General features: G+C 40.6%; 1 protein-coding gene across 5 annotated transcripts; it reads right to left on the bottom strand.

Annotated features, from left to right (window-relative positions):
• Window positions 1-12456: 12456 nt before the first annotated feature.
• Window positions 12457-68343, bottom strand: TXLNB (taxilin beta). 5 transcript variants are annotated; one of them, XM_070073497.1, is made up of 11 exons: window positions 68124-68319; window positions 65122-65558; window positions 56127-56218; window positions 48360-48530; window positions 39700-39894; window positions 37845-37964; window positions 34163-34237; window positions 26660-26752; window positions 25049-25144; window positions 22201-22452; window positions 12457-13369 (listed from the first exon to the last, which is right to left on the bottom strand). In XM_070073497.1, the coding sequence occupies exons 2-11, from the start codon at window positions 65555-65557 to the stop codon at window positions 13364-13366; spliced, it is 1536 nt and encodes a 511-aa protein (XP_069929598.1). In that variant the 5' UTR covers window position 65558; window positions 68124-68319; the 3' UTR covers window positions 12457-13363. The 5 variants fall into 5 exon arrangements, with proteins under 5 accessions (XP_069929598.1, XP_069929597.1, XP_069929596.1 ...); XM_070073496.1 differs by having other exon boundaries at window positions 12457-12934; XM_070073495.1 differs by lacking the exon at window positions 12457-13369 and having other exon boundaries at window positions 18838-22452; window positions 65118-65558; window positions 68124-68343.
• Between the last annotated feature and the right edge of the window lie 53553 nt (window positions 68344-121896).

Raw genomic sequence — 121896 nt, 5'->3', positions numbered from 1 at the left:
TCCCTCTCTCCCTCTCTCCCTCTCTCCCTTCCTTCCTTCTCTGTCACTCTTTCAAATAAATAGATTTTAAAACTACAAGGACAAATCAAATCCCAAATTAGCAGGCAGTGGGAAATAATGAGAATCAGAGCAGAAATAAATGAAATTGAAGCTGAAAAAACAAAAGCCAACAAAACAAAAAGCTGCCTTTTATTTTTATTTTTTTTTTTTTGAGAAGATAAACAAAAGAGACAACCCTTTAGCCAGACAAAGAAGAAAAGGAGAAAAAAGTAAGTAGCATTAGTGATGAAAAAGGAGACATTACAACTAACACAGGAGTTACAAAGGATGGTAAGATACTGTTGCAGTTTTTTCTTTATAGAAATGTTATAGGTCTTTTGCATTGCAAGGCTTTTGGTCTGCTGGGTTTTTGTCTCCCAGAGAGGAAGAACAAGCCATATGGACAATGGAGGGTGAGCAGAAAGGAATGTTTGCTGAGCGAAAAGCAAAAGGAAAAGCTGCCGGCAGTGCTGAGAGGGATCCCGGATGAGGTGGCCACTGAGAAGGAGTCGTCTGGGGGTTTATACCTTCCATGCCGTGAGGACATTTGTAACAGGGTTTTGCAGACCTGTCAGTCAGTCACCAATGACCTTCTCTTCGCTGGGGAGTTAGTACTGGGAGCTGGACGGGTTCAGCTGTAACCGCATCCTGTTTTGTTTTCAGTTTCTCTATCTTGTTTTTGAGTAGTCGGTGCGTTTTGCTCCAGGTGTGTGCCTCTGCATGTCAGGCTTGCACACCAGGCTTGAGTCTCTTAGGTCCTCCGTGTCCCTGACTCTGCTTCAGCCTCAGCTCTCTCCTGTCTCTGTCAAAACTACTATGAACACCTATGTGCTAGCAAATTGGGAAAAATTCAAAGAAATGCATAAATACCTGGATACATATAACCTATCAAGGTTAAATCAAGAAGATGTAGAAGAACTAAACAGGCCCATAACAAGCAACGAGATTGCAGCAATAAGTAAAAGTCTCCCACAAAAGAAAAGCTCAGGACCTGATGGTTTCACTACTGAAGCCATTCTTCATCCTCTTCTTCATTTTTTAAAGATTTTTTTATTTTCTTGAGAGGCAGAGTTACAGACAGACAGAGGGGGAGAGTGAGGTCTTCCAACTGCTGGTTTGCTCCCCAAATGGCTGCAATGGCTGGAGGCTGGAACTGGGATGTTCTGGAGCCAGAAGCCAAGAGCTTCCCCCAGTCTCCCACATGATGCAGGGGCCCAAGCATTTGGGCCATCTTCTGCTGCTTTCCCAGGCCATAACAGAGAGCTGGATCAGAAGTGGAGCAGCCGGGACTCGAATCAGTGCCCATTTGGGATGCTGGTGCTGCAGGTGGATGCTTTAATCTACTATGCTACAGCGCCAGTCCCTTTACTACTGAATTCTTCAAAACATTTAAAGAGGAACTAGTTATATTCAAACTATTCCAAAGCACTGAAAATGTTGGAACTCTGCCAAGCTCTTTATGAGGACAGCATCACTCTGATACCAAAACCAAGGGCACAACACAAAAGAAGAAAGGTATAGCCCATTATCCTTGATGAACATAGATGCAAGAATTCTCAAGAAAATATTAGCAAATAGAATCCAACACTACATCAAAAAGATCACATATCATGATCAAGTAGGATTTATCTCAAACAAGGGTGGTTCAATATTTAAAAATCAATAAACATCAACAGAATGAAAAATAAAAACTTAAGGTCATCTCGATACATGCACAGAAAGAATTTGATAAGATTCAGTATCTCTTCATGATTAAAAAAAACCCTCCAACAAATTAGGTATAGAAAGAACATAGCTCAAAATTTTAGAGCCTATATGTGAAAACAAATAGCCAATGTCACATTGAATAGGGAAAAGCTGAAAACATTTCCCCCAGATGTGGAACAAGACAGGTGTGTCCACTTTTACCACTCTTATTCAATATGCTATTGAAGTATTAGCAAGAGCAATTAAGGGCTGGCGCCGCGGCTCACTAGGCTAATCCTTCACCTTGTGGCGCTGGCACACCGGGTTCTATTCCCGATCGGGGTGCCGGATTCTGTCCTGGTTGCCCCTCTTCCAGGCCAGCCCTCTGCTATGGCCCAGGAGTGCAGTGGAGGATGGCCCAAGTGCTTGGGCCCTGCACCCGCATGGGAGACCAGGAGAAGCACCTGGCTCCTGGCTTCGGATCAGCGTGATGCGCTGGCCGCGGCAGCCACTGGAGGGTGAACCAATGGCAAAAGGAAGACCTTTCTCTCTGTCTCTCTCTCTCTCTCACTGTCCACTCTGCCTGTCAAAAATAAAAATAAATAAGTAAATAAATAAATAAAGAGCAATTAAGGAGGAAAAGGAAATAAAGGGCACAGAAATTGTAAAGGAGGAAATAAAAATATCTATGTTTGCAGATGACATGGTGTTGTACATGGAAAAACCTAAACACTCTACCAAAAAGCTGTTAGAACTGATAAACCAATTTGGTGAAGTCACAGGATACAAAATCAATATGCAAAAACTAACATTTTTATACACCAATAATGATCTTTCTGCAAGAGAAATCAAGAAAGAATTTGTATTCACAATAGCTACCAAAAATATTTAGGAAAATATTTGATCAAATAGGTGAAAGTTCTCCACAATGACGACTATAAAACATTGATGAAAGAACATATCAAGGACACACAACAATGAAAATATATTCCTTGCTTATAGATTGGAAAAATTAATATAGTTAAAATGTCTATACTACCTAAAGCAATCAATAGATTTAATGCAATCCCCATCAAAACACCAATGATGTTCTTAACAGAGTTAGAAAAAAATTCTAAAATTCATATGGAATCAAAAAAGACCCAAAATAGCCAAGGTGACCCTGAGCGGCCAGGAGTCAAGCTAGAGGTATCACAATTCCTGATTTCAGAGCCTACTATAAAGCTATAGTAATGCAAATGGCATGATACTGGAATCAATACCAGCATATGGATCAATGGAACAGAAGGAAGAACCTGGACATTAATCCATTTACGTACAGCCAGTTGATTCTTTGACAAAGGTGCCAAGAACTTACACTGGAGAAAGGATAGTCCTTTTGGTAAATGGTGCTGGCAAAGATGAAATTGGATCTCTCCCTCTCCCCATACACTAAAATCAACTCAAGACAGATCAAAGACTTAAATGTAAGACCTGAAACTATGCAACTGCTAAACGAAAACAGAGGAAACACTTCAAGACATTTATCGGTGATAAATTCTTGAATAAGACTCCAAAGACACAGGCAACAAAAGCAAACCTAGACAAAAAGGATTTTATCAAACTCAGAGGCTTCTTGACCAGAAAAGGAAACAATCAATGGAGTGAAGAGACAGAATGGGAGAAAATGTTTGTAAGCTACTTATGAGACAAAGAATTAATATCCAGAATATTTCATCAACTCGAAAGTCTGAACAACAACAAAACAATCCAGTTAAGAAATAGGCAAAGGACCTTCATAGATAATTCTCGATACAAATGGACAACAAATATATGAAAAAATGCTCAATATCACTAGCTATCAGGGAAATGCAAATTAAAAACAAAATGAGGTATCACTTCACCTCTGCTGGAATGATTATTATCAAAAACAGAGTAACAAATGCTGGCAAGGTTGTGGAAGAAGAACTCTTAGACACTGTTGGGGAGAATGTAAGTTAGTGCAGCCACTGTAGATAACAGTATGGAGATTTCTTTAAAAACTAGAAACAACTTGCCATATGATCCAGCAATCCCACTGCAGAGTGTATACCTAAAAGATCAATGTGTGTTGGGTTCTTGGCTTAATAGGTGCTTACTTAGTAACATGTGTAAGTTGTATATGACAATGTGTACATATTTGAGAAGTGTATGAGCACAGGGAATAGATTTAGCACTTTGAAACTTCTCCTGGCAAGGTTTTCCAAGAGGTGGGTCAGGTAGATGCTTAGGACATGTGCAAAGCAGCTATTTTTGAGAACAAAATTCCAAATATATTACTTGTTGATTGGTGATTCAAAACAAAACCAATGCCAACCACTGAAGAAGTCATCATGCCTTCTTAATCTGAAGCCGGTGACAGGAGCAGTAGCACCTAGGGAGAAACGGAAAGTTCCATCCTTTGGGTTACGTTCCACGTGAAGTAAATTGCACCTGAGTTCCTTGAGTGTACGTGATCGCTTGTGGAAGGCAGGTGTTACGTCTGTTGTCCATCTACTGCTTCTCTAGTGTGGTTTCTTTGTGCTTTTGCCCTTGCCCAGGGTCTAGCACAGGATAAGTACTTAAGTGTGTTCAGTGCTTAACTCTGCATTTGCTGGCTTGCTGGTTTATCACTTAAGGAGAATACAGCCTGGGTCCCAGGTGTACTTGAGTTGCATTTGTTCAGAGCAGAGTAGACTTCCTTGAGGCATTTTCAGTCTTGCAGTGGTAAGCGATCACTCAAGTGGGCAGAAGAGGAGGCCTATGGAATCGCTGTCCAAGTGTGCTTTTTAGTCCTGTTTGCTGGCTCAGGCAGTCCTGTCATTTATGACAAGCAGGCCTGGGCTGGCTGCAGTGCTGGCTAAGGCTCTGGCAGCTCAGTAGGTGGCACTGCTGTTCTCTCTTGGAGCAGACACGGGCAGCTCTTGGAGGAATGCAAATCAGCAACTCCAAGCAGCCTTTTGGGGCCAGCAGCAGCACAAACCCATGATCAGTGTGGTGGCAGCTGCTGCTGTCTGTCCCTGCTTGCAGGCAGGTTCAAAGGAAAGGCCTTCGGAATCTGTGAGACTGGAGACGTCACTGGTCTAAAATAAGCAGGTTAGGAACCAGTTATCTGGTTCCTTGCAGACATGTCCTGCAGCAGCTTGGAGGCTGACACAGCAAGCAGGCCTTCCCTCTTGCCACTGGTCTGCGAAATCTCATCAAAATGATCAGCCCTCACAGCCCTATCTTGGAAACAAGTTAGCAAGAATCTAGAATATCTAGAATTGTATTTGTTATAGCTGTGTGCTGACTCTTCTTGGTCATTGACTCCTAATGTTCTGTTTTCCTGCTGATATAAGAATGTTAGGCCTTGTTAGACAGCTGATAGGAAAAGATGGGAAATTGTGGTGATCATATTTTCTAAACCCAAAGTAGAGGTGCTGAGTATTAACCAACATTATAGACTGAGTTTATGTGTTCTCCCAAATTCATATTTTGAAATTCTACCACTAAAGTGATAGTGTTAGGAGATAGGGGCATTCGGTAGGTGATTGCTTCATAAAGCAAGAACTCTCATGAATGGGTGCCGTGCTTTTATGAAAGAGACTCTTACAAGTAAAATGAAAAATAAATACACTTAAAAATCTTTTAAATCATACAAAGTATGGTCTATGACTATAGCAGAATTAAACTATCAATTGATAGTTGTTAAAAGATAAGCAAAATTTTCAAATGTTTAGAAATTAATATACATATGTGACAAAGAAGAAGTCACAATGAAAATAAAAAACATTTGAATTGAACGATAGAAAAGTAATAGATCAAAATTCAAGGTTAAAGTCATTCTTAGGGAGTCTTAAATGCCTATGCTAGAAAAGAATAAAGGCAGAAAATCAATGATTTTTTTAAAGATTTATCTTTATTATTTATTTGAAGGGTGGAGTTACAGAGAGGGAGGAGTAGAGACAGAGAGAGAGAGCTTCCATCTGCTGCATCTGCTAGTTCAGTTGAAGATGGGCCAGTCCAAAGCCAGGAGCCAGGAGCTTCTTCTGGGTCTCCCACATGGGTTTAGGGGCCCTAGGGACTTCCACTGCTTTCCCAAGTACGTTAGCGGGGAGCTGGATTGGAAGTATTTTTATTTCTCTATACTGGCAAAAATTAGAATTTAATTATCACTTTTCAGTATAATCACAAAATACCAGATACTTAAAATTAAACCTAATGAAATATAAATAGACACCCAGCAAACTATAAATGTTATTGAAGAATAAAGAGTACCTAAATAAATGGATATATTTTCCACATTCATAGATTAGAAAACTCAATATTGTAAACATCAGTTCTTCCCAAGTTGATTTGTAAGTTAAATCCAATCCCCGTGAAAACTGTATGAGTGTGTGTATATAAACTGATAATATGATTTTTGTATATGGAAAAAAAAGGGTCTAGAATATTTAATACTATATTGAAGAAAAACAAAGCAGGAAGACTTACATTATCAGCTCTGAGGGTTTTTTGTAAAAAAATATAAAATTCAGTAACTACACCTATGTGGTATTGGAACATGGACAAATAAATCAATTGAACAGAAGAGTTTAGAAAAAGTCCCATCAACGTATGGACCTACCATTTTTTTAAAAAGATTTTATTTATTTATTTATTTATTTGAGAGGTAGAGTTACAGTGAGAGGGAAAGACAGAGAGAAAGGTCTTCTGTCCGTTGGTTCACTCCCCAAATGGCCGCAATGGCTGGAACTACGTCAATCTGAAGCCAGGAGCCAGGTGCTTCTTCCCAGTCTCCTACGTGGGTTTAGGGGCCCAAGGACTTGGACCATCTTATACTGCTTTCTCAGGCCATAACAGAGAGCTGTATTGGAAGTGGAGCAGCCGGGACTAGAACCAGCACCCATATGGGATGCCAGCGCCACAGGCAGAGGATTAACCTACTGTGCCACAGCATTGGCCTGGACCTTCCATTTATGACTAAGATAGATTTAAAAAGCAACAGAAGAAAATGGTCTGGTTTAAATCAATAGTGCTTGACCACTTGCCTATCTATATAGAAAAATTTTAATCTAATCACCTGTGTCATATTCTTCAAAAATCGATTCTGAGTAGATTGCATATCTAAATGTAAAACAATACAGATTCCAGAAGATAATCTGAGAGAATATCTTTATAATTTTGGAATTGATAAATATTTCTTAAACAGGAACAAATGGGGACTGCTGTTGTGGTGCAATGGGTTAATAAGGTGTGCTTTGTGTTGGGGCCGTCTTTGTGGTGTAGCAAGTTAAACTGCTGTCTGCAATGCCAGCATCCCATATGGGTGCCTGTTTGAATGCCTGCTGCTCTACCTCCGATCCAGCTCCCTGATAATGTACCTGAGAAACCAGCAGAAGATGGCCTAAATGCTTGGGCCCCTGCACCCATGTGGGAGACCTGGAAGAAACTCCTGGCTCCTGGCTTTGGTCTGGCCCAGCCCTGACCATTTGGAGAGTGAACCAGCGGATGGAAGACCTCTTTCTCTTTCTCTGCTTCTCTCAGTCAAATAAATCTATTTCTTTAAAAGATGCAGCTTGTGGCCGGCGCTGCGGCTCACTAGGCTAATCCTGTGGCGCCGGCATACCGGGTTCTAGTCCTGGTTGCTCCTCTTCAGTCCAGCTCTCTGCTGTGGTCCGGGAAGGCAGTGGAGGATGGCCCAAGCGCTTGGACCCTGCACCCGCATGGGAGACCAGGAGGAAACACCTGGCTCCTGGCTTCGAATCAGCGCAGTGAGCCGGCCGTAGCGGCCATTTCGGGGGTGAACCAACGGAAGGAAGACCTTTCTCTCTGTCTCTCTCACTGTCTAACTCTGCCTGTCCAAAAATAAAAAATAAGAAAGATGCAGCTTGTGACATTTGCATCCCATAATGGCATGTTGATTTAAGTCCCAGCTGCTCTGCTTGTTGCTAGCGTGCTGAAGCGAGGGTGGGGGACAGCAGAGGAAGGCCCAAGTGCCTGGGCTTCTCCTAACACCCATAGGAGAGACCTGGATGGAGTTCCTGATTCCTGGTTTTGGCTTGGCCCCCACCTGGCAGTTGTGGCAATTTGAGGAGAGAATCAGCAGATGGAAGATCTCGCTCCCTCTCACTCTTTCAAATAAATAATGTTTAAAAAAAAACCACATATTTGTCAAAAGGGGTAAAAAATTAATGAATTAGACCCCATTAAAAATGAGAAGTTCTGTTTGTATCCAAATATATTATTAAGAGAATCAGAAGCAAGCCACAGAACCAGCTTGATTTGTAGTTTTATTAATTAAGTACTCATTTCCAGAAATATAAAGTACTCCTACAAATGAGCAAGAATAAAACAGATAACTAGGAAAAGAAGGGGGAAATCATGAATGTGTATCTTATGAAAGAGGTATACATTTGGCAAATAACTATAAAACCATGTCCAATGTCATTGATGACCAGGGAAAGGCAAATTAAAACTGCAGGGAGATATTCCCCTTCAAGTGGTCTAAATCAATATAAGTGATGACATCATGTGTTGAGGAAGCCGGGAAGCTACCCATCCTACCAGACACTGATAGCTGAAGTAACTGATACAAACTATTTGGAAAACTCTTTGGTAGGATCTTCCATAGCTTAGTAGATGTGTGTCATCTAACACACTGATTCCTTTGCTGAGTATATGCTTAGTAAATGTCATAGCAACATTATAGCCAATAGTTAAACAGTTTAAACATCAACTAGCATTGGAATGGATAAATAGTGATGAACTCATACTATAGATTACTATATGACAATTAAAATGGATGAACCATTCCTACAAGACTTAATGTGGATGAATCTCACACGTATAGTTTTCAGCAAAAGGAATTAGACACAGAGGAATAGTTTTATAAAATAACAACGACCCGTCCACACAATGCGTAAATGCAAGCATGCACATACACACACCACAAAACAAATTCCCAGTCAGGAAGGTGGTTTCCTCTGCAGAGGAAGGACTGGGGAACGTTAGGCTGTGTTCCACTTCTTGACCCAAGTGGTGGGTTATATGGAAGAATTCTCTCGGTAAAAATTCATCATTTTCACAGTAAAGAGTCTTTAAAGACAAGTTGAAAAATTAACATGAGAAATGAGATTTTAAAACATTTTGATATGAATCAATTATTAGAATTTTGAACTCTTCTCCTTGTGCCACCACACTTCAGCTATTCAAACTTCTCACCTCAGTTACTCAGGGCTTTTTGGATGCAAATGATAGCCACCTCACTCCTACCCCCTGAAAAAGAGCAACTGTGCCATGTGCAAAGAGCAGCTGGATCCAGGGTTTCAAATATGGTTATTAGGAGCTTGTTTACCCCTGCTCTTGCAACTCCATTCGCCTGCTGTTCTACATGTGGGCTTTCTCCTTGTGGCAGGCAGGATTCCAGGAAAAGACTAGACTAGATCCTTCTTGGTAAACATGGGCACAGCGATCAAAGGGGCTTCAGTACCTGCAAATCCTAAGGTAATAGAAGACTATAAATAGGGGCCGGTGCTGTAGCACAGTGGGTAAAGCCACCGCCTGCAGTGCCGGTATCCCATATGGGCGCCAGTTCGAGTCCCAGCTGCTCTACTTCCAGTCCAGTTCTCTGCTATGACCTGGGAAAGCAGTGGAAGATGGCCCAAGTGCTTGGGTCCCTCCACCCATGTTCAGGAGACCTGGTGGAAGCTCCTGGCTCCTGGCTTCAGGTCAGCATAGCTCCCATGGTTGCAGCCAGCTCTCTCTCTCTCTGCCTCTGCCTCTCTGTAACTCTCCCTTTCAAATAAATAAATAAATCTTAAAAAAAAAAAAAGAATACAAATAGTGTAGGGGCCAGTGTTTGGAGTAGTGACTATGACTCCCACATCCCATATAGGAACACCTGGCTCAGAAGCCTGGCTTGAGCTCCTGATCCAGCTTCTTGCTAATGCGTACCCTTGAAAGGCAGCTGTGTGATGACTCGAGTAGTCAGTTTCCTGCCACCAGGTGGAAGCCCTGGATACCTGATCGAGTTCTAGCTCCTGGCTCCCACTCCCCCATCCATCGAAGGCTTTGAAGAATGAACCTGTGGATGGGTTCCGTCTACACCCTCCCTCTCAAACAATATAAAAATAGTGTAGCTGTCATGAAGCCAACGCAACCTTATGACAAGTCAAGTGGCCTCCCGGCCTCCTTCACGTAGATAGAAGCTCAGGAGCCCTCTGCGGTAGAAATTCTGGAACTGCCCTGGTCTCTGAACTAAATACTTACCCGAGTGTTTTGCTAATGTAGGCCCACACTTGTGGCTGGAACCGGGTGAGAGGCCTAGAGCTAGCTGTGTGATTGACAGCCCAAATCTAGACTCCATCCACGGCAAAGTGCTTCAACCAAGGTGTAGATATGGGGAGGAAAGAGCCATATGTCTTCTTTTGACTAAAGTATTTTTTTTATTTTTGAAATTAGAAAAATACAATAAATATTGCTGGGCTGGCACCATGGCTCACTTGGTTAATCCTCTGCCTGCGGCGCTGGCATCCCATATGGGTGCCAGGTTCTAGTCCCGGTTGCTCCTCTTCCAGTCCAGCTCTCTGCTGTGGCCCGGGAAGGCAGTGGAGGATGGCCCAAGTGCTTGGGCCCTGCACCCGCATGGGAGACCAGGATGAGGCATCTGACTCCTGGCTTCGGATCGGCACAGCACGCTGGCCGTAGCAGCCATTTCGGGGGTGAACCAAAGGAAAAGGAAGACCTTTCTCTCTGTCTCTCTCTCTCTCTCTGTCTAACTCTGCCTGTCAAAAAAAAATACTGGATGTTATTAATATTTAAAGGTTTGTCAGCCTAATGAACAAAAAGGACAGTATCCCATTGTTTCAGTTTTTCATTTGCCTGATGTGTTTTGGCCATTTGTGTTTCTTCTATGAACTGTCCATCAGACCCTGTGTCAGTAGCTTACAAAATGGGGGTGAGGGCACACAGCAGGAGTGATCATTTCTGGCACAGAGGCCAGGGCTGGGCACAGTTTATCACCAACCTTCTTTAGGATTGGTGATAATAAAAGAAGACTGGCTGGTAGTTGGTTTTATTACTGGAATCAGGTGTTTATAGACAATGCAGCCACTGCTTCTCGGTCCCATCACAGCGCCTGGCTGTGTGCTTCTCACTGCCGTGGCCACTTTCCCCTGAGTTGTCTGCCTCTCTTTATGGCTTTGTGCCATTTCTGTTTGTGCTCTGGACATTGACTCTTTACTGTATGTATTATAATTATTTTCTCCCATTCTGTTTTTGCCTTTTACTGTTATTTCTATTTACTTGTTTTGCTCCCTTTAATTTCCTAAGACCGTAAGATAACTTGTGAGGCAGGCAATTACTTTGTTATCAAAAAGCTCTCCCTTTCCTTCTTTTGGGGATTGCTTTACATGACTGCCAGACTGAGTCAGAGGAATTCTGGCTCAGTTTTCTAATAATGGGCAGGGGAGCAGCAGATGGTCCAGCTATGGCAGTACAGCTAGTTGATACTAGGTCTCCTGGGGAGATGAATGTGGCACAGCAAAAAAATGTCTCGGCTCAAAGAATGAGTCATGGATATAAGTGATTGGCTGGTAGAATCCACAGTCAACTCTGGTGTGCCACCTTCTGTCTGACTCACTGATTAGAACATCAATGGATTTAGCTTTTTTTTTTTTTTTTTTTTTTTTTTTTTTAGATGTGGGTATTTATTTGAAAGGCAGAGTTACAGAGAAAAGGAGAGCCACAAACAAAGGGATGCCATCCGCTGGTTCACTCACCAAATGGTAGCAACAGCCAGGGCTAGGCCAGGCTGAAGCCAGGAGCCAGGAGCTTCTTCCCAATCTCCCATATGCATGCAAGGTCCAAGTAGTTGGGCTATCTTGCGCTGCTTTCCCAGGCACATTAGCAGGAAGCTGGATCAGAAGTGGAGCAGCCAGCAGGCTCGTCCGTTTAGCTTTTACTTCAGGGAAATGGTCTTGATCTTCAAGGGCTGGGCTTCAGCTGGATGACCGTGCAACAGAGATAAGGGAGACTCACTCTGCCTCCAGAGGTGTCACCTGGTTAGAGACGGTGACCTGCAGAGCTCCTCTCTCACCTGGGAAAACTAGCCTCACGTCAGCCTGTTTGCCGTGGCTTCTTAGGCTCCCTGTCCTCTGCGACGAATGGCTTGGACCAGTGCCCCTCTGGGGTTGAGAGCTATGAGGCAATGGTGGCTGTGCTCCTGAGCTAGTGTGTGATTGCATGAATGTAGCTGCCACTATACTTGCAGTCTCACCCACCTGCCTGTTTGTTCAGCAGATTGTCAGCGCAGGACAGGAAGCCCTGAGACACCGTAAGCAACAGATTAGCTGAGAAAATAGAAGTCTACAGCTACATCACATCTGCAGTTTCAGCTTTTCAATTCCCAGCCCCAACACACACACACACACACACACACACTCTCTCTCTCTCTCACCTCACAACTATACACACTCACATGGGCTCATAATAGATATGCACAAATACAGCCACATGCAATGATAAGCATTCACATAGAACTGCATCCAGGTAACACACTTTCATACAACTACACACATACACTGGCACACGTTACACACAAATACTCAAGACATACCTTCAGCCACACACAAATAACCACACGCACACACAGTTTATAAAGCTGTCATTCTTGCTCAGGAACCAAAACTTTTCCACTTGGAGATCTGGGTTCCATTTGTAACAAAAATGGTCCTAGAGGAATACTTCCTATTTTTTTTTAAGATTTATTTATTTATTTGAAAGAGTTACACAGAGAGAGGAGAGGCAGAGAGAGAGAGAGAGAGAGATCTTCCATCTGCTGGGTCACCCCCAAAATGGCTGCAAGGGCCAGAGTTGAGCTGATCCATAGCCAAGGAGCCAGGAGCTTCTTCCGGGTCTCCCACGTGGGTGCAGGGACTGAAGGACTTGGGCCATCTTCTACTGCTTTCCCAGGCCACAGCAGAGAGCTGGATTGGAAGTGGAGCAGCCGGGTCTTGAACCTGCACCCATACGGGATGCCGGCGCTTCAGGCCAGGGTGTTAACCCGCTGTGCCGCAGCACTGGCCCCTCAGTTTAGTTCTAATTGAACGTGTTGGGGAGAATGGACAGCTGAGTCACTTCCAGCCCTTCCCTTGGCACGCATTCCCAGTGCCGGCTGCAGGAGGAGCCCTCAGCCGGAGTTGAATGACACAGGGTGCTCTGATCCTGCCTGAGGAGAAAGAGTCAATGGCCGGGAGGTTCAGAAACGCTTCGTTTAGCCATGTAAACCACATCACCGTCACCCCGGGGGCTGGCGCAGACTCTCACACTTAGAAGTCCTTCAATATGTATTGCATACATTCTTAATCCTTTCTCCATTTGATTTTTAAAAAGTATTTTTGAGTAATGTCATGTCTCCATTCCCTTACTTGATGTTTACTAGGCATGCAGATCTGTTAGAATAAAACCCAGACAGTGAAAACTCGGACTCTGTGGAACTTCATACTGTGGAGGGTGTAGTCAAGAGACACCAACATCCTTGGACAGGGTCTGGTTTAATGTTCTTATTTGATCAGTGAGTCAACTGACACCCAGAGATGTTAAGTCATTTCTCCAAAGTCATCCAGGTAGTTCGCAGTACAATAGGGTATATAGTACCTTAGGACTTAAGGGATAATGAAAAGTATTCTTGCATTATTTCTGTAAGTTGAATTCTGACTTTCAAATTTTCTTGGTATATGGGATCTCTGAATACTCTGTGCTTGTGACACCTGCCTCCTAGATCTGTTAGAGGAATCTTAGTTTCAGAATTATTCTTAGCCGTGCCTTACTTAACAGGTAGCATTTAATTACTGCTGGTGATCACCACTTTGCTAGAATCACAAAACCACTAACAAAACCATGTCTCATCAATTTTGAAAACTTTAGATTTGTTTTAGAACTTTGACTTTTATGTAGCGCATGCTGTGATTTCTGGCACAACAGTACCAGGTCTTTCATGTTGATTCATAAATGTGAGTTTGGCCTTTTCTCTTGCTTTGTTATTTGCATTTGTATTTCTCTGGAGTTGCCTTTTTTTTTTTTTTTAAATTTGAGCTGTACAGTGTTTAAACATCTCACTCTATCCCATGTCTAGTAAATTCATAAGGAAAACTGTACAAGGGTAGTTTATAAGATTGTGGAAAAATGGAATTAAAACAAATTTGTTTTGGTGCAAAATGTTTTTGAAATTCTGGGTCCAGCGTTGTGGCATAGTGGGTAGAGCTACCACCTGTGACAATGGCATCCCATGTGAGCGAGGGTTTGTGTTCTGGATGCTCCACTACCAATCCAGCTCCATGCTAATGGCTTAGGAAAAAGCAGCAGAAGATGGCCCAAGTGTTTGGGCCCCTGCCACCCACGTGGCAGACCTAGATGAAGTTCCTGGCTCCTGGCTTTGGCCTGGCCCAGCCCTGGCCATTGTGGCCATCCAGGGAAATAAAACAGCAGATGGAAGATCTCTCTCTCTCTTTCTCTGTAACTCTTTCAAAATAAATACACAAATCTTTTTAAAAAATGATTTGAAATTCAAACATATTTTCATAATGTATGTTGTCTTTTTAAACATTCTGAAGACTCCTTGTATGCATGTTTTTCCTAAGTGTTTTTGCATTAAAACAAACTTATCTTTTAATTCCATTTTTCCATGAACTTTTTTGAAGTACTTTTGTATATATGTGGTGGAGCAGTGAAGTGCCTACTATAACCTTTTTTAAAGAACATATATTTGCTTTATAATTGTGTTTAGTCCATAAGAATGGCATATGCTTCCATGTTTACATGGTAAAGCAAATCAAATTTGAACATACAAGATAAATACCTGAATCTTACAGTTAATAACAGCTCTTATTCTCACTTGAACTACTGGGCTCTTCCCAAAAATCCAACTCACATAATCAGACATTTAGACAATTCAAAATACATGATGATATAATGAAAACTGACAGTGGTCACATTAGGATGATGGAATTATGGGTAACTTTTCTCTTTTCTCTATTTTCTAAGTGTTTTATGATGTAATTTTATTGTTTAATACAGAAAACAATGGTAATTTTTTTATTGTTTTTTAAAAATATTCAAGAACTACCAGTTCTTGATCCAGTCATTCTTTTTTTTTTTTTTTAAGATTTATTTATTTATTTGAAAGTCAGAGTTACACAGAGAGAGGAGAGGCAGAGAGAGAGAGAGAGAGAGAGAGAGAGGTCTTCCATCCAATGGTTCACTCCCCAACTGGCTGCAATGGCTGGAGCTGTGCCGAGCCAAAGCCAGGAGCCAGGAGCCTCTTCTGGGTCTCCTACTTGGGCCATATTTCCCAGGCCATAGCAGAGAGCTGGATCGGAAGTGGAACAGCCAGGTTTTGAACTGGCACGCATCTGGGATGCCGGCGCTTCAGGCCAGGGCGTTAACCCACTGCACCACAGTGCTGGCCCTGGGGTTAATTATTTTAAAGCAAAGTAAAAAGAAAGACAGTAAAGATGCCACATTGAAAACCATGCTTACAAACACTCCTGGGTTGGAGTGAAACTGCTGAAGTGTACGGATGTCTTTGTGGCTTTTGCCCTAAATGGCCATATGTTTCCACAGAAGGGTCCACTAATTTATGTGCCTTCTTTTTTTAATGTTCTTAATGGTTTTAACGTTCAATTTTAAATTTTTCCTTTTATATGACAGTATCAGATTAGAATTCTGTTTTCCTATCTTCCTTTCCTTCTCTTTATACCATGTCTTCTTGTTCAGCTCATATGTGTTTTATTTGACCTAAAATATGGTGGTTTGGAGCTGGTGTTGAGGTACAATGGGTTAAGCTGCTGCTTACTGGAGCACCAGTGCAAGTTTCAGCGGCTCCATTTCTGATCCAGCTTCCTACTGGTGTGCCTGAGAAAGCAGTAGAAGATAGTCCAAGTGCTTGGGTCCCTGCACCCACATGGGAACCCAGGATGGAATTCCTGTCTTTTGGCTTCTACCTGACTCAGACCTGGCTGTGGCCATTTGGGAGGTGATCCAGCAGATGGAAGATCTCTTTCTCTCTCTCTCTCTCTCTCTCTCTCTCTCATGTGTGTTGCTCTCTTTCTATCACTCTGTTTTCAAATAAAATATGAAATAAAATACATCTTGTAAAAAATATGGTGGTTTTTGTGTCTTGACATTGCATGTCATCAATTGACTGTCAGTTCAGAAATAATGAATTTTACATGTAGGTATGTTTTAGTTATGACATGGGGTAATTAAACATTATAACATATGACTTAAAAATATTCAGCATTAAAGTGGGATAGAAATTGGCATTAACTGAAATCTTGGATCATAAAATCCAGCAGGAGCCGGCGCCGTGGCTCAATAGGCTAATCCTCCACCTTGCGGCGCCGGCACACCGGGTTCTAGTCCCGGTTGGGGCGCTGGATTCTGTCCCGGTTGCCCCTCTTCCAGGCCAGCTCTCTGCTATGGCCAGGGAGTGCAGTGGAGGATGGCCCAGGTGCTTGGGCCCTGCACCCCATGGGAGACCAGGAAAAGCACCTGGCTCCTGGCTCCTGCCAGGATCAGCGCGGTGCGCCGGCTGCAGCGGCGGCCATTGGAGGGTGAACCAACGGCAAAGGAAGACCTTTCTCTCTGTCTCTCTCTCTCACTGTCCACTCTGCCTGTCAAAAAAAAAAAAAAAAAAAAATCCAGCAGGAAGAAAGACTTGCACTTGGATTCAGCCAAGCTTGACTGTGCTGTTGAAATGATGGGTCCCTTTTGTTATCTCCTGGTAAAATGGAACAGCTTCTGTGGATAAGTTTTGTGCTATGAATTCATGAATTTCTAGGTATAATTTGTTGAATGTTTACATAAAATATCTTTATTCACACAGAAAGCAATTCTTTTTTACTTGGTACATGTCAGAAAATATAATACCAAGCATTTGAAAACACTGGTACAAAGTCGCACTTTACAGGAACACAATTAAGTCTAGGTCAAACTTTATTCCTATGTATTTATGTACATGTGTGTTTGTGTATACACTCACACACATACAATAGCAGCTAGCATTGGTACAACATCTACCAGGTGGTACTACTAGGGAGACTTAACCTCACAAATTGAGGATACAACTTTGTAGGATCAAGAAATATCTTCATTACAATAACGGGAAAGCTTCCATTCTATTGGGCTACCTTCAAGGGTGATCCAATGATAACTAATTTACAGGTCCCAAAGGAACAGAAATGAACATTATTTAAATCTTGTGAAAATTCAGTCTTGAGTTGTACCATATTAGCTTCTGAACCTGTCTTGACAGTCTATGATGGGAACAAACTTCAGAAGTCAGACTTATCATTTTTTCTTTTACAAATTTAGTTTTAATGACTGAATTGGCTTTTTAAAATATTTTTTAAAGAGGCATAGAGATAGACAGTGAGAGTGCTCCCTTCTGCTGGTTCACTCCCCACATGCTCACAACAGCCAGGGCTAGGCTAGGCCAAAGCCAGGAACTAGAAACTCAATCTTCGTTATCCACATGTGTTACCCACTTGAGTCAGCACTGCTGCCTCCCAAGGTGCACATTAGCAGGAAGCCGGAGCCAGAGGGTGAATATGGGATGTGGGTATCTCAAGCAGCATCTTTTTTTTTTTTTTTTTAATTTGACAGGTAGAGTTATAGACAGCGAGAGACAGAGAGAAAGGTCTTCCTTCCGTTGGTTCACCCCCCTAATGGCCACCACAGCCGATGCTGCGCCGATCCGAAGCCAGGAGCCAGGAGCTTCCTCCTGGTCTCCCATGTGGGTGCAGGGCCCAAGCACTTGGGCCATCCTCCACTGCACTTCCAGGCCACAGCAGAGCTGGACTGGAAGAGGAGCAACCGGGACTAGAACCTGGTGCCCATATGGGATGCCAGCGCCACAGGTGGAGGATTAGCCAAGTGAGCCATGGTGCTGGCCCTATCAAGCAGCATCTTAACCTGTATGCCAGACACTTGCCTCCAGAGTATTTCTGAGAGAATACTTGGCAGAAAAACCTGTGAAACATGGTCTCATTGGAGAGTGGTTCTGAAGAGAAATATATTGGCCAGAAGATAGCTGTCCCCCGGGTCCTGAAGAGAGGAGTCTAGGTTTTGCTTTTAACCCTGGTGTCTTGATCCATTTTCTGTTAATACAGTAAGATACCTGAGACTGGCCATTTATAAAGAATAGAGGATTCTTCGGTTGTGAAGCCCAGGAGTGTGGTGCTGGCAACCAGTGACAGCTTTTCTGTTGCATCATAACATGGTGAGACATCCCATGGTGAGCCAGCAAGCAGGCTAGATTGGGTCTCCTTTCCACTTCCTACAAAGCCACGTGGGGGTCCCACTCTCAAGGCCCCATCTGTTCCAAATTACCTCCTGCAGGCCCTGTCCCTAAATGCCACTGACTCAGATTTGGGGATTGTTTCTTTTCTTTTCTTTTTTTTTTTTTAAATATAGATTTATTTATTTTGAAAGTCAGAGTCACAGAGACAGAGAATCTTCCATCTGCTGGTTTACACCCCAGATAGCCACAATGTCCAGCTCTGGGCCAGGCTGAAGCCAAGAGCTTCCATCTGGATCTCCCAGGTGGGTGGAAGGGGCTCAAACCCTTGGGCCATCCTTTGCTGCTTTCCTGGGCACATTAGCGGGAGCTGGATCAGAAGTGGAGCAGCGGACACTAGAACTGGTGTCCATACGGGATGCCGGTGCTGCAGGCAGCAGCTTTACCTGCTGCCCCACACAGTGCCAGCCCCGAGGGATTAAGTTGCTGACACATGAACTTTTGGTCGAGACAGTGAAACCCCAGCACATGAGCATTCTGGTTCAAGTTCCTCTCCTGTAGGCGTCAGTCACTTTTGACTCTAACCTCATTGTTCTCTTTCCTTCCTTCCTCTCCACACACACACACACACACACACACACACTCTCTCTCTCTCTCTCTCTCTCTTTGCAAAATATTTTTTAAAGGTGTCAACTGCACATCCACATTACTCAGACACTAAAAACTCAACCAACAATAGAAGGAAACCATACGTTTGTAAGTCATTTTTGAAAGATATAAGTAACCAAAATTAAAGTTAAAACTAAAAATAAATAAAACTGCTACTACAAAACTTCGGAAGAAAAGTACCAGTTTAATAGATATTTAAATTATAGTTATTTAGAATAGTTATATAGATGTTTAGAAAACATCCGTAACATCTCTGAAAATAGTTACATTAGCTATTTAATAAAGAACAGAAAATCCTTCTGCATTCAGATTATATGAATTTTGTAATTAGTAAGGCCAAGTTCTAATACAAAGGACTATAATAAAACAGTCTTGGAATATTAAAATAATTCTAACAATGCCTATGTTAAGCTTTACAAATTTCAAGCAAGTTATTGTATCTGAAATTCTACCCGAGATAGTAGTGAGTAATGTGTTGCGATAAAAGCCGTTTGGATGAAAATAAAGAACTCTGGGTGCTAGAATATTTAATTTACTGAATTTGGCTCCTCGCCTGCCTGTTTCTCTTGCTAAACATTCAGAATGAGACTTTACAATGGTTGTCTAATCCGACCCCATGTGGGGTAGGTCAGTGTCTGTAAGTAGTAGGAAAGAAGACCTTCCTCGATTGTTATAGTGAAGATTTGGCTCTGAATTAAATGAACATTTAAATCTCAAAGATTTCCAGTAATGTTGAATTTGGCTGGATACTCTGTAGTTTTAATATTTTAAGCCTTCAAAAATATATGGGTTCTGATACAGTGACATGCTTTTCTCCTGATCTTTTCCTTGACTAGTGTTTGTGTTATTACCCTCCCTGTTCACTTTAAACAGATTTTATGCAGTTTAAAATTCTTACAGCATATAGCTGCTACCTAAAAGTGCTTTGTGTGCTTTGGCAAACAGCCACATTCAACATTGACAGATGATTTCCCGGATAAGTAGCACAGAATCTTGTTTTATCCATTTTCCCATTGGAGTTCAGCTTTCCCATTGGGTTGGGTTAGATAGTTTTTTCTCCCTTTCGTCCCCTTTCCCTCTCTTTCTTCATATTTTTTTGTTGCAGTCTTCCTTTACCCTAGGTAATCTATGCTGCCAGTGTTATTAGAGATTCTTAATACTCATGTAAACAACCCTAGGTGTTTCTAGCTCTTCCCTTCTCCTGAATCCTCACCTATTTTTCAAATCATTTTGAGTAGGGGCCCATTTGTTTTTGTTTTGTATTTTAGCCTTTAGAGAAATCTTCAAAGAAAAATGGTTTGTAAGCCTCATCATTCACATTGAGACCCTGTGTGGATTTCTGTTTTGGAAAAGTAATAGTTTTATTTAACATTAACTGAGATGAGGGCTGGGTATGACTTCCTGCTGCAAAGAAGGGAATTTTGAAGGAAGGAAGGAGCAGGTGCTTTGAGGATATAGACAGAAACAGTCACAAGAGGTGAGTGTTCTCTCTTGAGATATTTGCAGCAAAGAGGCAGGGGGCCTCTCCGTTTGAGGTCCTTCTCCTCCTCCGTCCTGTCCTTCACTTCCTTTCCCACTCTCAGTCTTTGTCTTGTAGGCAGCCACAAATAGGCTGTTTGACCCCATGAGAGGGTTGCAAGCAGTGGGATGAGGAGCATAGGAGGAGAAACTGGAAGAGGTGAGCAGTCCATAGCTGCAAGTGCTTCTGTTTTTCTGTTTGGGAACTCTTGTGGTCATATTTGTGTCCACACTTGCTGCCCAGACTTGCAGTCTAATCCAAGTGCTGTTCTGTCATTTGGCTGAATTTATTGATCTAACATTGGACTACTTAATTTTGCACATTGCAATGGTCTAAATACTTGTGTTTGGAACCTACTTCTGATTCATAAAGCATTAGTCTACCATAGTCCTGGGTGCAAGTATGAGACAATTTTTTTGATTAGCATCTCATATTTTGCATAGAAAAATATTCATAAAGGTATGAGAGGAACGTATGTGTAATATACATTTACATAAAATACACATGTATATATGTATACACATATATGTATATATACCCACATAAATAGGTACACATATACATACATTTGTGAATACTTCAACAAGTTCACGGAAATGGAATTAAAAGGTAGATTTAGGGATGGGTGTTTATCTTAGCGGCTGAGGAACTGGCCAAGGCACCATGTCCCTCACTAAGTGTCTGGGTTTGATAGCTTGCACTTGTTCCTGACTCCAGCTTCCTACTAAGGCAGGCAGCAATGATGACTCAAGCACCTGGTTCTTGCCACCCACATAGGAGGCCCGGATTGAATTCCTAATTCCTGCCTCTTTTCGGGTATTTGGGAGGTGAATCAATGGATGGGAACTCTTTCTCAAATGAACATGTTTTCAAAAGATAAGTTTACTCATATTTTTTGCAGAAAAATTTTGAAATCCATGCATAGTTTCTTCATAATACACATTTCCATGAACGTTTGAAGACCCCCCTGGCACTGATTTCCATTTTTTTCTGCACCAAAATAAACATCTTTTAATTTCATTCTGCATGCACTTTTTGAAGCACCCCTGTATACATAAACACATATGCATATATTGTGTGAATATACCTTTAAAAGGAACCTGAGCATCCATTGAATACAATGGAACTTATTAAACTGTATGTGGCAATAAGTAGAACACATTTTCAGAATTTGTATATAGTAGAAGTCTAAACATCAAATCTTACTGTTATTAAGAAACTGAATTAAGTACTATCTTAATGGCAGCAATGCATATTTGCTTTCGGTATACTTTGTGGCCATTTGAGAAAATGATTCTATCACGCAGTGTTAAACAGAAAAGCTCCAAATCAGTTATAAATCAAGAACAATGAGAAAAGGCTGAATGTGCCCTGCCTAACACTGAAAAAACATCTTGATCATAACTCTTCCATTTGACATCCTAGCCCTCGATGTCTGTCTCACAAGCCCGGCTGTTAGGACGGAGCTGAGACATCAGACAGCCCAGCCCCTGAAGGCTGATGGGACTTAGTCTACTCCTTCCAGGTTGGCGTCGGCCACTTCGGACAGCTGGGACCCAGCTCCAGCCCCTGGGGTCAGCTCCTCTGTGGCTGCGGGTGCGAGCTGTCTCGTGGGCTCACCTCCCATCACCGGTGCTGGAACCTGCTCCGGTGTTGGGGGCAGCGAACCGGAACCATCGGTCTCCACCCGGGCTAAAGGAGCTTCCGCTGGGGCCTGAGGGGCCTGACCGGAAGCTTCTGCCTCCAGCTTCCGGGGCTGCTGCTCCGCCGTGAGCCCTGAGGCTCTGGGTTCTGATGCCGGCCCTGCAGGGGTGGTCTTGGCCTCTGCCTGACCTTCAGCTGCGGCTTGAGGGCTTGGGGAAGGCGAAGGCCTTTCTGAATCCCCTGAAGGGGTCAGGGGAGGTTGTTCCGGCTCCTTGGGGCCGGAGGCTCCGCCCTCCTGAGGCCTGCCGGGTTCTGGCGGGATTTCTGTGGACTGGGCAGGGGTGGACTCTGGACCATGAATTACCCTGAAGGCCGTGGCCAGCCTTTCCACGGCGTTTTGAACTCTGTTGGCCTCCTCTGCATCCATCTCCTTCTCCGCGGAGACACTCGGCTCTTCATCCGAGGTATGCTGACTTTGGTCATCTTTCTCAGGTGTTTTTGCCTCTCTGATTTTTTTGTAGAGTTCATTTCTCTCTTCTTGTAAAGCTCGACAGAGGTTCTCTAGCCTCCCAATTTTCATCACGAAGCATTCATATTCTTTAGCTCTCAGTGCTTTCTGGGATTTGAAAACAGAGACACATGAAACGACACGAAAAGCAAAACTCCCAGAATGCTCTCTGGAGAGAACCAATATTTGCCTTGAAGGCTTTGGGACTTGGGCACAGAATGGTGGATGGACGCTTAATCAGAGCTAGTCACTTCTGTATTTTTTGCATTCTGTGCTAGATTCTGATAGAATTTAGTCACCATATCCTGTTGTTGAGGAAGGAAAGATGGCAAGGCTTACTCTCAAATCTTACAAATAGAGAAACTTTTTGCTGCTAAGACTAACTGTAAGCAAAAGCTTATAGCAAACCGAATGAAATGGACCAGGATTCGGCCCTCAGCAACGCTGTGTCTGTTCTAGATAAACTGCTATGTGATAATCCCAACAACTGTTTGATTTATGCTGACAAGTAATAAGTGTCTTTGGAATTGGTTGCAATTTGGGATGCAGTTTTAGAAAAGTAATTATAAGCATGTAAACTCACCACACTCATTCATGATGCTGGCTGCTCAAACTATTCAGTTCTTTTCTGTAGAAATGTTGATGTGTTTGTGCATGAAAATATTCCTAATAATCTCACTGTTTACCTCCACCTATGAGCTACTTTGTACCTTTAAGACTTTTTCCCCTTGTATACATGGAGAGAACTATATGTGAAAGCCCTGTTTCTCAGGTCAGGGATCATGTGTGTTTGCCTTTAGAGTCTTAAGACCTATTCAGACCCTTACATAAAATTAGTATTTAAATGCCTATTGTAGGGATGTAATGAAAAATGTATCCCCATGTCTATCTGTAAGGTAGCATATACCTGGGGTGGGTGCTGTGATACAGCAGATTTAAGCTGCAACATGAAGTGTCCGCATTTCATGTGGGAGTGCCTGGGATTGATTGCCACTTCTGCTTCTTTTTTTTTTTTTGACAGGCAGAGTGGACAGTGAGAGAGACAGAGAGAAAGGTCTTCCTTTGCCGTTGGTTCACCCTCCAATGGCTGCCCTGGCCAGCGCACCGCACCGCACTGATCTGAAGCCAGGAGCCAGGTGCTTCTCCTGGTCTCCCATGGGGTGCAGGGCCCAAGCGCTTGGGCCATCCTCCACTGCACTCCCTGGCCACAGCAGAGAGCTGGCCTGGAAGAGGGGCAACCGGGACAGAATCCGGCGCCCTGACCAGGACTAGAACCCGGTGTGCCGGCGCCGCAAGGCGGAGGATTAGCCTAGTGAGCTGCGGCGCGGGCCCACTTCTGCTTCTAATCCAGCTTCCTATTAACACAGCTGGGAGGCAGCAAATTATGGCCCAAGTGCTTGGGTCCTGCCGCCTTGTGGGAGACCATGATGGAGTTCCTGGCAGCTGTTGTCAATATTTAGGGAGTGAACCAGCAGATGGAAGATCAGTCTCTCTTTCTCTCCCTCTTCTCTTCACCCTCTCCTCAACTGCCTTCCAAATAAATAAAAATAAAGTAGCACCTATTCTGGGTGCTTTGGCTGGTGTCTTTTTTTTTTTTTTTTTTTTTTTTTTTTGACAGGCAGAGTGGACAGTGAGAGAGAGAGACAGAGAGAAAGGTCTTCCTTTGCCGTTGGTTCACCCTCCAATGGCCGCTGCGGAGGCGCGCTGCGGCCGGCGCACCGCGCTGATCCTGTGGCAGGAGCCAGGAGCCAGGTGCTTTTCCTGGTCTCCCATGGGGTGCAGGGCCCAAGCACCTGGGCCATCCTCCACCGCACTCCCTGGCCACAGCAGAGAGCTGGCCTGGAAGAGGGGCAACCGGGACAGAATCCGGCGCCCCGACCGGGACTAGAACCCGGTGTGCCGGCGCCGCTAGGCGGAGGATTAGCCTAGTGAGCCACGGCGCCGGCCAGCTGGTGTCTTTCAATATATTCAAATCAAGTTATTAATTTATTCTGCACCTGTGATATGCTAGGCACTGGGGAAATTCAGTGCCAAATGAGACTCATTCTACCTTTAAGAAATTCAGTGTAGGGGCCGATGCTGTGGTGTAGTGGGTAAAGCCGCTGCCTGCAGTGCTGGCATCCCATGTGGGCACTGGTTCAAGTCCCAGCTGCTCCCCTTCTGATGTAGCTTTCTGCTAATGGCCTGGGAAAGCAGAAGATGGTCCCAGTCCTTGGGCCCCTGCGCCAGCGTGGGAGACCTGGAAGAAGCTCCTAGCTCCTGGCTTCAGATCGGCTCAGCTCCGGCCGTTGCGGCCATTTGGGGAGTGAACCAGCAGATGGAAGACCTCTCTCTCTCTCTCTCTCTGCTTCTGCCTCTGCCTCTCTGAACTCTGCCCTTTCAAATAAATATATAAATCTTAAAAAAAAATAGCAATTCAGTTTAGCAGGTGGAGTGCTGCTGTTCAACTGTTGAATCAACAAGTAAGCATATGAGTTAGGGTCACAAAGCTCTTTATGAATCTAATTTAGAATCAGATTCTAAATGGCTTTTGCTCTGATTATTTTTATTTCAATTTAATATATCACATTCCTTCCTTGCATCCCATTTATCTCTTTTTCAAATATAATTATTTGTACTATCAAATTTTAATTACATTCTAAGTGTGAATGTTTTGACTAGACTGGGGGTGGGGAGGTAAAAGCTAAGAGACAAACTTTCTCACCTCTTCAATCATATCCAACAGAGCTTTGTTACAATTTTCAAACCGGGATTTCCATGTGGCGGTGTCCTTTTCCAGCTTCTTCATTTTCTTAGTCATCTACAGAAAATAGAATGTTCTAGTGTTAACCCTGAAGAATGAATGCATCGAGGAAGCTGTGAGTTCTCTCTTGGACATCAAGAGTAGTCCTTTTGTTACCAGCTACTGAAGCAAACAGCTGTTCGATGTCAAGAATGAAGATTGCAGAAGAATTGTGATTTATTTCTGCATCCTCTAGTCACTGGTACATACACGTTTGCACCAGAGTCAGTTCAGGAAAAAGGAAACTGCTTAGGAACACACTTTTTTTTCATTGTTTTTTTTTCTTTCATTTAAAACAAAAATATCTTTACTGAGTCCCATGAATAAGCTTGCAATTTAGATTATTTGCTTTATTGAATAGGAGACTCCACAGTGGTGAGAAGGCTGGCATGGTTTCTTAGTCATTAAAATGCTGACACTGTTTGGGCACATTTGAGAAGTAGGCACATAAAAGCAGTTTTTTGTTTTTACATTTGTAGTTTGAGGGAGAGTTCACAGAATGTAATTAGACACATCATTCCTCTCATCCTTGAGGCAGTCTCATAGGTATGGTTCTGTTTTCACCCCTGCTTTAGAGATAGGGAAGCTGAGACTCAGAGCAGTGGAGTAATATTCAGGTTAGTTAACAGAAGAGGGACTGGAGTTACTCCATTCCGTTTTGTGCAACATGTGCGGTGTCTGCTGGTCACCAGGCCCTGGGCTGGGCATGGGGCATACAGAAGTTAATAAGATGTCATCTCTTTTTGAAATTGAGGCAGCTCACATTCCCAGTTGTAGGATTTCCTCTCTGCTTGAGTAAAGTGAAGAACAAAGGATACAGTTAGTTATGGTTTCCCTGGATGAACCATAGCTGGGCACTTGCTGCTTCAAGCCAAGCTGCCTGAGGCTAGGCTGACTGTCAGCCCCTGGCACATAGAGAAGTGAGGTGAGCCCTGAATGATTTTTTTTTTTTTTTTTTTTTACTTCTGACCACATAGTAACAAAATCAGTACTTTATAAACTTTTTAAGGTCATCACCCTTTAAGAATTTTATGAAATCTATGGGATCACACCTTAGGAAAATGCAAAGATGTGGATCAGTTTTGTTTTTGCTAATTTCCAGAGAATTCTCAGGTCAGCTACTACAGGTTATAAGCAGAGCTCAGATTAAGAATTCCCTTCTTGATCTAATATTTACTACAATGTCAAAGCTATGTAATTTTGAACTTTAAAGTGTTTTCTGCTTTTGTATTTATTCAGCCTTAAATTCTAGAAATTTGAGAGAGGTTTTAAAAATGGATAAATCCATCCTGGAGTGGGAAAGGAAATATTCATTCTCAGAGTGAAAGTATATCCTAGCATTTTTTGGCTCTTGCCAAGAATAATTCACCAGATACTTACCGATAAAAAATACAGTCCAAAAATCATTTGTACCTATAAATGTTTCATTACTTCATGAAATGCATTGAAATATCTTAGAAAAATGAGCCCGAAGGAGAATTTCCTGTCAAAATAGAAAATTCCAGTATTTCATGGGTGATAAGCAATACTCACTTTATCCATTTCCTGTTTGAAAGAGGCAAACACCTCATTGCTTTTTGTCAGTGTGCTCTGGAACTCTTCAAACCTTCCTGAGTAGAGAGTAAGCTGTAAACAGGAGAGAGAGTGTATCTACTTGAGGGCTGCTTTCAAAGGGCTTCCAGAACAAGATAACACATCATTATTAACTATTTGAGAAGAAAAACAATTTAAAGGAATTTTCAATACAATGTTCAGTTGTTTAATTTACTATATCAACCTAGGTCAGTAAACATGACTGAAGTGCTTCTTTAAAGAAAAATGAAGTCATAAAAAGTGTCATTACCATTTCATTATATATCTTAACTTTTACCAGCTGACAGTTACAGAGCACTGAACATGTACGTGATTTTTCTGCCCAAAAGTATTTCACAGGTGGCTCTTGCCTTTGGATGGCCTGAACTCTAAACAGGAAGACAATCTCAAGGATGACTTGACCTCGGGACACTGAATACAAGGTTCCAAGTCTGTCAGGGACAGTGGATGATCAAAGAAGGTGAACTTGGCCGGAGAGCATGTGAGCCAGATGTTGGTTCAGCAGAATTAATTTATTATACCAGTTTTCTACAGGTGGAAGTAGTGAGTCTTCTAATTTACATAAAGACATTGTAAGGGTTAAGATGGCCAAGTATGTGGCTCACTGTAGAAATGGAAACACATTTGTGTTGTCACATCTTAATTCCAAGGCTTGAATTTGGGGTGGGAATGGCATAGAAACTAGAAGGGAAGTGTGTAAATGTGTGATTGTTAATGATAGTAACAAATTCTTGTTTTTGAAAATCAAATCAGTATAGATTGTTTTGTGTGAGTAGAGATTTAATATGGATGATTCAACTTAGTAAAACTGCCCTTTTCAAATGAGACTTTAGTACTTTTGAGTTTCCAGAAAAGTTCCAAGTCCTCGGATGGGCATAAAAAATCTCATTTGTGTGAAGAAGCAAATTTGTAGCATCCAGCAACAAACAAGAATCCATGACTGCTTTGATTTCATGTATTTCATAGATACAAATCTAAGAAGATAACCATACTTCCCCACTCCCTCCCTCAATTCCTCCTCCTTCCTTCCTTCCTATTTTTTCCTTTAATTTTTGTAAAAGCATACTTTCAATTTAATTTATAATCTTAGGCTTACTGCACCACTAGCTATAATGCTCAACAAATAAAAAAGTCAAAAGACCACTGTTTCACTGGACTACAGGCAAGGGCTATAAATGATAATCAAACTATAAGGTGTCAGTGTCATTCTTATACATTGGGGATTTTTTTGTATTCTGTATTGACTACTACATATCAGAGAAAACATGTCTTTTGGGGACTGGACTGTTTCACTAAATGTAATGGTCTCCAGTTGCATCCATTTTGTTGTAAAAGATGAGATTTCATTCTTTTTATGGCTGAATAGGATTCCATCATGTATATATACCACATTTTCTTTGTCCAGTCAGCAGTTGATATATATCTGGGTTGATTTCGTTTCTTAACTATTGTGAATTGAACTATAAACATGGGGTTACAAATAGCTTTTATAAGTAGAGAAGAGCACATTGACAAAGCCAGCAGATTGGAGAGTTTCCAGGCTTGTGGAAGGGGCCAGAGGGAGTGTGTGTGAGTCAAACAGTCCCTGGAGCCACTCTAGGTAGTTACTTCTCTAGAATGTTGTTTTCCCCCAAAAATTCAGAACGTAAGTTTTACTGCAGCAAACAATAAAAATGATAACAAATCCTTTTCATAGAATACAGATTATCCAAAGAAAACTCAAAACAAGAGCTGACCTTCATCAGCCATTAGCACTGTGCATGATAGAGTTAGTATTTATTTCCTGTGATTCCTTGGCAAATAGATAAAGAGGACTGAGTTAAGGGACATCAGGGATTCATGGCTAAGAAGGTCCCCCAGGGTTTTACACACACACATGGTGAATAAGACAACATTTATGTGCAGTGCACTCTAATATATTGTATTTAATTGTTCCTTTTTTAAAAAGTACTGACTTGGATCCAGTAAGTTGATTTCAGGGCCTTTTGTTCTGAGACTTTCGAGCCTATGGTAAGGTCTTGGAGCACTGGCTACCTACACTCAACCTTGGCCTAGGGTGGGAACAATTACCACCAGCCGATCCTGGTCACTTTCTATTGCAAAAATCTGTTCATTTGCATTCTTGGCCAAACCCCTTTTGTTAACTTCTTTTCATTAGTTCCTCCCCCCCCCCCCCAATTTCTCAGTAATTCCAGCATAGTTGCATGGGGGTCTCCAGATCTGGTCCTCTAACCCCTCTCTTGCAGGCCTGTAGTTGCAGGCTGTAGAGATACCAGAGCAGGAGTGAGCACACATATGGCCCATCTGTCTTGGCAGAACCAAGATTAGCTGATGGGCATTGAAGCTTTCTAGATTGTTTTCAATCAACTATGATCAGTCTTACTTTTCCATGTGTACTTGTCTCCAAATCAGGACTTGAAGAAAAAAACAGAATGTTCTTTTTGGTATATTAATTAGGCAAAGTTTGTCTTTCCTGTGTTTCATTGCTGGTTTGTGGCACATAGAAGACATACATACAATGCCAAGATGTGGTGTCTTGCTGCATCACCACCTCTTCTGGACTTTCTCTAGTAACACTTCTTGTTTCCTCTCAAAATTGTTTTTTTAAATTGTGGTAAAATACACATGACATTAAAATTTGTCATCCTAATCGTTTTTATTTCTGCAGTTAGGTATTTTTAAGTACGTTCACATTGTCATATAATATCAGAACTTCGCCACCTTTCAAAATGAACACTCCATACCCATTCAACACCACTCACCATTTCTTCCTTCTACTGGCCAGTCTAACATTCTACCTTTCTTCCCATCTGATCCACTTGTCATTGGTGGCAAAACCTGTGTGGGTTAAACATTTTTCATCGAATTCTGACATTATACTAACTGAATATATGTGCTTCCTGTTTGCTTAGTGGATATTTACTCAGTATTTTCACTTTTTTTTTTTTTGACAGGCAGAGTGGATAGTGAGAGAGAGAGAGACAGAGAGAAAGGTCTTCCTTTGCCGTTGGTTCACCCTCCAATGGCTGCTGCGGCCGGCTCACCACGCTGATCCGAAGCCAGGAGCCAGGCCTGGTCTCCCATGGGGTGCAGGGCCCAAGCGCTTGGGCCATCCTCCACTGCCTTCCCGGGCCACAGCAGAGAGCTGGCCTGGAAGAGGGGCAACCGGGACAGAATCCGGCGCCCCGACCGGGACTAGAACCCGGTGCACCGCTAGGTGGAGGATTAGCCTAGTGAGCCGCCAGTATTTTCGCTTTGTTATGCTGATATGATGTATATTTGTTTTGATGTGTCGGATCCCATTCTCACTTTTTGTTTCAGAGAGACATGGAAGGGACATCAGAGGTCATGGGCAGTATTTTGTTTGCTAGAGGCAGACATAGAAAACTATTCTGTGGTTAGAAATAATAATTGTGTCAATATTTCACTTTTACATGGACCATGTGACAAACACAATCTTTTAACTGAGCACCGAATTTTAATTACAAACATTCATGCAGTATTGGCAACAGAACTTATCCTGTAATTGTCTTAGCAGACCCTGTGAGCTTTGGTTTGGGAGCAAGTCCGATTGTAAGAGTAGTTGAGGAAGGCTCTTGCTGCCCAATATAAGTAAGCGAGCGCTTCTGATTTTAAAGATGAAGATGACACATTTTTAACAATTTACTTACTCATCTTTCCCCTTGGGTAGTGTTTTGTGTCCATGTTGTCAGATACTGCTGACTTTCCATACCTGGCTCTGTTTTCAACCTTACTGATGTGATGACCACTCTATTTGCAGTGATAATTGTATCCCATTGATCATCCCTGACATTTACTTTATTCATTTGGTTTGTATAATTGAAAGCCAACATCTCTTTCCTAAGTGAGAAACATGCTCCCAACCGGCAAGCTGTTGCCTTTTGACTGAAAAGTGACTTCAGTCTAGAAAAACAACATAATCCATCCTTGTTATTTTTCTTGCTCAGGGCTTAGAAATGCCTCCTGCCACTCCCACTGCTCTAAGGATTGTGTAAAAACAAAAAGAAGTATTTGAATGCTATGCAAAATCATTTTCAGTAGAGTATTTTTCAGGGTTTATAAGTTTTGAAAAGATAATGTTGACACTTTTCAAGAGAAACTCGTTTAAATGTTATTATATGTGAGGATTTGGGATTTCGGTTTTCTTCTTGATGATTAATTACTGAATTTTAGAAAGTACCTCGGAGACAAAAGAGAAAGACAAAGGATCCCTGCAACTAGCAAGGCTGCCTGTTTGGCGAGCGAAGGTGATGGAGAAGGCAGGGTTAATTTAGCTTAGGGCCATAGTTTTCAGTCTCAAAGCTCTCTCTGTTTATGAGCTGAACAGGGTCTTGAGATCATCTTTCCAGTGACTAAGTTTATTGCAGCTGAAGCCTGCCATTATATTGTATTTTCCTATATAGATCCTTACCTATGAAATAATACTGACACTAGCTCATGCACTAATTGATTGTTAGCATTTTTTATATTTATATTTTATGGTTGTTATAACTGTATTCAGTTAGGCAGGGATTTCCATTGTCTCGCTGATTACTATGTCTCCCACACCTGGAACCATACCTGGTATGTAGTAGGTACTCAGTAAAGATTGGTTGAATTATTTGTGCTTCTGATGGATCAGGCACTGAGCTAAGTGTTTTGCATCCATAATTTGATAACAGCCTGTGTATAGCACATATTCATTAACTAATTTTCCTTTTTAAAAACTAACACATATGAATAATTTCCATCCCTCACTGGTGCGCAAGCAGTAATATAAGACACAACTACATTTTAGAGAGTAGCTGCTGCTGCATATGCTGTAGTTTTGGAAATTCTGAGAAGGAATGGGCCACTCAGAGATCAGAGGACTCCAACGTGAGGTTCCTGATTCATGACTGTATCTTCATTTTACAGATAGGAAAATTAGGTCCAGAGAGGTTTAGGTGAGTTGCACAGTGTCACACAACTTCTTAATAGAAGAATCAGGACTCTGAAGCTGGTGTTGGATTCAGTCCAGAACTGAAGGATAAATGAGGAATGGTAGAAACTCTAGACTATCTAGAAGATGCTTTTTAAATGTGAATGAGGAAATAGGTGGGAAAGCTTTCTATTTTTGCTGAGATACTTCAAGAAGTTTGTGGAAAACAGAATTAAAAGATAAATTTACTTTAGTACAAAATTGGAATTCATGCATAGTTTTTCATAATATGCATTTTTCCACAAACTTTTTGAAGACTCCATATTTCACAAATGAATTCAAATCGAGATTCTGATGACAACTGAATGAACTGTTCTGTAGCCTAGAGTACAATAATACTGACATACTCTTCTCAAGTTCGTGACCTTCATTTAGCATAGAAGAGTAGAGATTGTATATTATAAATGATGTGAACAATGCATAGCTTCAAGTATTGTCCCTGGTTTCCTTCATGGCTCTGTGCTGTCAAAGAGGAAGTGACAGAATCAAGAGCCCTGGCTGGATTCTCTGAGCTCCCACTGCAACCCCCATACAGTGAGGTCACCCCTCTTCTCCAGGTTGGAGAGCTGCCACTGCCTGCCACCCACCCAACACCATGGCATGACAGGTCCCCTGATTGTATCAAGGATATCTTGAGTTTGTAACTGGGCTCTTTGAATCTGTTGGAGTCAGAAACATTGTTTCCAGCCTCCATGTAAGTAGTATTTTAAAACTATTTGTATCAGAGAGTAGATTATAGATCATGCTGGGGGAAACAGTTCATCATTGCATTTTATAGCTCATCACAAAAGTATGCTTTAAGAAAATAGGTATGAAAATGCTGTCTGTTTTTGACTAGGCAGTGGTATAATTTGTGATTTTAGGTTTCTTATTTTTTCTTTTATAATGAACAAGTTCATTTATACAATGAATAAGCATTTTTTACAATGCACAAATATTCAGTAGCATGCATATAAATGTTTTCAGACCTTAAATGAATTCTGCCCAACTTGCAAGGCTTCTGATTTCCTCACCTGTGATTTCTCTTTGTGACCTCTTAGACCCGTTAGCATTTGGGCCTTTCTCTTTTCCCCTCTTGCCGGTGGCAGGGTGATTCTTCTGGGGCCTAACAAGGAAGGCTTGCCAGGTAGAACAGAGCCTCAGGGCATGGGAAAGATGCTGAGGTCTGGCTTTTACCCCAGAGGCTGCTGTAGCATGAGGATTTACTTTTGAGTCCACAATAGGAATTCTTGTAGTCTATTCAAAACACACTGGAGTGGGCGTTTGGCCTAGCACTTATACGACACATGTCCCATATTGGAGCACCTGAGTTTGCTACCCAGCTCTGCTTCTGACTGTAGTTATTGCTAATGCAGACCCTGGGAAGCAGCAGGTGAAGGCTCAAGTAGTTAGGTCCTTGCCACTCATGTGGGAGATCTGGCTTGAGTTCCTGATTCTCATTTTTAGCCTGGCCACACATCACCGTTGCTGGCATTTGGGGAGTGAACCAGCAAGAGGGAGTTCTTTCTCTCCACGTGACTCTGCCTCTTAATTATATAATTAAAACAAACACACGGGGCCGGCACCACGGCTCACTAGACTAATCCTCCACCTGCGGCGCCGGCACCCTGGGGTTCTAGTCCGGTCTGGGCACCGGATTCTGTCCCGGTTACCCCTCTTCCAGTCCAGCTCTCTGCTGTGGCCTGGGAGTGCAGTGGAGGATGGCCCAGGTCCTTGGCCCTGCACCCGCATGGGAGACAAGGAAGAAGCACCTGGCTCCTGGCTTTGGATTGGCGCAATGCCCTGGCCGTAGCGGCCACTTGGGTGGGGGGATGAACCAACGGAAAAAGGAAGACCTTTGTCTCTCTCTCTCTCACTGTCTAACTCTGCCTGTCAAAAAAATAAAATAAAAATTAACAAAAACAAACACACACACACATGAATGGCATCACAAAGTCAACTAAAAATGGTTCTTGATTTGCCCACCTTTCCAGCCGTGCCCCACTAACAAAGCACACTGTTTTCTGACAGCACAGAACCCTGGATAATGACTGTTTCTCATTTTCTTTGTATTAGAAATATCAAAATATTAGGCCATTTTAAGAATTGAGAGCTAGGGAAGGTACATGTGAACAATCTACATTTTTTTCTTACCTGAGTAGGATATTAGGGGAGGAGAGAGAGAGAGGAATTATGGACAGTTGGGAACTCGGACGTTGGCTTCCTCTGACTGGCCATTTTGGTGCCATTGTTTGTCCATCAACAAACCTTTGACTGGATATTGCTGGCTGGGAACATTTTTTTATAGACATAATTTGTGCTTTTGTTTTTACTTAGAAATAAGTGTGATGTTGTTCTTCATTTCCAGCCCATCTTTCCTCATTCCCTGTGATGTGTGAGGCCTTCTATAGACAACATTTTGTCTCTAGTCCCCTGAGACCAGTGAGGACAGCACCCCGTGCCTCTCCCACTCCCCAGTTCACCTGAGCCTGCAGCACTGTCTCTTGTTCCTTCAGCACTTTGGCCTGAAGTTTCCACTCTGCTGCCTGGTTCAGCAACTGAGAGAAGACAGAATGCATGAAAGATGGTCAGATTGTTTGGGAAATTACTCTAATTTGTGTGTAGAACCTAATAACTTGCTCATTGTTCATTAGCCCTCTTACATAATATTTTAGAAGTTTGTAATCTATGTAAACTAAGAAAGCAGTTGGTCTAAAAATTTGGATTCTCAACCATAGCTAGTGGTTGTAATGGAAAAAAGAAAAAATCCCCAACTCTTGCATGAGCTACACAACATTCAACCTCCTAGCAAATTCTGGAGCCTTCTCTAGCAATCCTGACCAATTATCTGACCAAGTATCTGCTTGAATATCTCCAGGATCTCCCCAACTGGTGCTTTGTTGCCAGCAGCTGTTACTTTATGTTAACCCTGGGTTATTCTAGACCATTGCTCTCCACCATAGCAGATGTGATACAATAAGAAACATATATTTGGTTTTTATCCCTGGCTCCTGACATGGAACTTCTAACATACATCAGTATCTCCTAGACAACATGTTAAAATGCGGGAGCCTCCCAAAAAATATGATTTAGGAAGGAGAGCTGTGATTGAAATCTGTGTGTATAGAAGTACCCAAGATGGTTTGGATATTGGTGGTCTATGGAATACATATTGAGAGATTTGACGTATTTTTCTAAATCCTGTCCTGTGGAGGTTTATAAAATAGGTCTCATCCTTATTCCACAAGAAAGCCCTGCAGATATGAGGAGACTTCAAAAGTTTGTGGAGAAATGCTTACTATGACAAAACTATGCATAAATTTCAATTTTTTTCAGACTTTTCTTTTAATCTCACTTTTTAAAAAGTACCCTTGTACATTCAAAACTCTCATAACCAACATGATCAGAACTTGAAGTTCATGGGTTAAGTTGAAAAAGTTGATTTAAACATAAAAATGAAGGTCATCATTGTGGTGCAGCTGATTAAGCCACTGCCTGTGAGATGCCTGGCATCCCATATGAGTACAGATTTGAGTCTCGACTGCTTCATTTCCAATGCAGTACCCTGCTAATTCACCTGAGAAAGCAGCGGAGGATAGCTGAAGTATTTGGACCCCTTCCACCCATGTGGGAGACTCAGGTGGAGTTCTAGGCTCCTGGCTTCAGGCTGGCCCAGGCCTGGCTGTTGTAGTCATTTAGGGAATTTACCAATAGATGGAAGATCTCTCCCTGTCTCTCTCCCCCTCGCTGTAACTCTGCCTTAGTAATTTCCTTCTTACTGAATGGGGCAGGTATGTGTTAGTGTTCCAGAGAGTAGCTCACTAGTCACAGGTATCAGCATAGTGATATGTGAGCACCTGTCTGTGCATTTTACAAAGAGAATCATGAATGTCACAGATTAATCTGCTGGTGCTCAGTTGTTTCCCTTGAATTCGAGGATAGGCCGGTTTACATTTTCTTCTGTGTATCCCTATGGTTAAAAAAAGTCCATGAAATCTATTTATGTCCTTTGTAGACAGGACAAAACAACAGTAACAACAACAAAGAAATCATGGATTTTAAAAGCTCAGAGGCATTTTTGTCCCATATCCTAGTTTGTCTTTTTCGTGCGGCTCAAACTTTCCATTTATAAGGTAGGTCATATTTGTTCTCTTCTGCCTCCCAGCCATAGTGAGGATTGATTATCACAGAAGAGCATCCGACCAGTCCCAGGTGAGAGCTGGGGCAGCTATGGCGTCAAAGACCTACGTTACCCGCTCTGGCCATCCAGCGGGTGTGTGGGCATCAAGCAGGCCCACGCTTGGCAGCTGCTGTGCCAGGTGATCTCAGGGGAGACAGTGGCTGCCTGTCCTGTGTGGGTGAAGACCGTCTTCATTCCCAAAAGGAACTGCCAGAGCTGCAGCATGATAGGTGGCCGCTTTGAAGAAGTGAGAGGGACTACTTTTCTGTGACTCCAATCTGCTGTTTTGCCAAACAAGTGTAGGGAAATTGGACAGTGTGCTAGTTTCTTGCTAAGTATGAGTCACTATGAATCTGCTCTGTAATATCTCTCATGTGCATCTTGCCTAATTCTTTCTCTGACATGTCTCATATTATATCCTAGAGCACTGATATTTTGTAGGAAGAATATTTTACCTAATTGGGTAAGGTCCACAGGGGTGAATTTATTTCCTTGGATTTTGCCTAATAATAAAGTGGTTTTTTTTCTTACTTGAGAGATAGGTTGTTAATGGATTTAACAAATTCATCTTTTTCTTAAAAGAACATGGACTACTGATTTGAAATTATCCAGTGTCACCAGGTTATAGTCTCCAAAATTCATCTTTTTGTTGCCAAGTTGGAAAACTGAAGTTATTTAAAAATTACTATTCTAACAAATTGAAATAATTTCAGGTAAATGAAAAGCTTGTGGTCCAATGTTAAATGGCCAAATTTGAATAACTGGCCCATTAACTATGTCTTAAACCTCTCCTGTCTCTCAGCAACTGATACATGCTTCAATTCATACCTCTGAAATATACCTCCAAGTGTGATGAACTGTCACAGAGAGCCTGGACTTTGGGGACAGACACATGTGGGTTTTAAACACATTGTAGTCTCTTAGCAGTATGTGACCTTTAAAAAAAGTTGTATATCCTCTTTAAGCCTCAGTTCTGTGGAATGCCCCATAGCTTTGTAGGGGTGCTTGGGGTCAGTGAGATATTAGTAAACACCACCATTCAGTTTCTTCAGTCTACAGCCCAGGAGGCACCCTTCCCTCACTATCCCATTCTGCAGGTCAGAGCATGGCCTGTTAGTTTTACACGGAAAACACTTTTTATCCGCTCCGCCTCCCTTGGCTAAGTCATCCTCTTATCTCATCTGGATGGCTACAGCAGCCTCCTGACTGTCTTGCTCTCTTGTCCCTCTGGAATCCACTTCCCACCCAGGAGCCAAGTAATCTTACAGATGTAGAGCAGATCATGTCACTTTCTTTGCTAAAACTACCAAGTATGTTCCCACTGTATTTAGAATGAAATCCAAACTACCTTCCAAGCCCTGCGAAGCTACACAATCTGGCCCCTCCTTACCTCTCCAACTTCATTTTGAACCCTTCTCCCACTTGGTCCACATGCTCTTGCCTCCCTAACCTTTTCTTTCCTGGGGCACACCAAGCTGGTTCCAGCATCAGGACCTTTGTCACTGCTGCAGACACGGGTGCTAGAGATGACTCCTCATTGAGCAAGGCTTGGCCCAAGCATCCACCCCTCTGGGAGGCCTTCCTGGTCACCAGCTAGGTAGGCCCCCTCCTTGGCTCCTTCTCAGTCTAGTAGCACATTTTAAATCTACAGTCACCCTTCCTTCTTTGCTTGTGTGTTGCCTATCTCTTCCGTGGTGGGAGATGGCCCATCTCTGTCTTGTTCACAACTATTTCCTAGCACCCACTGTGGTGCTTATCAGATTAAAGACACATAGACATATTTGTTAAATGGATGATTGCCCATTTTGTGTAAAAAGTCACATGGGTACCATCCCTAGTGCTAGGCTGGCCAATTTAGTTCTCATAGAATCTCCAGCCTTTTCTCTCTCAGTCTAGTGCCCTTTGACCATTATCAAAACAGCTTCCCCAGGGAGTGTCTGATGCTGAGGTAGGCCAGATGTGCATCCTACTGGAATGATAAGTACATATTCCTTTTCCCGCTTGTGTCGCTCCTCCGCATCCTTCATCATTTCTTGTGCCTGTTCAAGTTTTGCATCCACCAGCTTCTGCTGCAGTTCTCTGTGTTTAAATATCTTGTCCAGATGCTAAGGAAAAATAAAGTATACGCATGAAACTTGGTTTACTGTTGAGGCTTAGACATTTTAAATTAAAAAAAGTAACATAAACTTCCATTCTCCAGATTTTAAGATTTTTTTAAAAGGGGAAATCGCATGGCTATCACTTTACATTAAAGACATCAATTGGTGAAGTCCCTAACCCTTCACAGTAAACAAAGGTAGCTGCAAAAGTTAGAGTTCAACAGCATTTTTAAAAATTTGGTAATGAGTAGATATGGTCTTTATTTATTTATTTAGCTACAGCACACACAATGATTTATACTTCAAAGACTATAGCATTTGGCTCTTTCTATGAATATAAATCCACTTTTGATCATAATATTTATGCAGTTTATCATGTTGAATTCACATTCTTGCTTCAAGGGTTGTGAGAAAGCCTTGGGGTGCCAGCCAATGGTTCTAGGAGTGTGGCCCCCCACCTCCTAAATTCTGTGTTGCTCTGGTGGGGATGGCAAAGCCAGTGGGATGAATTGATATACAAGTGTGCAGAGTCTTCCACACCTTTTGACCTCTGGACTTAACCAGGCAAAGAGAAGCTCCCACCCTACCTTAATATAAAAAGTTTCTATCATTAAGCCCAATTTTGTCATCAGAAAGAGGGCAGGTAGAATTCTGTCCTTGGGACTTAGCCAGAACAATCCTAGAGGAATTTATAACCTGTATACCAGGCCATTCCCGTCCAAAATTTCTCTGAAGAGCATGGGCATTTTCCTTTTGCTTCTTATTTAGCCTGAGCCTCCTTTCTGGAGTGGGGTTGATCCCTGTGACCAGATGAAATGGTAGCATTGCTTACTGTGAGGAGTTGAGGAGTGAGTTGGCATACTGTGAGTTGAGTTACCTAACTACTGTGAACACACACCATTGGCTCAGTTTTTCTCTTGATAAAATCTTAGCATCTTCCAACAGAGTTGCTTTGACTATGTTATGTTATATTTTAAGGCAGGTAAGTAAAATCTGGGTGGGGTAGGGAGAGGAATGTAATATATTCAAAATCCTGAGAGGTTATCTGGAATCTTAAAAATATTCAATATTAAAATATAACTTTGGGATCACAGGAGACCCTATCATGCTCCTAATGTTAGAGTATCGAAAGCACAAGTCTCTGGCTTTTGTGACTGTGGGATGGTGATTTAATGTCACAGCTTCTGCTTCCAATCTACAAAATGTGGATAGTATATTATTGTCTAGTGCATGGGATTGTTGAGACAGTTCAGTGACATATTATATGTAAAAGGTGGTATTTAGCACATTGTCTGACATGACGGAAGCACAGAGTAAGTGACACTATAATTATGACATTATTGATCGTGTTTTAGTGGCTTGTGGGGTATATAGAATGAATGAGGGATTCTTTATTTAGATGACATGGTGATTCCTAAGAGAGTATATGTGAATCACTTTTTGGCTCTATGGAGGGGATTTTTCAGAGGCTGAGAAATGCTGTTTTCAAGGGTGGCTGTGCCTCCAGCCTATTGCATTTGCTTAGCAGTGATTCCAGTTTTGAAGAAATCCCATAGGACTTTCAGCCAGGTATTCCATAGTACCATCTCTCTCTATTTTGGCGGGTAAAAGAAATCCAGCCCTAAATATTAATCAGTTGAGAAGTGAGGATTGGCCATAACTTTCTTATTGACCAGCTTCGCAACCTTCACGCCCCAGATTCAGATCCATAGAGTTCTAAGTGGATGCGTGTGCTTCTCACCTCCTCCCGGAGCTCGTACTGATCGATGATGCTTTTCAGTTTCTCTGCCAGCTCTGTGTTCTCCTGACAGAGCTTCATGTTTCGCTCACTCTGCTGCTCGATCTGAGCCTGGATGTCTGTCAGGGTACTCTGGAAATGACTTGTGATCTCTTTCCTTTTCTCTTCTTCCTCACGTGCTCGCTGAAGGGTTTCCTCCTGTGAATAAAAAACAAAATATTTTATGATGATGGTTCAAATGTGCTCTGAGTTTACAGAACCCAGGATTAGCCCACACGAAAAGGGGATTAGCGGGTAGGGTAAGTGGATATTTTTTCTCAGTTCTTTAGAACTAACCATGCTCAATCCCAAGTGAATGTGTGAGCAAGGGTTTCAGCTGTGAGGAGGCAGTCACTCAGAGCAGGTGCTGATAGCTGGTGCTGAATAGGGTTGTTTTAAGAATGATAGATCTCCTGCTGAGTGAATGAACTGCCACGATTTCTAACAAACAGGCAGTCACAGGGGTTTGATCTCTTGGCTGTGGCCTGGAAAAAAGGCCACTCAGTTTTCATGATTGATGGGCCAGATCCTGTGTTCTTTTGGTTTGGTACAGGAAAAAGAACAATAGATCTTATATTTCTCTGTAAAAACTGTGGCTTATTAACCACATAAATGTATTACCCAAGTTTCACAAATATGAATGACCACAGTATAAACTTTCTTAGTAAGAAAAAACTTCAATCAAAAGGCTTAAAAAAGGAAACTAATTTATAAAGAGCAATTGAAGCTATTCAAACATATAAAAGGAAGTCTTCCCAAACATGTGTGATATTTTATTTCTGAAAGAATAATCATCCCACATGTCACATGTAGTAATTGAAATGTTCAGTGTAAATCTTGGTTGTGAAAGCAATATTAAGTTTCAAATCTTCTTCAATGAAAAAATGAAACATCTAATTTACTCTGCTCCTTTGTTAAAATTGAAGAATTGGAAGTTTTATACCATTTCTGTTCTTTTTCTTTTAAATCAAAACTCTCCATTCATTGCAGCTACTAAAAATGTGCTCAAATTCCCTCCACATCTATTTTGAGAATTGTTTGCTTTGTGATTGTTCCTCTCACTTTAGAATAAAAGGGTTTAATTTTGTTACATCATACCATGACAGAGACACATTGCTGACAAGTGTAACATTTTAGGCTTCCTTTCAGTCCTGATTAATTAATATGAAAGCTTCCTTCATTGTTAGCAAGTAAAATCATACTTCATTGAGTTTTCCACCAAATTCAAATTATGTAACATGATTTTTTTAAGGAAATAATAATTTTAATATGAGCAGTTCTTATTATAATAGAACAACATAGTCAAAAAGAAATCTGATCCTAGAAATATATTCTATGGAAATAATTTATCATTATCTTCTTTGCACTACAGAATTAACAGTCCCACACTCTAAGATGACTCCTGACGTCAGAACCATAATTTATTCATGTTATGAATCTTTATTGAACAACAACTTCTCAGGAACATTTTAGATATCTGAACTTCCTAATCTGAAGGAATTAACTCTCCAAAATTTTATTTCTTTGAACTTTGTATGAGAGTACCTGAAAACATTTGTGAAAATGAAGTTCAAAGATAAGTTTATTTTGGTAGAAAAAATTAAAACCTGTGCAACAGTGTTTCATCATACACATTTTCCATGAACTCTTTCAAGACCTTCATTTGCATGAATTCCAAAAACTTTTTTGATCAAAATAAACTTACCTTTTGACTCCATTTTCAAAGAATGCTTTGAAGTAGCCTTGAATAATAACCCTATATGTGAGTTTCACTAAGATGATTATGGTTCCTGGAATAACAATATGATGGTTGTTGCCTCCTCCTTGCCCCTGATTTGCTTAGAAGTCATTAAGTTCTCAATAGAACTAGAGACTATGATGAACTGGACTTCTGTTGGCATTAACAAATATTCCATCCATGAATACATGAGCAATTGCCGAAACTATTCCATGCTACTTAGCAAGTGTGACTTTTTCATTGGAAGCTGGCTAGATTACGGTGACATTAAACACATGTCAAACTATCCTACACCCAACCCTGGCTCACAGAATGACATCTTACATTTTACATTATGTTGTTTTCCAGTGAGTCAAAAATAAGCCCAGCAAAATTTTATAAAATTTGAGTCCACTGATAAAGAATTTGCAATTTCTTTTCTTTATATCAAATATATTATTCAAAATGAAAATCAATAGTGAAAAGAAGATTGAGGGACAATGTCTGAAATAACTAAGAAAACAAACTTTGCATGCATCATTGTCCATGTTAGAACTGGTGTTGTGCTTGGCACATAAGCCACAGTATTCAGTAAATGTTTAATGAAACAATGAATTATTAATTTATGTACAGATATATGAGTAGCTTGGACCAAGTGATTCCTATGGTCCTTTCCACATTAAAATTCTGTGATATTCCGATAACAGATGCTACTTATTTCTTTATTAAAGTTGTGTTGCCTGAAACACAAACCTATCTCTTATTAGACACTTTTTTTTCAATATAGTTTGAGGCTCAGATTTACTGCTTCAGATATGGGATTACTTCACAAAGTGTGTGGAAAATGGAATGAAAAGATGAATTTATTTTGGTGTAAAAAAAAGTTTAAAATCCATACACAGTTTTTTATAGTAAGCATTTGCCATGAACTTTTTGAAGATACCTTGTATTTATGGATTTTGTTTGATTCACCTTATTTTATTTACTTTCCAGACAGATTCTGGAGGGACGCTGATGTTTTTGTATAAAAGTCTGATGTCCCAGTTGTTTGTACAGCCTTTGCTTTGAGAGCAGACTGCAGCTGGAGGCAGAAAGGGATGGGTGAAGCTTTCAGAGGTAACCTATCTTCCTAGTCTGAAGAATGAGAGTACAGAGCTCTGGGTCACCATAACCATGGGAGGGGGCAAGTACAGAAAACAGAGGGTCAGAAAAGGAGAGAATCAAATTCTGTGAATTAAATTCTGCCAAAATCTTCGACTGACCCAGAACCACACGCATGTAGCTTAGACTTGAAGCAGACCAGCTCAGGAAAAAAGAACTGAACTAAGATTTGAGCTGCTGTTTAAGAGACAAATTTTGTGGTTTAAATCTAACCAAATTAATTGCTTGCTTAAAAAAAATTCTTCAGGGGAATATAGTAGGATCCAGATTCTCCACAGCATAACATTCACAACATCTAGGATATAATTAATGATGATTTGCCATATTAAAATATTAGAAAAATGGAACCATTTTCCAAAGAAAAGACAATCAGGGGAAGTCTGTGGCACAGTGATTCAGATGAGGAATTAGCAGGCAAGAATTTGAAAGTGGGTATTTTATCTGTGCTGAATTTTATAAAGGAAAATACCATCTCAGTGACTGAAAATATAGGAAATCTCAGAAGAGAAAAATAGAGGACCAAATGGATATTCTAGAATTAAAAATTATGAAATCTGGGTGGTGCATTTGTCACGGCAGTTAAGATGCTGCCTGGGACACCCACATCCCATATTGGAATGCCGGGTTCCAGCAGTGCTCCGGTTCCAGCTCCCTGCTCTGCCTGTCCTGGGAGGCATCATGTGCTGACTCTGCAGTTGAGTCCCTGGCAGTATTGTGGGAAATGTGGACTAAGTTCCTGGCTTTTGTCTTTGGCCAGGCCCAGCCCTGGCTGTTGTGGGCATTTGTGGAGTGAACCAGCAGATGAGACATCTTTATCTTTCTGTCTCTCTTTCTCTCTATATAAATTTAAAATGTCTTAAAAAATCATGAAACTTAAAAATTAAAAGTCATAGAAATGCTCTAAACTGAATAGATCTTTGTAAAAATTGAGAGTGGGAATGTGAGAGGGAGGAGGAGGAGGGGTTGGAGCAGAGAGGAGAGGGAAGGTGGAGGGAAAGTGTCACTCTCTTGCTAAATTTGTATATTTGAAATACATGAAACTTGAATAATTTAAATAAAAATTTTAAAAAGGAAGAACGGGATTGCCAAGGAATGTTAAGACTCAAAGGTATGTGAGTCACTATTAAAAATTCTAACATACATGGATTTGGAATCTTGGACAGAAAGAAGGGAGAGTGAGTGAGGACAAAGAGGGCAAATAATGACTGAAAATTCCCCATATAGAAGACAAACATAGTTATTGATGAAAAAAAAACCTCAGCAAATACTAAGTAAGATACATATGAAGAAAATCACTGCTGGGTATAAGGTAGGCAAAGTTCTGAAAACCAAAGATCAGTGGAAAGACCTTGAAAGTAGCTGAAGAAAAGTGATACAGTATATACAGGGAGCAATAGTTGAAGCTATTGTTGATTTTCATCAGAAATACAGAGGCCAGAATATAGTGAAACATTTATATGAGGCTCAAAGAAAATAACCACAAACAACATTGTCCATGTAGAATTTTATATCCAGTGAATATATCTTCCAATAATAAAAGCAAAAAAAAGAGATTTTAAAGATAGATGACAACTAAAAGAATTGATAGCCCACAGAACTGTACTGTAAAAAATAATAAAGGAAAGGGATGGGCATTGTGATATAGTGGGTAAAGCTGCTGCCTGTGATGCCGGCATTCCATATGGGCTCTGGGTTTGAGCCACGGCTGCTCCACTTCTGATCCAACTCCCTGCTAATATGCCTGGGAAAGCAGTGGAAGATGGCCCAAGCATTTGGGCTCCTAATACCCCTGTGGGAGACCTAGAAGAAGCTCCTGGCTCCTGATTTTGGCCTGGCCATTGTGGCCATTTGGGGAGTGAACCAGTGAATGGTCACACACACACACTCTCTCTCTCTCTCTCTCTCTCTCTCTAACAGTGCCTTGCAAATAAAATAAAATCTTAAAAAAATAAAAAAGAAATGCTAAAGGAAGTTCTTCAGGCTGAAGGGAAATGACACGATAGAGAAATTTGAAGCTTTAGGATAAATAAAAGTCATCAGGGATGGTAAATATCTAGATAAACAAAAAAGACAGCTTTTTCCTTTAATTTTTTAATTTTTATTTTTAAATACATTTATTTGAAAGCCACAGTAACAGAGAGGGAGAAATAGAGAAAAAGAGATCTTGCATCCATTAATTCACTCCCCAGATAGCCATTGATGGTTGGAACTGGGCCAGGAACTCCATCTGGGTCTCCCACATGGGTAAGGGGCCCAAGCACTTGGGCCATGTTCCACTGCCTTTCAGGTGCATTAACAGGGAGCTGGATTGAAAGCAGAGTAGCAGGACTCGAACCAGCACTCTGATGTGGGATTTGATGTCCTGGGCAGCAACTTAACACATTATGCCACAATGCTAGCCCTCCCTTAATTTTGAAAATGATTTATTTATTTATTTGAAAGGCAGAGTGACAGGGGTTGGGTGGCAGGGGGAGACAGAGAGAGAGAGAGAGAGAGAGAGAGAGAGAGAGAGAGAGAATTGGTCTTTCATCCACTGGTTTACTCCCAAATGCTTGCAATAGTGAGGGTTAGACCAAGTTGAAGGCAGGAGCCAGCAACTCCATCTGGGTCTCCCACGTAGGTGGCAGGAACTCAAATACTTGGGCCATCCTCCACTGCCTCTTAGCTGCATTAGCAGGAAGCTGCATCAAATTGTGTAGTAGCAGGGTGTGAATTGGCACTCTGATATGGGATGTAGGGTCACTAGCAGCTGAAAAACTTGCTGTACCACAAAGCCTGCCTTGACCTTTAATTTTTAAAGGAACATACAAGTATATGGTTTCTTCAAATGAAAATTGTCACATGGTATCATGGACTTTATACATGTATAGAAGTGTAATATATGCAATGATCATAGCTTAGAGGTCAGGAAACAGGCATTTATTTGCAGTATGTGAAATGATACAGTATTAACTTCAGGTATACTATGGAAAGTTTAGTGTGTGTATTATAGGCACAGTAAAGATAATGCAAAGAGGTATAATTTAAATGTCTAGTAGATAAGTTAACATGTACTTTTAAAAATATTCAAATCATCTAAAGGAAGGAAGGAGAAGAGCAGTGGAACAGAAAACAGGTGACAAATAATAACAAAGTGTTGGACCACGTCAATAGTTACATTATATGTTAATGGGCTAGTACTCCAGTTAAAAGGCAGATATTATAAGAATGAAATGAAGCAAGGTCCAACTAGATGCTATCTATAAGAATAGTAATTTAGGGCCAGCATTTTTTGTAGTGGGTAAAGCTATAACCTGCAATGCCAGCATCCCATATGGGCTCCAGTTCATGTTCTGGCTGTTCCACTTCTGATCCAGTTTTCTGCTATTGGCTTGGGAAAAGAAGTGGAAGATGGCCCAAATGCTTGTGCTGCTGCTACCCATATGGGAGACCTGGAAGAAGCTTCTGGCTCCTGGCTTTGGCCTGGCCTACCCCAGCCATTGTGGCCATCTGGGGAGTGAACTAGTGGATGAAAGATCTCTGTCTGTCTCTCCCTCTTTCTGTAATTCTGACTTTCAGATAAATTAATTTAAAAAATGGTAATTTAAAGACTCAGATTGAATATTATGCTGTACAAACTAACAATGAGAAAACTGGAGTGGACATGTATTAGATCATGTTGACATCACAAAAAAAAATGAAAACCGTTTTATAATGATGAAATTGTTGATTCATCAAGGAAACAGCAATACTAGATGTGTATACATATAATATCAATGCAACAAAATACATGAAGCAAAAATTGATAGAATTAAAAGTAGATGATTCTGCAGTTATACTAGGAGGTTTTAGACACACATTCCTCACCAATTGACAGACAGTAATTCAGGAAAGACATAAATGATCGAAAGGTAATTGTTACTTATAGTACAGTACACGCAACATCTGAACAAATTTTTCACAAGTAAACTTAGTCTGTTTATCAAAATAGACCATATAAAATGGGCTATAAAAAGTGAAATAACACTTTAATCTATGGGTCAAAGAAAATTTCCAAAGGGAAATTAGTAAATATTTTGAATTTGAATCCTGAGTTTGATATTTAAAATATGCCTGACCATGGAAATTGATTTGGATTGCCCGGTTTCTGTTTCTTCACCAATTAAGTGGGGATATCAGCCTTATAAGGTTATTTTTTAAGATGAAATGAAATAACATGTAAAGCACTTAGCATTTATTTCCTGGCATAATAACCAAAGCACTGAACTCCTGGCCTAATAATAATACTTAATTTCATTGTCCCCAGCTGTAGGCCACAATGAGGGTGCATGGGTGTACCTACAGGGTTTATTGCCACTTCTATCATTCTGTCTTTGACTGTTGCTCAGAGACCAACTCATGTCATTCCGTTTAAATCTCGTTGCTGCATTTTCTTACCCTGTTTAATTCTACTTTCTTCTCTTCTCTCTGAAACATTACTGAAAACTGTGAGGTGTATGTTCATACCAAAATTATCACTAGAATATGGATCTTGAAATAAAAATAATGTCTCCATCTCCAGGCACAACTCTCCTGGGTTTTTGATGGTCTTTTGTGCAATTATTTTTTTCTTTTTCTAAAAAAAATTTATTTTATTTATTTGAAAGTCAGAGTTACAGAGATAGAGAGAGAGGGTCTTCCATCCACTGGCTCATGCTCCAAATGGTTGCAAAGGCTGGGGCTGGGCCATGCTGGAGCCAGGAGCCAGGAGCTTCATCCGGATCTCCCTCATGGGTGCAGGGGCCCAAACACTTGGGCGATCCTCCACTGCTTTCTCAGGCACATTACCAGGGAGCTGGATCAGAAGTGGAGCAGCCAGGACTTGAACTAGTGTCCATATGGGAGGCCTGCACTGCAGGCAGTGGCTTAACCTATGCCATAGTGCCGGCCCCCGGTGCAATAGTTGGGAAGATGTAGATCCCCTTCTTCTGAAATTTGTGAGAGTTAGTGTTCATAACACTATGCTTTTAATTCCTCTGTTTCCTGCAATATCTCCTTTTAAACACATGTAATAAATAGCTACTTCACAGGAATATTGGTGTCAAAACCTTTAGAATATTAACTTGGAAAGGAAACCAAGGATGTGTATATTATTATCTTGGAAATCCTTGCTTCTTGTGTTATTGAATGGAGCTAGTGTCTCTGTGTAATCGAATCAGCCACACTGCTAGGGGCCTAGGCTGTAATTAATGAAACTCATGCAGACTAAATGAAGTGATCAGTCTATTATTTTTAGATTAAATAATTAAGTCTGAAGAGCTTCAGTGTTTTTTCAAGTGGCTTCTTTTTTCAAATGACTATTGACATTTTGGCCCTCAATCTCACTTTATCATGTCAATTAGCTTTGTGTGTATCTCATCTCATGCAGCACACTTCGTAACAGGAAAACACTGACGTTTTGCAAGTATTTTACAAAAGGGTAGAACCAAGACTTACCTTTAAGAAAACCCAACATAATTAAAAGGTCAGGGGAGCACCTTACATGTAGGACCTCATTGAAATTTTCCTCCACCACACAGTGAAGCTGATATAAATCCCATTTTATGGGTGAGGAAGCAAGCTCCAGGGGGCAAAACAACTTAGTGAAGGTCACAAGCAAACAGGTTGGCAGGGCCAGTAAGTGAACTTGACTCTGATTCTGCAACTCACATTCTTTCCACAAGTAGCAGAGGCTTGTGGCTACGCTTCCTGCGAAAAAATTGTTACCCTGAGCCATGGTGATACATACCTTCAGTGTCTTGTTGTGTCTCTGCAGCTCCCGGCACAGACTCTCTAGTTTGCTTCGAGCAAGGATAGCTTTGCTGTGTTCACTCTGTAGCTGGTCCTTTTCTTTCTGGATCTGTGCCTGTTTCTTTTGTAGGAGCTTCAACTTCTTTTGCTCAGTGCGATGTTCATCCAGCTACACACAAGGGTGTGAATGTGAAAGAAAATGTCAGGAATCTCTTCGGGTTTGATAGAAAAGGAGCAAAACCTAAACATCACTCTATGGTCATTTGGTATTGGTTTTTGCTATTATCTGCCCCTCTGGAAGCAAATGAACTTTACAGATGTCACCTTTGCCCTATGTGTAGAACACTTTTCTTTTTATCTTTAAGATTTATTTTATTTATTTGAAAGAGTTACAGAGCAAGTAAGAGACAGAGAGAAGTCCTCTATCTGCAGGTTTTCACCTCAAATGGCTGCAATGGCCGGAGCTAAGCTGATCCGAAGCCAGGAGCCAGGAGCTTCCTCGGGGTCTCCCACGTGTGTTCAGGGGCCCAAGGACCTGGGCCATCTTCCGATGCTTTCTCAGGTGCATTAGCAGGGAGTGGGATCAGAAGTGGAGCAGCCGGGACTTGGACTGGTGCCCACATGGGTTGCTGGTGCTGCAGGCTAGGACTTTAACCTGCTGGGCCACAGTGCTGGCCCATGAACAGTTTTTAAAGTGTAACGTTTATAGGCTTTTCATCATCGTTATTATTAATCTCTTCTTATTTTGATCTTTTTTTTGGGGGGTGGTCTAGAAATATTTTTTCTTGAGGCTATCTAGAAATATATGCAGCCAGTGTAAAAAGGCATGTCATGGAATTTGCAAACTGCCGGAATTTATAATGCCCTACATGGATTGAGGCAGTGGTCAATTGCTTGGGTTACATACAGTTTTCATAATGCTTTCTCACAGCAGACATGTTGTGCTAATTTGAAAAATTGAAGAGGAAAATCAGTGTCCTGGTAATCAGAAGATGAAGTCCTCTTTAAAATTTTGTATTTTCGGTTATTAGTTGTGTGTGGGAAAGGAGAAGAGAGTGCTCCTCAATTACCTAAGCATTTTTCACCAAGGCATCAGAAACATACTGCCCAACGCAGCAGCGTGAATGGCAAATATCTGTAACATTCCCCACTCACGACCCACCCCACGCCCTCTGAGTTCATGGCGAATTAAACAGGGTGAGTTCTGTGGTGCTGTTTCCCCACCACTCCAGCAGCCAGAACTAAAGTGTCAGGGAGGATGTGTAAAACGGGACCGTTCACCCCTGCCCTTCCTTCTCGGGATGCTAATGTTCTGGGACAGCCTTGCCTGCCAAGTACATGACAGCTAGGTACATGTTGATTTCAGAAAAATAAGGAATAATTTTTTTAGTATAAGTATAGTCTTAAGTACTGTATAGGACATAATTTTACAAAAAAAGTTGTTTTATGTGAAATGTAAATTTAACTGAACATACGGCATATTTTTAGTTGCTAAATCTGGCCACATTATTATGGCATTCTTGCTGATGGGGGCAGTGTGAAGATCAACCTGCAGAGCCACAAGAGGGACTGGCGAAGCCCGGGAGTGCTGATCTCAGGCCAACCGTGAGTGTGGCCACATTCAAGTGACAGGGCTTTATCTGGAGCCATTTCCCAGGCTGGCCTCTGCTCCCTTGGTGCCTGAACGATGCCCAAGCCAGGGGGGGACTAGTCCTGATAATTACCTTGTTGCCTAATGGAAAGAAAAAGCCCTGGGGAGCTCCAGGTGTTCCTGATGCCTCAGGAGCCTGATGCAAGTGCATACACAGGCCACCTGAGTCATGACCCCTGTCTTAGTTTTCCTGTTTTCAAAAAGCATTTGTTCTCCCTGAGCTAGGTGAGCAGGATCGAAGACTTTCTTCAGTTCTTGTTTTATTCCTTCCTCCCTTGTGCCACACGGAAATAACCAAAAGTGCTTCTCAGATTAAGCTAAGGTCATGTATGTGTGATATTCTGTCATCATATTTATGTGAAGTTTCTACTCATTAGTGGGAATTAGCATAAGAAAAAAATAAGACCCATGTTAGTAAAAGTACTCCCCGAAATTGATGTTTCTTGGAAAAGCAATGGCATTTGTAATATATTTCTCAAACAAAACTTCTGTTCTTAGGATAGATGTGATCCTTCCATTTTGAACCATACTTATTAGGTAGGGGTGAAATTTTTTATGCTTCTATTTGGGTTTTAAATGACTTATTATCCTTTCTTTAAATAAATAAATAAACTTTTTGCCATTATGGTTTAGATTTTCTCCTTTGAAGATTAAGCCATCTATGAAGTTTTCTCAACTGTGTTGCTGTTGACACATTGGGAGGGATCATTTTTTTTTTGTGGGGCTGTCCTATGTATTGTAGGCTGTTTAGCACCATTTCTGACCCCTACTCACTATATGCCAGCAATACTGCTCAATCATAACATCCACAGAATCTCCACGCAGACATGTCTGTTGTCTCATGGTGGGCAAAACTACCCCTGCATGTGGCCTTATCTGAGTGCCAGGAAGGAGATTCCCCACATGTGTTTTAAAAGTTGGAAAAGAACTGATTTCTGCTTGCTCACTGAACACTTAGTGTTGTTGATTTAGTACAAGATCATGCAGATTTAAAATTTGGCTAGGTTTATCTTGCTTTGCTCTAAAATAAAAAAATAAGAGCTTTCTGCCTTTATTTTGAGTGGGTGGATAATTTTGCTCAAATATATCAGACTTATATGAATACACATGCATGGGGCTTCTTAATGAACGACAGCAAATATATTGCAACTGAATCAAATTCAGTGAAACTCTGGCTTTTGTCGGGCTGGTGTTTGTCTTAGCAGTTAAGACACTCATATTCCATCACCGAGTGCCTGGGTTCAAGTCCCAGCTATGTTTACAATTCTAGCTTTCTGCTAATGTGCACCATGGGGGTCAGTGGTGATGGCCCAAGTTGTTGAACTGTAACAGTCTGTAACAGGAGACCTGGATATAATTCTAGACTTTCTGTCCAGCTCCAGCCATTGCAGGCATTTGGCAAGTGAACCAGTGGATGGAAGCATGCTCTCTCCCTCTCTCTGTGAGTGTGTGTGTGTGTGTGTCTGTCTCTCAAATACATACATAAAAAAGAGAAAAATCTTTAAAAATTGATTGTGACTTAACAATGTACTTAGGCTAAGTTCTTCTATACAGCCATGACAGGATTTTTATCTGCTATTTCTTTTGTTCCTTCTACCCCCACCAAGTTAAAAATAAAAGTAATACCAAGTATTAAATTAGAATCCCTTTAGTGATGTTGTTTTAACTACATAAAAATTGAGCAAATTTTCAAAAAGTATCTCTCCTAGGCCATTTTTAATTTAATCATGAACAAGCCTTATTTATTGATGAACTTATCTTCATTTATTAATGAATACAATGGCAGATAATATTACAGGATGAATCTGCTGGAGTGGCAGTTTCATTCACAGCTTTGAATTTGATGACTTATTCCAGTTAACACTTATATTTCAGACATTTCCTATTTTAATATCCATACATTTAAGCAAAGAAATAGGCTTAGGTTTGTAAGTAAAACATTGAAACTCCTCATAATTTTTCCTTTCTGAAAAGGAAATGTATCAGTTTTCTGGGGGAGGGGGTAGCTAGTCCTTTTACTATTCATTTTTCCTTAGAATGATCTGTGTTTTCAAGTTTATTAAAGGAGATGATACAAATGCTAAAATTATAATAAGGAAGGCTTGAATTGATAGGATTTTTGGAAAAATACCCTTTGTGAGATCACTGGTTGGCTAGGGGGTGAGCAGGTCCAGGGAGTTGCCTGAGACCAGATAAACAGTCCTGGTTCCAGGAGAGAATCTTGGCCAAACTGGAGAAGAGCTCCTTCTCCAATGTGCTGCTGTGCTATTGCTGTATCCTACATGACTTCCTGTGTTACCCTAGAATGTTGCCTAGTACAGCAAAGTATGGAACATGAATGGCCTTGATATAAGGAGGCAAATTGAAGGGTCAAAGGAAAAATGATGTGGAAAACACCAAAAAAGGGCAAAGATGGATAGGTGAGAATAGATTAGAGTGGGAGGGAGATATTATTTTTGGCACCCAACTTATTGTATTGAATTTTTAATAGTCAATGCTAAACAAATTGCAATAAAATTTATACGTGGTTATTTGCTTTGTGCATTTCTACCATTCTTTTGTTTCTTTTTTTTTTTTTTTTTTTTTTTTTTTTTTTTTGACAGGCAGAGTGGACAGTGAGAGAGAGAGACAGAGAGAAAGGTCTTCCTTTGCCATTGGTTCACCCTCCAATGGCCGCCGCGGCCGGCGCGTTGCGGCCGGCGCACCGCGCTGATCCGATGGCAGGAGCCAGGAGCCAGGTGCTTTTCCTGGTCTCCCATGGGGTGCAGGGCCCAAGTACTTGGGCCATCCTCCACTGCACTCCCTGGCCACAGCAGAGGGCTGGCCTGGAAGAGGGGCAACCGGGACAGAATCCGGCGCCCCGACCGGGACTAGAACCCAGTGTGCCGGCGCCGCTAGGCGGAGGATTAGCCTAGTGAGCCGCGGCGCCGGCCGCATTTCTACCATTCTTTTGTAAAACAGTATGGCCATAGAGTTTAAAAGCCAAAAAGCACTCATCCTGTTTGATTTAGTAATCTTACATCTGAACCCTTTTCTTAAAATCGTGAAAAACAAGAAGAAACAATTCTGACATGTGATAATGTTCAATGCGGCGTATTTAGTAAAGCAAAACAGTGGGCAGAATCTAAATGTTCTCAAATTAGTGAATCAATAGAGTCATTTAATGGAAAATGACACAAGTTTTACAAAATATAGCCATGAAGACTATAAAACACATGGGAAAGTGCCTGTCACATGAGCCAAGAAAACCAGATATCAACTTATAAGTACCCTCTGATGGTGATTATAGTAAAACAGATCTCTGTATGCATAGCAGAACTGGAAAGGAGCACCCATAAAACAAAGTTTGTGTTTTAGATGCTGGTGTTAGAGATATTTTTGTTTGTTTTGTGCATTCAGCATTCTTGTATCATCATGATGTGTTTTGTGTGATTAAGAAGTATTGTTGGAAGGGTTAAGCAATCAGCCAGTCAGGATTTCTGAATTTGTGTCTGTTGCGTGACCATTCAGTATGACAGGATGTCAGGGTTGAATGCAGGAAAGAACAAAAAGGAATTACAGGACCAAGTCAGAGTGAAAAACAAAGAGAGCAAGTCACTCACTAAACTCTACTCCCTCAGTAGGGATGAGGGGTTTGTGGTTGTAGAGGCTCTTTTCAAAAGTCAAGAGAATTGGGTCCAAAGACTCAGGGAGGCCTGAAGTTTAAACTTCTTTAGCTGAGAGGTAAATCTGTGGTGGTGGTGGCACTGGCACTGGCACTGTTTAACCTACTACCTGGAGGTGTTCTTCGGTTGTGTATGGTATTCAGTTTAATTCTTCAGTCACTGCTTCTCCAAAGGAAATACGTGAAAATTTAAAAGATACGTTTATTGATTTACTTACTTCTTTTGTTGGGAGGAGGGGCAGGAAGGAAGAGAGAGAGGAGACCAAGAGTGAGTGAGAGCCAGTAAGCTCCCATCTGCTGATTCATTACCCAAATGCCTGCAACAACCAGGGCTGGGCCAGTCCAGGGTTGGGAGGTTGGAACTCAGTCTGTGTCTGTCATGTGAATGGCAGGAACCCAAGTACTGTAGACATCACTTCTGCTTCCAGTGTTTGCATTAGCAGGAAGCTAAACTCAGGAGGCAGAGCTGGGAATGGATTCAGTCACTCCAGTGTGGGATGCTGGTGTCCTGCTCGGCATCTTAAGCACTAGGCTAAATGCCTATACCTGGAGAAAAAATGTTTTTAAAGAAAGAAGTAGGGGCTGGCTCTGTGGTGTAGTGGGTAAAGCAGCCGCCTGCTGTGCCGGCATCCCATATGGGTGCCGGTTCGAGTCCCAGCTGTTCTACTTCTGATCCAACTCTCTGCTGTGGCCTGGGAAAGCAGTGAATGATGGCCCAAGTCCTTGGGTGCCTGCACCCATGTGGGAGACCTGGAAGAAGCTTGTGGCTCCTGGCTTCAAATCGGCCCAGCTCTGGTCACTGCGGCCAGTTGGGAAGTAAACCAGTGGATGGAAGACCGACCTCCCTCCCTCCCTCCCTCTCTCTCTCTCTCTCTCTCTCTCTGCCTCTCTGTAACTCTGCCTTCAAACAAATAAATCTTTTAAAAAAAGAAAAGAAAGAAGCAGAAGGATCAATGCTGTGGCACAGTGGGCTAAGCCTCTGCTTGTGGCACCAGCATCCCAAGTGGGTGCCAGTTCATGTCCCGGCTGCTCCACTTCCAATCCAGCTCCTCTAATGCTGCCTGAGAAAGCAGCACAGGATGGCCCAAGTGCTTGGGCCCCTGCACCCACGTGGGAGACTTGGAAGAAGCTCCTGGCTTCAGATTGGCCCAGCTACCATCATTGGCGGTAATTTGGGGAGTGAACCAGTGGATGGAAGACCTTTCTGTCTCTCCCTCTCTCTGTTACTCTACTCTGCCTCTCAGATAAATAAATAAAATCTTAATTAAAAAAAAAAAAACACAAAGAAGCAGAAATAAAAAGAGAAGCACACTGTCTAGCTTTACTAGAGAGGATGCCACATCTCTGCTGTGGGTCCCGTAATCTGTAGAGGTAGTGCACAGACCTTAGAGGTTGCTGTTTTCACTTCATCTTATCATTTGCTGTGTTTTTGAAGGTAAATTGAAAGTTAGTGAGACACGGGCCTCACTATAGCCTCTCCTTTCTGCAACTGGCCAATTCTAGAGTGCTGGTGGAGGGAAAATCCCCTTCAAATACTTTGATGACTGGGAGTAGCTTTCTTGATCCCCATGGACCTAACTTAGGAAAGGGCTACAGAGAACCTAGAACCTGGCACAACACAGTCCATTTGGGAAGAGAGAAGATTGTAGATCAAAGACAATAAAAACAGAAATAGGCCAGACCAGAGGAGAATGGGCCATCAGCTGAGGAGTGGCATTAATTCACTCCCCTGCTGCCTGCTCTGTGTACCCTTCACAACACAAGAACTGAAGGGAAGTTTCAAGATTTGTTTTTTCCAACATATTTCTGTTTTATTGCAAAGCTGAAAAGAAAAATATCCATAATTTTCCATTATCTATAGCTTTTTCTACCATTCCCAAAACTATACAGATAGTTGAAAGTGGTGTAGACTACAATTCTACCCTGTTTATTTCTTTTGCTGTTTTTTTTTTTTCCCCTTAAGATTTATTTATTTGAGAGGCAGAGTTACAAACAGAGAGAGGGAGAGACAGAAAGAGAGGTGTTTGATCTGCTGGTTCACTTCTCAGTGGCTATAACGGCTGGAGCTGGGCCGATTCAAACCTGAGGAGCCAGGAGCTTCTTTGGGGTCTCCCACATGGGTGCAGGGGCTCAAGTACTCAAGCCGTCTTTCACAACCTTTCCAGGCCACTAGCACGGAGCTGGATTAGAAGAGTAGCAGCCAGGACATGAGTTGGCACCCATATGGGATGCCGGTGCTGCAGGCAGAGGCCTATCCTACTACACCACAGGCACCAGCCCAGCTTTTATTTTTCTTAAAAATGTCTCCTTTCATGAATTCTAGCTTTGGCTTGTTTGAACTAACCAACTATGGTCCATAATGATGCACATGAAAAACTACCAGCCTCCTTTCTTCAGCTCTGACCAGAACCTGGTTCTTTCTGACAAAAAGAGCTAATCAAAGAGCTTACCAATTCAGCATACTTCTTAAATAAAAACTCAAGCTTTTCTTCAGGTGTTTGCAACTTGTTCAGATGTTGCATTAGCAGGTTGGCTTCTTTGCCTTAAAAAAAGAAAAAGAAAGACATTACAAAAAGAGTAAGTGTTGAACTTGCAATCAGTTGATATGGGCTAGAATCTGAGATTAGACCACTTCTTAGCTACTACCAGCCTTAGCCAAGAGACTAACCGATTTGAGCCTCAGATATGATTTTTTGGAATCATATTTATTTGGCAGACAGAAGGAATGAGCAAAAGAGAGCTGAGATCCACTATTTCAGCCTCTGAATGTCCATGGTGGCTAGGGCTGAGCCAGGCTAAAGCCAGGAGCCTGGACTTCAATCCAGGTCTTCCATGTGGGTGACAAGATCTCAACTGCTTGAGTCAGTACTGCTGATTCCCAGAGTGTGCATTAAAAGGAACTTGGAGTCAGGTACCAGAGCCAGGAATCAAACCAAGGCACTCCGATGTGACATGCAGTTATCCTAACTTACGTTTTAATGACTGAGTGAAATGCCCACTCTTCTGCTACATCTTAAATCCCATCTGTTCATAACTGTTCAATGGGAAGCCTCAAGTCCCGCCCCCACCCCCACCCCCCATTTTTCTTCCATTTGTTTTCTTCAGATCAAAAGGACCAATTGGCCTTTCTGAGTTGCCGGAAGTCTAGTCCTCCAGCAACCCTTATGTTGAGCCCTAGGAGAACATCTGAGGCTTACATTTATCACTAAATACCTTTCCAAACAGTTCAATTAAGGTAGATCATTTTCCCTACCCTCAACTATCTGTGACAACCACTCTGTCTAACTACATTTGGAAGGTCAAGAGCCATGCAACAGCATCCATGTTTCCTGATACAAATCTGCTGCAGAGTACTTCCAACTTTGACAACTCCCCCCTCCCCAAGAACAGACATTTCCCCTTGGCCAGAATATTTGCTTTTATACTGGAGAGGCAGATATTTCATGAAATCAGGGCTGCTGGATGAAAGAGGGCATGGAGAGATACTTGTACTGAAATATTATTCATTTTTAACCTGAAATTTGAGTTTTACTAGACATCCTCTATCTTTATTTGCCAAATTTGGCAACTACATGGAATCAAGGAACTGTCAAAGAGTATCAAGACTAACAGAATGATTTTATAGATTAATTAGCCAAGGTCCCGGAAAAACCTCAAATTACATAATTAGTGTTGGCCGAGCCAAGACTTGACTCCAAGGTTAGTCTGTTTGTTTTAAATCACTAATTGATGCCAGGGAAATCTAGAGAAATAGAAGGAAACTTTTTTGAAAAAAAAAAAAAAAAAAAGACCTCATTCCCCAGTTAGTTTTGTCTGTTTTTGTGCAGTGAGTCAGTTCAGAGCAGAGACATGGTCTAAGACATGGGAGAAGATGGGTATGGGTGGGGACCCTCCAGGTTCACTCATTATCTCCTGTGGCTTGAAGGGCTGCCCTGTGCAGTTGATAATCACTGCTGCCCCAGCGCTGCCAGGCTTGTGCTTCAGGTTATTCCGTTAGCAGCAGGGTTGGATTTATGTTGGTCAGGCCATCCTTTAACTCTTGTCTTCTGTCCAAGGAAGGTGACCACGTAAAGACAATTGTCCTGAGTAAGAGTGCCACCTATTAAAGGCAAGAGACCAGTCATACTGTTGTTTGGTTTTGGCCCAGGACTCAGCAAGTGTGCTTTGCCCGTGGCAGGTGCTCAGTGAATGTCCATACTAATAGAATAAAATAAAGCCAGATGGCACAAACTGGTATTATGTGAATCAAGTGAATGCTTACCTAGAAACAAGTTTATGATCACCTAGAGGAAAGTCAGACTTACTCTCACCTGTGACATGTAATGCAGGACACTTTCAGCATTAAAAGAAAATCATGGCTTGTTTTATTTAGGGGCGATAGAAGCAGTTGAATTGAGTCCAGTGGTTCTTGCTTTCTTCCCACTTAAGAATATTCACACTTTTGTTTTCTGCAACTGTGAGTAAAGGGTTTTGTTTTTTCATCATCACGTTTTCTGAGATCTCTTTCTACTCTACTATTCTGTGATTTAGTATTGAAGATTAACACTCATATGCATCAATGTATTTTAAAAAATTGTTTCTTCCTTCAACAAAAAAATCTAAGAAATTAGAGTCAAGCATGTGCAGAATTTCTAAATAATTGACATCAGAATCTTGAGTTTTTAAATTTCACTGGTTTTCTTCGCCTAGGGGACTGTGTGGGATAATCACAGAGGAGTATAGACAAGAGACTGGCTCATCTTCTAAAAAAGGCTATGATTAAGTCTCCATGGAAATGGGGTTATTTGGTGACAATGTCAGACCCAAGAGGAACAAGCAAACTTAATCCAGGGACATTTTGTTGGAATAAATCACTTTCATTTTCCCTAATGTGTCATTCCAAGCTTCAATTCTTCCCCATTAAAATCTGGGGAAGACATGTTGTGGGCATATGGTCACCACACTGCAAAATGCTCAGTTTGGTAGGAAGTCTACTAGAAAATCAAACCACCTATGCAGCAAGAACATATGACTGTGCTCACTGGCACAGTTATATTGGAATATGAATGAATTATCTTTATATCAATGAAATTAAAAGTCTTAAATTAAGACAACTAAACTAGCTATAGAAATGTGGACTAGGATTTTTATTAAACTTTCAGCATAGTAATGATTGTTTATTCTAAGTTTAGGGTAACAATTTATGCAGATTTTACAGGTTTAAAACTATGCTTTTTACACTCTCCCAAGATTATTTTTTAAGACTTAAGGGCTAAAATTGGGTCTTAAATGTACACTTTTATGCCTCTCAACCGCATTATAGATTTCCATGAGCTGTAATAGGTGCTAAAGCAGTAAAGACTGTGAATGTCCCTTTTCTGACGTTAGGCCTAGATTAATATTTCAGTGTTAATTTTATTTCTTTTTTTTGAAATGTAACTTAAAGATAGAGATTGTGAGGAAAGTGATCCTTGAGCGTATATAGATATTGTCTAAGGAAAGTAAGATTCATGTATGTGGAGAATAAAAGAATTATGTAGTTACATTCACATTAGACTAAGGATAGGAGGCCTAGGTTCTAGAACTGATGTACCTTGACTAGTTAAATAATGTTGTTTTGCAGACTTTTTAGTTCTTTGACCTCAGTTTCCTTGTCTATGAAATAAGTGAATTGACTAAATTGATTCTGAGTTCAGACTTTAATATCTGGTGATGTTATAACTGAAATAGCTTTAATCATTTTTAGCTTGATTTAGATAGCAACAGAGACACAAAAGCAACATCATTTGGATGGTAAATTTGTCGTCTGGAGTGTGTTTTTGGTCCACTTTGTAGTTTATGAAGCATATCTTCCCCCTCAGTATCATCTCTTAAGTCACAGCTTTTGTTCTTTTCACTTGGTTCTAATGTCACTACAGTTTTGAAAATGCTACCCTGCCTGTGTTTTCTAGTCGTATTGTTTTCCATTTGGCTGGCATTTTACCTCTTGTGTTTTAGTGACCTTGTTATATTTGTAATTAGAACTTTGGCCTCTTATTCAGTTTTGGAGTGGACCTGGACTTCTTACTTGATCAACCAATGATGGTTTTAAACTATTAGCGATTGGAAAAAAATAGGAGAAAGGGCAGTGCAGTATTCATGTGCACATTACCTAGCCTGAGCAGAAGTGAGTACTGATCATTTTTGCCCAAGACATTTTTATTTCCTCTTCCATTTGCCTCTCTAATCCTTCCATTCTATTCTGAATCTGGCCTAAGTTCTAGCTTCTGGGCAAATCTACCCATGAATCTTTAAGCCTCTTGTGATTCCTATTTCTGTTGAAGTTCTCTGATGTCCTACCAACTCCTTCAGAAAAGTTAGCACCTTTTATCAAAGTAACAGATTATTATCCTATTAGAATAACTAGAAATCAAACGGAAATAGGTGGCAGTTCAGAGGAAGACCAAGTATAGGTGGGTGTGTGAAGACATTTGAATACCAAAGTCCTACTCAAGGGCCTCCCTGAAGGTGGAGCTAAATGTCACCTGTAACTAGAAAGACAAAATCCGTTAGCTGGGCTGTTGTAAATGCACCTCAGCTAATATGCTAATAGGGTCTGTAAACCTTTGGTCTTTCATATGAGTGACTTCAGGTCTGCTCCAAGCTTTCCTTATGACTAATCTTACAAACACTTCATGCCTTTTTTAGCAGACTCTTAAACTCCCTATGCTTTAGTTTCCCTGTCTATAAAATTAGAGGGTTGTTTAGATAGATGGTGAGCTCAGAATGGACCTGTGGATCAGCTTGGCTTTTCTTGTATGTTTACGCTTCAAACCTATAATTTCCTGTTCCATCAGTTACAACATAAATATCAGAAGGTATATTATATTTTATAATTTAACTTATTTTGTTGTGTTTATTATTATGTGGTGTTTGTACAGCCCACATAATTTTGTCAAAGAAATGGTTAATAAGGCACTTGTGAGGCTGTAGAATTGGGGTGGAGAAACACGGGGGTTACTTCAGATGTTACCAAGACATGTCAAGGCACTGCATAAGTAGAATTTGGTTTTTTGTTGTTGTTGTTACTTGCTTTTTTTTTTTTTTGGTTGAGATGCTAATGGGAAAGTGATTTTTTCAGCCAACTGCAGTTGAAAATTCTTCCCTGGCTGGTCTGGTAGATAGAGCGTTGACTGTGGGAGAACGTACATCCTTTAAAGGAAAAACAAGTCCTGTGTGCTTGGGTTGCAGAGACATTTCCCAGATATTCAAGATGTTCTGGTCCAATAAGTTTAGGAAATGATAGAAACTCTGCTCATGATATTTGAGATTTTTGGTGTATTTATATTAAAATTGAATACTATCAGTAGAGAAACTGTTTAATTTTGTCTGAAATTTCAGTGTCCCAAAGGTATAAACTCAGGAAACTTTTTCATTAGAGATTCAGAACAATTCATCATCTCAAAAATAGCAATACAACAAATAGTATCTGATAAATATAATAATCAAATATTCATCTTTGATTCAGTAAAGTCTGTGGATATATCTTCAGGAATAGGCTGAATGACTTATTAAAATTCTATTAAGGGCCCATATAGGTTCTAAAAGCAGACCACAGACAGAATTTATCTTTTCTCCATGAGGGTGGAGGAAACACTTTCTGAAGCTTCAGCTCCATTCCTTCTACAGTCTGCCTGCGTCAAAATTACCTGGGGTACCTTGGCCCCACTCCAGACCTGCCAATTCTGAATCTCTGCAGGGGCTCGGGAATAGAATTTTTTTGACAAATTCTGAATTGTATTCTAATACACAGTTAACTTTGAAAACCTCTGATCTTCACAATAGTGCAGTGCCATTTAACTGATACGTAGCCAAGAAATCTTATAATGCCCCTTGTGGATAACTGAAATAAAGTTGGTTACATGTTTATGTTAGCCTAAAAATATTGTTTTAACTCATAATGTATCTGAAATAGTGCCCTGTTCAGAAGAATATGCTAATGATGTTGAGTGGGATGGCACAGAAAGGTCATCAGCCCACACACACATAATTAGAGTGGGCCCACCAGGCACTCTGATTCATAACCATTAATTCTGTTCAAATACATTCAGTTGGAGTTTGGTAACTCTTAGATAGTTGCAGAATTAGAGAAGTAGAATTTTTTTCTTACTCTAAAATAATCATTTGGATTATTTAGTAATGGGAATATTTTTTTTTTTTTTGACAGGCAGAGTGGACAGTGAGAGAGAGAGACAGAGAGAAAGGTCTTCCTTTGCCATTGGTTCACCCTCCAATGGCCGCCGCGGCCGGCGCACTGCGCTGATCCGATGGCAGGAGCCAGGAGCCAGGTGCTTTTCCTGGTCTCCCATGGGGTGCAGGGCCCAAGCACCTGGGCCATCCTCCACTGCACTCCCTGGCCACAGCAGAGAGCTGGCCTGGAAGAGGGGCAACCGGGACAGAATCCGGCGCCCCAACCGGGACTAGAACCCGGTGTGCCGGTGCCGCTAGGCGGAGGATTAGCCTAGTGAGCCGCGGCGCCGGCCTTAGTAATGGGAATATTAATGTGAGTTATGAAATAATTTATGGAAGACCAAGTGGAAACAAATTGGTTAACTTCTGCTTGCTTTATTTTTCCCCCTCAATACAAATGGCTATGTAGAAATTTTAGGGTAATAAAGCAAAATAACTTTTGGTTAAGAACACTTGAAACTGTTCACCTCTGGGGTGAGATTTTGTGTAGCGTCTTAATGAAAACCTTAACAATGTCTAATGCAAAGGGGGTACATCTGAGGTGTTTCCATTAGAGAAGGAAAAGAACAGCTCTGTAACACAGAGCAACTTCATCATGTTTCCCAGTGTTTCAGAAATACTAGAGTGATTTCACCTTTGTACTGTGGAACTTGAAAATATTTTAAAGTATTATCTGGGTTATTTTAATCCTTTCTTATATTGATCAGATGTTACTAGAGTATGTCATTGAAGGGGCCAGTGCTGTGGCACAGCAGGTAAAAGCCGCCGCCTGCAGTGCTGGCATCCCATATGGGCACCGGTTCAAGTCCTGGTTCCTCCATTTCTGATCCAGCTCCCTGCAATGGCCTGGGAAAACAGAAGATGGCCCAAGTACATGGGACTCTACACAGATCTGGGAGACCTGGAAGAAGCTCCTGGCTTTGGGTCAGCCCTGCTCTGGCCATTGTGGCCATTTGGGGAGGGAACCAGCTCACTCGCGCACTCTCTCTCTTTCTTCCTTTTTTTTGTTTTTTTTTTTTAACTCCACCTTTCAAATAAGTAAATCTTAAAAAAAAAAAAAAAAAGTATGTCGTTTGAGTCCCTGAAAGTGTTGCAGCAATGACTTTTAGGCATCACAGTGAGAGCCTACTATGGTACAGACATGCTTTGGGGTTTATAGGTAATTTGTTGCTGGAGTCTGAACCCAGTTAATCTCCATCATCGTTTACTTTACTTCACTGCCTCCCAGAAATGAGTAAGATATGGTCACTGCCTCTTATAGAGTCTCTTTCTAGCATGGAGGCAATTTAAACAAATGATTGCTGTGGAAGATTTAATAGAGAACCAAGGAAGGTGCTGCTACTCCACTTGGGCATGCCAGGAAAAGTATCAAATTGGAGGTGGTCTTTGTAGTGAGTGTTTCAGTGAAATTCAACAGGAAAGAGAAGCAGAAGGACTTCTCTATGTGTAATATGCTTTTACTCACAGCAATAGAAACATTATTTTTCTTCTTTTGTAGTTATTGCTGGTGTTACCAATCCTCCACATGCCCTGAGAAATTTTCTTGTTTCTGTTTTTGTGCTCATCCTATCTAACAGTTAGTTTAGGAATCTACTTTTCTCTCCATACCTAAAGCTCCATGGCCAAATGACCTTTTCTTATTTATCTTGTTCACCTACCATTAATACATATTCGTTGAACCAATAAATTAATGATGGAACAAATATGTATTTTATGTGACTATTGACATTCCTTTTTTTTTTTTAGAGAGTTATGTATTTATTTGAAGGTCACAACTACAGAGAGGGAGATGGAGAGACAGAAATCATCCATCGACTACTTCACTCCCCAGGTGGCTGCAGCAGTTGATTATTAACATTCTATAATTGATACATTTCTGATGAGATATGCTTGATCAAAAATATTTAATATAGTTATAGAACAAACAACTGATCTAACTGACAATCTTGTATATGCAAATTATTCCCTTTTATATTTTGTCTAAATTTAAACTTCTTTACATTGCCTCAAATAACTTTTCCATTGATTTATTCATTCATCCTTAAAATAAATATTCACTAAGCATCTTGAATATGCCATTAACTATCCTAGGCAATAGGCATCTATCTAGTACATTGAATACATACACAATTTGTTTTCATGAAATAAAAGATCTAGTGGAGAAGATGTATATTAACCAAATAACTATATGCTATGTATACATAATATGTATAATTTCAAACATTGATAAATTCTATAAAGAAAATATGTAAGATACAATAAAACATTGGGGCTGTGATGTCAGTTGAATTGTAAGCTAAATGATGAATAGAAGTCAAGTACTCAAAGAGCTGAATTGGGAGTGGCATTATGAAACGAGCAGGGATTTCTAGGTTAAAAACACTAGGATGTACACAGGCTTTGTGAGGGGTGGAGCATGGCATATTCAAAGAAGTGAAAGAGAAGATAATGATGACTAGCTATTAGGTGGTAGTAGTAGAGGTTGTGGTAATAGGGACAGTGTTTAGGAAGGGGTAGAGTGATTTGAGATAAATCTGGAACTGATTAGGATTAGACCATTAGTTCCTTAAAGAACATATTAAGAATGTTAGTCTTCCCTTGGGTGGTCACTGATGTTGTACATAAGAGTGTTAATTCTTAAATTAACAACAGGAGTCACTGCGCACTAACTCCCCACGTAGGACCTCTGTCCTCAATGAATTGTATTATGAGAGTTAACTGTTTTCAAACAGTTTTTTTGTGTATGTGTGTGTGTGTGCAAATTGTTGAAATCTTCAGTTAGTATAGAGTTGGTCTTCGTGTTCAAAGTTAATTGAAAATGGATCTTAATGGAGAATGGGACTGGCAAGTGAAGGAGGAGGAAGAGGAGGTGTGGGAGTGTGGGTGGGAGGGAAGGTATGGTGGGAAGAATAACTATGTTCCTAAAGTTGTACTTATGAAATTTATATTCCTTAAAAAATAAGTTAAAAAAAGAAAAAATTGAGGCCCCCCCCCCAAAAAAAAGAATGTTAGTCTTTACCCTAAGGCAATGGGAAACCATTGGGACAGAGGGAAGATGGGTAATATGTTAAAAAGTTCACTTAAACTCTATTGTGGGAAAGGGGCTGGGAACAAGAGAGCCTGTGGGAAGATCTGAAGGAGATGCAAATATTAGATGTGGGTTTTAGTGGAGTTTGGAGAAAGTGCCCCTCTTAGGAATAATTCAAAGAAAAGTCATGTTAGAACATAACTACTTGCCTAATCCTTTTAGGATTTTCTTTTCCAATTTTTGCTCTTTATTGCTGATTGGCTCTTTAACTGTGGCTGGGTCTCCAGAAGCAGCAGGTTCTCTGTCAGCCTCTCCAGCGTTCTCCTCACAGTCTCCATCCTCATGGTCGGCTGCTTCTGCATTTGCAGGCTGCTCCTTGGCCTTGGGAGCTCCCTCTTTGCCCACTGTACTGGCAGCAGACCCGTATGTGTTGATGATGTCTTCCAGTTGACGGTTTAACTCTTCAGAGATGTCGTGAGTCCCCTTTTCAGGGTGCACACTTGCCTCTTGCTGTGGTGCTTGGAGTAGGGTTGGGGAATTCTGACCATCTTGCTTCTCAAGGCCATTCTGCCTAGGTGATGAAGAACTGTCCTCTGGAGGTGTGGACTGTTCTGCTGAGAGCTGTTCAGCGTGATTAATCTCCATACTGTGTGTAGTATCAAGTGGTAAGCATAGTTAGGTTTTGTGTAGTTCACTAAGTTATGTGAGCAAATTGAGCATCAACTAATTATGGTTTCTAACATAGAGTGAATGTACTTTTACAAATCATTGCTGTTACAATTAGTTAGGTAGAAACAGTGGGAAGCCATTTTTCCAGATGGAGTCATACTACTAGCATATTTATGGTTTTAGTTTTCAGTATACCTTATTATTAACATTACCAAAGTATTGTTTTTCGTGACATATTTGTCATTTGCTTAGAAGATCCAATGTTACCATTTTCTTTTATGAATATGTGTAGATTCACAATCATTGGAAGTACACAGGTATATACATTTCATATGTTTAATTTTAAGTGGTATTAGTTTTCATTCAAAGTTAAATTACTTAATACAATAGCCAATTAACTTTAAATGATTCATAACAATAATGCCCCTAACTTTATATTGACCTGTAAGTAAAGAGTTGATTAGTACAGATGGTTGGATGTAAATGAATTATTCTAGTGATTCAGGAGATATTCTTGCCTTTCTAGTATTTTCTTTTTCCCAGATGAGCAACATGTTATTAATTGTCAATCAGCAAAAATATTTTTCCTGAAATTCATTCTAGCATCATTTTTGTAATAAGACGTGGAATAAGGGAAGGTGTAAATAAACCAACCAATATGGAAACATGGTAATGCTTATAATAATAGCAATTTCTTAAATTTCTACAATAACTTTTTATTCCTCTATAAAAATCGGCTTTCTTTTAGAAGAAAGCAGATTATCACTTTCTATTCCAAGGCAAGTAACTCTAGGGAAACTTAATAATTTTTTTTTTTTTTTTTTTTTTTTTTTTTTACAGGCAGCGTGGACAGTGAGAGAGAGAGAGAGACAGAGAGAAAGGTCTTCCTTTGCCTTTGGTTCACCCTCCAGTGGCCGCTGCGACTGGCGCTGCGGCCGGCGCACCGCGCTGATCCGATGGCAGGAGCCAGGTACTTCTCCTGGTCTCCCATGGGGTGCAGGGCCCAAGCACTTGGGCCATCCTCCACTGCACTCCCTGGCCACAGCAGAGAGCTGGCCTGGAAGAGGGGCAACCGGGACAGAATCCGGCTCCCCGACCGGGACTAGAACCTGGTGTGCCGGCGCCGCTAGGCGTAGGATTACCCTAGTGAGCCATGGCGTCGGCCAATCATTTTTATTATATATCAAGTAAAAAAGCAGGGAAGGAATGAACTAGGAAAATAATGTAAGTATAACACAAGTTCTTAAGAAATGAGGAGTGAGGAACAAAGTTGTGTGGAAGATTACTGTAGGGTGTCTGGCTACTACCATTTCTAGATTTGCAATCAGTTTGTGTTAGTTCATTAAGTGATGGAACATTTTATCTGTAAATAATATTTAATGCTGATGATGCTACTTATGACCATAAAATATGGCACGATCCTCATCATTCATAGGTTTTGCTGCTATGGTCATGTGAAAGTGAGAACAAAAACATACTCTTGTATCAACGGCACAGCCCCCTTCCCTCATTCTCAGGGCAGTGGGTGTCAGATGTTTGGACACCAGCGAGAAAGGAAAAGCCAGAGCTTAGACATTGCCACCTACTTGTTGCTCTCACCAAGTACTCATTAAGTTAGAAGGAAGTTCTTTTTTTCTTTCACCAATTTTAATTCACCAATTTGATGATCAGATAATGTATGTAGTAGACAGCTTCTTTGTTTTCCTCATTGGAATCTCTTGATCTTGATCTCCACTTGTTAGGCACACTCATCTATATATAACTTATGCTTCCTCTAAACTCAAAGACACATGGCACCTGCTGTCCAGTCAGAAGTTATTTTAAGCTATTCTAAAATGAGTCATGGCATTTAGCACGTCATCCTTGGGCATTCAAGAGAATAATTTTTAAATCAAATTAAAACAGTATGTATTTAGTGACTTAAGACCATATGTGAGTTTTAAAATGTTGGGAACCCATATTAGAATCAAATCAAATCAAATCAAAATGAAAGCGAATTTCAATCAAGAATTTAAAACCGACTGTGTATGGAGTTTTACTGTGGTTAGTCTACATGCACATGTTTTGTTTGTATTTGATTTATTCTTCATTCTTCAGATGTCATTATCATTGATGTCTTTAATTCCACAAATATTCTTTAAACTCCTTTTCCACATTTACTTTAAGGCAGAATAACTGAGTCATTAACCACAGGACAACTCAATTTCTAAAAGTAGACTCAAGACAAATCAACAAGAGGAAAAAACATTGTTAGTTTTAAAGGACCCTTTTATATAAATTATTTTTATGTCAAAGAATTTAATTTTCACTTTCATCTATGTGAACTGTGTTGCCCTTTCCTCCCCTCCTCTGAGAGCATATTTCACTTGTGCTGGCAGTCCCAGCACTCACACATCCCTTCCTGAGCCACACATTTTAATTATAAATGCAACAATGGAAAGTTCTTCAACAGTTCACTGGCAGTCTCAAAGTTGCAAGTTTCGAGCACCACAAACCACTCCCTACATCTCACAGGGCTTGGGGGAGTGTTTGTCATACTTACCAGAAGGCAGGGAGCTTAAGCAGGAAGAGAAAGAGAGGAAAGCAGCAGCAAAGAGCAAGTCAGAGCGGCAGCAACAGCAGGAGAAGGCGGGCGGACTGTGTTCTTACAGGGGAGAGAGAAACCAAATACACACTCGTGCGCGCGCACACACACACACACAGGCACTGGTGGAGGCAGCAGGAGGGAGGAGGTGGGGGTGGGGAGAGGAACATCTTATGACACAGCAAGAGAGAAATCCACCCAAGCTTCAGTGGCTGTGGCCCTGGCAAATATCTGAGAAAACAGCAGTAGCTGGCAGATCTTATCAGACTCTCCACGTTTTGTTCTTCTAAAAATTTAAACTCTTAGTAGATAGCCCCTTGGCAAATACGATTTTTCACTGTTGTTCTTTTGGGCAGAGATCCGTTTTCCTTGGTTTATCTCCAGAGTGGGTTGTGGTTCATCATCTTTATTTTCCTACTTGGGGCTAGCCTAATTAGTGTCAGGTTTCATGCTGGAGGAATCCTGCAAAGCAGAAAACAAGGGCATACCGAAAAGGTGGTAGAGCCACGTTAATTCTGACGCTACAGTTGCGCTGTTTGCAAATGTGCAATAGCAGTGAAGTGAGCGTTTTGGAGCTGGGAGTAATCTTCATGTGCATGGTGACTGGCATGTCCTCAGAGAGTCCTTCCCAGGAGACTACCACATCTCGGGCCCTTAGGAAAGCAGTCTGCTTTATCTTCTTAGTGGGGTTTTCTCACCTCGCAGAGCAGCGTGTCCACCCCTTTCAAAGCCCCTGTGTGCTCCTCAATCTTCCTCAGAAAAAGAACCTCATTCCCACACACTGTAAAATGCTGTCTTACATTTACTGCCCTTTTCTTTCAGTTCCCAGGGAATGTGTTCCTACTTTTCCAAAGCAGATCCTTCTATGAGACTTTCTGCTTTGGGGACAGGATGGACCAAGTGGCACTCCTTGTGGTAGACCAAATAATGCCATCCAAAAGATGTCCATATCCTAATCCCTGTTCTGTGCACGTAACTTGACAAGGCAAAAACAATTTTGCCTTAGATTAAGGTCTTGGCGTGGGGAGATGGTTCTGGATTATGAACCACAGGGTTCTCATAATTGTAAGAGGAAGGTGAGAGGATCAGACTTAGAAAAGAAGATTGATGACCAGTAAAGATCAGCGTGATGTGTGGCAGTGAACCAAGGAATGCGGGAGGTTCTAGACACTGGAAAAGGCAGGGAAATGGATTCTCCTCTGCAGCCTCCAGAAAAATGCAGTACTGCTGGCATGTGGATTTTAGCCCCATTTAGCTCCTTTTGGGTTTCTTACAGAAGCATAAGATAGTAAGTTTTTTTTTTAAGCTGCTAAATTTATAGTAAATTGTTATGGCAGCAATAGGAAACCCAAAACATTGCACCCTCTCAAGCGTTTTCCTACTCCTTTCTCTGAGGTCAGGGGAGGCATAAATTATATATAGGTGAGCATAACTAATAAATAGAGGTCAGGGAAAAGAAATCTGGGTGATTTCAACAATGAAGCCGTTTACTGCATCATGGTAATAAAGTTAGTGAACTAAAATCGATGAAAGAAAAAGGTATTTCCTTCTAACGTTAATGAGCACTTAGTGAATGCTACAACCTGATTGTAGAAAATTGACCTAATGAGATTTGTCAGTAAATGAGTCAGTGCTTCTCAAATTTATGCACATTTTTTTAACAGAATAGTTTAAATAATGTTGAATTTAATTTAAAGGGAAAAATTCATTCTATGATTGAACTAAATTATTATTTGGACTAATATATACTAATATGAAAATAGATGTTTCTTATCCTTACAGTAATTATATAGTATAAAACCAATAAATGCAATTAAATTACCAATATTACTTTTTTTCTGGCAATAATGTTGTGCAGAGTCCAAGGTGCAACTTGCAACATGAATATTGGTGCTGACTGTTGGTCCTTTTGAGTTCATGGTGTTTTTCTATAAGAAGTGACTCAAGGTGCTGGTCTTGAGGCACAGTTGGTTAAAATACTGCCTGTGGTGCCATATTGAGCCCAGATCCCTGATAATGTGCCTGGGAAAGCAGCAGAAGATGGCCCAAGTACTGGGGCCCCTGCCATGTGGAAGACCTGAATGAAGTCCCAGGCTCCTGGCTCTAGCCTGGCCAAGCCACAACTGTTATAGCCATTTGAGGAGTGAACCAGCATATAGAAGATTTTTCTTTCTCTGTCTTTCCCTCTCTTTTTGATACTCTGTCTTTCAAATAAAATAAAATAAAGCTTTAAAAAGTGATACAGTTTCTTCAAGACTTGGCCCATTCAGATTATTACAGATGTTTCACTTGTGTCACCTGCTATGATTTAATTTGATACTGACACATCCTTTATTGCTTGCTATGAGCTGGATGTTTGTATGCCCCCGAGTTCATACACTGACATCCGAACTCCCCAGTGATGACAGAAGCGAGTGCGGGTCTTTGAGAGATCATGATTAGGCTATGAGAGTAGCGCCCTCATGAATGGGATTATGGCCCTTATAAGAGCTCTTGGGGAAGAAGGAGGTACCTTTCTCTGAAGGGAGGAGGGAACTTCCACTTTGACTAAGACCCTGTCTGAATAAGATCAAAGTCAGCGAACTCAAAAGGCTTCCATAGCCTTGGCAACTCAAGACTAGAGCCTAGGGAGATTACTGACGCCATAAACAAGAGTGTCAAATCGTTAAGTCAACAACAGGAGTCACTGTGTACTTATTCCTCATGTGGGATCTGTCCTTAATGTGTTGTCCAATGTGAAGTAATGCTATAACTAGTACTGAAACAGTATTTTTATACTCTGTGTTTCTGTGTGGGTGCAAACTGATGAAATCTTTACTTAATATATGCTGAATCGATCTTCTGTATATAAAGATAATTGAAAATGAATCTTGATGTGAATGGAATGGGAGAGGGAGCGGGAGATGGGAGGGGTGCGAGTTGGAGGGAAGTTATGGGGCGGGAGCCATTGTAATCCATAAACTGTACTTTGGAAATTTATATTTACTAAATAAAAGTTAAAAAAAAAAAAAGAGCTCTTGGAGAAACTCCCTGGCCTTGTGCTGTATGCGATTATAGTGAGACGATGGCTGTGAGGAAATGGGCCCTCGCTAGAAACAGAATCTGGCTGCACCTTTTCTTGAACTTCCAGGACTGTGAGAACTAAGCTTCTGCTGGTTGTAAGCCATCTAGTTTGTTACTGCAGCCTAAACAGACTGAGACACTGTTTTTTTCATTTTCTGGCACTAAATACAGTAGTACTTCTTGGCCCTAAGTTGTGATAGCAAGCACACCACAATGGCAGTTACGTCGTGGCTGTCTGCGTGATTTGGAAGAGGATTCTACATTTGCAATTATAGTTGAAATGAAAACACAAAATTGTGGCTCCTAAGAATCCATGTGTGGTCTGATACAGACCCTCCAAAACTAGGGTAGGCTAATAAAGAAGGCAAATTAGTAGATTTAATGTTTTATTGTGAAGTTACACATTATACTTTTAAGCCTTTGGGCTGTTAAGGAATAAACTCATTTTTTCAAAGTAGTGTTTAGATTTTTATGCAACGTTATAGGAAAATAATTTTTAAAAATCAAACAGTACAAAAATGCATATCACAAGAAACAATCTGTTGTCCTCCAGCTTTCCTCCAACTTTGTCATGCTCTCTAGAGGTTCTAACCTTAAACTACTGTAGATTTTCCTTCTAAAATTTGTTTTCCTTTGTAAATAAAATGCCTATGTTGTCTGTTAACTCATCAGTTTTAGATATTAGCTATTGTATTTTTTTTTTTTTTTTGACAGGCAGAGTTAGACAGTGAGAGAGAGAGAGACAGAAAGAAAGGTCTTCCTTCCGTTGGTTCACTCCCCTAATGGCCGCTACGGCCGGCCGAAGCCAGGAGCCAAGTGCTTCCTCCCGGTCTCCCATGTGGGTGCAGGGCCCAAGGACCTGGGCCATCCTCCACTGCCCTCCCAGGTCACAGCAGAGAGCTGGACTGGAAGAGGAGCAACTGGGACTAGTACCTGGCACCCCAACCGGGACTAAAACCCGGGGTGCCGGCTCCGAAGGCAGAGGATTAGCCAAGTGAGCCATGGTGCTGGCCAGCTATTGTATTTCTATATGATAGATAAAGATTTTCATTATTTATGCCCACTTTGCTCATTTTCCTAATAAAATTGCATTTCAATTTTTAATACACATTCTATGTCTTCATTATTGAAACAGTGTTCTCTACTGAACCAGGTAGAGCACTGTGATTAGTTATAGTCTTATAAACTTTGTTTTCCTAATCATTTTCTTTCCTTCTCATTTGCCTAATATTGAGAATACTGCATTTCCAAGGTATACGGGAAATCTGCAAAATATTCCTACAAAATAGAATTTTCCCCAAGATTATAAATATCACATAATTTGTATGTTCTGGAATTTTCTTAGAGATGTCATTCCCCACAGGCAGACACCCTCAGAACCATGACTCCTTCCTGAGGGTGGACTGGTGACTTTGTAGGTCTGCTGCATAACTGTGGTTCTGCTGCTGCCTGTTGTCATCCTGGGAATTCCCTGTTTCCAGTTGCCGTCCTTCCTCTTTCTTGGTTTACTTCCTCTTTTAGTACGGCATATCCTCTACTGGCTTCCTGAAACTTATGGGAAACTGTGTCTGAAATGTCTTTGCTACCATATACTTACTTGATTGATAGTTTAAGTGTAAACTTTTAGGTTTAAAATCTTTTCTACAAAAAAATTTTATGGCATTCCCCTGTCTTTTAGTTTTCAGTTTTTCTATTGAAAGTGCAAGGTCATTGTTTTTTTTTAAAATAATTTTTTTTATTTATATAAGGTGAACAGACTTCATGTATTTCATGTATACAGACCCAGGAGCACAGTGATACTTTCTACCACACCCTCCCTACTACTAGTGCAAGATCATTCTGATGCCTGACCTTTTTTATGTTCTGTTTTTTTTTTCTTCTCTAGGACCTTTTAAGTTTGTCTCTTTTAATATATAGTTTATAGGGGCCGATGCTGTGGCTTACTTGGTTAATCCTCTGCCTGTGGCCCCGACATCCCATATGGGTCCTGGGTTCTAGTCCCGGTTGCTCCTCTTCCTGTCCAGCTCTCTGCTGTGGCCCGGGAGTGCAGTGGAGGATGGCCCAGGTGCTTGGGCCCTGCACCTGCATGGGAGACCAGGAGAAGCACCTGGCTTCTGGCTTCAGATTGGCGTAACTCCTCCCATAGCAGCCATTTGAGGGGTGAACCAATGGAAAGAAGACCTTTCTCTCTCTTTGTCTCTCTCTCTCTCTCTCACTGTCTAATTCTTTCTGTCAAATAAAAAAAATATATATAGTTTATAATTTTTAATTATAATTAATCCCTTTTCTTTCAACCTTCTGCCAACTTTGTCATGTAGAGATAATGATCTTAAGCTATTGTAGATATTTCTTCCAGAATTTTTGTTCTTATTTGTAAATAAAATGCCTTTGTAATCTGTTAACTCAGCTTTAATTTCCTGCTGTGTAAAATGGGAAATACCTATTTTATATAGATGATAGAAGTCTAACACAATAAATATGGTCTAATATAAACACATGATCTATTGTAATTAATTCCAAAAAGGCTTTTAAAGATTGGTGTTGCCTAGAACCAGGTTGAAGTGTGGTGACCTATTGTGTCATTTCTTTGTCATGCTGTGTGTGTGTGTGTGTGCATGTATATTTGATCTAGGTTAGATCTGACTTGGAGTCAGTGGGCAAAAATTTTTTTTTTTTTTGACAGGCAGAGTTAGACAGTGAGAGAGAGAGAGAGAGAGAGAGAGAGAGAAAGGTCTTCCTTTTCCATTGGTTCACCCCCCAAATGGCTGCTATGGCTGCTATGGCTGCTATGGCTGCGCTGATCCAAAGCCAGGAGCCAGGTGCTTCCCCCTGGTCTCCTATGCGGGTGCAGGGCCCAAGCACTTGGGCCATCCTCCACTGCCTTCCCGGGCCACAGCAGAGAGCTGGACTGGAAGAGGAGCAACTAGGACAGAATCCGGCGCCCTAACCGGGACTAGTACCTGGGGTGCCGGTGCCGCAGGCGGAGGGTTAGCCAAGTGAGCCGCGGCGCCAGCGGCGCCAGCCAGTGGGCAAATTTTTGTACACTCTATTCTTACTCCACAGACATCATTTCCATCTTTCTAAAATGTGGTAAAAGTTGGCTTATGGTGAAACAGATTATTTTTATCAGTCTAAATACAAAATCCATGCAATAAATTTCAATATTTGATTCTTATGGAGGCAACTGTCTAATTTGTTCTAGTAGTAGATAGTTGATTTCCTGAAGTGAAAAGTATGATTCATACTCAGTAAAAAGAATTTATTTTATCACTTTAAAGCAAGAATTGGGCAAAGTTGTTCCTAATAAAGGGTATAGTGGGCTAGCTTTCATAGTTTGGGATTTACATAAATATTAGGTGCTATACATGTACATACTTGGAAAGAACTCTACTTCTTAAGTAACCTAATTAAATTACACTTAATTTTTTCCATTAGCAATTTAATCATTAACTTCTTATAAATAATGCAGATACATTTTAAGCTAAGATCCTTTATACTGTATATCTGTTTACTCTGCATTAAGAAGATTCTGCTGCATGCATTCTACAGGGGAGATTTGGCTCATGCCAGTATTTTCTCCAAGGAAGATCAGAATAAAGCCTGTCACACTGATTAATAATGCACCTCCCTGTTTTTGGAGGGACCAATCTTACTCCATGTAATAGAGGGTATAATTGAGATTCAGGAGCACAGGACTCTGTGTTAACTTGTCATCCAGAGTGTGTCCATTGAAGCCTGAGCTGTGATTTATTTATTTAATTATGTGTTGTTTAATTATTTATATGTTATTCGGGAGGAAGGGAGACTGGAACGTGGGGAGATGCAGATAGTTTTTTTTTTTTTTAGATTTATTTATTTATTTGAAAGAGTTAGAGAGAAGGAGAGGCAGAGAGAGAGAGGCCTTCCATCTACTGATTCACTCCCCAACTGGCTGCAGCGGCTGGAGCTGCACTGATCTAAAGCCAGGAGCTAGAGCTTCTTCTCGGTCTCCCACGCTGGTGCAGGGGCCCAAGGACTTGGGCTATCTTTTACTGCTTTCCCAGGCCATAGCAGAGAGCTGGATCAGAAGTGGAGCAGCAGCTGGGACTCGAACTGGTGCCCATATGGGGTGCTGGCACTACAGGCATCGGCTTTACCTACTACACCACAGTGCAGGCCCCAGAGAGTTCTTAACTACTGGTTCACTCCCCAAATGCCGCAACAGCCAGGGCTGGGCCATGCCAAAGCAGGGAGCCAGGAACTCAATCCAGGTGTCCTACGTGGGTATCAGGAACTCGGCTATGTCAGCCATCACCTGCTGTCTCCAAGGGTCCATATTATCAGGAAGCTGTGCCTATGCATCAAATACAAGTACTCTGATATGGGATGTGGGCCTCTTAATCACCTGACCAAACACTGGCTTCTAGACCTGGATTTTCTTGGCTGTTGTGGGTTGCGATGACGTCCCATGGAACAGGATGCTGCATTCCAGCAACAGCATGGCAGCGAGAGGGCCGGAAGGCCGCGTGGAGGGAACGTGGAAATGTTTCTCTTTGAATCCTGTTCAGAGCATATCATCAGTAGGTGGCCCAGCCATGTTCTAGGCTTCCTCTTTGGACAGGGATCTGCTTGTGCCTACAGATGGGCAGAGAAATCCTGCTGATCTTTGAGAACTTTTAACACAGCCATGAAGGGAGCCGTTGCTGAGGACAGGGAGCACAATCAGCTTCTCTGTGCGACCCTGCTTCTCCAGCTCTTATTCCCTATAAGATTGGAAGTATGTCCACTGGAAGGAACTCTGGCCTCAAAACACGAAAATGAACCTAGTTCATTAACAGGACAGGAAGAAAGTAATGATGCAGACTGAAATGCCAACTGCTGATGGGCCCAATTTTGAGACTGCGACGTCAGTCATGGTTTTGAACCAGGACCTTGTGTCAAGGATACTTCTCCTCCTCCCCTGCTTTTCATTCCTCCTGGTCCTGGGGTTTGATGGATACTGTGGGTCTGTGGAGTCTTGTCACGGTAAGGCACTTCAGAGTCCATCTTTCCCATGGCTGTCAGGTTCAGAGGTCCTGTTCAGAGCCACCCTGACATTTAATGAAAGAACTCCACTCTTCCTACTAAGACATCATTACTTGATAATAAAGAAAAAATGTAGACTCCATAACGACAGATCCATGGGAAAAGTGGGAAAAGCACTATGATGCTTTTCAAAGGAGTGGTAAAGGTGTCCCTTTCAAAAAGCCTTTTTCAGATTTTCTAACTAAGGATTTCAATGTTCATCATTCTGTTTTCTGTTTACTGTTGTCTGTCCTTTTGATTTTCCTCTTTAAGCATCATGACTCCTTCTCTCCCTCACCTGAGTGTCATGAAGTCACTCTTCCCCTGCAGATCACAAATCGATTCTCAGAGGAGGTCTAAGGTTCTGAGGTGAAAGGGGAATCTGATATTTTGATGTGTAGAAAACCGGAGTGTGATGGGGCTGGTGCTGCAGTGTAGCGGTAAAGCCACCGCCTGCAGTTCCGGCATCCCATATGGGCGCCGGTTTGAGGCCCAGCTGGGGAAAATGTGGTTGTGGTTGTATTCAAACTGTGCCAGCAGCCAAAGCCCAAGTTCTGGAGAAACGGGCTGAACAACAAAATTTAATCTAGTGAGTTTTCAATAATATTCAATAATATTCATTCCAAAATTGGCTGATTTTATATTAAAAATGTGTTAAATTTCAGAGGGCAACCACATCCATATTACATAAAACTGAAAAATTTAATGTGATTTTGCATTTTTCCTCAATAAGTATAAGTGACATAAATTTAGATTGCAGTATAAAAACTGATGTGGAAATGTGCAATTACCTTGTATAAATGTACATAATATTTCTATTAAGTTGTCTTAGTATGATATATTCTGCTTATTTTCTGATATTCTAAAGTGGGTTTGGGGAATCTGAATTCATAAAATATTAAAGTAGTAGATATTTTTATTTATCCAAAGGCTTCTTAGAAATTCGAGTTCAATACTCATGGCATCTGTAATTAAATTAGTAATATATATGTTTTTATGAGTGAATATTCATCAGATGAAATATTCAAGATATATGAATTTTGGATCATGGATAAAAGAAGAGACTTCCAGTTTAAATCTCTTGATTACATGAGTTTATATGTAATGTTATTTGCATATAAAGTCTTTCATTGATCTTCCTACAGAAAATAAATACTCTGAACTGACCAAGCCCTGGATGGAAGTAGAGTGAGTTAATCAGAAAAATCACTTGGCTTCCTACAATGAAAACAAAATATTCCATGACGTATTACATTGCTAAGGGAGTGAAGAAGTGTTGCATGGTATACATAAAGAAAGTGTTTATGGCTCAGGAAAGGGTGCTAGATATATTTAAAATTTTTTTTAAGTTAGGGCAAAATTTAGGAAAAGTGTCATTTAATTGAATGTGTGGATTAGAAATTACTAGAAATTAAAGAGAAATGGGAAGAATCAGTTTGCCCACCATCACCTTGTATAAATGAGTTTGTACTTTTATTATGCAGTAGGTCATTGTGGACCACAAGCAAACTCTTTGCATTCTCTTGCAGTTACCTCCGATAGCTGACTTCTCGCCTAAGCAAGGGGGTGATGGTAGCTCAATGCCTCTACTTTGTGAGATTGCAAAACTGGGAGCTGTGAGGCTGCCAAAGATCGCAGACTCAAAACCTATTGAAACAAGTGAAACAAACCATTTCCAGATGGTGTGCTTTGCCTGTGCATAGCCACACAGAAGGCTGAAGAATGAACTCCAGAATCAAGTGGTTAGAATTCATGTGTTCTGGGATTCCATCTAAAGCCAAAAGTGACCTCCCAGAAAATGCTGGGCTTCATTCAGTACTTTATTATTCGTATTGATATTGGTGTGGGTATTTGGAACTCTTAGTCAAAGAAAATAATTACTTATTCTTACTTGTAAAGGGAAAATGTTCTACAATTATGTAATTCCTTAAATTAAGAAGCAAATTGTAATTTTAGAACAAAGTGAGAAGTATCAATATAAAATTTAAAAGATTTAAAAATTCGTAAGTTTACACTGGAATAGCCTATTGTATTACCCTGTGTTGCACCTGATTCTTGGTTTCTCTTTCCTTTTTTTTCCACTAAAAAAGACTAAGGAACTTAGGAGAAGCTTCTCAGAATGTACAAAAAATATACAAGATAACTTGGATCACTTTGTGTCAGAAAGCAAGAAACTTTTCAAAAATTTACAAACTTGTATCAAAAAGACACAGGAACATGTTTAAAATAACCATCACTAGCTAAAGCTGTAACATTAAAAATTATAATAAATCCTCCAGTCAACTGAGATGTTTTTTGCTCTATTAAAAATGATGATTATGTAACAATGAAGGAAAAGAAGGAAATACATGAAGTGTTTTGAAAAGAAGGTGAAGGATCTAAAATGTATTACTGCTGAGTCTTGTTATTTGTTTGGCATTATTGGCTCATTTATTCTACCTATGAAGAATACGGAAATTAGGTAATGCTAAATATATTCCTTGGAAGGGTCTCTGACACCAGGTGGGAATTTTAGTAGAAAGACTGCAAAACTCCTGACTGTAAGTCACACAAAAGCCATGGGAAGTACTCAGAATTCAATTGTGTCATTTTTCAGTGATGCAAAGAATGGGAAAGAATGTATCCCATACAAGCCTCTGTAAAGGTAAATGGAAAAGGCAAACACCACCGCCTTACACAAGAAAGGCCCTTTCAAATGAAAGAGCAGTAAAAGAAGAGTTCAAGAGGTGAGGACAGCATGGCTGTTGATCTGAAATGGTCACAAAAGCCAGCAGGACAGGACAAATCTTAGACAAAAGGGCAGACAAAAGCAGAGGGAAACAAAAGAAAAACAGGCAGATGTGGCTACCTAAGAAAGTAATAAGGCTTCTCTGCAGAAACCAGTGGCAGTAAAAAGAAAGCCGAGTCCAGTTAGCATCATACACCACGTCTCACCAGAGGTCCTCGTTTGTCTCTCCCTGTTAATCCAGAGGTATTTGTATCCGTGCTTTTAAAAGTGTAAATTTTTGGCAGCTCTAGAGAGTTTAAAGAAGAAAAAATTCACCTCATTTCTTTTTTCTTAATCACATTTAAATGGGTGCTTCTCTTTTTTTTTATTACAAATACTTTAATTTGTTTTTAAAAGAGATGAATGATTTCCCTTTGTCAACTTGACATTCCATAGGCTGCAGGATAGTTTTAATAGCCTACAACAATGTTAAGTATAACTGAATGGCAATCTGAAATCATCATGTATTTAATATGATTCATCTATTTTAAATTGCTTATTACCTTTTCCTCTTACTATTAAATAGAATGATTCTCCCTATAAAGTTTGATCTAATAGTTGACCAATATTTAAAATTATTGCTGTTTGCAGCCCTCTGTTCAAGCACAGTTTGCCTACAAAGTTTAAGGATTATAACTACATGCATTTACAAATTTTTAATGTAAAATTTTTTGCGTCAAAAATTTTTTATATAATTGTATACTACCTATAGACTAATCATAAAAAATCTCAATTATAAACAATAATTAAATGGGAGGGTAGCTATATAATATACTCAATGATATTGCCAGTTTATAAATCTTTAGAGTCAAAAAAGATAATTTACATATCTCAAGAATTCCAAACACATGGAATGAATCATCCTGGACAGAGGTTGTAGATTTCTGTGGGAAAAGGAAGATTTAGTCATTATTCATAAAGTAAATACCAGAAAGTAGTCTGAATGGTAGCATCTCATGGAATTAACAGAATTACTCTGAGTAGAGGTTTGCATGTATCATCAGGTCTTGGGAAAAGATCCAGATGGCATATAATCTCAATTAACCAGAAACAGTTTCATCTTCCTTAATAAGTATGCATCTTTTTAAAAAATGTATGTATTTATTTGGAAGTCAGAGAGCAAATGAGAGACAGAGAGATAGGTCTTCACTATGTTAGTTTACTTCCCAGATGGCCACAATGGCCAATGCTCAGCCAGGCTGAAGCCAGGATCCAGCAGCTTCATCCCGGTCTCCAATGTGGGTGTGGGGGCCCAACCACTTGGACCATCTTCTGCTTTTCCCAGGTGCATTAGCAGGGAGCTGGATCAGAAATGGAGCAGCTGGGGCTTGAACCACACCCATATGGGATGCCAGCATCATAGGCAGTGACTTTACCCACTGCACCACAGTGCCAGCTCCAAATATGCATATTTTAATCCGTCAAATATTTGGAATTAAGCATAGAAACATTTAAAAAGAATAAAAAACAATGTATTGGTATTTGTGACAAGAAGGGAACTGTTAAGATCTGCCTAGGAAGTTAGCCCTGATGGTAGGATTTCTTCAAGTTTTGTTTCAATGTTCTATTTGCCTATGTCCCCACAAGACTGATTCCTTAACAAGGATCTAACTTGTATCTCTATAGACTGATGGTTTTGGTTTATTATTCCAACTTATTATGACATCTTGGAACCATGATTCTACCAGTAAATCTCTTAAATCCCAAGCTGTTGTCATCCATATGTCTGATCAGCCTACTTCCACATTTTCATCTAAGTCACTGATAAAAGTATTGATGAAAAGGCAGGCATTGCCTAGTGGTTAAGACTCTAGCTATTATTCTTTTTTTTTTTTTGACAGGCAGAGTAGACAGTGAGAGAGAGAGACAGAGAGAAAGGTCTTCCTTTTCCGTTGGTTCACCCTCCAATGGCCGCTGCAGCCGGTACGCCGCGCTGATCCGAAGCCAGGAGCCAGGTGCTTCTCCTGGTCTCCCATGCGCATGCAGGGCCCAAGGACTTGGGCCATCCTCCACTGCACTCCCTGGCCATAGCAGAGAGCTGGCCTGGAAGAGGGGCAACCGGGACAGAATCTGGTGCCCCGACTGGGACTAGAACCCCGTGTGCCGGCACCGCAAGGTGGAGAATTAGCCTAGTGAGCTGCGGTGCTGGCCTCTAGTTATTATTCTTGTGTCCCACATGGGAATACCTCGATTTGATCCCCAGTTCTGGCTCTTTATTTCACTTTCCTGCTATTGCAGACCCTGGGAAGCAGCAAAGCAGCGCTTCAAATACATGGAGTCTTGTCACCCACGTGGCCGGCCTGGATGGAGTACCCAGCCGCAGGTTCAGCCATAGCTGTTGCAGGCATTTGGGAAGTGAACCAATAGATGGGAACTTTCTTTGTGTATATCTTTCTCTCTCAAATAAATTAATTAAAAAAAAAAAATGAACTACTGACCAAGAAAGTTTTGTAAAATATTCATTTATTTGAGAGGTAGAGTTACAGACAGCGGAAGAAATAGAGAACGGTCTTCCATCCACTGGTTCACTTCCCAGATGGCCACAATGGCTGGAGTTGGACCCATCCAAAGCTAGGAGCCAGGAGCTTATTCCAGGTCTCCCATGCAGGTGCAGGGGCCCAAGCACTTGGGGCCATCTTCTACTGCTTTCACAGGCCATAGCAGAGAGCTGGATCAGAAGAGGAGCATCTGGGACTTGAACTGGCACCCATAAGGGATGCTGGTGCCGCAGGCAGCATCTTCATCTGCTATACCACAGTGCCGGGCCAACCAAGAAAGTTTAGGGAGAGTCTGAAGCACACCATTAGTACTCAACAATTATTTATTAATTAAATCTTTTATTTCACAGAAAAGGAGTAGATGATAATATTTGTTAATACTATACGCAGGTGAACTTGCGCTCTTTCAATTATCCTCATAAGACAGTGTAACATTTTTTCTTCAAGGGATAGTTTTTTTTGCCTTTCTAGAGGTTTCCAGGACAACATTATTGTTCCTATTCATTTTTCTCTTCCATTCATTCTTGTGCAACAATATTCAAATTAGTAACACAGGATTTTATAATATACTCTAATATCTATATATTAGTGATACCAGATATCTAATGCTGTGTAGGTAACCACCCTGAAATCTAGGAGTCTTAACACAGTGACCGTTTATCATGATTCAGATGGTATGCTAGTCAGTTCTGCTGGTCTCACTCATGCTTTTATGCAGCTGACGGGTTATTCGGGTGCTGGGCCCAGCTAGGACAACTTGGATGCTGGGTGTCCTTTTCCATGTAGTTTCATCTTCCAGTAGGCTAATTTGGGAATTTTTACATAGCAGTGGCCATGTTTCAGTAGGAGAAAACCTATGTGCAAGCACAAATCAAGTCTTTTGCTGATGTCCCATTTCGCAAAGCCAGTCTCAGGACCACATCCTTGAAATCCTGATTAATAGACACTGGAGGAACTTTCAAAGTGGCAAGCAATTCTGCTTGCTAAAACAGGGACTTCCGCTGATCTCTGGGCCATACCATTCTTCTTATTTTGTGCAAAACCTCTTGAATTGTTGCTGTAGTTATACAAATGTAAATCAAGAATCTGTGGGTGGATCTGCCTGTAAGACACTGATGCAGAATGCTCTGTTTGGTGATGCAAACTGTGATGTGTCCTCAAGCCCAAGCCCTGTCTCTGAAACTTTCCTTTGTGAATTTTTCTTCTGGGTATGTGTGTGTGTGCGTAGAATTAGGAATTTGGAGTCATTATTTAAAAAAATGGATAGTGGGTGGATAATTGGTACTAAAATACTATTGGAGGGGAAGTATTTCTATTGTTCTAAACCACAGTTGGGGTAACTATAGTCTACAGCAATTAATTATATGTTTTAACATAACCAGAGGAGAAGAATTTGAAGGCTTCCAACACAGAAATGATAATATTTGAAGAGGGTGGAAATGCTAATTACCCTGATTTTATCATTATATATTTATATATGTATTGAATTATAATATATAATTGAATTATATATGTATTGAATTATATATATTTATCATTATATATTATATATGTATTGAATTACATGTTATTTTTTGAAGGTCCACCTGTACTGGACTGTGTGTATCCTGTCTCAGTTGGTGTGGTGGTGACAACGTACTGTAGAGTAGAGGGTTTAACCAATAACTATTTTAAAAATTAATCTGCTTTGCTACTCTTAGAGTGTTTAATTATTTTTACTATTTGAAAAGCAGAAAGACAGAGAAAGATCTCCCATTTGCTGGTTCAATGGTTTACAACCCAAACAGCTGGGGCTGGGCCTGGCCAAAGCCAGGAGCCGGGATCTCAGGACACATTTCCCACATGGGTGGCAGGGACCTAAGTACATGGGCCATCATCAGCTGCCGCCCAGGGTGCACACCAACAGGAAGATGGAATTAGTAATAGAGCAGGACTCTAACCCAGGCACTTCGACATGGGATGTGTAGTGTCTCAAACAGTGTCCCCACTGCTATACCCATTGCCTACACTAACATTTTGTGTGTTGATTTTGTTCCTACAACTATACTGAATAAATTTGTCAGTTCTAGTAGTCTCTTGGTGGAAGCTTTAGGTGTCATCCACAGATCAGATAATTTGACTGCCTCCTTTCCTGTTTGTTTGCCTTTTATTTCTTTTTCCTGCCTAATGGCTCTGGCTAAAACTGCCAGTAGTATGTTAAGTAAGAGTGGACATCATTGTCTGGTTCCAAATCTTAGAAGAAATGCTTTTAACTTTGTACCATTCAGTATGAGGTTGGCTGTTCTTCTATACCTGTTTCATTCAAGATTTTTATCATGAATAGATGTTGGATTTTACTGAATGCTTTTAATGCAACGATTGAGATGATTGTGTGATTTTTATCCTTCATTCTGTTGAAGTGATTTATTATGTTTATTGATTCTCAAATGTCTCACCATCCTTAAATCCATGGGAGAAAATCCCACTTGATGATGATGTATAATCTTTCTGATGTGTTGTTAGATTTGATATACTAGTATCTTTTTGAGTATTTTACATCAATATTCAGCAGAAAGATTTGTGAGTAGTTTTTATTTTTCATTGTGTTTTTTGTTTTGGAATAAAAATAATGCTGGCCTTGTAGAATGGGTTTAGAAGTGTTCTTTTCCATTCAGTTTCTTGAAAGGCATTAAAAAGTGGTATTACTTGTTCCTTAAAGTTTGGTAGAATTTATGAGGGAAGCCATCTGGTCCTGAACTTTTCTTTGCTAGGAGACTTTTTATTATTGATTAAATCTTATTACTCATTATTGGTCTGTTCTGGTTTTCTGTGTCTTCATGTTTCAAACTTGGGAAATTATATGTATTCAGAAATGTATACATTTCTTCTAGGTTTCCCAATTTGTTGATGTGTAGTTGTTTGTAGTAGTTACTAATGATCCTTTGTATTTCTGTGATATCAATTGTAATATCCCCCTTTTCATCTCTGACTTTATTTATTGAGTCTTCTCTTTGTCTTAGTATAACTAAAGGCTTGTCAACCTTATTTTTCAGAGTTAGCTTTTCATCTCATTGATTTTTTTCATTTTATTTTATTTTTGGTTTCTATTTCATCATTTCTGCTTTGATCCTAAGTATTTTTTTCTGCTGATTTGGGGTTTGGTTTGTTCTTGTTTTTGTAGGTCCTTGAGATGCATGATTAAGTCTTTGTTTGCTATATTTCTATTTTTCTGATGTTGACACTTATTATAAACTTTCCTCTTAATACTGCTTTTTGGGGGCCAGTGCTGTGGTGCAGCGGGTTAATGCCCTGGCCTGAAGCACTGGCATCCCATATGGGCGCCGGTTCAAGACCCAGCTGCTCCACCTCCAATCCAGCTCTCTGCTATGGCCTGGGAAAGCAGTAGAATATGGCCTAAGTCCTTGGGCCCCTGCACCCATGGGGGAGACCTGGAGGAACCTCCTGGCTCCTGGCTTTGGATCGGCCCAGCTCTGGCATTGTAGTCAACTGGGGAGTGAACCATTGGATGGAAGACCCCTCCCTCCCTCCCCCCTTCTCTCTCTCTCTCTCTCTCTCTCTCTCTCTCTCTGGCTCTCCTCCTCTCTGTAACTCTTTCAAATAAATAAATAAATCTTGAAAAAAATACTTCTTTTTGTATATCCCTTAAGCTTTGGTATGTTGTGTTTCCATGTTCATTTGTTTCAAAGAGTTCTTTTCTTATATAGAATTAAATTTTATTGAAATAATTTAAAATATAATTACTTTGTCTTTAAACCACCACCCCCATAAGGTAGACATAAAAGACTTAAATAACAAAACCTCAATGAGGCAGCAATTGGAAACTTTTAACTTGATTTATCAAGGCCAAAGGGTGCACTTGCTAGTCAGACATACAAAATAACTATGGAAAGTAATTCTGGAGATGTAATGAAGTAGAGCCTTGAGGTGAAACTTAACTTTTCTTCCAAATTCCACAGCAGGGCAAAGACAATCTTATTTTTAAAGGTAGATGCTTTCACAAAGAGAACATTAAAACATGAGAGTACTTCATGAAAAACTGGAATAGAATACTAAATTGATCTTTTGTATATAAAGAGAATTGAAAATGAATCTTGATGTGAATGGAATTGGAGAGGGAGCGGGAGATAGGAGGGTTGCGGGTAGGAAGGAAGTTATGGGGGGGAAAAGCCATTGTAATCCATAAGCTGTACTTTGGAAATTTATATTTATTAAATAAAAGTTAAAAAAAAGTATGAGGTTTTTTTAGGTACAGAAAAAATTTTAATTTATTGGAAAGGCAGAATTAGAGAGATCTTCCATCTGCTAGTTCTCTCCTCAGATGGCCACAATGGATGGAGCTGGGCCTATCCAAAGCCAGGAGTGAGGAACTTCTTCTGAGTCTTCCATATGGGTGCAGGGGCCCATGTGTTTTCCCATTGGTTTCCCAGGCATATTGTCAGGGAGTTAGATCAGAAGTGGAGCAGCCGGGACTCAGCTGGCACCCATATGTGATGCCAGGGCCACAGGCAGAGGCTTTACCCGGTTTGCTATAGTACTAGCCCAAGTACAGAAAAATTGTTGAAATACGTGCAGTTTCTTCATAAAAATAAACCCATTTTTTAAGTTGGAGAAGCAGAGAAAAAGAGAAAGAAAAAGAGGAAGAGGAAGAGAAAGAGAAAGAGCTGTCATAGTAGGCTTAATCAGCTATGCCACAGTGCCAGCATCTCTCTTTAATTCTTTTACAGGATCTCTATCTCAATGCTAAATTTCTCATGCATATCATACATTGATTTCTGTCTGTATTCTCTTCTATTTCTTTGTGTATCCTTATAGTAATTCTCCTGAAATAATTCTCAGGCATGTTATCAGTCTCCCTTTCTGTGAGTCTGATATTAAAGTTTCTGTTCTGTGGTAGAGGGATGAATACTGGACACTTCATTTTGGCTATCTCGAAGCTCCTGTTTATTTTTGCTAAAATTGACATATGACTCCATCTTGATTTTGACAACTTTTGCACCTCTTGGATTTTAATGATTGCAACACCTGATTGGATAAAAATGATTGCAGCTTCTCTTTCAGAAAACAAAATGAAACAAAACAAAAACCTCTCTAAAGGAATTATCATCCAGGGCTCTTATAAGTTAGTATGCATGGTGACTGACATGGAATAAAAACTTACCCAGGAGACAGGGAAATGATCAAAAACAAAAGAAAAAACAATAGATGATCTATATATTATAGTTAACATACAGAGGCTTTTAAATAACAGTGTTTAAGAAAATAGGTATTAAAATACAGAATTATACCAGAAAACTAAACTCTATAAAAACAATCCAACAGAAATTATAGTTGATAGATACAAATAAGCAAAATTAAGATCTCATCAGATATGTTTGACCACATTAGACAGAAAAGAAGATTGTTGAACTGCTGAGTAGGAAGTATGAAATAAGAAAGATGAAAACTAAAAGAGAACAAGAGATATATGACAGATGGTAAAAGTTCTTGCATATGTTTATTTGGAGCTCCAAAAGGAGAAGAAGGAGAGAATAGAGGATAAGCAATAATCGGAGAAATACTGGCTTGGAAGTTTCCAAAATTGATGCATAACAGCAAGGAAAGTTTCAAGAACCTCTCTAAAATGCAAGCATGTATGGTCACGTCACATCATAGTAAAATTGCTTGTATTCAAAGACAAAGAGAAAATCTTAAGTATCTAGGCAACAAAACACATTATTTCCACAGAGAAACAAACAAAGCGCTGAAAGCTAGCTGACAATGGAATGATATTTTTAGCAGTGTAAGAAAAAACCCACCAATTTAAAAGTCTGTTACCAGTGAAAGTATTTTTTAGGATTTATTTATTTATTTGAAAGAGTTACAGAGAAAGAGAAGGAGAGAGAGAAAGAAAGAATGAGAATGAGAATGAGAATCTTTCATCTGCTGGTTCAAAGTTATCTAAGTAACACATTTTTAACTGATGATTAAGTCTATTTGTTTTTCTAAAGTATTGTGTAATTTCATCACTTTGGGAGTGTAGCTTTAGATCATATACTTGTTAATATCATGAACTTTTAGCACTAATCTTCTTTTTTTAGATTTTGGTTCCCAAATAATTTCTGCACAAAGACTGTGCCATGAATGAAATAATCACTTCATTGCTGGCTGGTTGTAACCTGCCAGTTTTCATCCTAGAAAAGTTGAGTAAACTCAGTTTCCTTTCCTAAAATGCTACTGTCACCTAAAATCCAAATTCTTGGAATTGGGTTGAAAATGAATCAAATGGATTCCGATTCATTCAGGTTATTGTTTATATAACTCTTACAACTCCATTTTTTATTCACTTGAACTTCCAATTAATATATTCAAACTGCCTGTTGACATCTCTATTGGGCATAGACAAAAAAATCTAAGTTTATTATGCCATTTGTTTTTATATCAATCTGGACATATGTAGTAGTGTTCTCATTTCCAGAAGGCAGGTCTGTGGCACAGGCAAGTTCCATGAGGTCACATAGCTATTAGTTGGTAGAGGCATGATTCTCACCCGGCAATTCAGCTTCAGAGTCTCTATCTCTCTTCTCCATGCTGTGTTAGCAGAAGTGATTTGGTGGCACTTCCAGGAAAGCTCTTCAGTTCTTTCCCACTTTCTTTATCTTCCTACCTGAAGTCTATGTATTGATTGAAGCTGTAGTGGCCATTTTTACCTGTTGGCTAACTTTGAAAGCAGAAGCTATGGGCTCAGGATGGCAGAACCGTAAAGGAACCTAATTCCCTGTTGGTGTCATGTGCCTGCCTGCTATCCCTGAATGTTTACTTCCAGACTTTTTATGTTATAGAAGACACTGTTATTTGGGTATTCTGTCTTATCCAGTGAGTTGAATCCTACCTGACACACAAACTGTTGGTGTCTCAGGGTTGGTGTTGGGTATTTGTATGGTCTGAATGTTTGTGTCTCTCACCCTCAAATTCATATATTCAAATGCTCACCACCAAGGTGATGGCATTAGGAGATGAGGCATTTGGGGAAGCGATTGCGTCATGAAGGCAGAATCCTTATGAATGGGGTTAGTGCACATGTAAGAGGCCAAGAAAGCGGCCTTGTATCTTCTACCATGAGAGGTCACAGTGAGAAGTGTAATTTATAAATCAGGAAATAGGCCCTTACCAGAGTCTGCCAGCACCTCAATCATGGCCTCCCTGATGTGCAGATCTGAGAGGAGTAAATTTCTGTTTACTCAGTCTATGGTGTCTTATTACAGAAGCCCAAGTGTACTGAAGCAGACCTCTTTCCTTTTTCAGCTGCATAGACTCCATGTATGTCTTTAGACTGTTCACTTGAACTTCCAATTCATATAGTCAAACTGCCTATTGACATCTCTGTGCATAAAAAAAATGTAAAATGTCCAAAATGTGTGCCTATAATATATTCCCTTCCAAGGAAGTTCCTCTTCTGGTCTTATTTATTCTGAAAAAGGGCACCTCATCTTTTAGAAACCCAAATCTCACTCCTGACTCCTCTGTTTCTTTCCCATCTGATCCAACTCAGAGTCCCCTTTGTTCTGTCTTTGATACATGTGCAGAATTCACCACTTTTTTATTATCTTCATACCATCTTTGTCTACTGCCATTATGTCCACCAGAGTTATTCCTGTACTTTTAACGGAGCAGTATGTCTTTTTAAAAGATAGTACCCCTGTTCACATCACTCCTATGCTGAAAACCAACCTGTGTCTTCCTATCTACTTACAGTAAAAGCTCCTACAGTGACCTGTAAGTCTCCCCATAACTGGGCCTTCTGACCGTGCTCTATTCTTGCCCTAGTTCACTCTGTTGCAGCCATACTCCACTCTTCGCTTTTCCACCAAGGCTGCAAGTGGAGTTCTGCCTCAGGGCTTTTGCATGTGCTGTGTGCTCTGTCTTGAAAGTTCTTTTCTCAGATGAGTGTGAGGAGAGTTCTCTCACTTTCCTCAGTTCTCCACATAAAAGTTACCTTAGAAGCAATTGCTTCCTTGGCTACCCTCTGAAATATTAATGCTCTCCAGCCTCGTTGGATGTCCCCATTGCTTGTTTGGCTTTTCTCCTTAGAAAAAAACATACTGTAAACTTATTGCACATTATAGTTACTTGCTTTGTCTACTCTCTTTTCATCAAGTTATTATTTTCAATGAGAACAGGAGTATTTATCAATTTTTCTCCTACTGAATTCTCCATAAACATTTACTGACTAGTGACCATCAAAGGACAGGGCCCTTGGGGTAACCACTTTTTTATTGTCCATTTCTACAAATTCTTGACTTTCTTTATCTGTCTCCTCAGGGAACTCCCTCATTTTCAAGTGCTAAACCAAGATTTCTGTGAGAGACTAGGAATAATTGCTCGTCTGTTTAGTAAGAAGCTTCATTTTGGACCAGTGACTAAGACACAGAAAATCCTTTTCTCACTGGTGAGGTATCTGGTCCAGATATGGACAAGATAGAGTAGGAATGTTGGTCGGTGAGTGGTTAAGGCCCCTTTGTTTGTTAAAAAAAAAAAAAAAAAATCCCTGGAGATTTATTATAGTGAGCTGAAGAAAAAGTGTTATTTACTTTTTTATTTACTTATGTGAGAATACTTCAAAATGTGGAAAATCAAATTAAGAGACAAGTTTATTTTGGTGCAAAAAAAAAATTGAAATCCATGCATACTCATCTAATCACAAGGGCCCTTGTGGACTTAGCTGGGGATGAGCAGGAGCCACCGACAATCATGAGGCACCTAGTTTGCTCCTCAGCATCTTCTCTCTGCACATCTGTTCCATTTTCCTCTCGGGCTTACTTGTCAACTTCCGCTGCTTACTCATAATTTCTGCTTCCTCTTCAGTTTGCAGGGGCTGTAGTCTCTCTCAGAGCTTCTGTTTGAGTCAACTCCCACTTCTGACTGGTTCCCGAATTTGGACCAGCTCTGATTTCCAATAGAGTACAGCCCATTGATTGAGATCTGGTTTGGTTAGGGTATGGAAGGGGTCTGATCAACCAAAAGATGTCCCCAGAAGTTTTGAACAGGGAAGGGATATGGGAGTCACTACCACCCTACCTACACCCATTGTCCTCTCCCTACAGATGACTTCCTGTTTATTCAGATTACTATTGTTTAACTCTTGTGACTACACTTTTGACTTGCAAGCCTGCTTTAAGACTTGGACATTAATTATGATTCCTATCATTGATTGCCTTATCCTACATCAGATGCAGCCTGACACTTGAGCTTAGCTTTGGAGTTGGATGTCCCTGCCTGAAGTTTCAAGCAAGTTGTCTTCCAGCTTCCTTCCAAGCTGGAGGGACAGAGAGTAGCCAGTAGCTTGAGAAGCATATTCAGTGTGTATTTATTTTTTAATAGTGCAGGGCCATATTTTAGAAAATATCTTACTTTGTGTGTTATTTCTGAAAAGTGTTATTTAAAAAGTTTTAATTTGAATGTAGATTTTTTTTGTAAAGATTAGAGTTTATTTTGAAGAACTCCTTAGTTCAGATGTATGCCAATATTTCCAGAATCGGGTAATAGTAAGAGACTGGTATTTTTTTTATTAGATGGCATAGTGAAAATTCCATGGCACAGCTGAGCCATTACTGGGTTGGAGCTCAGAAATTGATACCTCAGAGTGTGGCCCTTTGGCATGTGAGTGCTTTGTGTGAAAGGACATTAGAAGGCCTCAGAAGCTTCCCCAGATCCAAAATCTCTGCCCTTCTGCTTTTCCGTGTCTCATTCCTTATTCTTCTCTGAGTTGCAAAGTAGACATGAGAATTCCTGTTCCCCAGTGCTGGTCGTAGAAACTAGAACTCCATTTCCTCAATGTCTGCCTAACCGTCCCTGTATTTCAGTGTAGGAGCTGGCTCTAAAGACATCTCTGTCCCACCTTGCCTAATAGCAGCTCACAAGACCCTTGTTCCAGAGGGATCTGACGTATACCTGGGAGGAGGGAAAGCCACACAGGCCAAGAAGTATCCAAAGAGGCCTTGCCAAATTCCCCTGCTTCAGTGTGCCACACTAGGTTATAGTCTTTCTGTCCATTCGCTTCCTACATGATTGTCTATTATAAGAATGGAGAGGCCGGCGCTGCGGCTCAATAGGCTAATCCTCCGCCTAGTGGCGCCTGCACGCCGGGTTCTAGTCCTGGTCGGGGCACCGGATTCTGTCCCAGTTACCCCTCTTCCAGGCCAGCTCTCTGCTGTGGCCAGGGAGTGCAGTGGAGGATGGCCCAAGTGCTTGGGCCCTGCACCCCATGGGAGACCAGGATAAGTACCTGGCTCCTGCCATCGGATCAGCGTGGTGCGCCGGGCGCAGTGCGCCAGCCGCGGCGGCCATTGGAGGGTGAACCAAAGGCAAAGGAAGACCTTTCTCTCTGCCTCTTTCTCTCACTGTCTACTCTGCCTGTCAGAAAAAAAAAAAAAAAAGAGTTTTCCCTGTGTCTTTGGGGTCTTCACCTCTTGTGTCACATAAAATTTTGATTAAATAAATGTTACCCCTTGCTCTGTCTTTTGTAATGGGGTGCTGGAGATGACCCTTATCATGAATGAAGAAATATGTCACCCCTTTCATTCCCTACACTGGAGTCTTGTCTTCCACTACCATAAAGAAACAGATATGGATTGATATGTGGAAAAAAGAAAAGTCCTTTGAATTTGATCTATGAATATTACTCATATGCCATTTTGATTCTGAAAATCATCTGTGACTAGGAGATAAAATTAGTTCCTTTTTTCTATGCTATTGTGATACTGTGTTTGATACCTAATGTTCTGAAAAATGCTAATCTCTTGTTTTTCACAGTGAAAACAAAAATACATTTCCTTTAAGAAAGCAGCAGGCTGAGCCCAACTGTAGAAATTATATTTACTTTGTAAAGCAAATTTGTTGCTAGCCTCTGCTTTTGTGGTCAGAGAGAAAAACAATTCACTAACTGCAAGGGTTACTTCCTCATTCTTCAAGAGGTGCTTATTTTGTGCTTGCTTATAACCACAGTTTCCCTCAAGCACATGGAGGCAAATAATTTCACATTTAATTGTCATATTTTACATTATACTTATAAGACACAAATTGTTTTCTTAAATAAACAAAAGGAAAACCAAACATCCAACTCTAAATTGCATGAGTCTCCAAGTCAGCCATGCCTTCATCCTGTGAGGGAAATAAAAACTCCCCGGATGGTTAGGGACTAGGACAGATTGCTCTGGGCCATGCAGAAATGGTGGCACCCGGCCAGCATCTCCCCTGCTCCTGGCCCATACAGAGAAGTTTTTGGCTGGAGAATATTTCCTTTGCCAGCAGACTTGTGGGCCCTGCCTTACCTTCATAGCTGCTTTCCCCACACTTGTGGCCATGGTCCACCATTGCTTTCTGTTCCCCTTCCTGCACAGAATGACCACCTCCAGCACTGCTGAGCTGTGAATCAGGCCCAGGTGTTTGCTTGCTTGTTTGTCTTTATCTTCCCGTGGCATGCAGGTTGTATGAAGGCAGGAGGGACCTCTGTCTTCTTTTGTATATACCCAGCCCTAGCACAATGCAGGCACAACAAATATTTGTTGACTGATTGAGAGTGTAACTCCATATCAGTCAGCTACCAGAAGCTATGTATGTCCCTGTTTGGGGAAAAATTTCACTTGATTAAAAATCAGTGCCATAAACACATATATTAATTTAAATCAGTAGCGCAACAATGAGAGCCTAAGAGAAATCCAGCCAACATGTCCATTGCTCTCTGCACACTGCTAACTTTATTTGCCTGATCTGGTGGTTTAAATAGGTGTTCACTCATGAATCACCTTTCTCCCCTGTCCTGTCATTTTCCCCTCACTCCTCTCATTGCAGCCATCCTAGTTTTTCAGTTCAGACTGCTGCTTGCCTCTGATCTTTCTGGCTCTGTTTTCCATATCTTAGCATGGTCTCCTCTCTTGCTCTCCTGGACATGGCTAACTTAGGCCATCTTTTCTGAGTCAGTACAAATATCATTTCCTCAAGGTTCCCTTCTGTGATTCCCCTCGTATAAACGGTCTCCCATATGCTATTCTTTTTTATTTTTTAGATTTATTTATTTATTTGAAAGTCAGAGTTACATAGAGAGAGAAGGTGAGTCAGGGAGAGAGAGAGGTCTTCCATCTGCTGGTTCATTCCCCAACTATGCCGATCCGAAGCCAGGATCCAGGAACTACTTCTGGGTCTCCCTGGTTCACTCCCCAGTTGGCCACAATGGCCCAAGCTGCACCAATCCGAAGCCAGGATTCGGGAGCCTCTTCTCGGTCTCCCACACAGATGCAGGGGCCCAAGCACCCAGGCCATAGCAGAGAGCTGGATTGAAAGTGGAGCAGCCGGAACTTGAACTGGTGCCCATATGGGATGCTGGCACTGCTGGCGGCGGCTTTACCCGCCACACCACAGTGGGCCCCTCCCATATGTTCTTTTTTTTTTTTTTCCAGTTTTTTTTTTAATTTAATGAATGCATTTTTTCATAGATACAACTTTAGGAATACACTGGTTCTTTCCCCATACCCACCCTCCCGCCCCTCCAATTCCCATCCCACCTCCCTCTCCCTCTCCCATCTCCTTCTTCATTATGGTTCATTTTTAGTTTGACTTTATATACAGAGGACCAACTCCATGCTAAGCAGACTTCAACAATTTGCGTGCATGCACACATACAACATATAGAGCACAGTTTGGGAACAAAATTTGCAGTCGATTCTCATAGTAAACTCACTAGGGATGGAGGTCCTAAATGGGGAGCAAGTGCACAGTGCCCATATGTTCTTAACACTGTGTTTTGCTTTTTCATAGAGCCTAGCATTTCATTATGATATGTTTGTCTGCCTTTTTGGTTTTGTCTATTTAATGCCTGTCTCCTGCATTCAGCTGTTAGTTCTGTAAGGATGAGTGAGGCTAACTTAGTGCTGAGTACCTAGTTAGTGGGTGCTCAGTAAATATTTGCTGAAAGAATGGATAAGTGGCTTGAATGAGCAGAGTAGCCCTTCTTCCCTCATAATGCCATATGTATTAAAGGGTGGAACTTCTCTGAGAGAAAGAAACCATTTTTTCCCCCAGATGGCAGTATGCATACAATAGAAATCAAGTAATGAATAGATTAGAGCAAAACTTAAAACACCAGTATTAAGAGAGAATGCAGCATTTCAGGTTATTAATCACCACTTAACTGGAAGTGGTGTTCCTTATCTTTTTTTTTTTTTTTTTTTTTTTGACAGGCAGAGTGGATAGTGAGAGAGAGAGAGACAGAGAGAAAGGTCTTCCTTTTGCCGTTGGTTTACCCTCCAATGGCCGCCGCGGCTGGCGCACCGCGGCCTGCGCACCACGCTGATCCTAAGGCAGGAGCCAGGTGCTTCTCCTGGTCTCCCATGGGGTGCAGGGCCCAAGCACTTGGGCCATCCTCCACTGCACTCCCTGGCCACAGCAGAGAGCTGGCCTGGAAGAGGGGCAACTGGGACAGAATCTGGTGCCCCGACCGGGACTAGAACCCGGTGTGCCGGCGCTGCTAGGTGGAGGATTAGTCTATTGAGCCGTGGCGCCGGCCCCTTATCTGTTTTTAGGAAAAAGCTTAAACCAGTTCTTTGTTTGTGAACCTCACAAGTTCTCTCCACTTGCCCAATGCTTTCAGCTTTGCTATTAAGGAATTCTTGTAAGTAATTCTTTCCATTTTAATTTAACTATATATAACTTAGGAATTTGACGTACATTTAAAATTTGGGGCCAGTGCTGTGGCTTAGTGGGTAAAGCCACCACCTGCAGTGCTGGTATCCCATCTGGGTAGGGGTTTGAATTCCAGCTGCTGCACTTCAGTCCAGCTCCCTGATAACGTGCCTGGGAAAGCAGCAGAGGATGGCTCTAGTGCTTGGGCTCTTGCACCCAGGTAGGAGACCCAGAAGTTCCTGACTCCTGGCTTTGGCCTGGCCCAGCCCTGGCCCTTGTGGCCATTTCTCTGCCTCTACCTCTCTGTGGCCCTGCCTTTCAAATAAAAATTCAAAAATAATTCAAAAATTGATGATTATATCTTTATTTCCAAATAAAATGTAAGACTATTTTCATACTACTAAAATAGTTAATATAAATATGAAATAAATTTTTCCTGGAAGAAAATTGGTTGCTATATAAATCTAATGTATGATTAATGTGACTTAATATATCATCTATCTTAATATAAATTTAGCTATATATAATTTTTACATATTATATATGATATATGCCATAGATAATAATTATGCATATATAATATATGTTTTTAAACTTTTTGGTATATAATACCAAAAGTAAAAAAATGGCCCAGATGGTCTCTTAAGATATTATAAAATAAACATATGTATCAGTCAGAAAAAAAAAATCATTGTTCCTAACATTATATTCTGAGCAGAAAGAAGATTCCTGTAGGATTTCCTTGCATAGACTCATATAGAGGAGCAGTTGATAAAGCAGTGAATAGTCTGAAGAAATGAAAAGGTCTAGAAATGACCATTCCTTAAGTTATCCTTGGATAGACTCTGAGAGGATAGTATTTAACTTTTGTTAAGGCATTTCCTTGAGCAGCTAAAATATTTTATGTGTGTTACTTTTAGATGAACCAGTATAAGAGAAAGGCAAAATTTGTTAAGAAAAGAGACAAATAGAGGTCAACATGTTCTTCTCGTATATCATGTGTAATGAAAGAACTCCAAAATAAATCAGAAAATATTATTTCCTTCCATATTTCCTACATAAGTTTCCACCCTGAGCTCCTTGGTTAAGTAGGGCATTATTCTAAATCTAATTTTGATTATAATACATACAGGAAGATTATTTGCAATTACCTATGAGATAAACTAAACTGTTAAGTATAATCTTTTAAAGTTGTTCTTGTAGATTTGAAATATGTTCTATTCTTGGGACTGGTGCCATGGCGAAGTAGGCTAACCCTCTGTCTGCAGCACCAGCATCCCATGTGAGTGCCAGTTCATGTCGCAGCTGCTCCTCTTCCGATCCAGCTCTCTGCTATGGCCTGGGAAAGCAGTAGAAGATGGTCCAAGTCCTTGGGCCCCTGCACCCACATGGGAGACCCAGAAGAGACTCCTGGCTTCCCACCCGCCCAGTTTTGGCCCTTGCAGCCATTTGGAGAGTAAACCAGTGGATGGAAGGTCTTTCTCTCTGTCTCTCCCTCTCTCTGTTTGTAACTCTGACTCTCAAATAGATAAATATAATCTTAAAAAAAGCAATATGTTCCACTCTAATATAATTTATACTAAGCTGACTCTTCTGATCATAATCTGATAGTGAGTTCAGCTGCTTTCCTATGGTCCTCATATATTTTTATGCAAATATTTTAAAGATGAAAGATCATTCTGATCTTCAGTAGTGGATTTTTTCATCAAAGGTAATTGCTATTCGGCTACCTTTTGTCTGTTCACCATTTTGATAACATGACTTTGTACACATTGTGTTCCCTGATCGGTTCAGAGATGTTCAGTCTCCCAGGCTGAGCCTAGGGCTTATATTGACATTTGCTGGTTTCTGGGAAAGAGGATCTTCCTCCCAGCTGGACAAGAAGCCCCATGGGATGGAAGTCACAGAGTTATTGCCCTTATCTTGCTACTATGAAGAGCCAAAGACGATCAGCTACACAGTGTAAAGTTGAGTAGAAGATAGCTTGATGACAGCTTTTGAGCCTTGAATCTAATGAGGTTTGGAGAAATATCCTATTTGTTTAGGTTGATTTGGAATAATTTTTCTATTGTATTTGACAGAAAATATGTAACTATAAGCATCTTCCATTTGGTGATACTTATATTTAAGAACTAAATAATATCTTTTATATATACACACTCAAAGAAGGACTAATATGTACTCAACTTCTGAAATATTAAAATTAAAACTCTGTGTCAGCATGTCACTTTATTGATTTTCACCCTCCAAAATGGTAGTTATTGGCCAGAAAAGAATTCAGAGTTTTCTATACCAAGATAATATACATGGAAAGAAAAATAGTAAAATTATTTAATGAATGACAATGTAATTCTAATATATATTTTTCTTTTCCTTTTTAAAAATATTTATTTACTGATTCTGAAAGCCAGAGTTACAGAGAGAGAGGAAGAGATAGACAACAACAGGCAGCACTGGACCAGGCTGAAGCCAGGAGCCAGGAGCTCCATCCAGGTCTCCCATGTGGGTAGAAGGGGCCCAAATGCTTGGGCCATCTTCCACTAGTTTTCCCAGGTCATTTACAGGGAGCTGGATGAGAAATGTAGCCATTGAGACTTGAACTGGCACCCTTATGGAATGCTGATGTTGCAGGTGGTGGCTTTATAATTTTCACAGTATTGAAAGGAAAATAAAACAGTGGTCAATGGTCAGATGATTGTATTTTGTGGGTTTTCTCCTTGCAAAAGACTGCAAAATGAAGGCTTAAAGTCTGAAATCTATTCTACAGTTTCAAAAGAAGAGAGAACAGACTAATGTCTTTGTACCTTGGAATGAGAACGGAGTTACCTTTTACATAGAAGATTGATGCCCCACAGAGTCCAACTAGAAGAAACTACCTAAAGTTTTGAAAGTAAACTGTTGACAAGACTGAGACCTACCACTCAGGATAATTGCTAAAGGATTGTGTAAGCTAAAGATTCTGTCTTGAGGTCTCTACTGCTCCATAGATGACTGAATAGATACTATCATTCAGATTGAAACATTGGATTAAATTCATTATTGAATGGGAGGAGCTTTGGAGCTATAAAGTAAAGAGAGATTGTATAAGCCCATGAAGACTTGGAATTTGTACTTTTATGGTATTCTTGTCAAAGCCATAGCTTGAGCAACTATGTTCCTAAATCTGTACTTATTTTTTTATCTTATTGACTGTATAAAAGCCAAGACATTCATTCTAAGGATTAAATATTTAAATTTAATGCATTTCAATTTAACTGTAAAATTGATAGCCATGTATATAAATCACAAACATAGCCATCTATGTTTTTACTTTTTTCCACTTAGATTAATATCAGTTTCTTTTGAACATTTGTTACTAATAATGATATAATTAAGATATAAAATGAACTTGCTGTTTCTTGAATAGTGGAGAAGCTCAAGTGCAAATTAGGGAATTATTTATTGCAAATAACTTTGGAAGCTGAACCCGCACTTGGTGTTTCTTTTGATGAAGTGAAGTCATCCAGGAATAGAGCTAATTTTAGGCACTGCTTGATTCTGTGCTCAGTGTCACCAGGGCCTGTTTCTAAGCTCTGCACTCTGACCCACACAGGCTCAGATTTATATTATTGTACTTTCAAGTTCTACAGAGGGAAAAAAATCACTTTCTGCAAGTGCCTGTATAATTCTGGGAATTCACACACACATTCTCTCCTCTGGCCTGTATGTGTGCCAGTCCCATCTTTAAACCAATCACTGTGGCTGGGAGATTAGGGGATAAGGATGGAAATGAGCTCCTTGGATTAGGTTCCACCCCAAAACAAAGTGGGTCACTTTTCCCTGAACACATGGAGTAGGGGTGAGTTTGTTCGCCCAAAGCAAAACTGGGGTACTTTTACTATCATAAGGGGAAGTGGATTCTCTTGACAAAAAGTAAAACTATGTACTCTAAGAACAGAGGTATTATAGTGGCAGATTTGGCTAAGAGCTTGAGATCAACGACTTTGTAGGCCTCTTCATGAAATCCTTCCTTTTGATTTTTAACTTTCCAAATGAATGACATATTATTAGTTAAGATGTTAATATATTATGTCATTGTTGTAGACTAAATTGTACCTCTGACCCCAAATTAATATGTATACATCTTCAGTATTCTAGTATGATAGAATTTGGGGATGGAGATTTGGGGAGGTAATTAGAGTTGGATGGGTTCTTGAGAGCATCCTATAAGAAGAAGAGTACTCTCCAGGTCCCTCAGAACACCGGGATCAGGGAGCTGACCACAAGCCAGGAAGTGGACCCTCAACAGACACCAAATCCACCATCACCCTGGTCTTGGATTTCCCAACTTCCAGAACTGTGAGAAATGAACATCTGCCATTTAAACCACCCAGCCTGTAGTTTTTTATTATAGCAATTTGAACAGGCCAATATAATCATATTCAGGAAATTAATCCAAAGTATTAGTCTCAATTTCCTAAATATTATTGGGGAATTATTCTTTAAAAAGTCACTGTGGAAAGAACTCTCATATGTAAAGTTTCCTATAACTGTTTAATATGCTTTCTCACGTATCTATCTAGCAATGGTACTTAATATACAATCTCATCTGTATCTTATGGGCAAGCACAAAGCATCTTGATTTGGAAATATATACGTCTGATTTCCACATTAAAAATGTTAACCGATCATTGAGAAATGTATTTTCTAAGGAAGTTAGAGGTCCTATATTCTATCTATTATGTCAACAAAATCTCAAGCTATTTACTAATGAGGAGAGAGATTGATTTTTTAGTATCAAGTTCATGACACAAGCATTTGTTTCACAGCCAGTATTTCTCTGTTTTGTTTTTCCCATCTTGGACCCCAGGTAACAAGACAGAGTGAGTTACGCAGTCAAATGAGCTGACGCTGCATAAGCTCGAAGGGAAGAGTTCTGTTTCAGAAGAATAATTTAAATCTGTGTCTGAAGAAATGTCATATATGAGTTTTAGCTGGGAAACTGTTCTAAGAATGTGGAGGAATTCCCCATGGTTTTGATTGTGTTAGTCCTGAAAGTTTCAATTTAGTTAGAGAAAGGCTTGGGTCTTTTGAAAACAGCAAGAAAATCAATTATCAGGGTTTCAATTTTCTCAAGGCAATTTTCACCATTTCAGCAGGCCCAAGAGAGAAACGGCCTATAATTTTGTTATGCTGAAGAATTTGGCAAGCCGGCTAATGTTCTTACTAGAAGTAAAGATATCCCTTTGGTGCATGTGGAGGAAGTTATGTCTGAATCATTTGGAGCCATTGTAGAGAAGCCTTTGTTCCTGAAGAGATCCATAGGGATTTTCTTAGGAAGAAAAGGTGTCTGAATATTCTTACACCTCAGACAGATTTATCAAACTCAGTGTTTCATTTAAACCTTTGCCAAATGTGACTCATCTTCCATCAAACAGACCTCTCTCTAGGCATCTTCAGCTTCAAAAAACTCAGCACCAAAAATCATCTTATTTCTTTCACTGCTGCAATGATGAAATCTGTCTCAAAAAAAAAATATTTGTATTGATTTTATAATCTTAGAGGCTGTAGCATGCAGGTAAGGCTCTTACTTAGAAACATGATCCTCAAAAAATCTATTGGGGGTGGGGGGTGAGAGGAAGGGCATGGGAAAGCTGGTTGGTGAATAGAATGGTGAAAAGAATTGCTTCAAGATAAAAAGCAAAGTTGAATCCAAATGAAAATCATGGAACACTGGTGACTATAAAAAGAAGTGATATCAGACTAGAGAAGGAAATGAGTAAATTTTGTATCCAGAAGAGCTCTTAATGGGAAGTTCTGTTAGCTTGTCTCCCAATGGAGGTAGATGAAGTAATAGTCTCCAAAAGGCGTGTGTTACCTCTGCAGGCAGTCAGAACTGGTCTGAACGAAGCCCCTCCCAGCTTTCTGTGGGGAGAAGCTGAGAAAGCAGTTCTGTCCATCTGGCTCCCTCTCACCTGCACCTCATCATGTCCAGGCAGTTCAGGAATCCTGCTACCTCTTTCTTGCCAGTTTGAATACAAATTCTCCTTGGCCAGAAAACGGAGCATTCAGTATAGAAGCCTCTCTTTGTTGTTGTTGATTTCACACGTTCTCTACATATCACTTGGCATTCTGCTATAAAATAGTTATAATTTTAAATAAAATGTGTTAAGCATTTACAGATGCTTTTTCATGCTTCAAGATCATAATCCCTCTTTTACATAAATGGCAGTGATGCCCAGACACCCAAGTATTGAACTGGAATTCAAACTCTGAGATAGCTCATCAGAATAGGAGAACATGAGTTTAGGTCCAAATAAAGTTGAGTCTGAATTCTGGTTTAGATTTTCTGTTTCTGCCCAGGACCCTTTGCCAAGTCTATCCCATGACCTTCTTTATCCTTGTGTAGAAATATTTTAAATTCTGATTTTGTACCCTTCTCTGGGAGTGTGTGTGATTAATTTCATCATTATCCATCAGAAAATCCGAGAGCCCAATTCCTCCTTCTAGTAGAAATTCATGCATTTTGGGCTGGCACCGCGGCTCACTAGGCTTATCCTCCGCGTTGCGGCGCCAGCACACCGGGTTCTAGTCCCCGTCGGGGTGCTGGATTCTGTCCCGGTTGCCCCTCTTCCAGGCCAGCTCTCTGCTGTGGCCAGGGAGTGCAGTGGAGGATAGCCCAAGTCCTTGGGCCCTGCACCCCATGGGAGACCAGGAGAAGCACCTGGCTTCTGGCTTTGGATCAGTGTGGTGCGGTGCACCGGCCAGGGTGGCCACTGGAGGGTGAACCAATGGCAAAGGAAAACCTTTCTCTCTCTCTCTCTCTCACTGTCCATTCTGCCTGTCAAAAAAAAAAAAAAAAAAAAGTCATGCTTTTTGAGTGAAAATGAATGTATCAGTCCGTGACATAACTGTACATGAAATGGAGCTTTAAGATTTCTTTCTATAACCATATTTAATTTCAATTGTAATTGTTAATTTCTATCTGGTAAGGGAAAATTTAATTTTTCCAAATCAGAATAAACCTAGTCAAATTAGTATTTAAAAAAAGTAACATTATTTCAGAGTGAATTAATTCAATTTTAGTTTCTTCTCTTGAATTTCAGGTTTTGCCCAAGTGGCATCTAGCTTTAGGAAGGTGTCATAGACTAGGTTACCCCAAATTATAGGTATTTGATGAGGTATATAGCATTACAACAATAGTGAGTAATTTGTAAAAGTATAAGAAAGACTACTTTGCAGGATGTAAGCCAGTTTTCTGGGAATGTGTATTTTCAATTAAATGCCAAAATTCTAAAGAAGTAGCTCCACGGAAGACCCTAAAAACTGTGCTGCCAGAAACTGCCATGTTGTCAGTGGCTGCTATAGTCTTGATGCACAGTAGGTCTTTGCCATTAGATCAAAAGAGAGACTGTAATAAGCTATGAATTATTGGTATTTTCTCCGTAACTAAAGCTATTATAGAACATGAATTTTGTTTGGAAGCTTTTTATGGCAATTTACAAAGTTAGTAGATTAAGAGTTTACTGCTTCTCTGCTCTATGACTTGGACACTTTGAGAAGTATCTAGAGTTTTACCAAAGTTTCCACTGTAACTAAATTTTTTTTGATGAAATTTGCCATTTTGTGAGATCTTTGCAGCAATTTGAGTAATATTAAAGCAGGTGTGTAGAGTGGCAGGAGTGCAAACTTAAACTGAGCCTATCTCTAGAGAGAGAATTATTGTCAGTATACTGTGTTATTTCTACATCTTATGTTTTGTGACTTTATTGTCAACTATCTTTGACAGTAGATTTGATCACTTTTGGTCCTTAGCAGATAGAATTTTTGGGTGTTCTGTCTACCATATTTAATTCTCAGGCTGATAAACAAAGGACAGAACAAAAAAATAGACCTGGAAAGGCTTTTGGTTGATGAATCAAAGTAAATTTCAGAATGGGCAATATCAGCTTGTTAGAAATATGGTAGTTTTTTTTTTTTTTTTTTTTTTTTTTGAAAGGCAGAGAAAAGATACAAAGAGCCAGAAAGCTAGACCTCCCATCTGCTGGCTAACTCCTCAAATGCCTACAATAACTTGGGCTGGGTGAGGCTGAAGCCAGGAGCTGGTAATGCAATCCCAGTCTCTTATCTGGGGGGCAGGGACCCAAGTACCTGACCTATCACCTGATATTTCCTAGGGTGTATACTAGCAGGAAGCTAGAATCAGGGACAGAGCTGGGACTTGAATGTAGGCACTCCAGTATGGGATGTGGGCATTCCAAGGAGTGGCTTAACTGGTAGGACAAACGCTCACCCCTTGACAAAATGAGTAGTAATTATTCTTGTTATTGAGGTTAACTTCCATAATGGAATGCATAAAATTAAAGTATAAAATTTGATGATAAGTTTAGATATGTATATATACACTGGTGGACCCTTGTGCAAAATCATTGGAAAATTATATGCCATTATCTCTTCAAATCTATATCTTTCACTCTCTTCCTCTCTTTCAGTGGCTTATATGTAGAGGAAGTGGCTTGAAGTTGTCACAGCTCTCTGATATACTATGCTTTTATTTTTATTCTTTTCTTTTTCTCTGCTTTATTTTGGATGATTTCCATTGCTGTCTTCAAATATACTCATCTTCTGCAATTTCTAATCTACCATAAAATCTTTTTATTGTGGTATAAAAACATATACAGTTTGTATCAACTTAATCATTTTAATTGTATAGTTCAGTGGAGTTAAGTATATTCATATTGTTGTGAAACTACTTTTAATTCAGTGTATTTTTCATCTCATCATTAAAGTTTTCATCACTAGAAGCTTGATTTACATTTTTATTCATATCATCTGTGTCTTCATGGTATAGAGAACAGTTATAATAAGTGTTTTTAATATTTATGGCTGCTAATTCTTAACTTCGAGGTTCTTTCCAGTTGATTGACTTTCTGCTTCATTAAGCGTATTTGCCTTTTTACGTGTTTGGTAATCTTTGATTGGATGTGGGTATTATAAATGTTCTTGTTTGGTGCTGAATGTATTTCTATTTCTAAAAATATTCTTGAACGTCCTTCTGAAATGTTGTTAAGTTACTTGGAAATAGTTTTATTCTTTCATGTTTTATTTTTCAAAAGTGTTCAGCCATCCTAGAGCATTTTTTAGGCTAGGATTAAGTATTTCTCACTGCTGAGACAAGACACTCTACCAAATGCTTTATGAATTAGGTTTTCCAGTCGCACTGGGAACACCCAGTATTCTTAGTCCGTGTGAGCATCAACTGGGTGGGTCTTTCCCAGCAGCAATCTTAAGTATGCTGTCCTGTGAACTCAAGCCTTGTTGCTTTCCCCGGAGTCCTAATTTTGCTTGCTCTCCTCAGGAGGTGCCCCACACTATCCTTGTTTCCTTTTTGCTATCCTGTGGCCTGGAAACTCTCTGTGTAAAAGGCTGTGACTGAGGTACTCATAGGGCTCACCTCGTTTGGTAACTATCTTTCTGTGTTCAGTGTTCTTTATTGCCTGATACTCGGAAATTTGAAATCTGTTATTTCATTATTTTGTTCAATTGTTTTGATTATTTCAGGCAAGAGTAAATTTGTGCCTGTTACTCCATCTTGACCGTAAGCAGGAGTTTTTGACCATAAGCAGGAGTTTTTGTTATGAGCTTAGAGTTGTTGGGACACTGTATTGTGTATTTTTTTTTTTTTTTGACAGGCAGAGTGGACCGAGAAAGAGATAGAGAGAAAGGTCTTCCTTTGCCGTTGGTTCACCCTCCCTCCAATGGCCGCCGTGGCCTGCATGCTGTGGCCGGCGTACCGCGCTGATCCGATGGCAGGAGCCAGGTACTTACCCTGGTCTCCCATGGGGTGCAGGGCCCAAGCACTTGGGTCACCCTCCACTGCACTCCCTGGCCACAGCAGAGAGCTGGCCTGGAAGAGGGGCAACCGGGACAGAATCCGGCGCCCCAACCGGAACTAGAACCTGGTGTGCCGGCGCCGCAAGGTGGAGGATTAGCTTAGTGAGCCGCGGCGCCAGCCCTGTATTGTGTATTGTGTTCTTATAAATGGTATCTATGAGAAGAAAACAGTTGTAATGGTGTAACATTGAGGTCAAATGTGGAGAATATCACCAAGAATTTCTGGTGACAAAAGTTAAATGAAGAAATACAAGATATAAATGAGCAAAATACAGTTTTCTCAGGACGCAAAGCAAATTCAGGACTTGGGCTTCAATGATATCCTATGTCAGCCCAACGGTATAACCACAGGCCAGGAACCTGTAGCAGAAGAGACACACAGGGGCCAGCACTGTGGCATAGCAGGTAAAGCTGCCACCTGCAGTGCCGGCATCCCATACGGGTGCCGGCTTGAGACTCAGCTGCTCCACTTCCGATTTAGCTCTCTGCTATGGCCTGGGAAAGCAGTAGCAGATGGCTCAAATTCTTTGGCCCTGCACCCATGTGGGAGTCCCAGAAGAAGCTCCTGGCTCTTGGCTTCAGATTGGCTCAGCTTGACTGTTGCGGCCAACAGGGGGAGTAAACCAGCAGATGGAAGACCTCTCTCTCTCTCTCTGCCTCTCCTTCTCTCTGTGTGTAACTCTGACTTTCAAATAAATAAATAAGTCTTAAAAAAAAACAAGGAAGAGTCACACAGAGGGCCTTGAGGAGTCTATACAGAAGGTGTCTGGTTCCAGGGTCCTGCCCCATTGCAGGAGGATCACAGCAGAATCCTGATGATCTGGATTCTCCAACCTGTGGAAACCTTCCTCCTTATATAAGGGAACTTCTAAGATAAAAGCAAGCCAACTTTAGAAGCATACAGAGGCAAGAGAAAATATTTCAATTCTTAAATAGCATCTCCTTAGGCAAAATGATTGCACGATTTTTATTATTCATCGGTTGTTCTTAAGATATCAGAAGTGGGAATAGCCTTTGGATTTGTTGGTTTCTTAAAGTGGGGGGGTGGGGTGGGGATACAAGTGCTGTGAGTTTCTGAATGAAGAAGAAAGTATGATATGAGTCCTGTGACATTCTCGGTTGAAGCTGGAAGTTGTTCTTCTAGCTTTCAGTTTTGTGTGATTGATGGAGGTGGTTGCTCTGGTCCTAACTGGTTAATATGTGGTAAGGCTTACGTAATGTCAGCTATCATTATATACACAGACAGCAAAAACTAGTTCACTAGACTGTAATCTGTGCACTCATGGCAATGTACATTTTTTGTAGCTTGCCCCAAATGTTCCTTACTGTACTATTCTGAGTTTCGTTGACTACGTGTTGCAACATGGTACTTTTCTTTTCAGAAGCTTTTCTTTATGTTGTTTATTTTCTGCTTGGCAAATAGATTTGATGACAGGGTTCAGGAGAAGTAAAGAAATCTCATGCTGGGCATTAAAATGCGATTTTTATATTAACTAGGGGAGTCTTCAAAGAAAGAGTTGTAAAAAGAGGCAGTTGGGGACTGGTGGCCATCTACTTTGAAGTACACTCTACTCACAACTGCAGCCTGGGGAGAATGACTGGAAATTTAACAAATGGGGCTGGGAAAAACATGTTCCTTAGTCATGTCATGTGGTTATTTGAGAAAAAGAGAGGGAGTACCAACTTACAATACTGAGGATGCGTCTCGACAGAGACTGTTTCACTGATGCTGGCCATAGCTAATACAGTTAACACTGGCATTTCTAAATGCATAGACTGTCTATGAAACCGACATACCCATGTGATTCAATCAGTTATTTTGATCCCTAAACTCCTGCTTAAGACAAAAATGGCTGGCCAGTGCTGTGGCTCACTAGGCTAATCCTCCACCTGCGGCGCTGGCACCTCGGGTTCTAGTCCCGGTCGGGGCGCCAGATTCTGTCCCGGTCACTCCTCTTCCAGTCCAGCTCTCTGCTGTGGCCCAGGAGTGCAGTGGAGGATGGCCCAGGTCCTTGGGCCCTGCACCCACATAGGAGACCAGGAGGAAGCACCTGGCTCCTGGCTTCGGATCAGTGCAGTACGCTGGCCGCAATGCACCGGCTGAAGTGGACACTTGGGGGGTGAACCAACGGAAAAGGAAGACCTTTCTGTCTGTCTCTCTCTCTCTCACTAATTCTGCCTGTCCAAAAAAAAAAAAAGTCTGGATTACAGTAGAAATAAATTACCCCAAATTCTCTGCAGTTGAACATAATGAAGATTTATTTCTTGAGTGCTTATGGAAGGTACACACTGATTGTCCTGGGGAACTTCTAACCACATGGTGACTAAGTGACCAAGGCACAGATCTGTGTGTTCCGGAATACATGGACCCCTTCAGAGACTGCCTTAGCCTGGAAGTGCTGCTTGTTAGCCCCTGCTCACATTTTAGTGGACAGGAATAGTTACATCACTGCCCAGCTGCAAGGGAGCTAAGAAGTAGCATCCTCTGTGAGCAGACAAGGGAAGGGGAACTTGCTGTTGGAGAGCACTGGGAGCTGACTGCTTCCTTCAGAGTTGTTACACAAACAGTCCCATGCCTGCCTCACCCTCAGATTGACCTGGCTAACACCCAGTGACCTTTTTGGTTTCAGATTAAATAATTATTTACTTCATGTTTACCTCTTTCATTAAACTATAAAATCTATGTTACTTTTTCTTTCTTGTGTCCCTAACACATAGAGAGCCTGGTATCTAATTGGGCAGATATGAGTAATAAACAGTTCTTTTGGATAATAACAAAAAGCTTCTAGAAATTTTCCTTTTCCATCTTGTCAATGATTTCTATCTTGCTGGCTGAGGAGCATTCAAAAGTTATGCACAGCCTGCTTTCACAGGTGGCAAATAAGCTGGAAGATATGTGCATGTCTATAGAGCTCAGTGCTATTGCATGCCAGCAGCTATTCCAGTGTCTGGGATTTGGTTATTGTATCATTTGTTCATGGCGTATCATTCCACCCAATAATATTGTTAATTATTAGAGTATTCAGCCATAAAAAAGAATGATATCCTGCCATTTGAGTAAAGTAGACAGAACTGAAAGACATCTTGTTAAGTGAGATAAGCCAGACAGAAAAACAAATGCTGCACGTTCTCCCTCATATGTGGGAGCAAAAACCAACCAACCAACCAACCTGAATCTGAACACTGAATGGTGATTACTGGAAACTGAAGCAGGGTGGGGGTGAGGGTGGGGTGAAGGGAGTTTGGATATAAAGAAAAATAGGAGAAACTGGCTATGATGATTAATTGTGACATCTCACACTAGTATGAAATGTTAATAGAGGAAGCTGAATGAAGTATATGGGAACTCTTTGTTCACAAGTTTTGTAAATTTGAAACTTCTGGAATTAAAAAGTTTACTTAAAACATTAAAAATATAAATGTGAAAAAATTATTTAAAATTTTCTTCAGCTTCTTCCTGACTCTGAATGTAATATGTATATATCATAAAAATTAAGAAAACACATTAAATATGCAGAAGTATTAATGCCAATGTTCAAAAACTATTATGTAACCTTTTGGCATATCTTCTTCTGGATTTGTGGTCAAACTTGTATCAAGAGACATATCGTTAAATAGTGGAACTCAAAGAGCAAAACAGAGTATTAGCTTTCATTTCTCAGTATTTTCCAATTTCACTTTTCATGAAAGTTTTTTAAAATAGCATTTTAAATGGTACATAACTTTCCTTTCTATATTTATTTATTAAAGATTTATTCAGTTATTTGAAAGGCAGAGTTAAACAGAGAGAGGAAGGTACAGAGAGAGTGAGAGAGATCTTACATCTGCTGGTTCACTTCCCAGATAGCTATAATGGCCAGTGCTGAGCCAGGCCAAAGCCAGGAGTCAGAAGCTTTATCCAGGTCTCCCATGTGGATGCAGGGGCCCAAGCACTTGGGCCATCTTCCACTGCTTTCCTAGGTGTATTAGCCAGGAGCTGGATTGGAAATGGAGCATCTGGGACTCAAACCAGTGCCCGTATGGGATACCAGCCTTGTAGGCGGCAGCTTAACCCACTACACCACAATACCGGCTCCTCCTTTCTATGTTTAAACCATAAGTCTTTAATAGTGGACTTTTAGACTATTTCCAAAAGCTTTGACTATCTAAAAAGTTGCTAAAATACTGTTATGCATAAATATTTTTCTGTATTTTGGACTATTTTCTTAGGATAGACTCATAGAAGGAAAACATAATCAGTATGTTTGAGCATTTCCATAAGGGATCTTCAAAAATTTCATGGAAATGTACATTATGAATAGGTTTCAAAAATTTTTGTAAGATAGTTTATTTATTTTCACTGGATGTTAAAGGCAGAAACACACACATGCACATGGTTCCTCCATCTGCTGGTTCACTCCCCAAACATCTGTAACAGCCAGAGCAAGGCCAGGCTGAAGTCAAGAGTCTTCTACATAGGTGGCAGGTACCCAAGTACTAGAGGCATTATCACCTGCCTTCCAGGGTGTGTATTAGCAAGAAGCTGGCATTTTAAGTAGAGCTGGGACTTGAACCCCAGGCACCCAGTTTGGGATATGGGTATCTCAAGTGGTGTCTTAATGTAACATTGCCAAACTCCAGATTTCTAACTATTTTTCACCAAAATAAACTTACCTTTTCATTCTGTCTTCACTAACTTTTTGAAGTACCTTCATGTGGTCAGAGGGACACTTAATTAGTCAAAAGTTTGAAACAAAAGCTTAGGAATCATCCAATCTGCTTGCTGTCTTCGCAGTCAGAATTATGGTGTGTGAGTTTGAGGGGCATTCAATTCTTGATCTTTTTCTGTAACATCAAAAAATATTAAAAAGTAATTCCTATATGATCAGTAGTATCTTATCAGATGGGACAGTAATAATATGCTCAGCATTTCCGCTGTCCTGTACAGCAGATTCTTACCATTCAAGAGAGAAAGATCCGAACCCATCTGGAATCCTTCAAGTTGCAAAGCAACTTTAACATACAGTCTCCGCCATAAGTTCCCTTATTTGCATTGGAATAAAACACTTACTGAAGCCTTTTTTTTTTTTATCACTCTTTCTTGCCTAATAACTCAAATAATATCTCTGTATCTATATGTATCTAGTCACTGTTCAATTAAACATTCCACTCTTTCATTTATTCACAACTTTTTTTCTAATAATGATCACCTTCTTACTTTATTGATAGCTTTAATGATCACTTTGTTTTTTTTTTTTTTTTCACTTTTTCCAACAACACTTGTAGCTGGCTTGCTTTGGGGATCCATGTTCAATAAATAAGCAAAATTTTTTGTTTTTTGTTTTCTTTTTACTCAATGTGAATTTTCACTGATGAGAAAGGAACCAGAAATCCTGTACAAGATGTAACTATTGGACAAGAGATCAGACACCAGCTGAATGACTGTCTCAGGGACCATCCTCAAATAGTTACTAATCCAAAATGACAATCTACTGTACATGTCAAGGACTTCCAGTGATTATGTGTAAATGTGTAACCATGAACATTAAGTCTACACATTCCAAGGACCTGCTGTGATTTTTTTCAAAGCACATTGATAAGCGGGACAGCTGTAATTATCTCTTTTGTTTAGAGAAGGAAGAGAAAGCCGGTAAGTAGGTGAGTGCCTTGGCCAAGGTCATATTTTCCATATGTCGTGCTGCTGCAATGAGTTTCAGATTCAAGAATAGAACACATTACAAACAGAATCTTCATTACATACATGAGCAGATGGAATGGAGCTGGGTAAGACATTATTTCTGAGACAATGAGATGTAAATATAGGTGGAAACAAGAGTAGACAAGAGAATAGAAAATAAAATTATCATACAGAACAATCCTTACAGAATAATGACTGCACAAGAGATGACCTCAATTCGCTCATGAAGAGAGAGAAAATTTTTGCCGTATGCTGGCCTGAAGACACATGGAGGAAATAGTGAGCCAGTTCAAGTTGCAAATGTGTTGCAGGAACTGACAGCACAATTTATGTCCCCATCAATTCTCACTCCTGCCCTCACCTCCTCTGTACAAGGGACATGGTATGTAGATAGCTTAAATATGTCTGTCATAGTTAACAACAGAATATTACACTCAACAGTGGTGTACAAAGGGAAAGAGATTTCTTTATTTTTTTAAGATTTATTTATTTATTTGAAATGCAGAGTTACAGAGAAGCAGAGGCAGAGAGAGAAGGAGAAAGATCTTTCATTTGCTGGGTCACTCCTTGTATGGCCCAACAGCCAGAGCTGGGCCGATCTGAAGCCAAGAGCTTCTTCCTGGTCTCCCACACAGGTGCAGGGGCCCAAGCACTTGGGCCATCTTCTACTGCTTTCCCAGGCCACTGCAGAGAGCTGGATTGGAAATGGAGCAGTCATGTATTGAACTGGCACCCATATGGGATGCCGGCATGGTAGGTGGCAACTTTACCCACTATACCACTGAGCTGGTCCCAAGGAAAGAGGTTTCTGCTAGAATCTAGTTTCTATCACTTGTAGAATTGTAAAATTGTAAATAGTATGCCAGGTAGGAGTTAAAGATATTTATTGTTTAGAATGTAATACACATATGTCTGATCAAATATGAATGTTATAATTAGACAAACTTCTGCATTTTCTAATTCAAGGTTTATATTCAAATGCATCTTTTCTGTTTTTAAAAGTTTTTATTTATTTAGAAGGTAAAGTTGGGGACAGAGAGTGAGAGAAATATTGAGATCGTCCATCTGCTGGCTCTTGCTTCAAATGCAACAACAACCAGGGATGGACCTGGCCAAAGCCAGGAGCCATGAGCCCCATCTTGGTTTCCCACATTCGTGACAGGGCGCCAAGGACATGGGCCACCGTCTGCTGCCTTCCTATTTGCTTTAGCAGGGAGCTGGATCTGAAGTAGAGCATCTAGAACCTGAACCAGTACCCTGATGGGATGCTGCGACTGCAAGTATGTGCTAAGTGCCAGCCCCTCAAATGCATGACTTCTGAGTGATATATACAGTAATGCAAATTTTGTTCTATTCAGTTTGATTCTTGAGCCCAAAACTAATTGTGTTCCTAGACCTAAAATATGAATTCCTTTATTACTGACATTACATTAACCAAAACTTTTAATTTTTAGGTATATGAAATAGCATCCCATGAGGAGTCTTTCTAAAAACTAAGAGTTTGTAGGATTAAATTTGGAGTAAGAAGACTTTAATTTTAATCCTTTCTCTCCAACAATGAGCCTCTGAACCTCTGTTTCTCCATCTGTGAAAGGGGTATACAATGAAATCTTTTGTTCCTTTCTCTAGAATGATATGAAGATCGAGTAAGGTAATGTTCAGGGAATACGGATGTGAGATACTGTACAAATATTGTCCCAGTTATTAATGGCTATAGGATAGCCCTCTTTCTCTTCAGTCTGCTTGAGGCATAAGAATGTGTTTAGTCTACTTTGACCATTAAGAGAATGTATGAATGGTTAGATTCTGGCGCAGGGAAAAAGGGTAGACTCTTTTCCTGAGAACTGCCCCAAAGCAAGCCAGAATTCCTAATGACTTTATTTTTCAAGATATAATCACTATTTATTTATTTTAAAGATTTATTTATTTATTTATTTGAAAGTCAGAGTTACAGAGAGAAGGAGAAACAAAGAGAGATCTTCCATTTTCTGATAAACTCCTCAGATGGCTGATATGGCCAGGGCAGGGCCAGGCTGAAGTCAGTAGCCAGAAGCTTCATCTGGGTTTCCCATATGGGTGGCAGTCTCCCAAACATTTGGGTCATCCTTTGCTGCTTTTCCCAGGCCATGAACAGGGAGCTTGACTGGAAGTGGAGCAGCAAAGACATGAACAGGCACCCATATGGGACTCTGGTATTGCTACATCACAACGCAGATCCCGTTATTATTTTTTATTATTTTATTTTACTTAGAAACTTTTATTTAAGATATACAAACTTCATGCATTTCATACGTACAAATTTAGGACCATAGTGATTCTTCCCACCTTACCCTCCCTCACATCCACACTCCTACTCTTCCTCTTCTCTCTCCTATTCCTATTTTTATTTTTTACAAAGATCTATTTTCAGTTAACTTTATACTGATAAGATTAACCCTACACCAAGTAAAGAGTTCAACAAATAGTATGAAGAAAAGAAAAAGACTGCTGTTCCTCAGTAGTCAAGACAAGGGCTGTTCAAAATCATTACATCTCAAAGTGTCAATTTTGCTTCAATTGATTATCTTTTAGGTACACTGTTAATCACCACAGATCAGGGAGAACATATATTCTTTGTCTTTTGGTTACTGGCTTATTTCACTAAGTATAGTTGTTGCAAATGTCAGAATTTCATTTATTTTACCACTGTGTAGTATTCCATAGTGTACATATACCATAATTTCTTTATCCAGTCTTCAGTTGATGGACATCTGGGTTGATTTCATATGTTAGCTATTGTGAATAGAGCTGCAATAAACATGGGGGTACAGGTCACTATTTCAGATGCTGATTTCTTGTTGTTTGGTAAAGTCCCAGGAGTGGGATGGCTGGGTCACATTGGTAGGTCTATACTCAGATATCTGAGGTATTTCCATACTATCTTCCACAGTGGCTGCACCAGTTTACATTCCCACCAACAGTGGATTAGGGTACCTTTTTCCCCACATCCTCACCAGCATTTGTTGTTTGTTGATTGCTGTGTGAAAGCCATTCTAATGGGTAGGGTGAAACCTCATTGTGGTTTTGATTTACATTTCCCTGATTGCTAGTGATCTTAAGCTTTTTGTCATGTATCTGTTGCCTGTTTGAATATCCTCTCTTGAAAAATGTCTATTCAAATACTTTGCCCATTTCTTAACCAGATTGTTTGTTTTGTTGTTGTTGAGTTTCTTGAGCTTTTTATAGATTTTGGATATTAATCCTTTATCAGTTGTATAGTTTGCAAATATTTTCTCCCATTCTGTCAGTTGCCTCTTCACTTTGCTGAGTGTTTCTTTTACCATACAGAAGCTTCTCAGCTTGATGTGATTCCATTTGTCAGTTTTGGCTTTGATTGTCTATGCTTCTGGATTTTCTAAGAAATCTTTGCCTATGCACATGTCTTGTAGGGTTTCCCCAGTGTTCTCTAGTAATTTGATGGTATTGGTTCGTAGATTTTAGTCTTTGATCCATTTTGAGTGGATTTTTGTGTAAGGTGTAATGTAAGGGTCTTTTTTCATACTTTTGCTGTGAAGATCGAGTTTTCCCAACACTATTTGTAAAAGAAACTGTCCTTAATTCAGGAATTGATTTTAGCTCCCTTGTCAAAGAGCATTGGTTGTAGATATGTGGATTGATTTCTGGAGTTTGTATTCTGTTCCATTGTCTATACATCTATTTACTAGTACCAGGCTGTTGTAATTATAATTACCTTGTAGTATGTCTTGAAATCTGGTATTGTGATGCCTCCAGCTTTGTTTTTGTTGTATAAGATTGCTTTAACTATTCCAGATCTCTTGTGTTTCCATATGAATTGCAGCATTTCTAGATCTGAGAGGAATGTCCTTGGTATTTTGATTGGGATCACATTGAATCTGTAAATTGCTTTCTGTAGTATGGACATTTTTATAATATTGATTCTTCCAATCCATGAACATGAAAGATTTTTCCATATCTTGTGTCTTGTTCTATTTCTTTCTTTACTGTTTTGTAATTTTCTTTGTAGAGAGACCCCCTATTATTTTATTTTTGAAACGCAGATTGGCTGAGTGGGGTCAGGGGTGGAGGGAAGACAGAAAAAAAGGAATGTTCCACATGTGGTTTCACTTCTTAAATGCCCACAGTGGCCAACGCTGGGCCAGGCTGAAGCCAGGATCCAGGAACTCCATTCAGGTCTCCCATGTGGGTGGCAGGGGCCCAAGCACTCAGGCCATCATCTGCTGCCTTCCAGGATGCACTTTAGCAGGAAGCTGGATCAAAAGCAGAGTCGCTGGGATGCAAACCGGCACTTTGTTATATGGAATGCAGGTGTCTCAAAAGGCGACTTAACACACTGCATCACAACACTCCCTCCTCACTGTGTCTTGAAGAATGCTTTACCACTGGGCTGAGTCTGGGGAAACAGAACAGCCACACATACAAATTACATGCAATAAGTACATTCCTTACAGAGTCTGGAGCAGACAACAGCAGCCTAGGATTCAGGGCATGCCAGCCCCTCAAGGTTCAGGAAGGCTGTCCAGGGTGGATGGGACTTCTCTGCATGTATCCCACTTGCGCTACAGCTGAGGAACCTGGGAAAGCAGCCTGCCTTGAGAATTATATCTCAGGGTGCCTGATTTGCTGGGCCAGCACATTGAAGAGCAGCCCGTTTCAAGGAGGGGAGAGGGAAGAGAGCCTGGCTTGTTAGTTCAGCCAATTCCTACTTCATGGTGCACTCCAAGTGCACTCTAGTTGTTTTTGAGAATCGAATGTGAGAGAGTAGAGACAGCGGGGTTGATGCAGGGCCCCTGAGAGGACTGACCTGCCATAAATTAATGAATAAAAGAAAGGTGGACGTAGGAAATATGACTTGGCCTCAAATAAATGTTATCATCTCTCTCAACTCACATGCACCTCTTCCTGTTAGTTAACGGATGTATTCATTCATTCATTCAATATTTATTAACACCTACTGTGTACCAGTTTTGCTTTCCTTTCAGTCTTCCTTGTCCGACAGCACTGCTGAGCTGTATGAGGATGCCTTTTGTTGTTGTTGTTGTTTGTCTCCAGTGAGGTTGTGCATTCCTTAGAGCTAGAGATATAACTGAAAATTAATTATTTATTCAGTTTATTTGAAAGGCAGACAGAGGCCGGCGCCGCGGCTCTCTAGGCTAATCCTCCGCCTGCAGTGCTGGCACACCGGGTTCTAGTCCCGGTCAGGGCGCTGGATTCTGTCCCGGTTGCTCCTCTTCCAGGCCAGCTCTCTGCTGTAGCCCGGGAGTGCAGTGGAGGATGGCCCAAGTGCTTGAGCCCTGCACCCACCCTCATGGGAGACCAGGATAAGTACCTGGCTCCTGGCTTCGGATCAGTGCAGTACGCTGGCCGCAGCGCGCTGGCTGCAGCAGCCATTGGGGGGTGAACCAACGGAAAAGGAAGACCTTTCTCCCTGTCTCTCTTTCTCTCTCACTGTCCACTCTGCCTCTCAAAAAAAAAAAAAAGAAAAAAGAAAGAAAAAAAAAAGAAAAAAGAAAAAGAAAAAAAAGAAAAGCAGACAGAGGGATTTCCTTTTTGCTGGTTCAGTCCTCAAATGTCCACAACAGCCAGCTTGGGCCGGGGTGAAGCCAGGATCCAGAACTCCATCTGGGTCTTCTACATGGTGGCAGAGCCCCAACTACTGAAGTCATCACCTGCTGCCTGCCTCCCTGGGTGTGCATTAGTGGGAATCTGGAATAAGGAGCAGAGCCAGGACTTGAACCCAGGCCCTCTGATATGGGATGCAGGCATCCCAAGTGACATTTTAACCACTGCACCAAATTCCCACACCTGGAATTAGATCTATTTTATTCTTTTCTGCCCTCTGTTATGTTTAACAGAGAGCTAGAAAAATTTGAGGGGTCATTAAGTATTTACTGAGTTTTTCTTTAAGAACCATACTGTATTTTTACAGCTTAATGATTTATATTAGTCAGTTTTTCATTACTACAAAGAAATAGCAACTAAATTTTGGTAGAACAGTAAAAAACAATGGAGATGAAATTTGTGTTAGTTTTTATGTGTTTGAATTAACTTTATAAAAAGTTAATTTAGCCTAGAGTTTTGGAAATTCAAGTCTGAGAACAGGCAGCCCCCTTGGTTTGGCCTCTGATAAGGGCAGTGATGGTGATGGCAGAATGTATGCTAGGGATAGATCCCACCACAAGCTTGGTAGCAGAGAACGTGGCTTGGCCTAGCTTGGCTTTTGTAACTCCCAAGAATGACTTTCCTAGGGCAGGCCCCTAGTGATCTAAACACCTCCCATTAGGCCCACCCCCTAAACACCGTAATTGAATTAAGTTTCTACGCTCTTCACACTACTAACTTGTGACTTTTGGTTTTAAAGTCCTGCACAAACTGAGGAGCCAAATCACATCCAAACCATAGCATGATTTGAAAAAACAATTCTATTGCGGGTCAGATTCCTGTGGGAGCGGCTCCAGATATGGAGATTAGAACACTGGGAGTTGACTGGAACAGGGTCTTGGCAGCAATGTCTGTGGAATCAAGAGGGTGGGAAAAGACCGGGCAGAAGAAGATGGACTGCAACACAGTCTCAATGAAGTCCTCGGACCACCTCTTGGGGAGTTCTGAGGCTGGGTTGCCTTTCCAAGGGAGCCGCACCTTAATGCAGACCCTGACCAGCCCCTGGAGGCAGGCTGACTTGGGAAAGGGTGTGTTTTCCGCACAGGGATGAGGAAAGCATCAGCTGAAGGCCTTCAGGGGGTAGAATTCCCAGCAGGGAGGGAGCAGGTTCTTCAGTCCTGAAGGGGTGCCTAGACATTTGTTATGTGCTAATACCTGAGTGAGAGGATGCCAGGAGCCTTCTCTTAGGCGGAAAACTGTGAATTGTAATACTGACACATTATATTGTTTACTGAAAAGGTCATTTTTAAAGTTGTTTATAAGTGTAAGTATAAATTTTCCCTAAACTAATATTTTGGTAGAATAGTGAAAAATTATCAAGCAAAGAACTGTGCAGAAGAAATTTGTGTTAGTTTTAGTATGTGCTTGCATTAGTGTTAGTTTTAGTATGTGCTTGCATTAGCCAAAATGGTTTTGTTTCATCTGATTGAGCCCAACTCAAATTAGTCTGGGAACAGATTTTATTGTTTCACGTGACCAAACCTGGGGAAAGGTCAGGTTGCTACTGGACCTCAGGGACTCAGATCGTAACGGATAACTTGGTTGTCTCTGCTTCTGTTTTGTATTGTCTTTTTCCTCCCACACTAGCTTCTTCCACACAGCTGGAAACATCACAGAGGGACTAGAAGTTGGTCTCTCTGTTGTTAAGTTAGAAATTCCTAGAGAAAGGTTTTTATTGGGTCAGGTGTTATCCAAGGACCACTCAGCTGCAGCCATGAAGAGAAACTGTGACAGTTGCCTCAATGAGGTCTGTCTGGGCACCCCTCATTTATCACTGTAGCTTGGGAAACAGGGTCATGTAAAATTGTGGGGGTGGTCACATGGACCAACATCATAGAAGTAGCAAAAGGGGGAGATCTTGTAGGAAAATGTGGCAAGCAGTTTGTGGACAGAACAAAAGATGCCCAATGCAATGTATTAGGTTTCTCTTATCTCCTTTGTTTGAATATTGCCAGACTGATTTTTTATTCCTTTTGGCCTTGGCACATGGACCAGTACATTTTATCGTGGAAATAGACCATGCAGCTATCAGGAATTTGTTCATAAGTATTAGGTTCTGTTCATTTTGCACTGAGATTAATCACCTGCCAACATGTGCTTGATTTTCTTGGTTCAGAGAAATTATTTATTAATCATATTAACAAGGGAATTTTCGAAGGGATAGAAATGAAGACATAATGACTGTATACTTCTCTTTAAGAGGACATTCATTTATATTAACAAATGTCATGTTGTAGAAGACTTTTCAACTTTTATCAGATAAACCATTTTTAGTGATTGATAATATAATATTGTAGGCTATACATCTTTATTATGTGAAGAAGAGATGAAAATATAAGAACTTTAAAAATAATCCCTTTTAGCTCCAGCTAAAAATATATTCTTTGAGGCAAAAATTTCAGAAAGGGTTTACCTAGGCTGTTAATTTTTTTGTGATGAGGTTGCCATTCTCTTATGCACTCCACCCCCAGGTGATCAGTTTAAGTCAGTTGTTTGTAATTCCTTCCCTTGGTAAAAATCAACCCCAGTGCATGGTTGGTTCAGAATTGGTGTATACCATGATTATAAAGAAAGGGATGCGTCTATAGTTTTCCCTACATGTTGCGTGAGCTCTGCCAATGGCATCTGTCTTCAGTCCATGGTGTGGCTATCACTGAGAATGAGGTGAAAAGAGCTTGAGTCCCTGTTGTCACATTGAGTCAGTGAATTAACCTTGGCACCTGCCTTCCATTGCCTTATAACTGACAAGATATCTCCTCATGGCTTAAGCCAGAATCGGGATCTGGTACTCACATCTGAAAATTTCTTTGTAGACATAATTGCAAAGTAGTAGAGAGAAGTTTATTACCAAGTAGCTGCAGTACTATGTAATCAATATAAATAAAAGGTATTTGTAGTGTCACCAGGGTGCCATAAAGTAAGGAGACAAAATGAGAAGATTTCTGAAAGATGATACTTGAAGTAGATATTTTTAAAAAGATTTTATTCAAAAGACAGAATAAAAGAAGGAGAGAGAGAGAGAACATGAATGAGCTTGATCTTCCATCCATTCCCTAAATGTCCAGAATAGTTAGGACTGGACCAGGTCAAAGCCAGGAGCCTGGGACACCATCTGAGTTTCCTACATGTGTGGCAAGACACAAGTGCTTGGACCATCTTCTGCTGCTTTGTCAGGCATATTAACAGGGAGCTGGATTGGAAGCAGAATAGCTGGGACTCGAACAGGCACTCGGATATGGGATGCCTGTGTTGCAAGCAGTGGTTTACTACAATGCCAGCCCTTTGGGGTAGGTATTGAAGGGCACTTCAACAAGGGTATGAGGATGAGGAGAGACTTTCAGGTGGACAGAACAACAAATGTAAATGCAGAGAGGAATTGTATAGTTGTTCTCAAAATCACTCAAGTCAGCAAATTAAGAAAGGTCTCAGAAGAATGACAGGTCTATGGGTACTGAATCAGGAAAAGTAGAAAGTTACCGAAGACACACATGTTTTTCTGTCTCCCTCTGTCTTTATTTGGGGTTAGATGGTCCCTTAGTCTTGCTTCGTTCAGATCAAGTGGTCCAGTCTCCTCCTGACTTCTACAAGTTAGTCTGTCTGCTCTATCATGTGAGTATATAGAGGCGGGTTTTGTGATGCAGCAGGTTAAGCCACTGCTCGGGACTGCCACATCACAATCAGAGTGCCTGATTGAGTCTTGGCTACTCTACTACTTTTTGTTTCTTTTTTTTATTCTCACTCTTATTTTTTACTGAGATTATTTTCAGTTGACTTTATACACATATGATGAACAGTATGTTAAGTAAACAGTTCAACAAGTAGTATGAAGAAGAAAGAAAAAAAATCTGTTCAACAGTCAGACAAGGCTGTTCAAGTCTCTGCTTCTCGAAGTGTCAATTTCACATTTATAGATTTCCTTTTAGGTGCTCTATTAGTTCTCAAAGATCAAGGAGAACATATGGTATTTGTCCCTTTGGGACTGGCTTATTTCATTAAGTATGATGTTTTTCAGATTTATACATTTTGTTGCAAATGACCGGATTTCATTTTTTTAACCATTGTGTAGTACTCCATAGAGTACATATCCCATAATTTCTTTATCCAGTCTTCAGTTGATGGGCATTTAAGTTGATTACATGTCTTAGCTATTGTGAATTGAGCTGCAATAAACATGGGGGTGCAGATAACTCTTATTTGCTGATTTCACTTCCCTTGGGTAAATTCCCAGGATCATATGGTAGGTCTATATTGAGATTTCTGAGGTACCTCCAAACTGTTTTCCATAGTGGTTTTACCAGTTTACATTCCCAGCAACAATGGATTAGAGAACCTTTTTCCCCACATCCTCACCAGCATTTGTTGTTTGTTGATTTTGTATGAAAGCCGTTCTAACTGGGGTGAGGTGAAACCTCACTGTGGTTTTGATTTGCATTTCCCTGATGGCTAGTGATCCTGAGCATTTTTTCATGTGTCTGTTGCCCATTTTGATTTCCTGTTTTGAAAAATGTCTGTTTAAGTCCTTTGCCCATTTCTTAACTGGGTTGTTTGTTTTGTTGTGGATTTTCTTGATTTCTTTATATTTATGGTTATTAATCTTTTATCAGTTCCATAGTTTGCAAATACTTTCTCCCATTCTGTCAGTTGCGTCTTCACTTTCCTGAGTGTTTCTTTTGCCATACAGAAGCTTCTCAATTTGATGTGATCCTGTTCATTAATTTTGCTTTGATTACCTGTGCCTTTGGGATCTTTTCCAAGAACTCTTTGCCTGTTGCCAATGTCTTGCGTGGTTTCCCCAGTGTTCTCTAATAATTTGATGATATCAGGTTATAGATTTAGGTCTTTATCCATTTTGAGTGGATTTTTATGTAAGGTGGAAAGTAGGGGCCCTGCTTCATACTTCTGCATGTGGAAATCCAATTTTTCTAGCACCATTTATTGAAGAGACTGCCCTTGCTCCAGGAATTGATTTTAGCTCCTTGGTCAAATATAAGTTGGTTGTAGATGCTTGGATTGATTTCTGGCAATTCTGTTCTGTTCCATTGATCTATTGATCTGGTTTTGTACAAGTGCAAGGCTGTTGTGATTATAACTACCTTGTAGTATGCCTTAAAATCTAATATTGTGGTGTCTCTGGCTTTGTTTTTGTTGTATAAGATTGCTTTAGCTATTCAGCTATTCAAGGTCTTCTGCATTTCCATGTGAATTTCAGCATCATTTTTTCTATATCTGAGAAGAATGTCTTTGGTATTTTGGTTGGTATCCCATTGAATCTGCAAATTGCTTTTGGAAGAATGGAGATGTTGATCCTTCAATCTAAGAACAGGGAAGATTTTTCCCTTTCTTTGTGTCTTGTTCTATTTCTTTAATGTTTTGTAATTCTCATTGTAGAGGTCTTTGACATCCTTGGTTAAATTTATTCCAAGGTATTTGATGTTGTTTTGTATTGTGAATGGGATTGATCTTTGAAGTTCTTTCTCA

Source organism: Oryctolagus cuniculus, chromosome 5 (assembly GCF_964237555.1).
Source record: "Oryctolagus cuniculus chromosome 5, mOryCun1.1, whole genome shotgun sequence".
Classification (NCBI taxonomy): domain Eukaryota; kingdom Metazoa; phylum Chordata; class Mammalia; order Lagomorpha; family Leporidae; genus Oryctolagus; species Oryctolagus cuniculus.
Note: the sequence above shows the minus strand (reverse complement) of the source record. Positions and strands in the feature narration are given on the sequence as shown.

Coding starts and splice junctions, on each gene's coding strand:
- TXLNB (XM_017345398.3), bottom strand. CDS start 65,557: ATGGAGATTAATCACGCTGAACAGCTCTCAGCAGAACAGTCCACACCT. Junction 48,531..56,126: donor TTAAGAAGTATGCTGAATTG/GTAAGCTCTTTG, acceptor CCTTGTGTGTAG/CTGGATGAACATCGCACTGA. Junction 26,753..34,162: donor AGACAGTGCTGCAGGCTCAG/GTGAACTGGGGA, acceptor TCCTGTTTACAG/CTTACTCTCTACTCAGGAAG.